At 41.7% G+C, this 144,179-nt stretch overlaps 2 protein-coding genes and 1 pseudogene across 3 annotated transcripts in view; 2 read left to right on the forward strand and 1 right to left on the reverse strand.

The window, feature by feature from the left end:
• ATP5MC3 (ATP synthase membrane subunit c locus 3) overlaps positions 1-1,693 on the forward strand; it is a 3,567-nt gene extending 1,874 nt beyond the window's left edge. The window contains exons 4-5 of one of the 2 annotated variants that reach the window (XM_075529616.1): positions 210-403; positions 1,406-1,692. In XM_075529616.1, the coding sequence (XP_075385731.1) occupies positions 210-403; positions 1,406-1,520 (309 nt within the window). In that variant the 3' untranslated portion in view covers positions 1,521-1,692. Of the gene's footprint in view, positions 1-209; positions 404-1,405 lie in introns of both variants that reach the window. The other variant, XM_075529617.1, reaches the window with a different exon arrangement.
• A 17,098-nt stretch (positions 1,694-18,791) lies between these two features.
• ATF2 (activating transcription factor 2) lies at positions 18,792-114,486 on the forward strand. Its single transcript, XM_075528952.1, has 14 exons — positions 18,792-18,946; positions 40,572-40,666; positions 50,598-50,672; positions 55,940-56,009; positions 63,745-63,841; positions 67,635-67,753; positions 67,894-68,022; positions 69,896-70,074; positions 70,619-70,733; positions 73,096-73,182; positions 91,464-91,616; positions 95,742-95,948; positions 107,270-107,375; positions 111,939-114,486. Exons 3-14 carry the CDS (start codon positions 50,641-50,643, stop codon positions 112,166-112,168), a joined length of 1,524 nt encoding a protein of 507 aa, XP_075385067.1. The 5' UTR covers positions 18,792-18,946; positions 40,572-40,666; positions 50,598-50,640; the 3' UTR covers positions 112,169-114,486.
• LOC142424721 (transcription factor Dp-1 pseudogene) lies at positions 86,913-87,832 on the reverse strand (annotated as a pseudogene).
• Positions 114,487-144,179: the final 29,693 nt, after the last annotated feature.

Below are 144,179 nucleotides of genomic sequence, written 5' to 3' on the forward strand. Positions count from 1 at the left end.
ACTTTGAGTTGTTGCTTATATTTTGTTTATTTGAAATAAATCTATCTGGCCACTTCACTTAATTCTTCCATCAATTTAAACATTGCATTCTTTGTCTTAAAATCCCTTTCTGTTGTTACTCAGCTGTAACATAGCTTCGTTATTGTTCTGTTTAGTAATAAGTAGCTACCTGTAATTACTAATCTGACCTTTGCCTTTTGATTCACTAGGGCTCAGCAGTGTTTAATGGGGCCCAGGCTGGTGTGTCTCCACTAATCCGAAGGGAGTTTCAGACAAGTGCAATCAGCAGAGACATTGATACTGCTGCCAAATTTATTGGTGCAGGTGCTGCCACAGTAGGAGTGGCTGGTTCTGGTGCTGGTATTGGAACCGTCTTTGGCAGCCTCATCATTGGTTATGCCAGGTAATCATTTCTAGCTCTAGCTTAAGAATTTGCTTGAGTACTGAAACACTGCATACAAACCATTGAATGGAAACTGATTTGCACCTAGATAATCAATTAAAAAGTAATAAATGGTGGGAGAAGAGGCTGCTTGAATAGCTAGTGGTGAATCTATGAAACACTAGAGTTATAGAAACATGACAGTTTGCCCATAGTAAGTGTCCAAAAATATATTTTAACTCCATCTTTACTCAGTTGTTCAACTGATCTTGGATCTAATTCATAAGTAGAGCCTACTCTTTAAAAGTGTCTATTTTCATTTTATTATCTGACACCCAATTTCTTAGATCTTAAAAGGTGAAGAATATACTTCAGAAGGGTGAGAACTAGTGTGTTATGGCAGGTTGACTAGAGAAACAAATCCAGGGACATTTATATGTGTAAGAAAGAGATTATATCGAGAAGAAATTGTATATCAGGAATACAGCCCAGCTCAGGTCCATAAGCTGATACAAGGCCATAAGTCCCACTTCAGACTTGCAGCCACATGCAATGATGCAAAATGCAGGAAGATCACAGGCTGGTGGGTACAACATCTTGTGGCTCCAGTGGTGGCCGCATCACAGGGCTCCGGCAGGTTTCAGCGTGGCTTCTCAACAAGGTGAAGCAGATAGAGGAAGGTTCCCAGAACCCTCCTTGTGAAAGGGCCACACCCACAAGGAGGCACCATCAGGCTAGGGCCTGATTGACAAGACTAAACTCCACCCCTACACTTTTACATATCGTTGATGTGAAATTATGTACCTACCACAACTAGCCATTTACACTGACACAGGCATTCCCTCTACCTTTATCCCATGTGATTGGCATGAGAGAGGTGTCTAAAGCAGAAACAAGCGAGTTTAGGGTAACTGCTATACCTATAGATTTTATAGTGTACACAAAGATCCTGCACAGTTGTAATGTGAATTTTTACCATTTATCATGTTGGAACTCACATCGGACATGTTGTGTCTCTTTCAGAAACCCTTCGCTGAAGCAGCAGCTGTTCTCATACGCTATCCTGGGATTTGCCTTGTCTGAAGCTATGGGTCTCTTCTGTTTGATGGTTGCTTTCTTGATTTTGTTTGCCATGTAACGAAAATGAATGGCTAGAGATGTTGGCATTCATGTTAATTACGGAATGGATATAATTCTGTCTATCTAACTGTGACTCCGAGAACTGTAGTGTTGGTGTCATAGAGATGTATGTTCTTCCCAAAGTCATTTCATTAAAGATGAGAACTTTAATTTTTGCTGTGATTTGTGCTTGGCTAAGTTAGTTCACCGCAAAGAAGAGCACATGAGAGGGCAGCTGCCAGACAACTCGGGTCATGGTACAGCCATCGCCTTGATAATAGGAAAGATCCTGATGTTATTTTATGGGAATTTTATACTGGGTCCTCCACAGTATAAAGGATTTGCATTTACTCTTATAAAGGTGAAATAGAGTGCTTTGCTCTTCCATCAAATATGGTTAAATCAAGAGATTGCCTATTAATGGTTTTGTGTCTTAAAACTGATAACATGAATAATACTTGGAAGTGGAATCCTCATCCTGGACTAGTGTGGCAGGACACACAGCTGGATCCAAAAGGAAATCACATCCGTTTATTAGGAATTAATGCCTTGTTACATTGGAAGGGGAGGTGGAATTTTTTTGTTGCCAGTAAGTCTCACAGTAACTGGTGTTTATAATCAAGTCTAAAGAAAATTCAGTTTAGCAGCTATAGTGTCTTGAATAAGTTTACCAAAAAAGTATTGTGAATTGGTTACATTTTTAAATCCCAAAGTTGCCTAGAGCACTGCCTAAGGCTGCTTGCTGGGAAGGAGGTTTGCTTACACATCCTAATATGGGGGGTGCAGAGGGGGGAGGGGGAAATGGTGCTGTCCCAGAAGGAATGAGGCTTCCCCCTAACAAATGCAGGGCACTAATTTGTCATTGGCCCTCCTTTCAGGGCTTGTGACAATTAGCACCTTACTCTTCAATTCCCTCTGCCTAATTTCTGCTAAAGAAGAAAAATCAGGAGGGATCCCTGCTTAAATAATACAAATCCCTAAGCTACAAGTACTGGTTTGATGGCTGGAGAGCCCTCAAACTTTCCTTTGCAGACCTGCTCCCAGTGGAGGCAACACCCTGAGAAATAAGTGGAGACACTCAGGCTATGGTTACATGCCTTCATGCCCCTGAACCAAAACAAGCCTTGAGGAAAGTGCCTAATAAAGTTATTTTCCCTAGAAGGGGGAGGAAATGCCACCTCAAAGGTTGCCATCCTTGCATATATCCTGCCACTGAAGCAACACTGTCTTGTGATGTGGATCAGACCACTGTCAGTCAGTTTTCAATGGCTGCTTTTCTGACCTGGTCCAGCAGGCCCATTGAAAGCTGTTCATAGCAGCGCACCCAGGCCTCTAGTGATGGCCATGGCTGAGCACAGGGGTGCTGGCTGGGACTCAGTGCAGAGCTCCTGCTGGAGGTTAAGCACTCCTGAGCCACCAACGCCTCGCATCCCGCTACTTTGATTTTTGCAACAAACTCATTACCCTATGTGACTCCAGGTTTCTCAGGGGTGGGGAGTGACAAGAAATGACAGGTCAGTGCAGTTTTAGACAGCAAATAAGAGTAAGTGTTCAAAAAAACTTAAGTGTTCAACAGGCTAGATCAGGTTAGGAACATCCAGCTCACGGTGCCCGTGGTCCATAGAAAGTCCTTGAAATCTTCAGTAGCGGCTAACATCGCGAGCCTCACCAAAAGGAACCACCTCCGGACATCACAGGAGTGAGTGAGGTGAATGACCACATAGCACACTAGTTTTGAAGTTTAGTTTTGCATAGCCCACAAATGATGTTGAAAAGATCAACCAATAATAAATCCAAATGGCCCTTGGCAGAAAAAAGGTTCTGCAGCCCTGGGCTGGACAATGAGTATCAGGTCAGTTCCATGAACAGTACCATGGCTTGGATCAGGTGCACCTTAACTGCAAAGTGCTATCTTGGCTCTCTAACGCTTTGAAGAGATCTTGTGCAGTGTATTTGCTCATCGTAATAGGTCATTTGATTTCCTAACTTTCTGTGGGTCTTGACGGTGGTTAAAGTAAATGAATTCCATGACTTCAATCTTTTCACCAAAAATTATATTGCTTATGGCCCCAGTTGTGAAGATAGTTATTTTCTATATTTTGAGATGTAATCCATGTCGAAGGCTACAGGCTCTGTCCTCATCAGCAAATGTTTCAAGTCTTGGCTTTCATTGCCATATTACAGGTCATTAGTGAGTCTTCCTCTGCTACAGGTTTGTTATGTGTATACTGCTCTTATCCCTCTTAAGAGTCTCCAGAGAAGACGGCTTATAGATGAAGCCTCAATGCATTGAGTTTATAGGTGACCAGAGAAACCATATCAAAAGTCACCAGAAAAAGTATTAGCATAAGAGTCCAGATAAGTCCATCTGACCTGAAATCCCTTATTTTCTGGCTTACGAAAACATACTAGAACTACTAATACTTCCCTAACACGAGATCTATGTACCTACCAAGTGAGCCCTGTGTGTAATTGTTGCATGGGACTCACTGATAGATAATACGAGTATGTATTAGGCACAATGTTGTTGCTAGGTGCTCCTCTACCAAACATGATGTCCTCCACATCTTTGCTCATCAACATAGTCAATGAAACACAAGTAAATATTTTTCTGGTATGGTATTCTCTGTTTTGAGCCAAGATCCATCTGACATCAGCAATGATATCCCTGTTCCATGTTCTCTACTGAATCCGGCCTGAACTCTTGGCAGCTCCCTGAGAATGTACTGCCACAACATTGTTAGATGATCTTCAGCAAAATTTTACCTGGATGTTGAAGTTCAATGATTTCATGTCAACTTGTTAAATGGAAGTATAAGATGGGGTCTAGCCTGTCAATCAGGTTACAGCCTGATGGTGCCTCCTTCTGGGTGTGGCCTCATAAGGAGGGTGGTGGAAAACTTACCTCTCTATCTATTTGCACCTTTTCTGTTTATGAACCATGCTGAGACCTGCCAAGGCCTGTGATGCGGCCACTGCCATTGGATCCACACAACTCTGCACCCACTGGCCCATGATCTTCCTGCATTCAGCATCATTGTATGTGGCTACGTGAGTCTGAAGAGGGATTTATGGAGTAGTATTGGACTTAAGGACTTGAGTTGGACTGGGCTGGGATGTTTTCCTGATGTACAATTACTTCTTCATAGAAAGCTCTTGCACATATATGAGTGTCTCTGGATTTGTTTCTCTAGTCAGCCCGGCCTAACATACACGTGATACTAATCTATAATTTGCACATTCAGTTGGGTCATCCTTCTTTGGAATGGGTAAAGATATAGCTAGATCTCTTCCAGTCAGTTGATCAAGTAGTTGTCTTTTAAATTTCCTGGCATAGACCAGTGAGTGCTTCCAGTGCTTCCTCAGCTTGAAGAAACATTTCAATTGGCTTTTCAATTCCTGGCGTCTTGTTTTTGGCTAATGCCTTCAGTGCAATTTGTACTTCCTCCTTCAACACCATTGGTTCCTGATCACTTGGACATTAAGAGGACATCAAATTTGATAACTAAAATATTCTGTAAAAGATTTCGAAAGTCTTCCATGAAACCAACAAGGGCATTTATCAGAACATAATATTATCATCAGAAGATTTATACTGTCTACCTATATGTAAGGAGCCCTGGTGGGGTAGTGGGTTACACCAGAACTCTGTGGGAGAAAGATGAGGTTGGGTCTACTCCCCCAAACGGTTTCAGACTCAGAAAACCACACAGGGCAGTGCGACTGTGGTTCATAAAGCTGCTGTGAGTGAGAACGGGTCTGATGGCAGTGAGTTTTGGTTTCCATGGATATAAGGTACTTGAACAGTTCCTCAGGAGATACATGAATACTTAGATAATGAAAATTATACAATGGACTTATTTTCCATCTCCCTTTAGCTTGACTGTAAGAAAGTGATTGCCATTGTTATGACTCACAAGACAAACTTGCTTGCAGGTAAAATTTGGTATACCAATTCTGCTTGTATATCTCAATATGAGAATGGAACAATTCCACAAAGACATAAAATTATGTTTTAAACAATTTTTACATGATAACTATCGTTGCCTTCCTTATTTTGGATCACTAGGTATAATTATCTAATACTCAGTTCTTGCTTGTGGACCAACGAAGGAAACTCCAGTAGCATTATGATCATATGATTCATGACATATCTGGTCCTGTACTGTGCAAAGAAAACCAAAACGTGTCTTCAGATTGAGCATACATCCTTGTATTTGTATCATGCTCTTTGCTACTGCTCTTGCTCCCATCTGGTAGCAGCCGTAGTCCTATGAACTGTGAAAATGCAACATCAAAGGGCAGGAAGTGAGGGCACAAGTTTTTGGTTTAGGGCTTTGTTCGCAAGTTTTAAGTATAATTTGAAGACTTTAAACACGAGGGAATCTAGGAAGGGTACAACAAAGAAATGAAATTATTTCACCTGCTTTTGTAAGTAACTTTTGACTTTCTCAGCCTAAAAGAACACAATTACATATTGTGAATCAATGTTTTCACCTAATAATTTTCAAATACAAATTTCTGTGCTAGCATTCAAATTGATATAAACTTTATTTGATAAATTTTACTTGTTTTAAAATGTTATGGATTTATGCATCTCTCAAGACAAAAGGCAGTGCTTCAAACAAACCAAGGATATACTGCAAAGAGTGTGTTGGGATTGAATCAATTCCCCATTACATGTTCAATCTGTCTGCTGAGCAAATAAATCAAGAGCCTGATTATACGAAGAACTCCACATCAGGATTGGTGGCAGGTTCATTAACAACCTGTGATATGCAGACAACAAAACTGCTTGCTGAAAATGAAGCGCACTTGAAACACTAACAAAGATCAGTATAAAGAAAACAAAAATCCTCACAACTGGGCCAGTAAACAATATTATGATAAACAGACGAGACTGGAGTTAAGGATTTCATTTTACTTGAACTAGATTGGGCTGGGATGTTTTCCTAACATACAATTATTCTATGTTATAAAGTTTTCTTCTGTTAACACACAAGTATTGTTAGGTAGTCTAGCGAAGGGCTGGGACATCCATAACGCACGCCCAGAGGGCCGAACTAAGGGAACAAAGGAGTGGCACACTGCACATGCTCAGAGGTTCAGGTTTCCCGCCAGGTACACGTGGGTGGGTGCTGCACATGGATTGGCCCCACCTAGGCCAGGTGAATTCAATTTAGCCAGTGGGGTTGATCAGGGGTCATCCACCACACCTCCCCATGGGATAATTGAAAAGGCAGGAGCCCGGAGTTGACCATGTGATTTTGCTAGCAGTTTCCAGACAGATTACATGTTCAGGAAGAGCTCTGTGGGTGCCTGTGTAAACCTGAAGCTTCTTCTAACATTCATAAAACTCACTTGGATCACAAACCAGGCTTTGGTGTGAATTCTTTCTTGCATGGAGGCAAGGACCGAGGTATATCTATCCCCAGAGAGATCTAACATAAGTGGGGCTGTTAACTCGGATATAAGGTAAGCCCGCTCCAGGAACGGGCCCTCCCATCCTGGTCTCATAGTTTCAGGCACGGCACATAGCTGGAAAGGAAACCAGGCTAAACTCCTCCAGCAACACTTTGGAGGCAGATGGCTCCCTGAAATGACTCAAGGGGACACTCATAATGTATTGCCGCAGCCCCATCCTTTTGTGTCCATCTTTTCGCCTATTCTTGCTGGTGTAAGGCGTTTTACGTCTGCCTCTCTGTGCCTGCCTTCCCCAGGCAGGATTTCTGGGCGGGGGCTGGGACACTGTTGCCTGCAAGGTGGGAGGATTGTGATTCCAAAAGCTTTTTGGCGTCTCAATGGTCTGCTTTGTGCTGGCCAGCTGGATGGCTGGATGTACCCGAGTAAACCCTGTTGGTTTCTGCAGGACTCTGGCTCTGGTGGCTGGCCACATGATGGCTTTCAACTAGGCCACAAGCTATGGCCGCCATTTTCCAGACCACATGAGTCTCCATTCCCTGGCAGCATGGCGCCACTGGTGGTCCACCAATCTGGCTTCAGGACAACGAAGCGTGTGACCCTGGCCAAGATGGCGCCTACCGCCCCAAACACGTGGAGGGGTGGTGCTTAGGTAACTGGTTGCTTAGAGCCCAGAGTTAGCCCTGCCTAGTCACGGGAGCCGAATGTTTCCCTTTTCCCCTCCATTGCTTTTAGCTTTCTCCTGGTTTTTCAAACAAGCTGCTTTAGTGTTCTACCAGTGTGGGTTTGGTCCTTGCTACCAGCTGGTTTTCCGTTGCCCAGGCCTAGACCAAAGGCGTTCGGAAGCCTAGCCCGAGTAACTTAACTTTCGCCTTCTAGTGATGCTGCCTGCGGCACTTTTGAGGGCAGCTCTTAATACAACTCCACCGCCACGATGTTCCAGCCAGAAATTCCAATTTCCCTAAAGGTTCTCCAAGCTGACAGATAGATGTTCTTTCCCTTCAGAGATTTGAGAGTCTGCTTCTGCCAGCAGGCGTCTTTGAAGGTCATGGGGCCACACCAAGCAATGGCCCTCCTAGCTTTTGATCTAGAAAATGGTCGGACTTAACATTGGCTGCAGCAACTGGTCTTTGACTCCTTCCATCGGGCAGGGGCACCTGCCTGAGGCCTCAGATTCACGGCACCCCAGGGGTGCTCGCTGAAGCTGCGGTTATTGACCTTGAGGCATCAGCTCTCAATAACTTCCTTGTTTTGTGTTTTCTAAATGGGACTTAACAGCTCGATACCCAGGAATTGCCCCTTGGATGTATCCTGTCCAATTGGGATAGATTTGATCCGGAGATGCTGGACAAACAAGCTGATAACGCTTTGCAACTCTATTTGGCCACAGTATCTTTTGGAGAAAGAAGAATCGTGACCAGCCAATGATACACTTTCCCTTCCAATCCTGAACCAGTTAGAACATTTTTGCAGAAGATGGGAGGTGGGCGGAGATCCCGTACGTTAGAGCATTTTTCCTTTTAAGGAGCAGCAAAGATCTTTGTTCCCAGTGTACTCAGGGCCCCCTAAGGGACCCTGGACTTAGGGGCAACTACTACCCCAACCCTGAAACAGCCCTGAATATTCTAGCTGTAGTAGAGGCAGCAGGGAATTTGGTCCCCAGGCAATTTACAAGCCTTTTACTCTAATTAAACTCAGGCAAATTAAAAATTACTCGGGCAGTTACTCTAACAAACCAGAACAGTACACAGAACACTTCCAGCACCTCACCCTAGCCTATGATTTAACCTGGAAAGATGTACTGGTCATACTGGGACAGACTATGACAGACTTTGAGAATGAATCAGTGCTCAAAGGTGCTAGGAAGTTTGCAGAGGAGTTACATGTGATGAATGAAAAGTACCCTGTAGGGGAAACTGCTGAACCTTTAACAGACTCTGCTTGGAATCATAGTGAGCTCCAGGACAACTGGGCATGGGAACATTTCCTGGTGTGCATCACAAATGGACTGAAGTCAGGTAGGCAAAAGGTCATAATTATGCCAAAGTGACAGCGATTCACCAGGGACCTACGAAGTCTCCTGTAAGCTTTGTAGAGCAGCTAAAGGAGGCCCTGAAGAATCATACTGCTATAGACACAGAATCCTATGAGGGGCAAGTCTTACTCAGGGACAAGTTTCTCACACAGGCTGCACTGGACATTTGCAAGAAGCTCCAAAAACTAGTGCAGAAACCTGAAGGAGCTACCCTAGTAGCTTGTGCTACTATGGCTGTTTACAATAGGGATCAGGAAGGGGAGGCTCGAGCCTGGGAGAAGGAGAGAAGGAAGGACATCTGGCATGCCCCGGTATTGGCTGCACTTGATAACTGACACCCGTCGAATGCCTCCCAGGTTTCTCAGACCTTTTAACCAGGTACCAATTTGCTACATTTGCCGGCGACCCGGTCATTGGGCTAGGAACTGCCCTAACCGGAACAAGCCTCCTTGGATGCCATGTTTCCATTGCAAGCAGACTGGCCACTGGGCTGGCCTCTGTCCTAAGGCCAAAAACCTGGAGGAGAGGCACCCAGGGGCCAACGTGCAGCTGATAACGGAGGAGGAGGATTGAAGGCGCCCGGTCTGGATGGCTCAGCAGCAAGAGATAGCTGTTACTGGTGTGGAGCCTAGGGTGAGCATTGATGTGGCAGGAAGGTCAGTGAATTTCCTTTTAGATACTGGGGCCACCTTTTCTGTCCTTATTTCCTTCCCTGGACTCCTGGCACCCTGCTCCTGCTCCATCCTGGGAGTGTCAGGAAAACCTGTAGTTAAATATTTTACTGACTCTCTCAGATGTGTATGGGATAACTTCTATTTTTGTCATAGATTCCTAGGAATCCCTGAATGTCCAGCTCCTTTCTTAGGCCGAGATATACTGTCCAAGCTACACACCTGCATAGTCGTCGGACCTCACCCTCATCCCTCTACAGCTTTCCAATTGTTCCTCACAGTGGAGGAGCCTCAGATTCCCCCACAGGAACTGTGGGAACAAGCCATAACTCCTGAAGTTTGGGACACAAGAGTCCCCGACAAAGTTAAGTATGCTACCCCTGTAAAGATTTTCCTAAAAGATCCTACCCAGTTTCCCCATCAGTGACAGTATCCTTTGAAACCTGAAGCCATCAAAGGGTTACAACCCCTTATTAGTAAGTTCCTCCAATATGGACTTTTGGTCCCTGTTAACTCCCCCTGTAACACCCCAATATTACCAGTTAAAAAGAAAGATGGGTCTTAACGGGGGGTCCAAGAACTCAGAATAGTAAATAAAGCAGTGATCCCACTGCACCCAGTAGTGCCAAACCCCTGTACCCTCCTAGGGGAAATCCCTAGCTCCACACAGTGACACAGTGTCCTTTTTCTGCATTCTGTCGGATAAACAGTGTCAGTTCCTTTTTGACTTTGAATGGAAGTTAGAGCAAGGGTGGTCATAGCAACTTAGCTGGACTTCTAAAATAGCCCCATTTGTTCAGACAAGCCCTGATCCAGGACCTAGCTGACCTTACTCTAGAGGGGGGCATGGTCCTATATAGTATATAGATGACCTCCGCATCTGCTCGGCCACTCTGGAACAGTCCATTGCCCATATAGTACAAGTTCCAAACTTCTTGGCAGAAAGAGGTTACGAAGTCTCCAGGGCCACAGCCCAGCTAATACAACAGGAGCTAACCTACCTGAAACTAGTCTTATCAAACAGAAAGAAAGGGCTCTCCTCAGAACGAGTAAGGGGAATTGTGTTGCTGCCTGAGCCGGAAACGCGAAAGCAACTGCGGGCATTTCTAGGCCTCACAGGGTTTTGTAGAATCTGGATTCCTAACTATGGACTCCTAGTAAAACCCCTATATGTGAGTCTGAAAGGGAGGAGCGATCTAGAACCCCTATTGTGGGGTACGGAGCAAAGGGAAACAGTAAACCAGCTTAAGACTCGTTTGCTTCAAGCTCCAGCGCTGGGTCTCCCAGACCCTGCAAAGAAGTTTTTCCTGTATGCTCATGAGAGAAAGGGGGTAGCTCTGGGGGTACTGGTCCAGAAGCTAGGACCTCAGGCTCAGCCGTGGCTTACCTATCAAAGAGGTTAGATCCTACCTCAGCAGGCTGGCCTCCTTGTCTACGAGCAATAGCTGCCGTGGCCCTCTTGGTCCAGGAAGCAGTAAAGGTCACCACAGGAGGAACTTTAGCGGTCCTGACTAATCACAGCATCTCTGAAGTGCTACAAGCCAAAGGCTCTAACTGGCTTTCTGAGAGCCGCCTATTGAAGTACCAGGTTCTTCTCATAGAAAACCCAGATGTCACTAGCCAGACTTCTAACACACTCAATCCAGCCACATTGCTCCCTGACCTAGGGGAAGACACTATACCCCTTCATTCCTGCTTTGAGCTGCTGTCTACTAATAACTTGCCACGACCAGATCTCAAAGACCAACCGCTGGCGGGTGCAGACTGTGTGTGGTTCTCAGCTGGAAGCAGCTTTGTGACTGAGGGAGTGCGCAAGGCAGGTTATGCCACTGTCTCCCTCGACCAAGTCATTGAAGCCAATCCCCTGCCTCCAGGAATTCATCCCAGCTGACTGAACTCATAGCCTTAACCCAGGACCTTGAACTAGCAGAAGGGAAGAAACTAATGCTATTTACTGACTCCCAATATGGGTTTCCGGTTCTCCACGCCCACTCTTCTATCTGGCAGGAACGAGGATATATCACCGCTCAGGGAAGCCCCATGAAGTATGGGAGCCAGATCAAGGCACTCTTGGAAGCTGTCCAAAAACCAGCTGAAGTGGAAGTAGTGCACTGCTGAGGGCACCAGAAGGGGGACTTGGAAGTCGCTGTGGGCAACTGAGCCGCTGATAAGAACACCAGACAGGCAGCCTTGGGCACCAGCCCCTCAGCTTCCGTAAATGCCCTAATTCCCCAAAACCAGCTCCCTCTTCCAGATTACTCGCCAGAAGTGGAACAAGCGAAGACGCAGAAATTCTGCTTTTGACCTGATGGATGGTGGGAGAAAGACAAGCTCCTCTTGCCACAAAGGTTCCAGTGGAAAGTTGTGAAAGCCTTCCACGACACCACTCATCTTAGCCATGAACCCTCCTTGACCCCGCTCACTCAGCAGTTCTGTGGGGCCAACTTAACCTCAACCATCAGGCCAGTAACTTCCCATTGTCTCACCTGTCCCACCAACAGTCCCCAAGGGGCACTCAGAAGTCACCTTGCTCAACCTATCCAGCGCAAGGGATCTTACCTTGGGGAACACTGGCAAATAGATTTTACCCAGGTTCCTGTCGTCCAGGAATTTAAGTATCTTCTGGTGTTTATAGACACCTTTACTGGGTGGATTGAAGTGTATCCCACCTGCAGTGGCTAAAAAACTACTTCAGGAAATAATTCTTCCATTTGGGCTTCCTAAATTGCTGCAGAGTGATAACGGGCCTGCTTTCATCTCCCAAATCACTCAGGCACTCTCCCAACACTTGGGAATAACTTATCGTCTTCACTGTGCAAGGAGGCCTCAGTCTTTGGGGCAGGTAGAGAGAATTAATCAACACCTGAAGTTAACCCTTAGAAAGCTGACACAAGAAACTGAGATGAGCTGGAAAGATGCATAGCTCTGTTACGTCTTAGGATTGCCCCACGGCAACCTACGTGTTTGAGCCCCTATGGCATCTTACACGGGCGGTCTTTTCTTATAACAGAGCCAGCTGTAGACTCTGAGGTAGCCTTAATACGCAATATGCCACCCAAGTAGCCCAATGTCAGGAGGCATTCCATCAGGATGGACTCACCCAGACCCAAGGGGAGGAAAAGTTACCACCCTTGTGCCAGCCAGGAGATCTAGTTCTTATAAACACTTGGAAGGATGGGTCACCTAATTCCCAGCTTCAGTCAGTCTGGAAGAGACCTTTGCCAGTAATTCTCTCTACACTCACTGCTGTCAAAATTCCAGGGCAAAGTGCTTGGATCCTCCATACCTGGGTGAAACCCTGGAAACCCTCACCATCTGACCCCTCTGAAGCAGAGGCTGCAGACGAATACTCCTGTGAGCCACTGGACAGTCTTAGGATGGTATTCATCGCCGCCCCAGGACAGATGAGGGTGCACAGACAACTTTACCTCAGACCTCTCACAGCCTGTGTTTACAGTAATCAAACACTCGTGCCTGTTAATCCTAAAATATCTATTGATTTCCTGTGACACTAACCTAACTTCAAATGCACTGCCACTCACAATCTTACCCTTGTCTCACTTAAACCGTTCACCTGTTTGTCCGTTTCTTTGTTTTTCCAGAAGTTCTCGGGTTACCAATGCCTCTGAACCAATGTGCCAGCTCCAGGACCACCATCTCCTAGACCACCTCCTTATCCATCCTGGACCCTGAATGGACAACCCCTTCTAACAGAGTAGGAATGGTATGGACCCAAAACTTCACTTCGCCCCTTTTGTCAGCAGGAAGTAACTAGAGAAGTCATCATTAAGTACCCCAAAGATTTGGATCCATATCTCTTCAGGGGGGAATGTTAGGTAGTCTATCGAAGGGCTGGGACATCCATAATGCATGCCCAGAGGGCTGAGCTATGGGAACACAGGAGTGGCACACTGCACATGCTCAGAGGTTCAGGTTTCCCACCAGTTACACGTGGGTGGGTACTGCACCTGGATAGGCGCACCTAGGCCAGGTGAGTTCAGTTTACCCAATGGGATCGACCAGGGGTCATCCACCACACCTCCCCGCGGGATAATTGAAAAGGCAGGAGCCGGGAGTCCACCGCGGGACTTTGCAAGAAATTTCCAGACTGACTGCACTTTCGGGAGTTGCTCTGTGAGTGCCTGTGTAAACCTGAAACTTCTAACGTTCATAAAACTCACTTGGATCACAAACCAGGCTTCCGCGAGATTCTTGCACGGAACTAAGGACCCAGGTATATCTATCCCCAGAGAGATCTAACAGTACCTTGGGATTTGTTTATTTAGTCAACTCAGACTAATACATTATGGTACTTTGGGAGTAGGGTACTAGAAAAACAAATCATAGAGATGGAGAGTGGTGCTTGTTTGACCTCTGCATCATTGTAGTTTTTCTTCTTTGGCTAGCCAGACATCAGATATGGCCATGCAGTTTACTGGGTTTTCTGGAAAGAATATGTGAAGTTTAAGTTTTTATTCCTTAACATGGTGGTTGTTTTTGGTGATTCCTGTTTGAAAAGGTGAAAATGAATGTAATTGATGTATATTTTAAGCTTAGGGGTAGAAATCACCTCTTGAATTTCTCTGAGACCATGCTGCTTAGTGAAAATGGCTGACTGAGGTCCCACCTTGACTTGAGGCAATGCAGTCAGAGGCTTAAGGACATATTTTGTATCAATGGAATAGTTTAGATAAGGATTGAACTTGATTTAAGAATTGAGTGTAGGATCTGGCTGTACTAGGTTTGTACTGTTTTCTTCTGCCCATTGTTGTTGATATGATTGATAGAAATGATTACTGGGATGCAAAGAGAGTTTATAAGCCTACTTGCCTTGAGTCATTAAATTGGAATTTAAATGAGTTAGGATGAACCTGCAAAGAAGGCTCTAAAAGGATAGGGCCCACCCAGTGTCTTGAGAGCTCAGGACATTGGAAGGTGGTGAGACTTGCCTAAGGAAGGGGCTGTTGTTGACAGATTGAAGGAAAAAGGAACCTTTGGATTTTTGAATTTTGAACTAGTGGTTTGTGCCTGAGGCTGGAAAGTTTTGGAACATGGAAGGAACTCTCTGATCTAGGACTGAATTATTAAAGAGAGCCTGTGGGCAGGCTGAAATGCTTGCTAGGTGACCACCTGGATCCATGTGTTGAGTTGACATGAGAAATACAGCAATAAAGAGACATGTTGAGTCTGGACACTGACACTGTGGACCTGGTTCACAGGGACTAGAGGAGATGAAAGCAGGTTGACTGGTCTGAAGTTCATGACCTAGCACAAGGGGGTTAGAGTTGTTGAGAATTTGTGATGGGGCACATGGTCAAAAGGCGAGGTGGCCTGAAAAAATGGGCCCCCTGGAGAGGCTAAGTGAGGCCGCCCACATTGACATGACCAGAATTTGACCAGAAGAAGATATTTGAGCCTGTGAATTGGTGCATATTGCTGCTGACTTTATGGACGGCCTGTTCTGATTTGACTTTGCTTATAGATGCAAACTCACAAGGTTCCAACTGGAATGAAGATTCTTCACATCAAAGCACGTTTGTCTCCTCAGAGCACTGGGTTGATGTAAGCAAGCAGTACAGAAATTGGATACCCCAAATTTGGAGAATAAAGGCATGAAGTGGCTGGCTTACAAACTTTTATAGGTGGGGGAATATATTCACAGGCTTATAGTGTAGGTTCACTTAACTGCAATTGTTAGGCATAGAGTATTTTTTGTTTTGTTTACTTATAGAATATTATGCTTAAATGAGGCTGCACATTATTAAATTACATGCAGTTTAGTTTTATCCTATTAGGGACAGATTTTATTTTACTAATGTTTTAAAAATTATATATGGATAGAGTTGTGTAAGGGTATCAAGTTGTAACAGTAAAAAAAAAGTGTCAAGTTGACAAGGGTGGTCTGTGGCAGCTACAAGGGGTGGAGTCTAGCCTGCCAATCAGGTTATAGCCAAATGAGGCCTCTGCGTGGGCATGGCCTTCTTCTGAGGATTCTGGAAACTCCTGTCTTCCTCCCTGGAGGTGGAATACACTCTTTCTGCTGTACATTCCTGTTGACAAGCCACATGGTGCTACGCTAATGGAACTAGAGCCCTGGAGCTGGAGGAACCATGCAGAGACCCCTGTCAGCGCTGAGATGCTTCCACCATCACTGGATCCAGACTTTCCACCCACTGGCCTGTGATCTTCCTGCATTCTGCATCATAGCATGTGTTGCATGAGTCTGAAGAATTTACAGACTGGTATCAGACATATGGGTTAATATTGGATTGATGACTTGATCTGGATTGGCCTGGGATGGTTTAACATTCAATTACTCTTTCACATAAAGTTCTCTCTTAACACAGAGGAGTGTCTATGAATTTGTTTCTCTAGTCAACCCAGCCTAACACGAAGATCCAGACTGAAATACATTAATGTGTAATTTTCTAAAGGCAGTCAGTTATATGATGGCAATGATGGAGCATATGGTCGTCCTGATTTAGGTGAATACAGTTGATGAGCTAGGAACCAACTGAAAGAAGGTAGAGCTGTTATTAGTATGGTTGTGATCTCTTCCCTGAACACAGGTTTCATGTAATTTTTGTACTGAACAGATAACAGTATATTGTACAAAAGACTTGAAACAAAGGGTTACAATATTCAATGTGAAAAATTTCAATCTCGTTATGAAGTCATAGCATCCTACAAGGAGGAAATAGCACACCAGTTGTCTAACAATAAACTATAAGATCGAGAATAATGTTGTTAGATGCCGCTGAGTCGGTTCCAACCCATAGCAACCTTATGCACCACAATTAACCAGCTATCAAAATGGATTGAACAATGGATGAAAGATCACAGCTCTTGACTTTGAAGACTGGGTACATGACTGTCATTCTTATTGATATCACTGCCCACATCATAGAAATTTGTCTGGGTACCAGTAACATTTTCATATTAAAGTTGTATTATAGGATTAGCATGTGGAAGTATTAAAGGTTTATGGTGGCTCTTTTTTCTCCATGAAAAAGTAAAGCAATATGAAATAGAACAAATATAACATTATTTGGGATTATTTAGGATTGAGAGTAAATACTGCCATCGTTTACTGCTTCAACTATTAAAGACTCAACAAATCTGGTAAAGTGGGTGAATATCTAAGTTTATTACAAAAGAAGATTAAGGTGATTGCTTAAAATAAAACTTATGCCTAAGGAAAAGAAAAACGATTCAGAAGAGACCTTCAGTGAATGGGTGCAAATCATTGCATTTGTACTCCAAGTGCTGAAATTACTCATAGCAATATGAATACAACACAGTTTATTAAAAATTCTGGCTCCATTCCTTGCTATAGTAAAAGTAGCTAATAATGGTGAAGAAAATGAAATTATTATAGAATCTGTGATGTCACATTTATAGACATCCCCCAAAATAACAAATACAAATCCTATTTTGTAAAATAATTTTTCTTCTAATGATGTAAATTATTGGATTAAAAGAGGACTAACTGGTTGTCAATATCAAAGTGAAACTTGGGAAAAATTGTGTCAAAATTTCGGTTGGTAAATAAAGTTCTGTATCCAGATATATTTCTAAGATGTAAAGCTAATGGTGAAAATTCTAAGGAGCAGCTACTGCATAAGGGTGAGTCAGAAAGTCTTGCTTCAGAGTCATAGAAAAATATAACTGGCTTGGGGAGGAGACAAGCCAGTCAGGGTGCACTGTAGCAATGATGAAACATACAACTTTTCTCCAGTTCCTAAATGCTTCCTCTTCCCCCACTATCATGATCCCAATTCTATCTTACAAATCTGGCTAGACCAGAGGATGTACACTGATACAGATAGGAACTGGAATCAGAGGGAATTCAGGACAGATGATCCCTTCAGGACCAGTGGTGAGAGTGAAGTTATAGGGAGGGTGGAGGGAGGGCAGGGTGGAAAGGGGGAACCAATTACAAGGATCTACACATAATCTCCTCCCTGGGGTATGTACAACAGAAAAGTGGGTGAAGGGAGACGTTGGACAGTGTAATTATGTGCAAGATATGACAAAATAAAAATAGATTTATATATACATATAAACTCACTGCCATTGAGTACATTCTGATTCAGTGTGACCCTATATATGGTTTCCAAGGTTATAAATCTTTATGGAAGCAGATACCCTCTTTTCCCAGAAAAGCAGCTGATAGGCTTAATGTGCCTGTGCTAAGTAGACAGCCCCACCAGAGCTCCTTTAAAAAAGTGTGTGTGTGTGTGTGTATCCCCAAAATGTTCTCCCAACTATAGGATGTCTTTCTTCTCTTCAGTAAAGTCCTTTGATGCTAACGAGTTTTCGATTTTGGTGTTGGGGACAAAGAACCTGAAAAAAATCAGTTCTACTTGCAGTTTGGTAAAATCGAACAAACAACTCAGATTAAAGGCTTTTTTTCCCTTCCAGAACTATCTTATCTACTTTCCTAAACTCATACGGTCTGTAGGGGATTGGGGCCAATTGTTGCTAATCTCAAGGTTGCCGGTTCAAACCTACCACGGGCTCCAGGAGCGAAAGATCAAGTTGTTTGCTCCCATAACGATTCCCGGCCTCGGAAACCCTACAGAGGGTTGCTCTGAATCGGAATTGTCTCCATGGCAGTGGGTTTATTATTTTTTTTTTTACCGGCAAATTCTCCCAAACCTTTAACCTGAACGCCCCTTCAAAGTAGGGGAGGTGGGGTACGCGCGGCCTCCCTCTCACCTCCCCACCAACCTCAAGGAACTGACAGCATCGGAATTATCCGATTCCCGGGCTGGGCGAGTCACCCCGCTTTCTCTCCCGCCACTCAGTCTTCGGAGGGCTCACCTCCACGGTCACCGCCAATCCTCCCACCCCCCCAATACCCGCCGTCACCTGTTCCCGCGCCCCAGAGCCGCGCGTACGAGTTCCCAGTCAGAACCTTGCGCAGCTTCACGGTTACAGAGAAACAAATTTGCTTCCCGCCCTTCGCTCTTTTTGCCCAATTACCGATGCCGGTGTTCTTAGTCCCGCCCACCCTACCCCAACCCTTGTGAGGCCCCGCCCCCTCACGCGCGACCGAATCACCTGACCCGGAGTCGCTCCCTCTGAAGGAGGCAAAAAGGGGCGTGCGCCGAAGGGGAGGGGCATGAGAAGGATGGGGAGGATGCCGGGAGTGGGGCGGGGCGAAGGGTTGTCAGTCTGCTCTCGCGAGAGAGGACGGAAGCCTGTGGGAGCCCGTGGCCTTTAAAGTACGGTTTAGCCCTTTCCTCCAGAGGTAGTTTGTAAACACTGGGCTCCGGGGCGGCCGGAAGGCGCTTGAACTAGTAACCTGGAAAGGTGAGTAGTGATGGGGAGAGTGCCGCAGGATTGGAGACTGTGGGGTACGGAGAAAGAAGGCGCTAACATGGCGACGTCGCTCATCCTAGTCCCCACCCCCCGCTTCCCATCACCTCGGGCGCCCCTGCCTCCATCGCTAGCCTTCCGGGTGACTGTGTCTGTGCTGCCACCTGAGCAGCCTGCGGGCGTCGCCTTCTGGAGGTTAACCGGCCCGACCGGCCCCTTAGGTAACTGCTCTTCGTTGTTCCGGCCCCTCCCCGCTCGCGCTTGGGAAGGAAGAGGGAGAAGGAATAACGGCTTCTTGCAGACCCCTCCCTCCGATTTATCTTCTCGTCTTCAGCCGGCTCAGAGGCCCCGGAGCACAGGTCCGATCTGCCGAGGGCACGGGGAGAGCCCCTCTGTCTTTCGCTTGGGCCGCAGAGGGTCGGCTCTAGTATCCCTACCCAGGACCCAGCGGGTTGAGACTATATGCATGTGGTGTTGAGGGCAGGGAATGGATCGAAATGTACAACACAAAATAGGGCCAGGATCCCTGGCTGCCGTGGAACCTGATGGTGCCAGGGATGTGCTGAACCTGGGAGTTGGAAGGCCCAGCCTTTTCTGTCCTTTCTGCCACTCTCGTGCTCTCTATACCCCCCTCCCTTTTCGCCGATGGGGCGGGGCTGAGATGTGGATGCGGGTTGATTGTGGCATCTTCCCCCCGTTTTTTTACCCCCCTAGGTGGACAGCGGAAAGCTTCTATGGGGAAATAATCTCTGCTTTTAATCGATACTCTAGGGACCAGGGCCGAATATATTTGTGTGTGTGTATTTTGTAAGCTCGCTGAAGGGGCTGAAGCTAAGAGGGTGAAGGAGCTGGGAATTATTTTTTGCCCCTAGGTAGTGTAAAAATGTCCATCATCATATACCCCCTGCTGTCTTGTCGATTCTAACTCTAGGGATGCTATAGGATACGAAGAACTGCCTCGTGGGGTTTCCCAAGGCTCCTCTGTCTGTCGTGGTTAGGTTAGGCCAGGAGTAAAAACTACTGTGAATGTGGTAGGCGAAAGGATTATTCCTGCTTGACCTAAGATCTGTTCATTAATCCCTACATTTTGATGTGCATTACAGTGTTTTAGTAGTTTAAAATCATGGAGATATAAAAGTTAAGATATATGTGTAGTAAGGCTTAAGTTTAATGCATGTATTGGAAATCAGAACAACTCTCTTGTAAGCACACTTTTTGTCCTCTTTGAAGAAATTTATAACCGTTGACATTGGTATAGCAGTTCTACATATAATTTTAAAACAGCCATGTAGCCTCAGTCTACTGTCTCCAAATCATGAAGGGTGAGCCTGTAGGGGAAAGGCTTGTGAGAAGTCACAGGTCTTGGTGGTCCAGTGGCTAAAGAGCCAGGTTGCTACTCAAAAGTTAGCAGTTGGAACTGACCAGTGCATCTGTGGGGGAAAGATGTGGCAGTCAGTCTCCTTAAAATTTTACAGCCTTGGAAACAGTTTATGGGGCAGTTCTACCCTGTCTTAGAGGGGCTATGACTCAGAATATACTGGACAGTCATGGGTTTTGATGAGAGTCAACATCATTTGGGTTTAATTGTTCTAAAATGCAAATACAGTAGCAGCTATATTTTGTGTTTAAATTTTTCACTGACTTAAGGCAGCCACTTTAAACATTTTTTGCAAAACTGCAGGAATTTCCTTTCAATTAAAAAATCCAGATGCCTTTCAGCAGATGAAGAAACAAAATTTTTAAAAGTTTATGAATCTTTAAGGTCATTAATAATTTATAATGAAGAATCCTTGTTTATATAATTTAATTGGTAGGAATTTTCCAAATTTACAAGTGGTGTGTATGTTGCCATAGGGTTTCCATGACAAGAAATAGCCTCATTATAGATTTACACCAAGCACCTTTCAGTTAGTAGCTCGCTGGACTCGATGGCAGTGTGTTTTCGTTTGGGTTTGGTATGTTGCCTGAGGAGCCCTGGTAGCACAGTGATTTCGTACACAGCAGTTAACCACTTGGCACGCACCATCTATTCCCAGGGCGATGTGGCAGAGTGTAAAGATTTGCTTCCATAAAGACTGACACCCTTAGAAAACCTATGGGGGCAGTTTTGTCCTATAGGCTTGCTGTTAGAATCGACTCGTTGGCAGTTGATTGGCTCTTATGGTTTCCCTATGTTGCCATCCTAAGAAATGCTTAATCTTACTTTGAGAGGATAATGTAGTTATTCTTTAACAACTATTTAGAATGTAGCTGTAATTAGAGTTTAGGCATTTTGTATTTATCAGAAAGGAAGGAGCTTTCAGAAACCCTTGCACAAAGGTTTCAGGGTCTTACAATTTTAATAAATCTTATTTCATTTCCTTTAAATGCCTTATTAAAATATTTATTTCATTTGGAGCACTACTTTGGAAAAGGACTTCGTGCTTAATAAAGTAGAGGGTCAGCAGAAAAGAAGACCACAAAAGATGAATTGACACAGTTGCTGCAATAATGGTTCGAAACCTAACCACTGTGGGGATGGTGTAGGGCCGAGCAGCATTCCTCATTCCGTTGTACTTAGTGGGGGCACGATGAGTTGGGACGGACTTGCCAGTACCTTGCAGCAAGGAAGTGGAGCTCGGGTGATGTAGTGTCACACTGGGCTGCTAACCACAAGGTTCCACGAGAAAGACAAGGCTTTCTACTCCCACAGAGTTTCAGTGTGAGAAACCAACAGGAGAAGTTCTTCCCTTCACTTAGGGGTTGCTATGAGTCGACAACTTGATGGCAGTGAGTTTTTTAACAGTAATAACACATTATCTATTAAGTCATGCAACCCAGAAATTCCTGCATTTGCTTTTTTACTTGACATATTTGTTTCTTACTTTTAAACTAAGATAATAGTAGAAATACTTATTATGATCCCACCCAAAAAAACCACTGTCATTAGATTCCAACTCAGCATCCATTGATAGGTTTTCCGACACTGTAAGTCTTTGAAGGAGCACACAACTTCAGTATGTCATCAGGGAGGTACTGGTGGGTTTGAACGATCAGCCTGCGGTTAGCAGTCCAACACTGAAGGCAGCACCACCGGGCTCCTTATTATGGTGCCTTTTAAATAATTGGGGTGGGGCTTTTTATTGATATTTAGAATTTTGAGTATCACATAAAATTGTATATTAAAGATTAAACCTCTGCAACCTAGCATTAACTCTCAAGAGATCATCTATACGTTTTTCTACCTAAATTCATATATTTTGGAAAAGTTAGGTTAAAATGACTTACGTGTTCTCTGCTGGTAAATTATATTGGAAGATCATTTTAGATCAGGTAAAGAATCCCACTGTGCACGCTGTTTCTACTTAATCTTGTCATTAACTCTTCTATAATACCTGTCTATGAACTGGTACCTTTTGGGGTGTTTTTTTATTGAAGTGGGCCTTACAGAAGATAAAGTAGTTGAAGTCTTTCTTCAAACTGCCTTGTTTAGAAATGAAGAACCCTGGTGGTGTAGTGGTTACGGCGCTGTTGCACTGTTGCATGGTCGGCAGTTTGAAACCACCAGCAGTTCTTCTGGAGAAAGACTGTTACAGTCTCAGACACGCCCGGGGAGTGTAGGGGTGGTCAGTGAGTTTGGTTTGTTGTTGTTTAAAATGAGTTTGTAATAATTATTTATCCTTATTAAAATCAATACATTTAGTGTGAGTTATGCTGTTATTAAAACATACCCTAAAAAGCTTTTCCATTGTTACAGTTAGTATATACTCGTGTGTAAGCTGAGTTTTTCAGCACATTTTTAATGCAGTTTTTGTGGTAAAATTAGTTGCCTCGGCCAATATTTGGGTCGGCTTATACTCAAGTATATGTGTAAATTATTTGGTGCTTATCTGTTTCTTCCCTTCTGTGTTTATCTTGTATCTTTTCCTTGTGGCTAATAACTTTTCTAAAATTCTGTCCATTCTCTTTATTTAATCTTTGATGATTAATATAATTATTAGATAGATAAAAGTATCCACCTATTTATATCTAGAGAAAAATATCACAAAGCATTTTATTTAATTTTGTTACTCCAAAATATTTTTGTTTTAAGCATGCTTCCTAATTCTCCCTCCTGCATTTTTTCAATTGTAGGAAAATAAAATTGAATAAAATCATTTAAAACTTTTTTAGAGGGGGGCAACAAAGGAGGATATAAATAGAGTTCTTTGAGAGGGGGTAGGACTATTCTGTATCTTAATAAAAATACTATGTGACCATTGTTTTTGGCCAATATACCCAAGAAATAGAAAGCATTTATAAAAGTAGTTAGTGGTTTATTAGCACAGAGATTCTCAGTGAGATTGGTAAGATGAGACAAGGCGAGGATGATTGTAATCAAGAAAAAACCATTGGCCAAATAATATCACATGTAATTTGGTTATTTTGGAAGTCTATGGTTAACTTCCTGTATAATATTGACCTTATATTGTAACTATAGTCCCTAGATAGTCTAATTGACTTGAACCTAAACCCGGTCACTGTAATTTTATAGGCTTATTCTTTTTTTTGTTGAACAGTTATTAACAGTGTTACTAGAAATCAACTCCACTTTCACCATATTAACAAAAACAGTTTTCCTTTTTTTTTCTTTCAAGTTTGTATATCTGCATTATAGCTTTAGAATTGTAATATATGATAGGATTAGCCTATTCTGGTATATGACATTTGCATTATTTAATAGTTATGTGATAGTTCAAATGACTTTATTAAAATTTGCTCAATTTTAAATGCCAAAGAATAATTCTCAGTTGTTGCCTATCTTAGCATTGAATTGTATATCATTTAGAAATAACATATGCGTTAGTTTAAAAAGTCATAACATAGTGGCATTGAGGGATTTGCTGGACCAGTTAATTTCAAGGTAAGAGAGGTTGGCTTAGAGCAGTGGTTCTCAACCTGGTGGCTGAACGACCCTTTCACAGGGGTCGCTCGATTCATAACAGTAGCAAAATTACAGTTATAAAGTAGCAGTGAAAATAATTTTATGGTGGGGGGTTACCACAACATGAGAAACTATTAAAGGGTCGTGGCATTAGGGAGGTTGAGAGCCATTGGCTTAGAGGGTGCCTACCTTTTGAGATTCCAAAAGGGTGATCTTGATAGGTTTTCTTGAAGGACACTGGGCAATTGTGGGGGCTTATGAAAACGTGTTAAGAATATGGAAAATTGTATTGTTGAGAAAAAGGTCTGGATCAGTGGTGGTGATGTATGAATAGATGCGTAGACAGACAGATAGGACGAACATATGTGGGAGGGAGCGTGGGAGTACACCGAGGACTATATAGAGATTGGATAGAGAGCAGTTGTCTATGTTTATCTTTGCTGTGAATGGGGTGGAGCATCCATGAGAGAAAGTTAGGAATGTCAGACATAACCAACCCCGGAGAGTATACACTGAGACAGTGCCCTACATCCTACTCTGGTGAGTAGTGACTTGCGAGCAAGGAGATCACTCTTCTCTGAACAGAGAGAGGTGAATGGCTGCCCCCTCCTTTTCAGAGGAAAGAAGAGTGGGAGAAATGGAGGAAACATGGAAACAATTAGTCCTGTGGAATAATGAGACAAGTGAACAATTTCCAAGGCCTTGAAACCATAAGCACTAGCTAGAGGTGCTCGGCTACCACGACTAAGCACCCTGTAAAAGATCCCATTCGGAAGATGCTGGAAGAAAAATGTGGAACAAAACTCAAACTTGTAAAAGAGACCGGGCTTCCTGGTTAGAAAGAGACAGGTCGAACCCCTGAGACTATTGGCTGCAGTCACTCTTCTGGTCTGGAACTGAATCCACCCCCCAGGGGGTAAAATAATGAACCAGGCACGATCAAAAGGACATCATTTACCCAATGTCAAAGTTGAGAGGACTAAGAAAGGAGGAATGGAACCAGGAAGCACAGGGACAAAGTGGAATAGGTAGTGGTGCATGGAGGGGGTTTCAGTGGATAAATTGTCACAGGTGTGTGTGGCTTGTGGATTTTTTTCCCCATCATGACAAATAGACCTGCACATTTATTGAGGGCAACAAGGACTTCCCTCTTAAGCATTTCATTGGGATACTTTATATACTCTGTAATCCTGATAATTTTCCTCCAGACGTTTTTGTTCCCCAAACTCAAGAACATTGAAAAGGAACACAAGTCCCACCACAAGTGGCCAATATTGCCACTTGAACTTGCAAATCAAAGAGTGTAGAATTCTTAGGAGATCCGTTTGCTTTTAGAAGTGTACAGACCTGGAAGCAGGATGTGTTGAGAAACCATAGCTTCGTGTTTGGATAGTTTATGTAATAAAAGTGTGCGTGACTTTATAGTAGTACTTTACGACTTCTCCTGTAACATGGCCCCTCCTGACATGCTTGAGCGACAGTAGGAGGTTGTTTGACAGTCATCTTTTGGTAGCTTTGGGAAAGTTGGATTTTCCCTTGGGGTGGAACTTACTACTTTAAAATTTCCATAAATTCATGTGAAAGAATACCTTATAATTCTTGTCCTATATGTCCATTTTCTCCCCATGTCAGACTTTTCCTATGTGAAGCGTGAGCAGTACGGTGTATTCATATTTTGACAGAGTAAAATTGTGACACTGATTTTCAGAAAATCTTTTATGATTGATTAAAAAGGTTATTTCCGTTAAGTCATTTCTGACTCAACCCTATTGGGACCCTATAAAAATAAAAAAACAAACTCACTGTAGTCGAGTCATTTTCAAGTCATTGCCCCATCTTTTCTCCCAGGGACCCTGTATGACAGAGTAGCGCTTCAGAAGGTTTATAAATCTTTACAGATGCATACTGCCACATCTTTCTCCCTTGGGGAATTGCAGGTGGGTTTGAACCGCTGACCCTTCAGCTAGCAGCCAAGCACATTAGCCACTGCACTACTTAAGTACATTTTATACCTTGACCTTGAACAAAAATAATACTGTGCACATTATATTTGTAACAGACTACTTACCAGATCTAATATGTAAATAATACTCTAATACTATAAAATTGTATTAACACTGTTCATACTATAAATTCTTTGTATTACTATATTAAACTATAAAATAAGAACTTCCCGTCTTTCTACCTAAAGATAGAGGTCCATTATCAATTAAGGATCACCTAAAAAATGAAGCCTTCGGGGAGGGAGGGGGAGGGGGGTAAAAAGGGAAACCGAGCTGATTCCAGGAACCCAAGTGGAAGGTGAATTATGAGACTGACGAGTGCAACGAATGTATAAGGGTGCTTTGCTCAATTGATGTATGTACAGACTGTGATAAGAGCCTTATGAGCCCCAATAAAAAGATTTTTAAAAAAATGAAGCCTAAAAATTTGAATTATCAATATTTTTATTAAGGAATATTTTGAGATACTGGTCTGATTTCATTATTCATGTACTCAGTGTACTTTTTTGAATACAATATCAAGAAGTGTATCATACGCTCTATAATCTTAATCAGCTTTAAGGAGTTTCTCACTGAACATTAATAGACTCTTGGGCGTTACATTACGTGTGAAGGATACCTTTCATGTCTGCTATTAGTGGAAGGTATTAAAAATTGCTTTCCTCATTAAAGAAGTGCTTATCTTTCTCACTTCTGCAGACTTGGATTTCTTGACATTAATGGGTACACTGAACTAAACATTATATATCAAATTTATGAATAATATCAAATCCATAGGCTATAATATTAATATAAAAGTCCCATCTAAAAGTTTAAGTATATAGTTCTCTTTCTCCTTTGAAAAATAAGGTTAACTGTGAAACATTAGGACATTTAAAATCAAGTAAAATAACACTAAAACCTACAATAAACTGAATAAATGATACTAGAGTGCCATGCACTATACTATGCACTTTACATATGATATTTCCGTGGGTTTTTTATTTTAACATTTAGTAAAAAAAGGCCCGGTGTCAGCTGCATCTGACCTCTAACTTCACAAAAGGAAAGGGAATCAAGCTCAAAAGCTGAAGGCTAATTCCGATTAGGTGGAGGTCAACCTTTTTACCAGTTCTGATATCAGTTGGCCTTCCTTTGGCACATCAATTGGCACACACTCCTTTGTAGGGTTCGATAATTGCAATGGGCACACAACTCACAGACCTTACTCATGATTACAGAGTCGATGCCGGAAGTAGCAGTTACAACTCAGTATCAAGAGCAACAGACCACAACTCAGTATAAGGGCCATGAAACCTGAAACAAAATCTTCATTGCAGGGCAGCGCTTTCAACTCCTTCTGGGCAGTGAGGGCTCCTCTGAGTCCTGGAGGACAGTCTTCTCTCTTGATCCTCAGCTCTGCTTGGGCCTGGCTTCTGCCTTGCTCTGGAAAATGTTACAAAGCTCTATTTCTTCTGGCCAGTGCCCAGAGGCACCCCCTCCAGGAAGCCTCCTGTCCAGGGTGGCTTGTGAGTCTAGCACTGCAAGTGAGCCTAGCCTCCTGCTCAGTGGGTTGTGAGTCTAGCTCTAATGTGCCTGGAGGTACCCCACAGGTACCCTAATGAGGGAATGGTCAGTTTTGCCTTCTCTAGACTTTAAAGAGCCAGTCCTGGAGCAGAAGGAACAGCTCACTACCATTAAGAAAGTTTAAGATCCAAGAGTGGCGCACATCCATCCCTCAGATCCTTTGGCGCTGAGAACTTCCTAGCTCTAGGCAACAGATCTGTAACACCTGAAGGTTCCAGCGAACCACTTCTCACTCTAGGGATCAGCAGCCTAGTTCTGCCTACAAGTCCCTGGAGGAGGCTCACCACTCTGCCTGCAGGCCTCTTGCTCTCCCATCTCTTGCTTTGTAGGTTGGTATGGCCACTGTAGCTGCCTTGCTCCATGGGCCAGGTAACCCACCGTGCAGGCTCACTGCAGTCTCCTGTCTCTGCTGCCACCCTTTCTCTGCTGCTACTTCTTGCCATCTGTCATCTCTGGTGTTGCAGTTCTGTCTCCTGGATCTAGGACAGTGGTTCTCAACCTGTGTGTGGCGACCCCTTTGGGGATCAAATGACCCTTTCATAGGGGTCGCCCATTTCATAACAGTAGCAAAATTAGAGTTATGAAGTAGCAACGGAAATAATTGTATGGTTGGGGGTCAGCACCACATGAGGAACTGTCTTAAAGGATTATAGCACGAGGAAGGTTGAGACCCACTGATCTAGGAGGTTCTCAGTATAGGGACACCAAGTCCCAAGGACACATTTTTGGTTCTTTCTTGATGGGAGTGAGACACCCCCCTATCCCCTTCACTGAGATTAGTTCTTTTAAGTCTAGTGGTATGGCAAAACTGATCAATCCTCTCATTAGGCTTCCATATACCATATTTGCATGGCCCCCACCCCCACAAGGGTTCTATGCATATTTTTTTAATTAAAAAAATTTTTTAAACAATTTATTAGGGGTTCATACAACTCTTATCACAGTTCATACATATACATGCATCAATTGTATAAAGCACATCTGTACATTCTTTGCCCTAATCATTTTTTTCTCCTCTTTTCTTTTTTTTACATTTTATTAGGGACTCATACAACTCTTATCACAATCCATACATATACATACATCAGTTGTATAAAGCACATCCATACATTCCCTGCCCCAATCATTCTCAAAGCATTTGCTCTCCACTTAAGCCCTTTGCATCAGGTCCTCTTTTTTTTTTTCCTCCTCCCTCCCCTCTCCCCCGTTCTATGCATCTTATTTGACTTTAGCAGACAGTCCATTTCCCTTGGTGGGCCACAACCACCTTATTTGCATAATCCCACTAAGTCTTTGTTGTGGGAATCACAACAGCAATTGCTCAAAGAACCATATTACATGGCTCACTGCATTGTAAACCCTAAAACTGGTGTATTCCTTTTTGATTTCTTAATAGAGAGAATTTTTTTGAAATAGTTTTATTAGGGGCTCATACAACTCATCACAATCCATACATACATCAATTGTGTAAACCACATTTGTACATTCATTGCCCTCATCATTCTCAAAACATTTGCTCTCCACTTAAGCCCCTGGTATCAGGTTCTCATTTTTTCCCCCTCTCTCCCCGCTCCCCACCCCCTCCCTCATGAACCCTTGATAATTTATAAATTATTTTGTCATATCTTTCCCTGTCTGACATCTCCCTTCACCCACTTTTCTGTTGTCCGTCTCCCAGGGAGGAGGTGACATGTAGATCCTTGTAATCGGTTCCCCCTTTCCAACCCACCCTCCCTCTACGCTCACAGTATCACCACCTTACACCACTGGTCCTGAAGGGATCATCTGCTCTGGATTCCATGTGTTTCCAGTTCTTCCTATATGTACCAATGTACATCCTCTGGTCTAGCCAGACTTGCAAGGTAGAATTCGGATCATGATTGTGTGTTTGTGGGGGGAGGAGGGAAGAAGCATTTAAGAACTAGAGGAAAGTTGTATGTTTCATCATTGCTACATTGCACCCTGACTGGCCCTTCTCCTCCCCAAGACCCTTCTGTAAGGGGATGTCCAGTGGCCTACAAATGGGCTTTGGGTCTCCACTCCGCACTACCCCCCTCATTCACTATGGTAAGATATTTTTGTTCTGATGATGCCTGATACCTGATCACTTTGACACCTTGTGATCACACAGGCTGGTGTGCTTCCTCCATTGGGCTTTGTTGCTTCTGAGCTAGATGGCCGCTTGTTTACCTTCAAGCCTTTAAGACCCCAGACACTATATCTTTTGATAGCTGGGAGAGTCTCTTTATTTATTTATTTATTTTTTTGAGAGTTTCTTAATAAACTGATAACATTTAAAGTTTTCTTGAACCTTGTAAGGGGAATAAAGTATTAACTCAGTTACAGGTTCTCAAACTCCTGGATTTAGGTTTCTGTTCTGACCGTACTACTACTCAGAGTGATTATTTAGCTTGCATTTATCTTGCTTTACTAAATATAAAGGAATTATAGCAAAAACCTGTATTTATAGAGTACTGCTGTTGAAATCGTGGAGCACAGCCTTTTAATTCACTGTATTTCCTAATGTCTGACAGATTACTACATACTTAGCATTGTAAAACATCACCAATTTATTATCTCTGTTTTTGTAGGTCAGAGGTCCAGGTAGGCTCAACTGGGTCCTTAGTGTTTCACAAGGCTAAAATCTAAAACCAAAGTGTGGGCAGAACTATATTCTCTATTAGAGTCTCTGGGGAAGAATCAGCTTCCACGCTCATTCATGTTGGCTGAATTTACTTTCTTCAGCTGAAGTCCTGTTTCCTTGCTAGCTGACAGCCAGGAAGCCTGGTTGCTTTCTAGGAGCTGATTGCTTTCCATGTGTGTCCACTTCAGTGATGGTGGATTCACACCTCTCTCTTGCTTTTAATGTTTCTGGTGCCTTTTTCTAATCCAGCTAGAGTAAGTTTTCTGGAACTCATGTGCTTAGGTTGTGCTTGCTGGATGATTCAGAATACTTTCTCTATTTAGGGTCTATAATCACACATCTTTAAAGTCCCTTTGGCATTTAACTTAATATATCCACAGACTCCAAGAATGAGGGCATGGACATGGGCCAGGTGGAAGTGTGGGGCAGGGGGAGGCCTGAGCAGGGGGAATCCTTACTACTGCACTCATATACCCCTGAAAAGTAAGATGACAGACTCCATGTACTTTTGAACATGTTTATTCCCAAATTCCTTCTCCTAAGTTTATATAGCCACAAGTTCTGGCTTTGTACACCGCTTATAAATATGCAGATACCAGAGTGATTTGATCCTAGCATTGATTGAAGACACAGAACCAGCCTCAAATGAGCACATCTTGAGCAATTGAGAATTTTCATCGATCCTTTTTATTAAGCTCTTTTCCCCCCACTTCTCCAAAATAATTTTATGTAAATCCAGCATATCTTTAAATTTTAAAGTTCATACTTTTCAACAGATGTGTGTGTAAACCAGCTTCTTAGTGATTTCCCCCCTGCTCTCAAGGACGTCTTCTGTGAAGGCAGTGCATTTTTGGGACAAAAGTGGGAAAAGGAAAAGGTGAAGTCATTAAATGCAAATCCCATGGTTCCTATCAACACACTGCACCAAAAAATAAAATACCAAATTCATTGCCATCGAATGGATGCTAACTTAGTGATCCTGTAGGCCAAATTAAACCTGCTCCAGAGAGTCTCTGAGCCTGTATTTCCGGAAGCAGGACTGCCACACCTTTCTCCTCAGCAGTGGCTAGCAGGTGGGCTCAACTCATTGATCTTTTGCCTAGTGGCTCAGTGTTTAACCCACCATGCCACTAGGACCTCTCATACACTGCACAGTCTGTATGAACTCAGGATATTCCTAAACACAACATCACACATGCTGTGCCTTAACAAGGATTCATAAGGCAGAAAGTGGAAAGGTGAACAGTTTCTTGATTAATGCAAACTTTTAGATAGTTTATGCCTTTGTTTTGTTCTACAGTGATTTCCACAACCAGAAGTATGGGTTCCTTTTGTAAAGTAGGGATGTAAGGATGAGAGGAAAGTTAGATGCTTTTTAGGAAAGGAAATTGAAGGGAGGGAAATTGCTTTTCTCCAAACTATCCTGAATAACCACTTTATTCCTGGTTGCAAAGTAGGCTGGAGGGTCTAACCCACTCTATAGAGCCTTGTGATCTACCCAAAAGTCATAGCTTTGAGAAGCTTATGGAGCAGTACTCTGAGCATGCGGAGACACCATAGGTTGAAAGTATTTCACAAGTAACGGCAACATCACACTCAAGTTTCCCTTGGGAAACCTTTTTGAACCCCCAAACATTTCTAATGTTTTCAAAGCTTGGGTGGTTAACATGACATTATAAGGTGACAGCAGAAGCCCAGGCCCAGGATCCCTGGCTGGCTTCGAAAAGCCTGTTGTTCACATACCCTTGTTTGAGCACTGCTGCCTGGGAAGACTGTGCCCTCCTGCAGAGCTCCTTGCCCTCCCTCTAGGAGAGCCGCCGGCTTTCCCTCTACCGTCCCAACTTGCCCTGAGTGTGGGAGACTGAGGCCAAGCCCAAGAGAGGAGTAGTTCCTTTCTCACAGGAACGTGGGCCTGCTTTCTGGGCACAGTATCAAAGTACACATACAGTAGCTTTGGCAGGGTAATGCTGGTGAAAGATTTCTTAATTTGTGTCTTTCAGTTTACCCAAAGAGAAAAAAGCCTCAAATCATCTCTAATTTATTGTAAAGCCCGAGAGATTGGCATTACATGTATAAGGTGGCAGCAGTAATACAGGCGGGTTCGCCTGTCTAGCTTAGGCCTGTTTCCCTTTACTTGAAGTGGAAGACTAGAAGTTGGTTTTGATTTTCTGCAGTGTTCATTCTTGATCTTTTGTGAGCAACTGCTGAAATGTGAATATAAACACTTCCACGCAAAAAGGACAGCCTAAACCCAAACTTAGAAAGTAAACATCTCTCTGAAGAAAACCGTTTTCAGACATGTTTCTATACCTCGAAGTTATACACCTTTACATTATCCCACACTCTTTGAATTGCTGCTCCATTTATAGTCCCCATTTTGCATCTGTTTAATATCCTAGTCAGGTCTTTGTCCCTTTAAACTGTTTAGCCAACCTTGTTCAAAGTAGGCTGCAAACAGCAGTCTTCCCAGCAGTCTGCACTAGGGCCCTTTCCCAGGTCCAATGTGGGGGGAACCCAGCCCTGAGGTAATAGAGGGAGGTCTGCTTTCTCTTTTAACAAGCTTGCCTCCTATAGCACTGCCTTTGTCCAGAGCCTCTGGTAACTGGGTTTTCCTTTTTGTAATCATTTTATTGGGGACTTGTATAACTCTTATCACAGTCCATCCACCATCCATCCATTGTGTCAAGCACATTTGGACATTTGTTGCCTTCATCATTCTCAAAACATTTGCTTTCTACTTGAGCCCTTGGTATCAGCTCATTTTTTCCCCTTCTTCCTCACTCCCCCCTCCCTTGATAATTTATAAATTAGTATTATTTTGTCATATCTTACACTGTGATGTCTCACTTCACCCACTTTTCTGTTGTCCACCCCCAGGGAGGAGGCTGTATGTAGATTCCTGTATTCGGTTCCCCCTTTCTACCCTATCCTCACTCCACCCTCCCTGTATTGTCACTCTCACCGATAGTCCTGAAGGGATCATCTGTCCTGGATTCCCTGTGTTTCCAATTCCTATCTGTACCAATGTACATCCTCTGGTCTAGCCAGATTTGTAAGATAGAATTGGGATCATGATAGTGAGGGAAACATTTAGGAATTTGTTCTTGCCAAGTCTTACCATGGATACTGTGACTTACATAATGGTCCCTTGTCATTTCTAAGTTTTGTGATCTGATAATGTGTGCTTACCCTCCGAACTATCCCTCTTTACATTCGTGTTAGGAGAAGTTGATTAGAGAAACACATTTAATGATATTCATATGTGTAAGAAAGATCTTTATATCAAGAAATAATTATGTAACAAGAAAGGGTCCCAGCCCAGTCTAACTCAAGTCCATAAGTCTGATATTAGTCCGCAAGTCCCTCTTCAAAGCCACACAGCCATATGCAGTGATGCAGAATGATCACAGTGGTGGAAATGTGGCAGGGCTCCGGCCGGCTGTTGTCAGCATCTATGGCACAGTCAGCTAGCAGGATGGCAAAGGGGGCGAGACAGAGAAGGTGAACCCCAGGGTGCCAGCTAATAAGAAAGCCACACACCCCAGGACACAGCATCAGCCTGTGACCTGATTGACAGGTTTGACATAAAATCACCAAACTACCACAATCTCATCGTTATTGTGGTTTTCAAAAGTATCCCTTTTCCTCTTGTTACTTTCAGGTTGGTTTTGCTTGTTGAGAGCCAGCTTAACAAATGTTGTCTTGTTTCTTGGCCCTGACAGGACCTTCTGCTTTGAAAGCAGAAGACTGCCAAAGCATCTCCCTGTGGTATCCAATCATATTTTAGGATGACATAGAAAATAGTGGCCAAAACAACGAATTATCCACCAATAGTCATTCCTTTTTTCCCCTTCTTGTAGACACTCCTGATTTTAGTGGGGCATAAGGCTGAAGTGATTTTATACTGTGAAATGTAAATAGAAGTCTTCTATGAGATTTCAGAAGATTTTTTTTTAATGACGGCTCTCTGTTCTTCTCCTCCTTCCCCATCGGGCTGCCTGATGAGCAGTTATCATGGCTGGAGCTGGAGCACTTACTAGAAGGGGAAACTATTCCCTGAGAATGGCAAAGGAGGGACGAGGAGCCCAGGCTTGCCCTTCTGAATTGTTTCAACCATTATTTTGCTTTCTGTTACAGCTATTTGGGATTTTGTTCCACACTACTGCAATAATATCACATAGTTTTATTTGTTTCACGGTGCATATTAAAGTTATGTTTACACTATACTGTAGTCTATCAAAGGACCCAGGGTGGCACAGTGGGTTAAGAATTGAACTGCTGACTGCAAGGTTGGCTGTTCAAAGCTACCAGCAGATTTCTGAAAGAAAGAAAAGGTTGTCTGTTCCCAGTAAGATTTTCAGTCTCAGAATTCCCAGGGAAACATTCTGCTGTGCCGGAATCCACTCGACAGCAGTGGATTGCATTTGACTGCGTATTAAGTACCCAATTGCCTTGTATGAAAAAACTTGAAATAGTGTAAGAATTGCCAAAATGTGACACACAGACACAAAGTGAGCACGTGCTTTTGGAAAAATGGTGCCAGTAGACTTGCTCGATGCAGGGTTGCCACAAACTTCATTGGGGAGGGGAGGGAAGCAATATAAGAGTAATGAAGCAAAGCGTAAGAAAGCAAGGTGTGCCCTTAAGCAGCACGTACACTGGGTCTCATGGCTGTTTTGTGGCACTGACAACAAAATCTGGAATCTGAGAATCACACTGTTTTGGTTTCTGTGCCATTTCACCTCTCATCTCTGACTTTCCACACCCCCACCCCCCCCATGACAGTGTGGTACCCTCCCTCCCTCCTATGTTTCACCAAGGATCTATCCTGACATAGTTGGATCTCTGATTTGTACCATTGTGCTAGGAATTATGAAAGGCCCCAAAATAAACATCTTCCTGGAGCATGGGAGCTCTTGGAAAGAACTACAGTTCTCATGTTAAAATGATGAATAGAATGCAGTATTCCCATGCATTTTTTAAAATTATAAAATGAGATTATTGTAATTTGTGTGTTACTGTGCGCTGTCAAGTCATTCTTACTTGTCCTGACCAGCGGGACATCAACAGCGTGGACCTGAAAGAGCAACTGGGAATGAAGATGGGCAAGGGCACGAGAAACGGAGGCAAGACAGGAATCTGATCAAGCCTCATTTTATTGAGTGGAGAGCAGAGGTTTAAATAGCCAGCGGGGGCCTGGCACCATTACGTCACGTGTAAAATAAGGTATAGCTGAGGTAGCCAATAGTCGTGCATCTCCAAACAAGGAAGCAATGGTGGGCAACTGATCAAACAGGTAAGTATGCTAATGAAGCATTCCTGGTGAGCCTGGGGGGAGATGCCATCAGTCGTGTATTGACCAATGGACATAGCAGTTGCTAGTGAAAGAGGACCAATCCTAGCAAGGATCAAGACAGCCACCATCTGGCGGGAATGGAACAAAGGGCAGTAAAACCTCAGGGCAGTTTGTATGGCGAGAGTAGGTTCATGGCTAAAATCCAGGGTGGGGAGACACGCAGTTCCCTACATGTCCTCCTTCTTTACCAATACAATAACAGGTAAGAGTATGATTTTAATATGGAGTATTCCTCGGGGGGCTGCGCCTGGCTTAGGTTGTCGGGCTACTGACTCATTCTTACCTGTCATTGGTCTCAAGGAATGAGCATTTTTCAAAAGCAAACCCTGGCCTGGCTTAGGTTGGTATGAGTCATGCCCAATCGTACCCGTCATTGGCTGTTTAGCCCAGCGCACAAGGGAAGGGGTCTTATCACTTGGATGATTCTGAGAGTGGGCTTCCCTTGTTCATCATCTCTAGCCGATGATAATGCATCTGGATAGGTTTAGCCTGGATTGCCTCAATTTGTTGTTTTATGAACGCCATGAGTTTGTTGAACAATACAGTGCCCAGGGAAATAATGATCAGAATTACAATGAAAGGTTCAACAAAGGGGACAATTGTATGCTTAGTGAAAGTACAATTGCTGCAGTAATAGAAGTCAACTAAACAATATAGTTAAAAATACTTGCTATAAGCAAACCTAAAAAATGCTTAGGTTTGGTTAATGCTTTCTCAAATCTCTTCCAATACCTGTATACAAAATTGCAATGACAATACCTTTAGGGGTTTAGGTAATACAATTAGAAAAATTACAATTATTACAGAACATGTCAAACTTATAATCATCATCATCTATGATAATATTTCCTGCCAAAAGTGCATAAGACGATGTTACATAGGCAGTAACGTTCCCTTGCGGTTTGGAGGAAGTGTCCATAAGCTTCACATTTTCAAAGTAGTCTCTATTTTCCATTCGGCAGTATTTTTTGATTATTGTCTTGGTTGCCAGACCAATTGATGATATATCTCTCTTTTGTGATTTTATACTGGATGGGTTTGTCCATGAGACATGATCTCCACAATATGGTTTTATTATTCTTTTACGTCTCTAGTCCACAAAAAGAAAAAACTGTGCAGTAGATGATAATACATTTCTTTCACCTTGTACAGGGAGGGAGGGAGTCATTAACTCACACCGTGATTTCCAGACTCCCAGACAACAGTATGTTAGAGTGGTGGATCAGGAACTTAAGCCTAGTACTGCTCACTGTGCGAAGTTTCCAGAAGCACTTGCAGGCAAATTACCATCTGCATAGTTTGCAAACAACACCAACTTCTCTGGCAGTCACCTTGCTCCATCAGCATCTTGTGGGAAAAAATACAAACATGCCCTCGCCCCCAAATTAGGAGGGGAGCTGGCTCTTGCCATTAAGTGGATCTTTCCATTTTACATATGCTTTGTCTTTATATTTGGCGATCATTTTCCAAAGGCAGTCAGCAGCAGACTGACCATGTACATCTAAATTTCAAAAGGTTAAAATAAAGTATGGTAAATTAAATTGTGAGGAGTAGAAGGGTATATCTCCCCCTTTTTATTTTATCTAAATGTCACTTAATAGTCCCATTATTCCACAATACCTTGGGTTTGAGGATTATGAGATTCCAGTTATGTGTTTAATTTGAAAAGTGACACAAAATTGAGTAAATTATTTATTAATATAAGCAGATCCATTACCTCTCTTTAAGCATTTAGGTACACCAATTACAGCAAAACAACATAACATATGTTGAATAACTAAAGACGTTTTTTCACTAGTTATAGGAGTGGTCACAATAAATCCAGAATAAGTGTCCACCATAACATGCAAATAACTCAATTTACCAAATGAAGGAATGTGAGTAACATCCATCTGCCAAAGATGTCCCAGGAGCAGTCCTCTGGGATTGACACCTGAATGAGGAACTAGTAAATGAGTCCCACAATGGGGACAAGATTTTGCTATGTCCCTTGCTGCTTCTTAGGTATGTTAAATTGATGTTTTAAAGCTTGGCTGTTTTGGTGATGTAGTTGATGAGAATGCTGGACTAAAGTAATTTGACCTTCAGATAAATTGGCAAATGCTGCTGCAGCTTGAGTTGCACAATCAGCTAAATGATTGCCTTTTGCCAAAGCCCCCGGTAGGGGAGAATGAGCTCTGATATGTGCCGCAAAATAAGGATATTTGCGGTTCCAAATTAATTGTTGTAATTCACCAAATAAAGCCAAAATAGGTTCATTTTGTGATTGAATACAAGCAACAGTTTCTAAATTATTTAATACGAAAATAACATATAGACTGTCTGAATAAATGTTAATGCAGATTGAGCTGGACATTTTTTAACCATAGTATGTATGTCTTTTATAAGAAATAGCTTCAGTTCCATTGGAGGAACCATCAGTAAATATTGTAAGGGCATGAGCTATGGGTTTTTTATTACAAATACTGGGGAAAATAAATAAATGTTTTTTAGAACATTATAACAATTTGTCTGGAGGATAAACATTGTTCATCAATCCACAAAATTTAGCAAATGCTATTTCCATGAATCACCACTTTCCCATAACCAAGAAGTTTGGGGTCTGTCATAAGGTATGACTATAGAATTAGGGTCTTTTCAAATTATTTAACAGACTCGGATCTACCTTTCATCACGAATTCAGCTATTATTTAAAAATAAGGTTTTAGAATTCTTTTTCTTGAAGAAGCTAAATATACCCACAATAATGGTCTTTTCTGCTATAACACACCAGATGTAAAAGTACCAAGGTTTACCATAATTAATGTACATAATTTGTTGTTCTTGAATACATAAATTAACTAAGTTTAAGATTTGTTTTGCTAAAGGGGAAATCTCCCGAGTCGAATTTGGATTAGGATCTCCTTTTAAAATATCAAAAAAAGGCTAAAGCTTTCTAGTACTTATTTTTAAATATGGTCTAAGCCAATTAATATCTCCTAATAATTTTTGAAAATTATTTAAAGTTTGTAAGTGATCTTTTCTTATTTCTATCTTCTGGGGTTTAACAAAACCTTTCTGTAAAATATGTCCTAAATATTAGTAAGGTTTAATAACTTGTACTTTTTCATTTGCTATAACTATCCCATGCCTTTTTAATGCTTCTCATAATAAGTTAAAAATAAAGAGAACCACCTTTTGGTTTTTATGAGCTATTAAAATATCATCCATGTAGTGAATGATATACACCGATGTTTCAGAAGTTCTTACTGACTTTATAGCTGCAGTTACAAACTTTTGGCATGGGGTGACGCTATTAGACATTCCCTGACGTAAGACTTTTCACTGATAACACTTCATAGGTTCTTTAAAATTAACATTAGGAACACTAAAAGCAAATCTTTTATCTTTTGAATCCAAGGGAATGGTATAAAAACAGTCTTTTAAATTTAAAATGATCTTATGTGTATTGGCTGGAATAGCAGAGGGGGAAGGGAGCCCAGGCTGCAGGGCTTCTATAAATTGTACAGTATCATTAACCTTCCTCTACTGTTTTCCTTGCAAAGTGACTGCTATAGCAAGCCCTGAGTAAAGAAAGGTTTAATGTCTTGGCATAGTTTGATATAATCAGACAAGTTGTCCTTTTTTCTTAAAGGTCTCAGTACTACCTAGCAGGCAGTATTTGCATTTTTTAAAAACCAATTGTTTAATTTTTAATACAATTCCTGATTTTAATTAGACAAAGGGATAAAAAATTAGCACATACTTGAAGGTTACGTAGTCTACAAATGATGGCAATATTTTTCTTGAGAGAGTAGTATCATTGGTATAGTTATTTTTTAAATATTCAAAAAAGACTCAACTTTAAGCAGTAATAAACACAAGCAAAAGTGATTTTATCCTTAAAGTAAACATTCAGAACAACCTCTTTGTACATACAAAGTGAGAGTATGTAATACTTACACACACACACAAACACACGTGCGTGTGCGCACACACACACATTGTTCACACAAACTTTGTTCACAAAAACAGCTTATATCTGCTGTATTGTGAAAACTCTTAAGAAACTCTGAATTTAACAACAAGTAGTCTTTTCCCGACAAACTCATTTGAGCCAGCTATTACTAGTCTTCTGCCCAAACACATTTTCTCCTATCACGGCTTCTACTAACTCCATAGTAAAATGAGCCACAGAACCATATTGAGAACAAACAGATTTTAAATCTTTTACAGTTTTGAATGAAATGAGGGGAACATTCACCCGTCCATGAGCATTTTGTCCTTTAACTGGATAACATTTTAGAATTTTTAAATCTACTCCCTGTTATGTTGCTAGAATTTTTAAATCTACTCCCTGTTATGTTGCTAATGACTCCGACTCTTGCTCCCTGGCTACCGCCTTTGCTATTCTTTCATCCCAGCAGGACTGAGTCTGCAGCACCAGGTTTCAAAGTCCTAGATCCTTATCATGATAATGTATTGATCAGCCCTCTAACTGCTTTTGCCCACTTTCAAAGCCCTCAGGGCTTCAGCAGCAGTGGGGACTTTTCTTAGCTACAAACAGGTAAGTATGCTAATGAAGCAATTCCTGGTGAGCCTGGGTGGGGGAGATGTCATTGTATTGACCAATGAACATAGCGGTTGCTAATGAAAGAGCACCAATCCTAGCAAGGATCAAGGTAGCCACCCTCTGGCGGGAATGGAACAAAGGGCAGTAAAACCTCAGGGCAGTTTGTATGGAGAGAGTAAATTCATGGCTAAAATCCCGGGTGGGGAGACATGCAGTTCCCTACACTTACTCATAGAGTCCCAAGGTGACAGAGTAGAACTGCCTCATGGGTTTCTTAGGCCGTGATCTTTACAGGACATTCGTGGCGGCACAGTGATTAAAACACTTGATTGCTAACTGAAAGGTTAGCCTTCAAACCAATAGTCCATAGAGCAGTTCTACCCTGTCCTATAGGGTCACTATGAGTTAGGAGACGATAAATTGGAATAGTTTTGTATTCTTTCCATTGAGCACCTGGTAGGCTTGAACTGCTGACCTTTCATTTAGCAGCCTAGTTCTTAACCATTACACCAGCAGGGAGTTGAATTGCTGGAGCCTGTTTCTTTGGATTCTCCAGCTAAAGAGTTCCCTCTTTTCTGCCTCTCCCATGCCCTAGGGATCCAGAACAGAAATGTAAGGGGCACTGCTTGATAAGAGTGGAGGGATTCCTGGCAGCTGAGTGAAAAAGCTCATGGCTCACCAGCTAGAAAGGTAAGAGGTTTTCATCTGTCAATGCAGAAGTATTCTTTTTATTTGATGGTTGTCTTTCCAACATTACTGATTTCTTCAGCAGTTGTTTCCTAAATAGTAGCCTTAATACTTCATGGTGCTTAATTTTTAAAAAAATCTTAGGTTCACTGAATTTGGAGATACAGTGCACAGCAGTGTATCAAAGCACATCAGGCACTTAGGATACAGAGTCTAATTTTGTCTCACCCACCGACTCCTAGACTTAATCTGACCAGGGACTTCTTTGTAGTAAAGGGTTCTAATATGAAGGGCTCAGTACTCAAGTGTGACTACTATAAACATGACAACAGTAGTAGTAGTAATTCATGAGATAGTTTCTACATTTCAAAAGTAATTTTTTTAGGTAGAAAATATTAACTCACTGTAAGGCTATCCAAGAAAAATGTGAACTTTATTTGCTTTTAGAGTAAATGATGTCAACCATGTTTAGTAATAGTTGTCTTATGCTATCAGAACGATTAATGGGAAGTTATAGTTTCATTCAAACTTAACTTTATTACTACGTGCCACCCACAGTGTACTGACATTATGACGATGATTTCCAACCTCAAGCCATTTACAGTTTGGAGAGGCAGCTTCCTCAAATGGAAAGGAAATAATGACTTAAGATATGTGGTCTAGGTTACAAAATCTTTCAAACCCTGATAATCAGTGGTCCACTTTGTAGCTATTAAGGTACTTAAGAAGCAAAGTGGCATATACTGTTGTTCCTGAATCTGCAAGTTCAAATCAAAAAGCTATTATGTACAAATGTACTTTGATTTTGACCAACGAATGACGAATATTTTAAAATATACAATTCTATCTGAGAAGAGTCTGTGGTGCAGTGGTAAAACACTCCAAAGATGGGAGAGTCTGCTTCTGTAAAGATTGACAGCCTTGGAAACCCTCTGGGGCAGATCTGTTTGCCCTACAGGGTCACTGTGAGTTGGAATCAGCACCACATCTGGTTTGGTTGTATAAAAAGACAGCCCTACACGTCACATTAATTCTTAGAGCTAGCTACGTTCTTCATCGACACACGATCTGAGTGATCCACTGCCAAGAGTTTTATAAGTTTTTGAGATTTTTTTTTCATTGACAAGGCATACATATCTCCCCACAACCACCACCACCACCCTTTTCCTCCTTAGCAGAAGGGTGGGGGGGGCAGCAGGTGGGTGGCGGGGTGCCTTGAGCCAGCCAGAAGACAACCAAAACCAGACTCTAGAAAGATTGGATGGGATTAAAGGGGAAGGGGCAGCACTCAAAGAAGGAAGGTGGAAGGAAATAGAGGAAAGAAGTAGGAAGCAAAAGTTTTTTATAGAGGTATAGCTGTAGGTATGTACACATGTAAATATATTAATTTATAATGAAAGGGATAGAAGACAATGTACATATATTTATATGTTAAGTATTATGATAGCAGATGGACTTTGGGCCTCTACTCAAGGCCTTCCTTAACACAAGAACATTTTTCTAATCTGGCACTCTTTGATACCTTCTTTTTTTAAAAAACATTTTATTAGGGACTCATACAACTATTATCACAATCCATACATACATCAATTTTGTAAAGCACATCTGTACATTCTTTGACCTCATCATTTGCAAAGCACTTGCTCTCCACTTCAGCCCTTTGCATCAGGTCCTCTTTTTTTCCCCCTCCCTCATGAGCCCTTGATAATTTATAAATTATTATTTTGTCATATCTTGCCCTGTCTGACATCTCCCTTCACCCCCTTTTCTGTTGTCCGTCCCCCAGGGAGGAGGTCACATGTAGATCCTTGTAATTGTTTCCCTCTTTCCAACCCACTCACCCTCTACCCTCCCAGTATCTCCCCTCATACCCCTGGTCCTGAAGGTATCATCTGCCCTGGATTCCTTGTGCCTCCAGCTCCTATCTGCACCAGTGTACAACCTCTGCTCTATCCAGACTTGCAAAGTAGTATTCGGATCATGATAGTTGGAGGGGAAGAAGCAGTTAGGAACTAGAGGAAAGCTGAATTCTTCATCGGTGCTACATCACACCCTGACTGACTCATCTCTTCCCCTAAACCCCTCTGAGAGGGGATCTCCAGTGGCCTACAAATGGGCTTTCGGTCCCTACTCTGCACTCACCTTCTTTACACAATCGCTGAAGACAAAGATGGGTGCTTAAGCAAATGTGGTGAAGAAAGCTGATGGTGCCTGGCTATCAAAAGATGTAGTGTCTGGGGTCTGAAAGCCTTGAAGTTAAACAAGCATCCATCTTTCAGGGAAGCAAATAAGGCCACATGGAAGAAGCACACCAGCCTGTGTGATCATGAGGTGCCAAATGGGATCAGGCATCAGGTATCAAAAGATCCAAAACATATAATTGTATAGATGTGAAAGTGGAGGGTTGGAGTGGAGACCCAAAGCCCATCTGTAGATGATCGGACATCCCCACAAAGAAGGGATGATTCAGTCAGGGTGCAGTATAGCACCGAGAAAACACACATCATTCCTCTGGTTCCTGAATGCTTCCCCCTGCACTACCATGACCCAGTTCTACCTTACAAATTCTGCTAGACTGGAATACACACATTGGTACACATAAGAGCTTCTGAAACGTGGAATTCAGGACAGATAAAATCTTCAGGAACAGTAATGGTAGTAGCGATATCATGAGATTAGAGGGTGGGGGGAAGGGGGCGAAAGGAAGAACCCATCACAAGGTTGGATATGCAGCCCACCCCCCAGGGGGATGAATAACAGAAAGGTGGGTGAAGGGAGAAAATGGACACTGAGACATGAAATAACAATAATGATATATAATTGATAAAGGATTCTGTTAAGAGTATGTATTTTCAACTTGGATTATAAACAACATTATAGTTAGTTTAAGGAGTCAGCCCTCTGTAAAATGCCTGAATTACAAGTGTGGTGGCAGACTTTAGGATGATTGTGTGTCAGCACATGATAATTTTTCTTACACATTGATACTGCATTAGATAATTTTGAGCTACTTCGCCTCAATGTGCCGATTGCTGAAAGGCAGAGTCAGATGTGCCTCCACCCTCCGATCTTCCCCACCGATCCTGACACCAACTGCCCTATTCACAGCACGCTACACTTTTGTCCCTGAGTTTGATAAACATTGCAGTGGCTAAACAGCTCACAGCCAACACTCAGGATTTATTAGGGAAGGTAACAGCTATAATTCATGTGAGAAATGCTCAGAGTATAATTGTCCAGTCAGGACAGTCTCTACTATGCCATAGGCAGGTCTCTTTCTGGCCTACAGCCTGTTGGCCTATCGTCTACTCTGCTTGAGCAATGTTACAAAACTATGTTCGTCCTGACAATGCCTGTTCAGAGACCTGCTACTCCACCATAACCCCCAGCCTGGAGATGCTCAGCTCCAACTCGGAGCAAACACAAGTACCCCAATTAAGGACTGAGAGGCACCCACTCCACTAGCCAGCCTCCTGCACAGAAGCACTCAGCTTTACTTGCTCTCTGGTCTGGGGTGTCCACTGTTCTGGCACCTGGTTCTGCTGCGGCCCCTCTGGTGTCAACAGCTGTTTCCTGGATCAAGGACATTCAGTGCACAAGGACATCCAGGTCCAAAGAATTTCTCCACTCCTGGCTCTCCTCTTATATGGTAGTAAAATTACCCCTTCCTGTTTTTTGCATTGGCTGATTTTATACCCAGCAGATGGCAATCACAATTAACCCTATTAAGTCACCCACAGCTGAATCAGATAATTCAATCACTATCTTCCCACACCTCAGACCCATGAGGAAACCAAAGGTAATTTGGTGGGAGTAACAAAGGTTATGGCTAGACGCACCATATTAAATAATTCACTACATTACAGGCTAAAGGTTTTTCAATTGCCTTATAAGCACCTGAAAGCTGGCAATGAATAAGGAAGACCACAACAGAATTGCCGCATTTGAATTACAGTGTCGATGGAGAATGCTGCCAGTAGGCCAAGCAAGCCTCTCTCAGATGAAGTGCAGCCAGATGTTCCTCAGAAGTGAGCATGGCGAGACTTCATCTCGGACTTTGAACACGTCGTCAGGAGAACCCAGTCCTTGGAGTAGGATGCCATGCTTGTTAGAGCAGAGAGCCCATGAACAAGAGGAAGACTTTTGAGTGAGATGGATTGGCACGGTGGCTGCAACGAGGGGCTCAGTGAGCATGGGGCAGGAACAGCGAGTGGTTTATTCTGTTGTTCACAGGGTTGTCAGGCCTCAGAGCCTACTGGCTAGCACCTAACAGCTTTTCCATAAAATGGAATGGATTGTTAATTATTTTCAAGTCTCATACTGACCACTGTCTCCCTTCCTGTCTAGTTTCTGTTGTTCTTCCCCCTGGATGGGGAGATTTGGTTATGTGCCATTCATTGTGCTCTGTACTCCCCTCCCTCCCCACCTCTCCCCCTTTCCCCCTGCCCTTTTGGAATCACTATTCCCATTCCTGTTCCTGGGTTTCATGTGTTGTAAGTTTTATCTCTTGCCTACACCTATGTACATGCTCCCGTCTAGTCCAGAGCGGGATGCAGCTCTGGGGTCATGATAGTGGGGGGTGAGGAGGCTTCAAGGGATCAGAGGTACACTATATACTCTATTATAAGCCATCCCGAATATCTGCCGAGGCACCTGTTTACCACAAAAACTGAAAAATTGAGCTGAAAACTCAGCTTATACACAAGTATATACTACCGTATATTTCATGATCCATTGGTGCTCCACTGCACCCTGATTGACTCATCCCCTCCCTGCAACCTCTCTGTGGGGGGACATTCCATTAGCCACAGATGGGTTTTGGGTCTCTGCTCCACACCTCCCTCCTCCCCCCCAATCTTACCAATGCTTTTTTGTTTGTTTATTGGTTGTGAATCTTCTGATGCCGTTGCCCAGTCTTGATGACACCTCATGATTGCACCAGTTGGTGTGCTTCTTCCATGTGGACTTGTGTAACTTCAAGCCTTTAAGACCCCAGACACTGTATCTTTTAATAGTGGGTACCATCCTCTGTCTTCACATCTACTTTTGTACCCATTTTGTCTTCAGCAATTGTGTAGGCAGGGTTGGGGGTGGTGGGGGTGGTGAGCATCACAGAATGCCAATTCATTAGAACAAAGTGTTCTTGTATTGAGGGAAGGTATGAGCTGAGGCCCAAGGCCTGTTTGCAGCCTCAGTGTGTTGCCTTATAAACATATGTACAATACATATGTACAATGCCTCTATTTTATGGATTAATGTATTTACATAAGTACACACCTCTGTTAATATCCATATCTATACCTTTGCTTCCTAGAGCTTGCCTCTGGTTCCTTTTGACTTCTCCTTCCCCACCATCACTTTCCTCCTTCTACCTCTTACTTCTCTGCTAGCTTGGTGTTGCTCTAATGCTCACAGAATCTCTACACTCTCCTAGATGTTGGTTTCAATTCCCTTGTTCCCCTGTCCATGATACTGTCTGCTCACCACACCCTTCTTCCCGGCAGCCTCCTTCCCCCTAGACCAGTGGTTCTCAAACTTCCTAATGCTGTGACCCTTTAATACAGTTCCTCATGTTGTGGTGACCCTAAACCATAAAATTATTTTCGTTGCTACTTCATAACTGTATAACTTCATAACTAATTTTGTTACTGTTATGAATCATAAATCTGATATGCAGGATGTATTTTCATTGTTAAAAATTGAACATAATTAAAGCATAGTGAGTTATTGATCACAAAACAATATGTAATTATATATTGTGATATATTTATTTCTAATTACAAATAAATGAAATTTTGTCTTGAAACATGGTGCAAGGGTAGCAGTCTTCATGCTGAGCACTCGTATGTGGACGTATCTGCATGTGGGTTATGCATCTAGAGACAGATAGAGGAGCGGTGTCTCGGTTCCTAAGACCATTGGAAATATGTGTTTTTAGACGACCCCTGTGAAAGGGTCCTTCGACCCCCAAAGGGATCATGACCCACAGGTTGAGAACCACTGCCCTCGACCTTCCAGTGTCATTGGCCCCATTGCCTTCTCCCCGAGCCTTCCTCCCATGTCTGTCCCTTATAAGTAAGCAAACCAGCAATGTCCTATTCGGACAACAAGAAAATAAACATTGTATCAAGCACATTTGTACATGTGTGGCCATCATCATTTTCTTTCTACTTGAGCCCTTGCTATCAGCTTCTCAGTTTTCCCCTCCCTCCCCCACCCTGCTTAGCACCTTTTATTTTATTTTTAATAACCAGAACATAGTATCAATTTAAGAAAAGTAGGATTCATCAGAAATTAAATGGATAATATTGATATCCTGGTAATTAGTGAGCTGAAATGGACTGGTATTGGCTGTTTTGAATTGAACAATAGTGTGGTTTACTCTGCCAGGAATGTCAAATTCAAGGGAATGCATCAGTACCCATCATTAGAAAGAGCATCTTGTGATAGGGTAATATCTATATGCCTACAAAGAAGACAAGTTAGTACAGCTTTTATTCAAATTTACACACCACCCACTAAAGCCAGTGAGGAAGAAATTCTTCAGCCTGAATTAATAAATCTGTAATCAAGATGTATTGGCAATTGGAATGTGAAAAGTTGGAAACAAAGAGGGAAGGAACATAGTTGGAAAACATGGCCTTGGAAATAGAAACAAAGTTGGAGATTGCATGATTGAATTTTGCAAAACCAACAGCATCTTCATTGAGAATACTTTTTCTTTCAATAACATAAACAACAATGGATGTGGACCACTCCAGATGGAATGTACAGGTATTCAAATTGACTATTTGTGGGAAAAGAACGTGGAGAAGCTCAATATTATCAACTAAAATAAGCCCAATGGACAGACTGTGAAACAACTCATGAATTACTTACTTACAATTTCAGGTTGAAGCTAAAGAAAATTAAAACAAGTGTACAAGAGCCACCTGAATGTAGAAATCACTTCAACAGATTTGAACAGTGCATTGCACACTAATGGACGATGATCAGCTGAGTTACTAGGATCCCATCCACAGCATCATACATGAAGAAAGTAAAAAATGGAGGAAAAAACCCAAACCACTTACTGCCATCTAGTCCATTCTGATCATAGCCAACCTACAGGACAGGATGGAACTGCCCTTTTGGGGTTCTGAGGCTTTAAGTCTTTACTAGAGCAGAAAGGAACAGCTAATGGCGCCAACTGTTGATGTTGTGGTTCAACAGCCCAACATGTAATACCCTACTCTACCAGGACTCTTCGAAGACAGCAACAACTCATTAAAATGACAGAAAAGAAACAAGAGATCAAAATGGATGTCAGAGGAGACCCTGAAAATTTAATATTGAACACAGAGTAGCAAAAAAATAAAGGAAAAATGATGACATAAAGAGACATAAAGTGTTAAAGTGTTGTATAGAAGTGAAGCAACAAAGTGAGATGTCTATGGGATCAGGAATCAGGTATCAAAGACTCAGAACAAAAATTCATTTCATTGTGAGTGAGGGGGAGTGTGGAGTAAAAAGCTCCAAACCCATCTGTAGGCAATTGGACATCCCCTTACAGAAGGGTTGTGGGGAGGAGACGAGCCAGTCAGGGTGCAGTGTAGCACTGATGAAACATACAGCTTTCCTCTAGTTCTTAAATGCTGTTTCCACCCCCAACCCCCACTATCATGACCCCAATTCTACCTTACAAATCTGGCTAGACCAGAGCATATACACAGGTACAGATAAGAGCTGGCAACACAGGGAATCCAGGACAGATAAACCCTTCAGGACCAATATTGAGAGTAGCCATACCAGGAGAGGAAGGGGACAGTGAGTGGATCACAATGATCTACCTATAACTCCCTCCCAGGGGGACAGAACAGAAAAGTTGGGTGAAGGGAGATATTGGTAAGTGTAAGACATGAAATAATAATTTATAAATTATCAAGGGTTCCTAAGAGAGGGAGGTTGGGGAATGGAGGGAAAAAAATGAGCTGATACCAGGGGCTTAATTATAGAGTAAATGTTTTGAGATTGATGATGGCAACAAATGTACAAATGTGCTTGACACGATGGATATATGGATTGTGATGAGTTGTATGAGCCCCTAATAAATGATTAAAATAAATAAATAAAAGGAAAAAATCAGTGGGGTGGGGAAAAGAGTTGTATTGAAAATCTCAAAAGGCAGCTCAAGAAGACAAAGTAAAAAATTATATTACATTCTGTTAAGACCTGGGATTAGAAAACCGAAAAGGAAGAACACACACAGTGTATCTCAAGCTGAAAAAACTGAATAAAATATTGAATGATGCAAGAAGAATCAAAGGAAGATGGAAGAATACACAGTCATATCAAAAGGAATTGTTCGACATTCAATCATTTATTTATTTACCATTTCAGAAAGTAGCATAAAGTCAAGAACTAATGGTATTGAATGAAGAAGCTCAAGCTGCAATGAATGAAAGCTTTGGCAAAATAAAAAGGTCCAGGAATTGACAGAATATCAATAGAAAAGTTAAAAAAGAAAAAGATGCAGCCTTGAAAGCACTCCTTAGTCTGTCAAGAAATTCGGAAAACAGTTAATTTACCAACTAACTGGAAGGCATCTTTGTGCCCATTCTGAAGAAAGAGGTTCCACCAGAAAACAGATTACTGAACATTATCATTAATACCACATAAAAGTAAGATTTTGCTGAAGATAATTTAAAAATGGTTGCAGCTATACATCAATAGGAAGCTGCCAGAAATTTAAGCTGGATTCAGAAGAGGACAAAGGTTGTGGAATGGTGAATAATTGCTGAGCCAGAAGATTCGTGACTGAAACAGAATAATCGAAAGATGCTTATGTGTGTTGCATTGACTATGCAGAGGTATTCCATTATATGAATCTTAAACTATGCATAACATTGTGAAAATGGAATTTCGAAAAGAATTGTGCTCATGCAGAGCCTGTACAGGAACCAAGAGGTAGCTGTTTGAACAGACCAAGGGGATAGGGAATGGTTTAAAATCAGGATAGGTAAGTATCAGTTTTCTATCCTCTCCCAATACTGATTCAATCTGTATGTTGAGCAAATCTAGGAAAGCAGTCTACGTGAAAAGCAAGCAGACATCGGGATTGGAGGCAGACTCAGTAACCTGCAGCGTGCAGGTGGCACAGCCTTGTTTCCTGAAAGCGAGCACCTGAATGAAGCATCAGAGAGTGCAGCTTTCAGCGTCGATTACCACTCAATAGAAAGAAAAGACAAGTTCTCACATCTGGACGAATACCTGCTATATATGAAGAAAAGACTCAAGTGGTCAAAAGATTCTATTTCCTTGGATTCTTAACGCAGTCTTATTTTTTACTGTTCTCATTTTTCACTGGCATTTAATGTATCTATGATTCCATTTGATAATGGTGTGTATGAAAGCTGTAAATGACCGAGTTTTCAAAAACATTTTTCTATATGATTTTTCAAAAGTAGTTTACATAAAGCTCCTGTATACTTGGTGATAGAATAAGTGTAACACTTGATATGCATAGCATAGCAAGGTATGACAGCTGAGAAGTACAATCCAGCAGTAGAAATAGGGAATATTCTTGTTCTATTTTTGACTCTTGAGTAAGTTCCCTTACCGTGTGGGACATCAGTCTCATTTGTAGGTTGAGTCGTTCAAAAGCGCGTTGACTTGCATGATCAGAATGTATACCATGGAGAAGAACCTATAATCTGTACTAGAGAGAATTTTTTATTACCTTCATTAAAAAAAGTAGCACAAAAAGGCCTTCACCGAGAATTTTACATGACCATAATATGTATTTTTAAAAGGTCAGCAGCTCAGTGTTAATAATGACCATGTTTTTGGATGGTGATGGTTATAGAGTATAATTACTTGGATGTTTTTTATTTTGTACTGTTTGAGGAATAGTATGGTTCAAAACTAACTAAAACCTCCTCCCCTTTTTTTCCAGTATCCTCGCTATGAACAAGAGGATGTGATAAGTTGTTCAACTTATGAAATTCAACTTACATGTGAATTCTGCCAGGTATATATGTAATACATTGTATTTTTAGCCATTTTTAATATTTTAAATTGTTTAACGATTTACATAGGTTATTTCTAGATACGTATTTTAATGTTTTTCATAGATTTCTCTAGTATGTAGCTTATATGATGCTTATGTTTAAAATGATCAAGTAGAGAGCATTAAGATACACTTTACTATGCCATGAGTTCCAAATAATACTAATTCTATAGTCTTTTATGAATAAAGGGTTAAGATAACAAATTAGAAAGCAAAACAAAGCCCGCTGTCGTCCAGTTGTTTTCAATTCACAGCAACCCATTCATAGGCCTGCACCTTACGGTGTCTGAGATGGGTTGCCTTGTGTAGTTAGCAGTCCATTACTTAACCCACAAGACCACCAGGAGGCCTCCAAAGTGCCATATGTTAGCTCGCCTAGGCATTTTGGTTGAACATATTAACGTCTCTGAAAAGTCCCATTTTTCCTGTAGGAAAAAACAATCCTGTATATACCAGCATTTGTCCTATTTGCTTTTTTCTATAATCACTCCGTATCATTCCTGTAGAACATTGATTCTCAACCTTCCTAACGCCGTGACCCTTTCATACAGTTCCTTATGTTGTGGTGACCCCAACCATAACATTATTTTCGTTGCTACTTCATAACTGTCATTTTGCTACTGATATGAATCGGTCAACCCCTGTGAAAGGATCATTTGACCCCCAAAGGGGTTGCAAACCCCAGGTTGAGAACAGCTGCTGTAGAATATACTTTGGGAAACATTGCTCTGATGTTTTAATAAACGTGTTGCAAAAGAAACAATGTTACAGAGTTATTACTTGTGTCAAATACAGATGCTACATATAATTTCTAGAAAGAAAGCAAAAACAAAACTAAAATTTATACATTTCTAAAGGCATCAAGTCTAAATAGAAGAGTGAATAAATAATATTGATTCAAAAATGTCTGTGAGTAGTTGTTTGAATCAGGATCCAAAGGGGCCTTTACAGTGTATTGTGTTAATCTGATTCTTCTGGTTTTGTTTTACTGGTGACATGTTGAAGAGACCAGGTCTTTTCTCTAAGATCCCACATTACTGAATTTGGTTGGTTGCATCCAGATGGTTGTATTTGACTTAGTTAAAACTGACCTGTTAGTTCAGCAGTCTTCACCCTGATCCAATCATTATGGGATTGCTTATCACCTTTTCTCTTAATAGCTTAACCAGACATTATTGACAGGGGCCTAGGCCAGTTATTTCATTGGGAGTTTAATGGATGGTTTTCTAGTTATTTCATTGCTTTTACATTTACAGTGGAAATTCTGCTATAACTGTTTGCATGCCTGAAATTTAATTTATGTAGAAAAGAAACATGCTGATCTTTTACCTTTTTTAAAACTAATGATCATATTAAGACTGTTTCAACTGTCAAGTTGCATGTCTTGTCTCTCAGAAGAATTCCTTACTTGTATACTCTGTGCCACACTTTATTTAAATCTCTTACTCCACATCTACCCAGAGTCCTGTAAGGTTCAGTCAGTTTTAGAAATAGTCTTTCTTTCTTTTGATTTCCTTTATCATATACCCTCAAATCAGAGATCTCGCTAAGATTTCTTAGAACACTATTTGGGTGGTGATATCTATACATTTATTATCTTCTTTCTTAGTATTTAGCTAGATATATTATTTTTCTTCACTTTATTACGTTTTACTGAAGTACAATTTATAAAGAATAAAATGCACAAAGTGAGTCATTTTTTATCTAATTTCTTCTTCTATATACATTGCTTTTGTGTCTGTCTTAAGAAACCTCTGTGTACCCCAAAATCATGAAGATTGCTTCTAGTTTTTCATCTAGGTACTATTGATTTATCTTTCACATTTAGCTGTGTGGTCCAATATAACTTGATCCAATGTGGCTTGATTTTTTTATAGTTTTGATATATGAAATAAGGGTCAAGGTACATCTCTAGCTTTATGAATATTTAATTGGTATTGCATTAAAGAGACGTTGAAAAGCTCTTCAAAATAAAAAAGGAAAAATGAAGCTTGTATGTTTCAGCATTTCCAAACTTGGGGATTGACACTTTCACTTAGTTGAAATTACATTGTATGAGGGGCCTTAAATAGTTCTTAGGAAAAATGTAATTAAAAGATAATGGAATTTGTCTGTAGACTTTTTGAAGCCCCCCTCATGTAATTAGTTACCATCTGAAACTAAAAGTATTGAAAAGTATCCATTTTGGGCTCTCAAGATCTTTCTTGTACAGCTGTAATTTTTTTATTACTAAAGAAAGATTTTTTTTCAGAACTAGGGGGCAAGGAAGCAAATATAGTTACTATATTATTTACATTAAAATTACTTTTGGGGATTTGGAAATCATTGATAGGAAGTTACAGTGCATGTTTCAGGGTCTGCTTCAGAGCATAATAGTAAAACCTTCAAGTTTTAAGAAAGTGAGTATGTATTGGTCTTTGGGATCATTCTTGTATCTCATCATTCTGAGACAAAGTAGTAGGTCTTACATCATTTCTAAGTTTGTATAGGTAAACCTTTATTGGGTAAGCAAGGAAACTTAGGGTACAAATAGCTCCTTAGACTAATGTCAGTTGGCTGTGGCCCATTTGGCATAATAATGGACAAAGAAATGTTTAAAACTTGTTGTTATGTAAGGTTTAATCAATAATTCCTTAAAATTCTCTCAACTTATTAATACTCATTGCATACATACTTATAACATATAAAATAGCGATTACTTTGAACCACCTTAGGTTTCTTAAAAGCAAACCCTTTCAATCCTTTGACACCACCCTCCCCCCATTTTTTTTTTTATTGTTTAAGAGAAACAACATACAATAATTTGAACTTGCACTCTGGTCCCACCTGTATCACTAGCTAAGAATGTAACTTGGGCTATAGTTTTCTCCTATAAAATAAGGTTGGATTAGATTTTAGAGTAACTCTAGGCAATAAGCAGGCACTATTAACACAAATAACTATAAGTAGGAGGAGAGTTAGTGATTAGTGGAAGCAGGTTGTATTTAGGATCCCCAGGAAAGGACTCTGAGAGGTATGAAACTGTAAAGGAAGGTAGAATGTGGAAAAGAAGAGTTGTACAAGCTGGAAGGAACATGTAAAGCACATCGCCAAGGAGGCATGTGACATGGACAGTGTGTGGTTGCCTGGGTGTGTGTGAGAAGTGAGAAAGACGGTGAGGAAATGCTTTAAATACTAGAGTGTGCGTGCAGCTTACATTCTTAACACAGCGGGCCTTTCTAAAGTTTTTATCAGTTGGGTGTCATAATAAAAGTTAAAATTACGAAATCTGATAGAGTGGCACTCCGGATGATATTTCAGTTAGGAATACTTTTGATACAATTTTTTGATTGAACAAGCAGTAGCTGAAATAAATTGGTTTATGTTGTGAGGTGCATTCGAGTCAGTTCTGAACCGTAACAACTCTATGCACAACTGAAACCCTCTCCAGTACCTGACAGTGTTCTGCTGCCATCCTTAGGTTTCATTGACTGGCTCCTCCTAAATGGCCTGCCTGTTCCTTCCGCACAGTCTGTTCTGAATCTGGAAGTTCTGCTGAAACCTGTGCATTTTGGGTAACACTGCTGGTACTAGTGACACACCACTACAACAGCATGCAAGCTACCGCAATACATACTGACAGATAAGTCATGGAAATAGGTTTATAAATCCTCAGAAAATCCAGAAGTAGACTGTTGATGGCCGATGTTTTAAGACTAACTCCATGATGATTCTTTTGGCTTTTCCAAACGTTTGTCGCCTCCTGACAAGATGGGCTGCTGCAGCTCCAGGCAACGCATCCACGTTTAAAGCAGGAAAAAGGAGTAGATCGTATCAGCTTCTTCTTTCTTTTCTGTCAGATGTTTCCCAGAAATCCACAGCAGACTTGTGTGCAGAACTAACTGTTCCTTGGTTACCCTCACTTGTAAGATAAGAAAAACAAGTGTCTTTTCCTCGGACTGGTCACATTGTTCCTGGGAATGAAAACAGGGCTCTCTTAGCAGGGAGAAGGCAGGAATGGATATTAGGGAGACCATTTATGTGTTTGCCATAGACAGATTGGACAGTGAAGGAATTAATTATAGGGGAGAAACAGGAGGAAGGAAACCCAGAAAAGAACTTATTAAAATAGTCTAGCGGAGAAACTTGATAATGAAGACTGACCTCGCCTCGATGAAGCGTGGGCGGTGCCCAGAGAAGTCTGGTGGTTGCAGCATTGCAAAGGCAGAGTTTCGTGCTGTGGATCGACAATTTCCAGCAAGCAATTAATCTAAGGATTTGTTATGTTAATACTCTCAGAGCTTCTCTACTCTGACGAGAGAGCTCCTGAGACTGGAATCTATTTTTATATTTCCCTTTGAGCCTTCCGTCATGCTTCAATGTAGAGAAAGGGGTACGTTTCTGAAGTAGATAAGGGTTTGCTTGTAGATAGGTTGATTTGGAGGTTTATTGAAATAGAAATGGTTAGCTACTAGGTAAGAATTTGGGGCTACAAAAAAATTGGAATTGGAGAGAAAACTTCATTTCCTTATTTTCTTAACTTTATGGTATGATCCTCGAAAGACTGAACATCATTTGCTTGTTTAATTTTAAATGAATAAAATTTGTGTATGGTAGATGCTTTTAAGCATTAGACTGCTAACAGCAGTTCAAACATACTAGCTCTTTTTTGGGAGAAACATGAAGATTTTACAGTTTCAGAAAGCCTGTCTGGGGTCACAATGAGTCGGAATTGGCTCAATGGCAGTGGACCTGTTATTTTGGATTTATTGAGCAAAAGAGATTTTGCCTGATAAGATTCTTGATTCTTTCTGGAGTGCAAAAAGTAATGAGTGATCTTAGTGAAGATTAAATCATAAGATGTACCTTTTATATATTTTTTTCAACTTTTAAATTATTTAGTTATTTTATTGGGAGCTCTTAAAGATAGCATAACATTCCATTGTTCAATCACATCAAGTAGTGTTAAGAATTGATACTACAGTTTCAAAACATTTCTTCCTTCTTGAACTGCTTGATATCAGTTCCCCTTTGTCCCCTCCCTCCAACCCCAGGAAGCCTTATTTTCTACCCCCCTGTAGATCCCCCCCCATATCTTACACAATCCAGTATATCCAAGATTTACATTTTATTTATTTATCTTTCTTTTTTAAAAAAAATCTATTTATTGGGGACTAAGACTTACATTTTAAATACTACTTACAAATAGGTACTATAAAATGTTTCGATCTCTCAATCTTGTATTGTAGGCAATACAAGGACCTGTGGAATATGAGTGATGACAAACCCTTTCTATGCACTGCCCCTGGATGTGGCCAGGTAATGTATACATTCCTTTGTATATTTTCACATTGGTTAAGACACTGACGACAGAAAGTGTTCTTATTTTAAAATTTTCTCTTGAGCTGTTTTGTAAAATTTTAGAGTTGAGATGAATATAACCCAAAAACGTTTTGGAAAGAAATTCTCCTTTTCCTCAATAATATATCTGAATTTAAGCAAATATAATTTAATATTGGCCAGGGTGTGGGGGTGGATTGTAATCTTACAATAGAAAGGTGGAAGCCCAAAATAGAAATCCAGGATTTAAAAGGATGTTAATTTTACCATTGTTGGTTGAAAATCTTTGATGAACTTAATTGGAAATAAATTATACATTATCTTATCGGAAACTAATTTTACTTAGTGAATTTGTGAATTAACTCATATTGACCTCTGGCAATATCACTAATGTATTCATGTTTTTAAGTCTAACACCTTAACTTCAGCGCATGCTTGGAAGCAGTTTCAAAAATATGTTTTTTATCTGATCATTACTAATTGGTTGTAGATAGTTGTTATCATTATTTTACTCTTAAAATAATGGTAGACAGTAAAAACACACTTTCTGTCATGGAGTGGGTTCTCAAGCCTAGCAATCCTTTGGACAGCGTATAACTGCTCCATAGAGCTCCTGAGACTGCACATCATGATGGGAACCTGCAGCCTCGCTTTCTCCCACGGACGAGCTGATGGGTTCACCCGTCACCCTGGAGGTTAGCTGCCCAACCCTTACCTATTTGCACCACCAGAACGCCTTACTTACACATACTCTGAGTCATTAAGGTACTCAATATTTTTATTAATATTTTACATTTAAGTGTAATTGATCAACAGTAAACTGTAGGTGGTATTAGTGTACTTTTGATAGGTGTATGTACCTATCAAATAATCAAGATATTAGAACATAACTAGAACCCCCAAATGTCCTCCCTTCTAGCCTTTCGCAGGCAACCTGCTCTGTCTACTATCACTGTAGGTTAGTTTATATCGCTTATAATTTTACATAAGTAGAATCATACAGTATGTACTTTTACTGGCTGCTTCACTGCGCATAAAGATTCCTCCATGCTGTTATATGATCAATAGTTCCTTCCTTTTTATTGCTTATTTTTGACATTTATTTCACAACTAGTTTATTCATTTGTTTATGGACATCCCTCCTTCTTTAAGTTATTACAATTAAAGCTGATATGAATATTTGTGTACACACTATTTACGGATGCAGGCTTTGTTTTCTCTTGGGTAGTTAGCGTCAAGAGCCATGGCCGGATCACATAAATTAATTTTTAGGGAATGGATGAGCCTTTCCAAAGGGAATACACGCTCCCGCGCACAGTGGATGAGAGATCGTGTGCTGTGTCCTTGCCAACAGTTGATCCATTGTTTTGTTTTGTTGTTAGCCATTTTCATGGCTGCACACGAGCATCTTGTTGTGGCTTGGACATGCGTTCCCTTGATGACTAATGAAGGGATGAGCACTTTTGAATGTGGTTTTGGGCACACGTGTACCTTTTTAAAAATGTGTACATTCTTTTATGTTTTTATAAATCTTTTGTACTTTTTCAAAATTGGGTTGCTTATATGATAATCGTTGAATTGTAGAAGTTTTTTATATATCCTGGATGCTAGTCCTTTGTCAGATAAGCTTCGCAAATATTTCCTCCCAGCTTACGGCTTGCTTCTTAATTTTCAGTATGTACTTGGATGAATAGATGTTTTAAATTTAAATAAAGTTTTACTTGTTTTATTCTCTTTTATGTCTAAGAAACTTTTGCTTATCCTGTGTCACAAAGATAGTTTGTGATTTACTTTGCTTTCCTCTTAAAACCTTAGTAATTTAGATCTTGTTCTAACTTGAATTAACTTTGGTGTGGTATGAGGTAGGGTGAAGTTTTGTTTTGTTTTTCAGATATTTTACCATCCTTAGTTGAAAAGATTTTGCTTTCCCCATTAAATTGCTCTGGCTCCTTTACTAGAAATCACATTATTTTATACATGTCTATGTCTGGATTCGGTTTTGTTTCATTCATTGACCTTTCCATTTTTATTCAAGTACCACACTGATTTGGTTACTATAATAAATCTTTAAGTCACATAGGCCTAGTTCTCTATTTAGTAACCTATTTTACAAGATTACTTTGGATAACTAGATTCTTTTCTGTTTCCATAGGATTTTAAAGAATAACCTTTTCTACCCCACCCCCCCAAATATATTTTGAGATTATGAGATTACATTAATTTGGAGATAATTGACATCTTCAGTGTTATAGTCTCTTCCTTCTTTAACATCATTTGGTAATGGTTTGTCATTTGCAATGTAGGGTTTGCAGATACCTTATGTTAAGTTTATTCTTAAATATTTTATGACTTGATGTTTTTGTAAGTGGCGTTCTTTTTCCAATTTATTTATTTTCAGCTGTGTGCTGAAAATACACATATATGTGTATAACCTTGTATCTGCAACCTTGCTGAATTATGTTTGTTTTACTGACATATAATTCATGCACCATACAACTCAATGCTTCAACTATATTAAAAAGAGCTGTGCAATCAATTTTAGAACCTTTTTGTTTTTTCACCTATTATTATTAGCTTCCTATTACTCCACCCTGCCCTGTGGGTTTCCGAGACAGTAACTCTTTACCAGAGTAGAAAGCTTTGTCTCTCCTCCCAAGAAGCAGCTGGTGGTTTTAAACTGCAGACCTTGCAGTTAGGCCAATTCATAACCTAGTACTCTACCAGGGCTCCTAGGAACTATAGTTACTGTCTCTAGATTTTCCTCTGCTGGATTGCATATAAAGACAATTATCCAAAAAACTTCAGCAATGATAACAAAATAAAATAGAAAAACTTTAATCCAAAAGAAAGCACAAGATAATAGAAACTAAAACAAATTTAAAATGAATCAAAAGGAAAACAAATGCTAATGTTAAATTTTAATGCAACTACAACTGCAGTTAATCCCCTTCCCGAAGCGATGCACTCGTTCTGAGAGCAAGACGTTTGCATTGGTCAGTGGCGGGAGGGAATTCACGGAGGCTCCCTGTAAGTGGGGAATCACAATGGATTTTGGACATTCACTGTCCTCTATCCCCTTCTACAGAACAAGTGCTCAGAACTTACGCCCTACTATAATTCACTCTTCATTGAATGACAGTTTTTGGGGAGGGGGTGTCTTTTTTTAATATAAATCATTTTATTAGGGGCTCTTATAGCTCTTACACATCCACACATCAATTGTAAAGAGCACATTTGTACATATGCAGCCATCGTCATTTTCAAAACATTTTCTTTCTACTTGAGCTGAATGATTTTAATGTGTTTTATGCTTATATTACCCTGGCTGGATGTTACTACTGTGAGATGTTTCTTCTTTTAATGAACTAAATAGAATTTATTTGAATTTTTATCCCTTAGTCAGTTTTATAGAAATCTTGAAGATACTTTTCAAATAGCAAGTCATACCATGACCATTAATCGATTGTGGATCAATTTAGTGGGTACCAGCTATAATTTGTTAAAGTGAGATAAGAGAACAAATACAAAGAGAATTGTACAAAGCAATTGTAAATATTGTTTTGTGAAACATTTTAAAATTATGTTTGCATGGGGTAGACATGTTGTCCTAGTTACCTAGTGCAGCTATGACAGAGAGAACTAGTGAGTTGCTTCATTATTTTCTTTAATGTATGAAAGAGCGTTCATTTTTCCCCATCTTATTTAATCAGGTATATCATCATTAAGTAAAGATTAAGTGCCCTAGGTAGTTAAAAAATAATGGGAAAAGGAAATTTATTAATTTACATGGAAAAGATACTTGTTAAATTTTATTTAATACTATACCATGCTTACATATGATATTATTTCAGAAAAAAATGTAAGCTTTTTGTCATAAGGGACTGGCATTAGAGAGCAGAAATTTATCTTATGATTTGGGGCTAGAAGTTTAAATTTGTGGCCACGCTTCTAGGAAGGCTTTTTAAATTGATTGATTGATCTCTTTTGATTTCTGTTCTTTGTTGGATACAGTCCAATGGATTTATACTCAATGGCAACCCTATAGGACAAAGTAGAACCGATGCTTCAGATCACTTGAGTCATGGTCAAAGAACCAAACCCAGAATGGACCAGAATTTTTAAATGTAGGTGATTCAGATGATAACAGTAGCAGGAGAAGTTCAAGGCTGGGACTCGAGACTGGCAACACGGGAGCGGCCTAGTGAGGCCTGTCGGGAGACTAGTGGCTGGGATTGGATCCTTGCACTAATTTTGAGTAGGGCGCCATTGTTTCTGAGTGTGCTCACACCTGATGGCAGCAAATGTGTTTGCTATGTAAAAACTGCACTGTCCCGATTTTCTATGAGATACTAAGTTTCTAGCAGGGATTTGATTTGTCTTTTGTTTTTTTCTGGTTTGTTCACCATAATTATAAAAATTCAGATTTGTTCTGATTCTGTTTCCTAAAACATGACTCCACTGGGAAGAATCAGTTCTAAGCCCTTTTTCAAGACTGGGATCTTGCTAGGAGTAGGTTACGGAGCGATTGGTGGGTGTCGATTGCTGACTCTTGTCGTCTCTAAACTCCTATCTTCCTTTGTTTCGGGGCTGCCTCCCGTGTAGCGCATCTCCGCCCAGTGCCCATCTGTTTCTCTGGCTCTATTAGGCTCTCTTTTTTTTTTTTCCCAAGCAGTTTTATTGTCATATAATTCACATAACATACAATAAATGGTTTAAATATATTAAAACCTTGTTCATTTAACACCACAACTTTAGACCATTCCTTTATTCTTTTTTCCACTATTATTAACTCCCCATTTCCCCCAGCCTCCCCTGCCATAGTCCAAACACTGCTAATTTAGTTACTGTCTCTATAGATTTACCTATCCTGGATTTCATTTACAGAAAACCATGCCCCTCCCCCCACCAGCCCCCAAGAACAACATAATGAGACACAGAAAATCTTCAAAAGGGAGTAGAAAATAATAACTAGAGCAAGTTAAAAATGGGTCAAAAGGGAAAACAAATGGCAACATATTACATTTCAATCTAACTATATTTGCAGTAATCCTCTTTCCAATGTACTCCGTCTGAGGACCAGACTATTCCCATTCCCTGTCAGTGGACCAAGAGAAGTAAGTGGAGTCTTCATCCCAGTGGGGACTCTGCCAAAGGGTTTTGGGCCTTCGCTGGCATCCGTCACACGGCCACTCATTCATTTCTGACTCAGGGACCTGTTAGGACAGGGCAGACCTGCCCCTGTGGATAATAAAGCCAAGGTGTTGTGTGGACTTAACTGGCTCCTAAATGAGAGTTTAATTTCTATAAGTTAGAGGACTGGAGGGCTGGTCTAAGGATGCTTTTTTGTTCGTTTGTTTCAGTTGCATTCAAACTGATTCCTGCTCTTGGCAAACCCTATATATATGAGAGTAGATTTTTCATTGTTTTCTAATGGTTGATTGTTAATTTTGGGGGGTAGATTTTGAGGCATTTCTTTTATGGTCCCTCTAGGTTGGCCTCAAACCTCAGCTAGCAGCCGAGCGCTTAAACCACTCAGAGACAATAAGGATGATAGAGGTGTTCTCTCTTGATTGGTCCTCAGGGGTCATCCGCCCTGGAGTCCCTGTGTTTCCAGCTCTTATCTGTACCAGTGTACATCCTCTGGTCTAGCCGGACTTTTTTTTTTCTTTTTAAGGAAGATACGGAATACTGAGGGGAGTGCAGATTGGGGACCCAAAGCCCATCTGTGAGCAACTGGACATCCCCTTACAGAAGGGTCTCGGGGAGGGGACCAGCCAGTCAGGGTGCGATGTAGTAATGATGAAACATACAACTTGCCTCTGGTTCCTAAATGCTTTCCCTCCACTCCCCACTCTCATGATCCCAATTCTACCTTACAAATCCGGCTAGACCAGAAGATGTACACTGATACAGATAGGATCTGGAAACATGGAATCCAGGACAGATGATCCCTTCAGGACCAGCGGTGAGAGTGGCAATACCAGGAGGGTAGAGAGACAGTGGGGTAGAAAGGGGGAAATGATGACAAGGATCTACATATAACCCCCTCCCTGGGGGACGGACAACAGAAAAGTGGGTGAAAGAGAGAGATATCAGTGTAAGACATAGAATTATAATAATAATTTATAAATTATCAAAGGTGAAGGAGGGTGGGGGAGGGAGGGGGAAAATAAGGAGCTGATACCAAGGGCTCAAATAGAAAGCAAATGTTTTGAAAATGATGATGGCAACAAATGTACAAATGTGCTTGACACAATGGATGTATGTATGGATTGTGAGAAGAGTTGTACGAGCCCCCAATAAAGTTATTTAAAAACAAACAAAAATATAAAAAACAAAGCTTATACCCCTCCAAAAAAGTTTAGATAAAAAGCGTGATGAAAACCTCTTTTACACAGTGATGGTCGTATAACAAGCCCCCCACCACACCCTCCACCCTCCCAGGGTGAGGAACAGCAGAAACTTGGGGGAAGGGAACTAGTGGACAGTGGAAGATATGAAAATAATAGCAATTTATAATTTATCCAGAGTTCATGAGAGTGGGAGGGTGGGGGAGGGAAGGGGAAAATGAGTAGAAAGGATGATGGTAACATCTGTAGAAATGTGCTTAACACAGTGGGCGTGTGGATTGCTGAAAGAGCTGTTAGAGCCCGCAATAAAATGATTTTTTTTTAAAGAAGGAAAGAAACGCTTCCATTGTTCTAAGGATGCCCTGTGGCTGTCATCAGTCGCATGGTAGGGAGGGACCACAAATATATACAGCTCTCATATTCTTATTTATAAGGCTATAGACGGTAGGGTGTGTTTAGTGCTCTTAAGTTAGCACTTTACCATTATTGCTATACAGTAACAAAAAGTAAATGCGCCCTATTTTCTAATTGCTCCCTATTTTCTGTTGTAAAATATTCCTTAACTAAAGTTGATATTCACACATAGGAGATGTTTTAAAAAATACTTTTATTGTGGTACAGTCATACATGTTACTTTTTGCATGCAGGGCCCGCTAAGGGGCGGTGGGGGGGTGGGGGCAGGGACGTGATGTGTAACTTTAAAAATAAATAATTTTGCTTCATAGTTTATATTATATATGAGTACCATAGTCAAAGTGGTTTAAAAAACATCACTGGCTATTTTAAGTTAAAAATATAATAGCTAATTTAGGTTTGGTTTTTTTTAAAAACTACGTTACTGTGTTGGTTGCCATTTCACTGCATGAGTCCTTTTGTTTTTAATCTGGCAGCATAAGAGCATGATTTCCCCCTTAGATTTGCCCAGGAATACTCTCTTACATGACAGTTCTCTTTTACAAGCTGGTAAGTAACTTTTAAGTCTAGGGCAATACAGTGCTTCCTTCAAGAGTCATTGTGTTGTGGAGTATATATTTCTACTGTGTGGTGACAGGGAATTAATAGTGATTTATTTTTAGTGTAAATTGACAAAATTTATATGAAGTTTCTTTGTCTCAAATTTTGTTCTTAATGCTCTTATGTGAGCTATTAACATGTCAGTATTGCTTGTTCTTGGGTAATGGGTTCTCTGGTTATTTAAAATCTAGTGTGTTTATACTAACAATGATAAATTCTTTTATTGTTAACAAGCTGCTATTTCACTGTTAATGGTGGTTTTACATGTTGTGGAAATGAATTTCCTTATCATTTTACTTAATTTGATCAAATTGAAAATCTTAACTATATTTTAAAACTTTTTGCCACAGCGCTTTACCAACGAGGATCATTTGGCTGTCCATAAACATAAACATGAGATGACACTGAAATTTGGTCCAGCACGTAATGACAGTGTCATTGTGGCTGGTTAGTATATGCTTTTATTAATAGCTTGTATACATATTTCACCTGGATTGTGCACAATTTTTGTGTATTCTCTGTAAGTAAGATAGTCTGGTGATATTCCAATGACTTCATTTGCAGTAAATGTTGGCAACATGTATTTTACCCATTACATTTCCATGTTTCCTTCTGGCCATTCATTTTACTTTTTTGTTTGGTTTTCAAATACAGATTTAAATGTCTGTTTTATAGAAGCTAATTAGAACATTCATATCATTTCCAGAGTTTACATTTTAACTGATAATTGAGCTAATGTAGGATTTAGTCCTCTCTTGTTTACAGTGCTATATAAAGATAGGAAATGATCAAGGTCCATCTATTGGAGAAAGTGCAATTAGTCGATATGTTTTTATTTTTTTCCAACAGTTTTTATTGGCCTACGATTTACATATCATCCAATTGAATAGTTCAATTGTTCGGTCATAGCAAGGGAAATTGTAGAGTCAGAACCACATCTATCTTAGAGCATCCGCCCCCGCCCATGGTTAAACCCCCTTTAAAAGGGGAGTTGTGCACTCACTGTCAGTTCTAGTGCTCCCCCGCCACTCACACAGTACAGATGTTCTTTAGGATTATGGTAATATATCTTTTCAAATGAAGCATTTGTTACTGAAGTTATCTCAATAAAAGCCAAACATACTGCCATCGAGTCAGTTTCACTTCATAGTGATCTTATGAAGGGTGTCCAGGGCTTGGAATCTTTACCGCAGGAGAAAGCGTCATCTTTCTCCCTGGGATCTGCTGGTCGGTTTGAACCGCTGGTCTCCAGTGAGCAGTCCATTGCTTGCTCAACGGTGCCACTAGAAGGTCTGTATTTAGTTACTGCTCTTTTGTTTGTTGGCCCTTTGGACATAACACCATCATCTAAACATATTTATTTTTCACAGTACTTGAAAATTCATGCATCTGTTTATTGTTTTTCCATGGTATTTAAATATATATATGCATATACATATACTATGTTAATTTCACTGCATCTGTATATTTTATAAATTAATATTATAAAACTGAACCATTTGGTGGCAAAAACCACAGATTTCACAAGTCATAAACACTAATATTATATCCTCCTTTTCTCTTTAAGACTTAAGTTGTGCTATTTTTAAAGCTAAAATATTAGTTATACATTTACATTATTATCCAAAGTAGAAATGAAATTGTCATATGCGATACTTTAGAGAGCTGATGAGGCAAATAGGAGATGGTTCTTCCTGTCCTTTCACTGTTGAAATCTGCGTAATGAAAAAAATCAGAGGTCATGGTAAAGTTAATAACGGTCGCAAACAATTTTATGTAGGAAAAACATGAGAGAACATTAAACATAACTTGAGTTCCATAAGTGAAAGGAAGCTAGAGGAGAGCAGGGATAATCTGTGTTTTTTTCCAGGTGACCGTTCGTCAGATCTTTAGAGCTAGAATGGCTCCCTTTCCCAAAAAACTGAGCAGCAAACAGCAAAGTCCGCTCTCTGAAGCGTGCAGGGCTTTGCTTCTCTGAAACCTGCTGTCTTCGAGCCATTTCTCTGCTGTCTTTAACTCAGGAAGTGTTCGGAGAATGGTTTCTAAGACTTGCTCTCCTATCTTATTACATTTAATACTGTAAAACAGTGGAGAGCATTCCAGCACAGCACTTTGGCTATATATTTTACTAGTATGTGTTGAGATGGGTAGTGCAGCCTTACTTTATAAGTATAATGCATGAGGTGTGTGTTACATAGTTTGACTAAACCATTAACCAATTTGCATGTCAAACAATTGTGCCTGTGTTGACTCTTTTCTTCCCAATCCTAATGCGTGCATTATAGTAATCACTTATTAAAATAACTACCTATTTTCCTGCTTTTGCCAACTGTGCCCTCCTCAGAGTATTTTCATTACACTATTTGTGTAGAAGTACGGTATATTTATTTTAATTGTAAAGACTTTCCTTCTTATTTTGACCAGAGCCTTCTAATGACCTTCGCTATGCAATCACGATGGGCGTGAGCACATGTGTTGTGTTCATTGTGACTCCTAGTGGCCCGTAGCCCGAGAAGCATTGCCCTGTAGCGGTCCAGGGCCACACATCTTAATGGAGATAGGCACCTGCAGACCTTGAGACTAGCAGCTGAGCACTTACCCACTGCACTGCCAGGGCTCCTGGGTGTGAACGAAGTCAAATTATGTGGAATCATGATGAACTTCAGCTGATACCTGTATGCTGGGCCCTTGCTGTTGAATGACTTTGGAGAGTTTTTGGGGGTAGTAAAGTGATGGCCTAGCAGTTATCCCTTCAGCGATCCTGTCAATAATAATAATGTCTGAATCAGATCAGTATTATATCTAATGTGACATAATGCAGTCACTGTAAAGTCATTGTAGCGTAGGGGTCACTATAGCATTAAATATATTTGTGTGTGGTGAATATAGGTGGTGTAGTGGGTTATGTACTGGGCTGCTAAGCACAAGGCCAGCAGTTTGACCCCACGAGTTGCTCCATGGGAGAAAGATGAGGCTTTCTGCTCCTGTAAAGATTTATAGTCTCAGAGACCATTGGGGCAGTTCTCTTATGCTCATAGGGTCATTGTGAGTTGGATTTGACTTGCTGGCAGTGAGTTTGGTTTTTGTTTGAAGTAATGTCGGTATTCTAGGTGTATATGGAAAGGACAAAGAAAGTAATAAGTAATGCCTAATGTGTGGTTACAGTAATTAACGAGGATGTAAATTTTAATTTCTTGAGACTGGGAGTATTTTACCCTAAACCAGGAGTCTCTGGATACTTCTGTTTAGTTTAGGTTAGACCCCTGATAGAACCTATAAACATGATACCCTAAACTGTTTTTTAACGTGACTGATACTTGAATGTGCTACTTACTTTGATCAATATGAGTAAACAGCCTTAAGCCATTAAGGTTTAGATTTGGGGGGTGGGGGAGTGAATTTACTAATTTTTATTATTCAACATGGGCATAATTGGCATTTGGCCTAGAGCCAGTGCATGTGAACATTTACACACACAGTGGATGTATTGTTGTGCCTAGCATGATTGGGCATTCAAGTGTCCTTAAGACCCTTACATATCTGTAAAAGTACAGTTAATTACCCTGCTGTGCACAAGTTAAACCAGAACATTCCGGGGGTATGTGACTCTTTAACAAAGCCCCTTGTACTAAAGTAATAAAATACATTAAAATTAAGAACTTGCTTCAAAGGTAGTAAAGAACAGTTTGGTTGTTTTTGTTTCTGTTCTGGTGTGTATGTATGTTTCTTCAAGATTCTTTTTTAAACTATTCTTCCTTGAAGTATTTTTGGTCTAACGACTAAAGACCCTAAGCTTGTTCTTACAATAGCTGATGAACAATTGCTGAAGGGCCGTATTATGAAGAGCATACCTGCTCTTGTCCTAGTTTTCTCAGGTGGCATATATTTCAAACAATCGGGATTTTAAAATGTAAATTCACAGAGATTCTTACCACCATGACAGTGATTACAGTCCATGTCTAGTAAAGGATGCTTAGGACCTCTCCTCAGAAGGAGCACACTACGGAGCCAGGAGAACTTCTGTCATGCTTTCATAGGTCATGAAACTGGAGAGGATGCCATGAGAAATGCAACAGAAACTTAACCGAATTGCGTTTGCTTTAAAGGACGAGGTCTTACCAAAGAGAAAATTAACAGCTGACTGAGCCAGTCCTACTAATTTGTTAATTTTACTCGGTACATTTTAGACCCCTCTATGATCATCTAAGCCTGAGTGACTACTTCTTGATATTTATTTCAGATCAAACCCCAACACCAACGAGATTCTTGAAAAACTGTGAAGAAGTGGGTTTGTTTAATGAGTTGGCAAGTCCATTTGAGAATGAATTCAAGAAAGCCTCAGAAGATGACATTAAAAAAGTATGTTGCTAGTGATAAAATTTTTTTAATTAAAATACTTCTGACAGAACAGTAATGATTATTTAACATTCCTGGTTTTTTGTTACATATTGCTCAGTTATTTTTAAACTTCTAACACCTTCTTAATGTTTGCATTTTAGATGCCTCTAGATTTATCCCCTCTTGCAACACCTATCATAAGAAGCAAAATCGAGGAGCCCTCTGTGGTGGAAACAACTCCCCAAGATAGTCCTTTACCTCACCCCGAGTCCACTACCAGTGATGAAAAGGTTAGAACTCTCCAGTTCTGGTGAATGCAAACTGGGGGAGGGAAATTAGTATCCCCAGTAGCTTTTAATATTTAAACTATACATTTTATGTAATTCAGTGTCATCTTGTAATAATTCTGTTAAAAATAATGTTAAATAATAATATGCAAAAGTTAGACTGAATATTTATAGAAAGTTCAGGGAAAGAAGACATCTAGTTTCACAATTAGCTTTTTGTTACACAGAAAAATGAGAGGGGAAAACAGCAGTCTTGTGTTTGATAAAATGAAAAGGGATATCCCTGTGAAGCAGTTCTGCTCTCTGCCATAGGGTGGTGCTCCAGGCTAAACAGTCGACTGCTAACCACGGGGTCTGTGGTTAGACTCCATCACCTGCTCTGTGGGAGAATGACAAGATTTACAGTCTTAGAAATCCGAAGGAGTGTTTCCATATTGTCCTACCTATAGGGATGTGCTGAGTTGGAATTAACTATGTGGCAGTGTGTTGGTGTGCTTTTTGTGGTGGTGGTGGTAGTGGCTTAGTTAAAGAGCACTAGATAATGCCCTTAATCTCTTCATTTCCCACGATAAAACTTTTGGGAAAGGCCACCTCTAAAAGTCCTGACCCACCAATTCTGTTTTCTTTAATTTGTAAAGAGCTCACTTTAAAACAATTTTAAAATTTTACATTCAGGAACCCATTCTACATGGCCTTTGATAGTGAGACATTCTTATTATAAGAAATAGGCATAGCTACTTGAGATTAATAGAGCTTTGTGTTACTTTCGGAGATATCCAAGCATTTCTCAATAAGGTAAATTGGTGTAGCATAGTTGACAAAGATGACATCCTGCTTTCCTTAGTAACAAGTCAGGTGTTAAAAGCTCATGGGCAGCCGCCTTAGGTGCAGATGCCAGTCTCTCCCTGTCTGGAGGACAGAAGAATGATGAAAATAGAAAAACACAATGGACAAGCATAGTGGCCTAGGGCCATGTCAACATTAGTCTTCACAACCCCAAGGTCCGAAAAACTAGTACTGGTGGTAGCTATCCAGTTACCAATGCCATCCGCTCTACAAGGATCACATTAGAAGGTCCTGGGTAGAGTTGGGAAAATGGGGAACAGGCTCAAGATACTGGAAAAGAGACCAGGCATATTAGTTGGAACCACCAAGACTGTGGCCCTCAGCCACCCTTCATGTCTGGAGTGGAAATAACCCCCATGTTGGAATAATGAACCGTTTAAGCTCAAACGGGCAGCTTTGACCCAAGAACGGTTAAGAAAGGAGGCGGAAGGGAAACAGGAAACACTGGCAAGAGAAAGGAGGGAGAAGCCGCAGTGCTAAGTTGAGGGAGTGGAAGCAAATGTGTATAAATGCTTGTATGCAAAACTCCCGAGAAGCTTTGTGAACTTTTCCCACCTGAATCATAATTTGATGGTTAAAAAAATTCTTGGCCTTGCTGTGAGTTGAATTTCTGTCAGTCTCATCAGTGTCCCTGGACCTGCTTACTCCTCTCTGCAGTGCAGTCCCTTGGGTTTCTTTGGGTTCTCTGTCCCATAATTCCATGATAATAGACTGTATTTTTAATTTTATTAAAATTCTCATGGAACATTGCAAAATTGCTCAGTCTGATTTATTTCTGGATTAGTAGGTAAACAAGATCTACTGAAAAACCATTCAGTTTTTCAAACATTAGAATATTAAGCATTTAATATGAGCTTTGACAGCCGCTTTTAAGTTCTTTCAGTTAATTTTATACATTAATTTACTTTGGGGTAATGTTAAGTATTATCTTGTGGTTGCTTTTAGAAGCATGTTACTTTCTGTTCACTCAAGTACATGAATTAATGTGCATTTCTCAATCCCACTCTTTCTCTATTCCATTATTAAATAGGAAGTACCATTGGCACAAACTGCACAGCCCACATCAGCTATTGTTCGTCCAGCATCTTTACAGGTTCCCAACGTGCTGCTCACAAGTTCTGATTCAAGTGTAATTATCCAGCAGGCAGTGCCCTCGCCAACCTCAAGTACTGTCATCACCCAGGCTCCATCCTCCAATAGGCCAATTGTGTAAGTGATGTGGGCCAATCAGTTCCGTGATGTAAGTGACCGCCTCAGGGTTTTCTGTGTGTGTGTTGTGTTTGGGTTAGATCTTTTATGCTGTGACTCTTGGAAAAGTGCTTAGATAGTTTTCTTTATGGAATATATGTGTATGTTTGAGTAGATTAACATGGAAACATCTAAAACTTTGTTTGTAATACAGATCATGATAGAATGTGAGTTTTACATGATCTCTTATTTCATGTTTCATGTGGAATATGTAAACTTCATCACCAGAAAGCATTTCTTTCAATTCTCATAGGTATCTCTCAAGATCTTTATGGCGAGAATTTTTTTTTTCGCTTTACAAATTGCAGATTTGGAACATAACTAGTTCTAGTTGCCCTTGTTTTCACCCTGCCATGTGTACTATGCATTTCAAAGGCAATTGAAAGTGAAATTCGCAGTTTCGTTGCAGTTAGAAAATGTACTGTTGAGTGCCATGACAGTCAAACTGCTGCTGTGTTTTTAGGAGGTGTTTTGATATGGTTCCCCTTTCTTTTGCTTCTCTCAGCCCGGTGCCAGGCCCATTCCCTCTTCTGTTGCATCTTCCTAATGGACAAACTATGCCCGTTGCTATTCCTGCGTCAATTACAAGTTCCAGTGTGCACGTTCCTGCGGCAGTTCCAGTACGTTTGACATTTAACCTTGTTCTGTTTAGGAAAACTTAGACTGTATAATCAGACCCTGGTTTTCTTATGAGAGTAAATTCAGCAAAATAGTACTGAATAGTACTTACTCACTGATATTTGGGGGAATAGCATAGATCATTTATGACAAACATAATTGGATAGAAAACAATTTTCCAGCCCTTAAGAATCCTAATTAAAAAAATTATTTGTAATATAGACAACTTTATTGCCAATGAACTCGTTTTAATTTGCGTAGATTGTAGCCTTTCAAATGGTAATGTAGATATTAATTTTTTAAATTTAAGAAAACCAGATACTGCACTTAATCTTAGCCAAAAGTTGATGCAAACCTCTCTCCCATTAAACCCATTGTCTTACATGGTCTATGTGCCCACACTTATGTTCACATGTAATTTTAACCATTTCACCAAGGTTTGACATGTGGAATTACGTAATAATCTCTCTAAAATTGACTTCCCCTACATTCTATATCGTGTTAGTTCATGAAACAGAAAAGAGATATGAATATTTTAGATAAACTCGACAGATTGAAAGGACAAGCAGTGGCACTGTGTCTTCAGTCAAATACAAGATTTACCATTTAAATAAAGGCATTTTAAATGTAAAGAGTCAAGCCACACTTTTCAGTTGACTCTGTGTTATTACAATTATTGTACAGATTGTGTTTTGAAACACACTGGGAACTTGTATGTTCTAACCAGAGTTACAGACTCCCTGGGATAGCCACGCATGTTCAAGTGGAGACAGGTTCTGTCGACATGTCTGACAGAACCTTTCCCGGTGGGAAGACCCAGGTGCTGAAGGTTTACAATGCAAATATGAAAGGCGGACAAAATCATAAGTTAAAGATCTACTTAATAATAATCATTCAGTGAGCACTTAAAAGCATATTCTTTAGAATTAAAGTTCAGAAACGTTTCTTACTCATTTTATAGAACCGTTTCATGCAAGCTCTTCAAATACGTCTTCACCATCCCAGGTTTTCATCAGTGTAGCCTCTTGATGAGGCATCTAGCATGGTTGTCCAGAGGTTTTTTCCTCCTTTCCATCTGAAATTATTTAAGATGTACTACTTTGTGGTTTTCAAGATAGAATACTTTTTGAATCTGTTATCCACCTCTTGAATATCTTCTTAATCGTGGCCCTAGTCATTCATCTAATAATGCAGTACATGTTACCTTTACTTTGTATATAAGTATTGGTGATCAGTACAGTATAACCATTTAATATATACCAAAGAAACCCAAACCAACTGACATTGAATTAATTCTAACTCATAATGACCTTAGATAGAGTTCTCAAGACTGTAAATCTTTATAAGAGCAGCCAACTTGATCCTTTCTCCTGGAGCAGCTGGTAGGTTTGAACTGCTGACCTCTGGTTATCAGTTCAACACCTAACCCAGAGTGTTACAGAAGATCCTTATTTATTTAAAAATTATTCTTAAAAGCTTTATTTATAGAACCAGCACTTTGGGCTTAGAGTATGCTCTCAAGAATATTATTAATATTAATGTTAACTTTGGCCTTCTTTGCTAACTAATTCTTCCAAAATGGTCTACGTAAAGTCAATTTTAGAATTGAAATTGAGGTTAATTTAGATAATGCGTCTTCTGGAAGCAGAACTTCATTGTTTGAGAGACTCAATATCAGACTCTACTGCCTCTTGCAATGTTTTTTAAGGGAAAAAGTAGTCTTACTCTGGATTTGAGGTTTTATGGGTGTGTTATTAAATGTAGCTGTGGTTTCAACTTGATATGAAAAAATAAACACACTTTAGTTATAATAATTAATTACACAGCATTGTTAGTTTCTTCTTTTCTTTTTAATGGGCTAAAGCCAAAATGGAAACAGCTGTTATAGATTATCATTAACGTAAATCATTAGAGGTCATCAGCTTCTTTTGTTGTCATTACGAGGTATGTTAACTTATCAAACACCTTCTATGCACATGCTCCAGGAATTTGGATTGCAAAGTTGATTGAAATTATTTTTGATGCCTGCTTGTTACAAGCTTTGACAATCCTTCCAAATTCAAAATGTGTGGCCTATTTGAGAAATTCTTCATCAATCACGTTAAATATTATGAGCTTTTATAAGAAGGACTCATTAAGAAAAAACTGAGAGTTAAAGATAAGGAAAATGGACAACTTTTGCAGAAATCATCTGATACAAGATTATCACGGTTTTGGGGTAGAGATGTAATCAACTGAAGACAGATTTATGGTTTTCTGGTCCTGAAATCACACGTAGCTTATCCCAGTAGGCAGTACACAGGGCAAGCAGCGTTTTCTTTGTGCGTAGATGCTTAGCATCCTTTTCCACTGTCTCTCCTACAGCTTGTTCGGCCAGTCACCATGGTGCCTAGTGTTCCAGGGATCCCGGGTCCTTCTTCCCCGCAACCAGTACAGTCAGAAGCAAAAATGGTAAACACCATATTGTTGGTTTTTAACTCTCTTGAGCCTCTTTTCAATTAGTGTTTTCCATTAAAGCCTGTGTGGAGTACAGTATGGGTCGCTGTTTATAAAATTATGCTTTTTAAAGTAGCACACTCATATAAACAATGTATTTACATATATGCAGAAATGACCAAATTGCATATTTTAAAAATCCGGAATTAGCCCTCCCATACATAACATGCTTTGTGACATTTCTAGAAGTGAATTTCAACTTCCATCTTAATTTAGCAGTCAAAAAGGTTATTATTTTGAACATAATTGGTTAATAAAGGATGTTGCCACGGTCAAGAAGTCACAGACAGAGTTTGGCAGTACCTGCATAATTGGGAAATAAACAGTTGAAACTGTACTTTGCTCTGGGGCAGTTCCTGGCCAGGCCTGAAAACGGTGGTATTTCTTATAGCTTCTTGAGCCTCAGATATGTTGCACCAGAGTTGGTAGAGGGTCAGGCCGAGGGCCCCCACTGATCAGCAGGAGTGTGCTGGTGCAGGTCTGTGTGACCCTGACCCCATGGGACCTCTAGGAGTCCAATCATATACTTCTGGTCCAAGCCAGGGACAAAGGGCCCCTCTCCCATTGGAGCTCTCCCCCTACCTGACAGCACCGTGATGGGCAGGAGATTTAGATGGTCTGAGCACGGCATCTGGACAGTGGGCACAGGCATGAGTAGTGTGCCAGACCACACCACCTAAGTGGCATCTCCAACTCAGGGTACACAGAACGTGCACCTCCTGGGCAGTGACTGGCTGCCCTGATGAGAGTTGTTTGCAGGACAGGACGGGAAAGGTAATCTCTTCTTGTTTTGGGAAAGCAGCTTGTAGCGTAGAGAGAATCCTGCCAGGAGAGGGACTGCTGAGGACTAAACCTCCAATTCAGCAGGCACCAGGATGAAGACTTAATAGATTAAATGCTTTGTTCTGATTTTGATTTCTGTTCCTCATTTTTCTTGCTCTCAGAGCAGTTGGTTGTGGTAGCCAGGTACCATCTAGGTGTTCTGGTATCTGGGTCATGAATACTCATGTGGTCATGTGATGTTCAGGTGGTCCTTTAGTCCACTCGACTAATTATTTCCACATATCTTCAATTTTCTTCACCCCTCTTTCCTCCAGCCAGAGTCCAATAATTACACCTTAGAGGACTGCTCGTGAGCTTTTAAGACCCCAGTCACTACTCACCAAAGGTCCTGAAATCGCAAGTAGATTACTACAGTACCCAATGTATAAATAAAATAGTTTTCTTCTTACTATGTTGTTTAGCAGTTATTTTTAAATATATCTTCCATAGTTTGTTAGGTCAATCACGATGGTAGAACAAAATCTTTGTGGAGTATGTTAACGCTAATTTAACATGGTATTCCTGGCCTAGTGACTCATTGTTTCAAAAGTGTCTGCTTATGCATAAGGCATTTTCCTAACTTTCCCCCATAAGCCCCACCATACTCAATGGATATATTTGTAGCAAGGTACATGTTATGCACAAATACCCTCATCTGTTTGTGAGTATACTCCCACTCTCTCCCACACCTGCATGTCTATCCTTGAGTGTACTCATGACAGAATTTTCTTCTGCTCCCTCTTGCTCTTGAACCCCTCCCCTTGTCTTCAGGTGCCTCCCTCTATTGCCAGTCTCCCTCTTCCTGCTCATTGCCTTCAGTTTCACTCACGCTAACCCAGTCCTTTACCATCTCTTCTCCTGAATCCCAGGAGAACCCCAGGCCCAGCAAAGAATCTTCCTTGACTCTTTATAAGTGTGATTTCAGACCATATTTGATGTTTTTCACTCAGCATAGTTTTCTCCAGGTTCACCCATGTTAAAAAATGTTTTGCTGATTCATTGTTATTCTTTAAGATTGTGTAGTATTCCCTTGTGTGTGTACTATAATTTCTCCAGTCCATTGGTGGGCACTGCAGTTGTTACTGTCTTTTTCACCAGTGCTATGATGAACATGGGTATGCGTATGTCTATTTGTGTTACTTTCCTAGGATGTATACCAAGTACTGGGACTGCTGCGTCAGATGGCTGTTCACATTCCGTATTTTAAGGAAGTGCCATGCTATTTTCTCAGTCGCTTCAGCATCTTACACTCCCCGAAGAATTGTATGCGTGTTTCAGTGTCTGCACACACCAGCATTTGTTGTTTTCTGTTTTTATTTTTAACCTTGCAACTAATGGCATGAGAAATAAAATAAGATGATAGTACATTGGTTTTTTTTGTTTGTTTTTTGCTTTGTTTTGTATCGCTAATGGCTAATGCTCATGAGCATTTCTTCATATATTTTTGGCCACTTGAATATCATCTTCTGCCTGTTTTTTAATTTGTTTGTTTCTTATTGAAGTGTTAAAATTTTCTTTCACGTTTAAAGTCCCTTGTCTGAAATGTAATTGGAAAATGTTTTTACCCAGTCTGTGGGTTCTCTTTTTATTCTTTTGGTGAAATCTTTTGATGTATGTAAGTGTCTATATTCATTAGGAGGTCTCAGTAATCTAGTTTGTCTTCCGTGTTTGTACGAGGGGGTACCCCACAAAAATCAGAATTTTTTTCAAAGCTATTGGTTTAATTCCCTCCCACCCCCACCCCCAAACAACTGTGTCACCTTCAAAGTATTCTTCATTATTCTTAATCCATTTGTCAAGTCTTCAATTCCATTCTTGGAAACATTTGTCAAACTCATCTGTTTGGATGGCCGGCAGTACCTCCTTCATATTTTCCGTCACTCTTCTACATCATCAAAGCACTGTCCTTTCATGTCCTTCTTCATTCCTGGAAACAAGAGACGTCTCATGGAGGGAGCTCAGGTACATGGGGCAACAGAGGCATGCTGTTTTTTGCCACAAACTGGCACACTGAGATGGCTGCATGAGCAGGTGCATTGTTGTAGTGGTAAAATCATTGACCCATCTGCCACTAATCAGGCCTTTTTTGTCACACACTGTTCCGTACTCTTTTCAGAATCTCTAAATAGAAAGCTTGATTAGCAGTCTGACCTGGTTGGACAAACTCCAAATGCACTATCCCTCTCACATCAAAACAAATGAGCATGGTCTTGATCTTGGATTTCACTTGAGCATTTTTGAGGCAGGGTGATGACGGTGTCTTCCACTGGCTTGATTGATGTTTGCTTTCAGAGTCGTAAGAAGACCACCGTGTCTCTCACCGGTAATGACCTTGGGAGAAACGTCTGGGTTGCTTTGGAGTTGTTCTTTCAAGGCACGGCATGTGTTTAGCATGTTGCCAGTTAAAGCTCTTTTCGCTGGTCAGTCAGAACCTGAGGCACAAATTTCTCATCAACCCTTCTCATTCACAAATCATCCATTAAAATTCGCTGAACTGAGATCCAAGATAGTCCATATAACTTCCCAATCTCTTCAGTAATTCTTCGTTGGTCTTTGAGCACAAGTGCATGAATTTTGTCAACATTTTCATCCATTCAGGAACTTGATGGACGTCCAGAGCAAGGTTTGTTATCAATTGACATTTCACCTTTTTTGAAACCACTCATACATGTGAGTTTTAGTCATAGCATGGTCCTTGTAAGCTGTATTCAACATTACAGTGGTGTCTGCGACATTTTTCATGAGCAGGAAACAAAATTTCCCAGCACCACGTGTTAAAGCGACTATCTCTTCTCCATTGAAAGTGTCTCGACCCTTTGGGAACGACCAGCTCTCCAAGGATGGATGGATTTACGGTTAGGTCCCTAACTCTGTGCCACTGGTGCCTGTGCCTGTCACTGTTCCACTAGTAGGCTGTTTTGGTTACCGTGATTGTGCATAAGTTTTGAGATAGAGGAGTATGAGTTAATAGCATGGTGACTTTGGTTAGTAGTACTTTATTTAGATGAATGAGTAGTTTGGGAGTAAAATCCTACATCTTGTCTTTAGTGGTTCTTCTGTTTGGGCAATGACTTTTTAACAAACTCTTTCTCCTCCTGGTGGTGGCTAGGGGTATTACAACTGAAACTAGCCAGTTCTGTACTATACAAGTTTACTAGTAAATGTTTCATAAGATAAAATATGGGAAGATCCATCTTTTTGTGCTTCGAACGCTTGAGAAATTAGTGTTACTTAAAGGGATGGTCTAGAGTTAAGGTCAGTCAGGAGGTAGGTATTTTAATTTTTATCTGGGCTGTGTCATTCATTACTCTTAATCAAGCCACTTTAAATTTTTAGAAATTCAATCTCTTCATATTTAAAATAAAACAGCTATTAAAATTTGATTTCTGAGTTTTCTCTTATGCCCAAATCCTTTAAAAAGTTTCTAATTTCCTTGAAAGAGAGCTGAAATTTTTCTTTTAAAAAAAATTATTATCACTTCCACTTTTTACACCACTTTGAGTATAGTTCTGTTAAATACTGCTGATGTCCATAGGAAATCAGTAGGTAATTAGTATTGAGCAAAGAACAAAGAAGAGTTGTTGAGCAGTTGCTTTGGACTCGTGGTGACATCCGCCGAGTGTGTCAGCACAGACTTGTGCTCAGAGGGTCTCAGGAGCCCTGATCTTCCAGAAGCAGTAGACCGTCTTTTCAGCAGTGCCAAGGACGTTATCATTGTCACCACCCAGGAATGCCAAATAGTTATTTGATACTTAATATTAGCTCCAATTCTCTGCTAGGCATTATATTAACAATATAAATGGTAGACATAAGAAAGCATATTGCAAAGCTTTGCATTTTTAACTGCTGTTCGCCAACAGTGTAAATAATCAATATGAAATTTATATATCATAGCCCTGCTTGATACTCACCTTCACCACTGAAGACAAGGGTGCTACAGTAAAGTGTGGTGAAGGCAGATGGTGCCCAGCTATCAAATGGACTAGTGTCTGGGGTCCTAAAGGCTTGTTTGCAGACCAGCAGCCATCTAAGAGGACTAGCTAAGTCCACATGGCAGAAGCCATCTAAGAGGACTAGCTAAGTCCACATGGCAGAAGCACACCAGCTTATGTGATTCGAAGATCACAATAACAAAACCCAAATGTGTTGAAGGGAAAAGTATCAGCTTAGATTGTAAACACCCAATTTATAGAAGGCCAAGGAGGCTAATGGGAGCCCCACACCCATCCACAGAGTTTCTAGTCAAATTAAATCTCTGGCAGATCCCCTGTCGCCACAGACTAGAGAACCGAGCAGCTTTACTCTCAGAGAGCATTGTAAACTTGCTTATGCTAGATCGAACTTGTTATTCAGTCAGTTAACCTCCCTCCACCCAACCTGAATTTGTTCTAGGCTCAAGTATTTCTTGCTTGTTCCATGACAAAAACTTCTTCCCTGGCTGTTTAAATAATATTCATGGTGGTCTTTTCTTTCTTACTCATCGTTTGTATTTTTATCTTTATATTTTTATTATTATTTTATCCTTGCCATTAAACATATATATATGATAAGATTTTTCAACAATAAAACTTACTCTGAATAAAAAGCTATTGACTGAGAATCATAAAAATTAGCTGGCTATTGATTTTATTGAGAAAAGAATCTGAAACTGCCAGGAGGAAAAATTTTTTTTATAACAAGTGTAGGTCCAAGCCTTAGAATACTAAGATGAATCTGGTTAATGGTAAGAGAGCTTCACAGGGGTGCTTTGTACATTTTCTGGTTTACATATAGAAACCTAGAAAGTCAGCATAAGTAAGAAGAACCTCTCAGTGAGATGGATTGATGACAATCTATGCTGCAAAGGGTTTAAGCCTACCACGGTCATGAGGATGACATGAGACCAGGGAAGATTTCCGTTTGATGCTTGTCTATCAAGAAAGGGTCTGTTTTAGCTAATTGTTGAATTGATTGCCCTGCAGTTATTCATAATAGTTGTACTTTTGATATCTCTAGAGTTCTAATGATGCCATCTGCTGTCATCAGAATAGAGATTCTCTATAGGGCTTTCTGTGGCTGATTTTTCAGGAACTGATAGCCAGGTATTTCTTCCTAGGTGCTTCTGGCTTCAAACCACCAATCTTTCTATGGGCAGACCAGCAAGTTAACCATTTGCATGACCTAGAAGCGCCTTTTAGCTTCCAATACTGACATTTCATGTGTTTTCTCTTTTTGAACAGTCTTTCCAGGGATTAGTTCTGTCAGATGTTTTTCAAAGAACCACCTGGTGGCTTTGTTAATTTTATATTTTCTTTTTTTAAAATTTTATATTTTCTATACGCCATCAGATTGATGGCTGCTTTTTCTTTGGTCTTTGTTGTTTCTTTTTCCTATGTAAAGAGGTATAACTTTTGTTTTAGCTTCTTAAATTGCAAGCTTAGATAATTGACTTTAAAGGGTTTTTTCTTCCCCCATGCTAATATAAGAATTTAAAGCTATAATTTTCCCTTTTGATATATTATCCTTATCATCTTTTTTTCTAATGCTCCTGGGGATGTCTTTTTTTACCTAAGCATTAGTTAGAAGCTTATGATTTTCAAATGCTTACAGGAGGCTCTTCTATTTATCATTTTTACTGATTTCTAAATAAAGTCCATTATGGTTTGGGAACCTATGGGAACAAAGTTATATAGGAACATACAACTTTTAATACTTGATTTCCCTGTGTTTCCATTTTTGAAAAGATAAACTTTTGACTTTGTGCATACAAACCATGTATATTGTTGTGCTATTCTAGTAGCATGAACTGATTAATTAATTGACAATAAAGTTAAGGGAGTGAAGTATTCTACGTAGTTGGATTTTGGGGGGTTGTGCAGAAATACTTTCTTACATCATGGGTATAGGCCACATCTGAGTTCTGGCTATACAAGGGAGAAGGAGACTCCAGCTTCACAAAAAGTCAAGGCCAATTGGCACAGGCAGAAGTCAGACATGCCTCTACCCTCCGTCCTTCTCTTACCTTATTTATTCTGATAGAGCCATTTCTCCCAGGACTTTTCTGTTGTTGGATAATACGTTGCAGTGGACACACGCAACTCACAGACAGTATTCACAATTAACGGAGTTTACTAGGGGAAGGTACCAGGTAGCCATAGCCAGGATCAGAAGACATTAAGGATGTAGTCATTGGTCCCCAGCAGCATCTCTTTCTAGTCCTCAGCTTCTTGGTTGTAGCGTCCTTTGACTTCTGCCTCTGTGGGCCAGGAAGGTAACCTGTTGCTCTGCCTCGCAGTCTGTGTCTCACGGTGCTCTTTGCCTCAGCATCTGGGCTTGATGTGGCTTGGCCTCTAGTGCCTCTGCAAGGGTCTCAAATGTTCTCCACTGGCAGTTCATCTTCCTTCCTAGATGGTCCTAGTATTTTCTCTTCTCCTGCTTTGGAGATAGCTCTTTTATATTGAGGTGTGATGTTTGCCTTTCAGCAGACCCTAGCCGGAGGGAAACAAAGGGTGGTGACTTGGCACATACTCATTAGTAAGTGGAAAAGCCTTAATCGTATCCATTAGCCTAACAGAAAACCCCCTCTAAAATGAGATGATAACCACAAGCATTACAGCTAAAATTTGCCATCTATCACAAAAAGAATTATGGCTAGAAGGACCTTATTAATTGACTATCACATCAATGTATTTTTATGAGATAAAATTTTCCCTGTCTTAGTAAATAAAACTCAGTATTATTTAGCTTCTGTTTGCTTCCAGAATCTTCAGTTTGGTCACGTCATTATAATCAACATCAACTATGTGTGTGTATTGCTACATGTGCAAAATAAATACACCAACCCTAAGGCATAATTTATTTTTGTGGTTTATTAATTCATAGTCATTTTTTGCTCCAGCCTCATTTAACAGATGTTTCTGTTGACTGTTATTTATTTAACAAGTATTTCTTTCATAGTAAGAAATTCAGCTGGTCATATCTTAAATGATGAGATTTTAACTGCATTAAATGTGTCTGGTGATCATCAGCAGAGTCAAAAGAGAGCCTTCTTACCTCTTAAGAAAGCCTCCACCCCCTCCAAATTATGTCTTATCAATGAGCTGTTTTATTAAAAATTTCCCATTAGATTTGTTAAAATTACACATTGACAAGCTTAATTCTTCCTTTATCTTTCAGGGTCATTTAAAAAAAATCATTTTATTGGGGCTCATCACAATCCATAACTCATAACTCTTATCATAATCCATACATGCATCAGTTGTGTCAAGCACATTTGTACATTCATTGCCCTCATCATTCTCAAAATATTTGCTCTCCACTTAAGCCCTTGGTATCAGCTCCTCATTTCGCCCCCTCTTTTCCTGCTCCCCCTCCTTCATGAACCCTTGATAATTTATAAATTATTATTATTTTGTCATGTCTTACAGTGTCTGATGTCTCCCTTTACCCACTTTTCTGTTGTCCGTCCCCCAAGGAGGAGGTTATATGTAGATTCTTATAATCAGTTCCCCCTTTCTACCCCTCCTTCCCTCCATCCTCCTAGTATCGCCACTCTCACCACTGGTCCTGAAGGAATCATCTGTCCTGTGTTTCCAGGTCCTGTCTGTACCAGTGCACATCCTCTGGTCTAGCCGGATTTGTAAGGTGGACTTGGGATCATGTGGTGAGGTGTGGGGAGGAAGCATTGAAGAATTAGAGGAAACTTGTATGTTTCATTATAGCTATACTGCACTGACTGGCTCTTCTCCCCGAGACCCTTCTGTAAAGGGGTGTCCCGTTACCTACAGATGGACTTTGAACTTCCACTCTGCCCTCCCCTTCATTTACAATGATAGGATTTTTTGTTCTTTGATGCATGGTACCTGATCCCTTCGACACCTCGTGATCACAAAGACTGGTGTGCTTCTTCCATGTGGGCTTTGTTGCTTCTGAGCTAGATGGCCACTTGTTCACCTTCAAGCTTAAGACCCCAGACGCTATATCTTTTGACAGCCGGGCACCATCAGCTTTCTTCACCACCTTTGCTTATGTACCCACTTAGTCTTCAGCGATTATATCGGGAAGGTGGGTACACAATGATAGGATTTTTTTTTGTTCTTTGATGCCTGATAACTGATCCCTTCAGTACCTCGTGGTCACATAGGTTGGTGTGCTTCTTCCATGTGGGCTTTGGTGCTTCAGAACTAGATGGCCTCTTGTTTACCTGCAAGCCTTTAAGATTCAGGGTCATTTTATCAATCCAGTGGAAATGATCACTTTTAAAAACTTTGAAATATAATTAATCTTTAATATGCTAAAATGCATTTTCAACTTAATATATTTTGTTTCCTCTAAAATTACTTGGATTGTTAACAAACTTCCTACAGTGTTTTGCCTCTTAACTTTGATTAAACTTGCAGCTAGAGTAAGACTTGTTTTTCTTAAATATTGCAATTTATTTAGAAGTTTAATAAGATTATCTGTATACATCCAACTGAAGGTGCAGAACAATCAGTTTTTTACTTAGGTATTTAAAATAAGACTCTGCCTATCATCTATGTGGCAAGTTATTATAGCCATTTTTAGTACATAAAATGCCAGTAGGTGCACGTTAATTTGAAACATGATTTACTTTATTAAGATTCTAGGAATTGTAAAAGACAACCAAATCAAAAGACAATTGTGTCATCAGTCAAGAAATACGAGTTACAGTACATGGACTTTTCTTGAGGCTTCTTACCAGAAAAATTATCTCAGGACTTGGTTCTTTACCCCATCACGACAGTTAAATAATTCTCTGGCTAATCACCAAAGTCTGCAGCCCCCACCCTTACTCCCTCACACACATTGAAACGTGACATTTCTTTTTTTAACTGCTTTGGTTGCATTTTGTGTTATTCCTGTTGTTTTCAATTTTTAAAAAAGATTTTAGTATTATTCCGTTGAGTTCTGCATCTCTTTCAAGGATTTATTTGACCATTGTGGTCACAATTTATTAATGGCATGTTGAAAAGTGTATCATTGATGATTCTTCTGAGATGAGCTGTGATTAAAAATAACATCATAGGAGCACTTAAGAATTGGTACCACACTACAGCTACAGAGAAATTTGCTCTGTATCCTAAGATAGCCAAGGATGCTTTGGATACCCTCGTTTTCAAATGTCCAGGATTTTAAGGAAGATATGACATACATTGTATTTTTATCTGCTATAAATTCTGAAATAAGATCTATCCCTTTTGCTAAAGAAATTTCTTCAGACCAATCTGTGCAATAGAAATGGGAGAAATAGAAATAAATGGGAGAAGAGGTCCACAAATACAAGAACTATAAGACTATTTAGTGCTTTTTAATACTACTGAAAAATTCCTACTTGACATTTTTAAAGGCTTATTAAAGGTGTTGTTTGTCATTAAGCACAAACAACAATAGATATTTGCACCTCGATTGTTTTTTCTTATTGTTTAATCAAAAAGTAACCTTTGAATAATAAAATGTTAACTGATTTTTTTAAAAGATTTGGGCAAGTGTTTAAGCAGTATCCTCCAGAATCATTCCTTTAAGACTTGAGTGACAAACTGAGAACTCTCCTTGCACACAGTGGGTAGCCAGTAGGTTTTCTGCAGGGGGTTTCTGCTTAGAGCTGACAGAGGGCATCTTGGCAAATGTTCAGAAACCTATATTAACTTGGTTGGGCCCTGCATGGAACCTCATGTTCAGCAGAATTCTTCTGACCTGCCTCTGCATGCCAGGCTAATCAGCAAACACCTAATGAGCCCGCTCCAAAGAAACAGACCCTCTCCCAACCTACTTCCTTTTCATGTGCTCTCTGGGGGCGGGGAGACAAGACTTCACGAGGACTGATGATGCTGCAAAGACCACAATAATGATAATTAACTTGCTGAATTTAGAAGATTATGCTGTTAATTAGTTGCAAAATAAAGATAAGTAATAGAGCAGCAGATGGTGGGAGAACACCCAGGAGAAGGAGGGTTATTACTCTGATGAGCTTTTGTGGCACATATGAAATATGGATCTGACTTTTTCATAAATTGTTTCTAGAGAACATTATCCTTTTTCTTTGAACTATGATGGAGTAGTTTGTTCCTACTAAGTTATGACAGATGTGGTAAAATTTGTTTTCAAGGAAGTAACAGCAGTATAAAACTTGATAGCAAATTCTCTTAGCAGATTAACTCTTAGAATGAAGGTGTCAGCTTGGTCAAGCACAGCAACTACGCCTCCTCAAATTGATTGGCACAGTCTGTAGCTCTCTTAGAAATGAAGGGTTTGACCTAGTTGAACTATTGCTGTGGCTTTTGACATGAAAAGTGTTTAGCAAACAGGAAAACATGCATCCGTTCCTTAGAAATGTAGAAGGAAAGTCACTTTCATTTCCTTTGGCGGAATGTGCCCCTCGGAAGCTCTGCCTGGGCTCCGATTGCCCTCCGTCTCGTCTGCTCGGAGGAACTGTACTCCCGAGGCCTTCCTTTCTTCCCAGGGTCTTCACTGAGCCCCCAAACCTAGTATAAAATAGATTTCTGTGATATGTTGTATCTGTTTTCATTATTTATTAGGCATAAGTGTTTGACTTTCCCCAAACTCCCTCAAAATATATATGGTTGGATCGAAAGGGGCTTTTATATTAGTTATAAAATGTATGTCACTGATTCTTAGTGACTTTTTCTCACCTACTTTATTCTAGTTTTTTAGCATATAAGCAGTTTTTATTAAAATAATCACAATTAAAAGTAGTGTTAATTAACCCTGAAAGCCCTTGTCGCACATGCTATACCCAGCGGCATACTTTCTAGTCAGACCCATTGTAATCAATGTCACAGCATGTAGCGAACACGAGCTCTTCTTCACGGGATGCTCCTGTGTACCCTAGGGCAGTCACAGACGATAATGAATGAATGTTGATGCTGCTGTTAAGTGCTCTATAAGGTAGTAACTTGCCCTACTAAAGATTATTCAAGAGAGTGGTGTTTATGTACTTCAGCCTCCCCTATGTGCAGTTACTGTATTTCATTAATTCTAAGAGTTAAGCTCTTCACTGTAAAACTTTAAATGCTCTTCTATGTTGTGGTGCTTTCTACCTAAGGATTTCAGAATGTTTTGCCAACACTAATTCACCAAGCTTCAATTCATATCTTGATCTCTTATGTATATTATAGCCATTGTGTCTATTAAGCCCACTTCCACAAATGAAGGCCCCAACCTACTATTATTTGTTTTATGTATTGTTTGTTTGTATTTTGTTGTCTAGGATTCTGTTTGAAAAGTGACAAACAGAGTGGCTACCTCCCTAGAACCTCTTCCTTTGTTGTGGTTATATTACCCCACAGTTTCCAACTCTTTCTTGCTCATGGATCCGAAATATTCCTTATTTCAGGCAACTACTGCTTTGACTACACATCTAAGTGCAGCTTTAATCCATCCCATTTCCATTAGCCCGTCTGGGATGAGAAAGACCCCCATTTCCCGGTATCCTTGCAACGGCTGCTATTCTGTCTACTCGCTCAGAAAGGAACAGAACCAGCAATCTCACCTAGATTCTCAAAGAGGCAGCCTGGAAAACATACTGCACATAAAATATATCTGGGTCTAAGTATGCCTAAGAAAACACCCAAGTGCATTTTGAAAACACACACAGAAAGGAGCTCTCTGGAGTCCCTCATGGCTTGCTCGCCATGCCAATAAAAACACACTCAGTAACTAGTTTGAGAGAAATCAGGAAGTTGACATGTGAGAAATCCTTTTGAGAGTGAGGCAGTTTTGCTTATCATTTTTAATCGTCACTTCAACTCTCTAAGACTTTTGTTATTTTCAGTTTTATGTTTAAAAATTGTTGAAAGATCCTATATATGTTCAACTTTATAATAAATTACGGAGGATGCTTATGAAACAATATTTGCTTCAGGACATGTCTTAAATGATAGACCTACAAGTATGTAAACAACTATATCATAAAAAGTGTCAAAACTCTCCTTGTAAAACAATTCAGGCAAATTTGACCACAGGCAGCAGTCCACTCCAAGCCTTCAAGATCATTTCTATGGCGGCACCAGCACGGCAGTACACTTTTTCCAAACCAGAGCAGACCTTGCAATCTGTCCGATGCAACATAGAGCCCCACCCCCACCCCCCAAAAGAGGTAGAGGGAAGTATATAAACTTAATGGAATCACAAGTCAATATAATTTAAGGGAAAATAAAGCCATACTAAAATCAGTGGTGCTTAATGTTAGCAAACAAGTCAAACTGCTCTGCTGCTTGGTTCTTCTTTAGATACCGCATGATTTAACAAAATGAAGAGCTCCTGGTATCATCTTGCTAATCAGTTAGTGACACCATTCAAAACACACTGCAAAGGAATGGCCAGTTCACAGTGGCTATTCCACAAAAGGCTAACTTTCCCCCCCCCCCCCCATCGTTGTATGAATGAAGTGCAGCTTCTTGGGCAAACTCAGCAAGAATTGTTACAGAGCGGAATAAAAAAACTGAAATAACACAAAACCTTGGAAAATAAAGATCCTTTGTCACCACACTGGCATCAAAACACACATCCATACCCATTTTTTTAAGTCTTACAAAAAATCCTTGCTTGCTTGCTGGAGGTACATATCTAAATTCAATAGCTTACCAATATCTTCTTGAGGGAAAGCCAAAAGAGAAACAAGTGAAAAAACATACATTTTTAAAAAGTTATCAAAAAGAAAAAAGTTATTTTTTCCCTGTCTCCTGAACTGAATTTGAAAGAGAGGAGGGAAAGAACACAGGCCAACACAATCAGCCCTCGTCGTCATTTTCCTTCAAGTCGTCGTCTTCCACAGTATAACACACTGGAGCCACTGGAGGGGGTGTCGATGGAGCTGGTGACCTACATCCGGTGCACGCCATTGCTCAAGTCACAGGCAGGAAGTTTTGTGCCATTGAAGTTGAACCGATTGATCCCTGAGCCATCTCTTTCACGTAAAGTTCCAGAGATTTGGGTACCAAAGTTCTTGCGGTGTTAAGGACTTAGATTGAGCAGATTCCTGATTCTAGTCCACAAGTCGTGCCTGTGTGCTTTAATACTTCTGTATCATCATGGATTTCAAGCATTTCACAGACACTCATTTTCCCTCAGAAATACTACAGTTGGTCATGTTCTTCTTGCTGGTGTTCACAATGGTGAACGATAGGTGAATGGCAGATTTGAAAGGAGGTAGCCGGTTGGCTTCCTGCTATCCTTGGCGATTTCTCTGCGCCAGGTTCTTGAAAGCAATTTGCTATAGAAAAAGTTCTTGAAGTTGAGATTGTTTCTGTTTTATTCTTTCGAATCTGCCTCTCTAACTCTAAATTTTGACATTCCTGAGCCAAGTTAGTAAACAGTCTGATGCATTTGATTTTTTTCCCCCTCCTTAGAAATAATGTTGATGGACATTAAGCCATTTAAAGCTTTGTAGGCTCCTGGCCTATTCTGGTTGGAAGCTGACTTCTCTTGATAAAATGTGGCTATCTCTCTCAGCAGCACTGAACTTCACAACCCATTCACCTGCGACTTTGTTACAAGAAGCAGTCCTTTTCTCAGAACCATCGCCCAAATCCCATTGAAAAATGCCTCAGACCCGTGCCATTCTTTTCTCCTATTCTCTTGTATTTCCACTTGCTGTGCTGTGTTGACACTGAACTCTCCAAAGTTTGGGGTAGGAGTTTTTTTTGCCAAGTGTATATTCCGTAGAAGGATGAACAATTACTAACGATATCCAAGACTAAGATTCTGACCTATAAAGGTCTTTATCTCTCCATTGGCTTCAATTATAACCAGCATCTTTTGCCATGTTACCAGATCCATAAAACCAATTCTGTAAATGTTTGCCTGCAAGAGAAAAATTTTTTTTCCACCTGTACTTGTGCACAAAGCACACCTGGAAAGAGCCCTGAGGAGACACTGAACAGTGTTTGCTGTGCCCACACGCAGGGAAAGGCAGGAGCAAGGTCAAGGCAGGAGTGGGCCAAGCAGCCCACTGGGCCATTCTCAATTTTATAGATAAGGAAACGGAAGCTAAATTCTTTAAGATGATGTTCACTGCCACACAGGTAATATGAGGCAGAGTTACAATCTGAGCAGAGTGTCTGAGACTTTTCCTTATATATTCCGGAGTCCTGATGGCATAGAGGTTCATTTGGGGCCTGCTAACTGTAAGGTCAGCAGTTGGAAACCACCAGCTGCTTCGAGGGAGAAAGACACAGCTTTCAGCTACTGTGCGAGGTATAGTCACAGGGCAGTTCTGCCCTGCCCTGGAGGGTCCCTCCAAGTCAATAGTGATTCAAAGGCAGCGAGTTTTAGAACTTTAAGACCTCACAAAACATTAAGTATGCATGGCTTCAAAACATTCCTGGAACAGTTCCATTGCCTTTCATTTCCATTTCTCCATCAACATTTCAAAGCGCACTCTTACTAATCAGCGAGGATACTAGGAGTTTAGCGTTTGGTTCTGCTTTCATTCATATAGAAGTAATCCACCAGAAAAGAAAGATGGCATGACTTAGCAGTTGCAGAATTAAGCTGGGCATTATCAGCCCTTTGTGCTTACCTTTTGAATTATTTTAAGCCATGTAGTCTCAGATTCGGGGGCCTTTAGTGACGTAATGGGTTATACATTGGGCTGGTAAGCACAAGGTAGGCTGTTTGAAACTACCAGCTGCCCAGAGGGACAGAGATGAGACTTTCTGTTTCTGTAAAGATTTACCGACTAGAAACCCCACCAGGTGAGTTCTACTTTGTCTTATAGGGTCACTATGAGTCAAAATTGACTTGGTGGCAGTGAAGGTTTGGGGGTTGTTTTTTGGTATTCTGTTTTTTAGTCTCTGATTCAGCGAAATTTCTCACAACTGGACCAATAGGCAACATCATGATGAAGGAAGAGAAGGTTGGAGCTGTCAAGAACTTCGTTTTGCTTGGATCTACAGTCAGTGCTCATGGGAGCAGCAGTCAGGAAATCCAGTGACACATTGCATTAGGCAAACCTTCCAAAGACCTTTTGAAAGTGTTACAAAGAGAAGTCACTGAAGACTGAGGTGCACCAGGTCCAAGCCATGGTATTTTCCTTTCAAATACATGTGAAATCTGGACAACGAATAAGGTGGCTGAAGAAGAATTGATGCATCTGAATTTGAGGGTTGCCAAAGAATATTGAGAGTGGAATATTATGGGCTGCCACAAAAGCAAGCAATTCTTTATTAGAGGAAAGGGCTCAAGCATATACCAATAGGACCTAACAACAACAATCTCAGATTCAGGACTTTGTGCTAGTTCGGTCAGTTGGACCCCCCTGCTGAGAAATACCCTTTCTCCCCAGATGTACTGAATCAGAGCCTACATTTTAACAAGATCTTTAAGATTATGCAAAATCCTGGGGACCTTGTTAGACTATAGATACTGATTCAATGTATCTGGTGTAGAAATGTAAATTCTCAGCAGGAGGTGGAACAAGAATTACTGGTTCAAAGCCCTGCTCCCACAATTCTTCTCTGAGGTTGGTTGGTTAGGATCAATGGGAGTACATGAAATCTGGTGCCATTGGGAAATTAGGCAGTTTAAGAATAAGTCTGGGATTAACCAGATTGACCATTTACAAATATCCTGTTTCTTAATCTAGAAAATGAGAATCTTGTCTTATTAAAGGTGTACTGAAAAACAAGAAATAGCACACAGCAGTCTATTAGAAGAACTTGACAGCAAAAGCAGTGACGGAATTTGGACCAGTTATAAATCTTAATTGTGGAGTTTATTGTACAGCTGTACATATGCTTATGAAAACTGAATGAAAGCAATTTTACCTGAGTCACGAGGCGGCCTTTTTCAAAAGTTCTTCTCCCAGTCAGTCCTTGGCTGAGATAACCAGGAGAGGAAGGATGGAGGGAAGGAGGAAGAAGAGGAAGGATGAGGAGGTGGGGAGTTGCCAAGAACGTGTGTCTGTAACACCTCTGCCCAGGTGTTCACTTAGTTCCAGGACACCTGGGGATGACTTCATAGACAGCAGCACGGTTCTGTTTTGTAGGCTTCCCTCAGGTATGAGGGTCTTTTGTGGCAGAACCACCTGGGCTTCAAACCCACCAGGTGCCCCTGGGGAGAAAGTTGAGGCAGTTCAACTCTGTTCTACAGGGTCACTGTGAGTCCAGGGCACTTTGATGACGGCGAGTTTCCCCCTGAATATGCACCTGACTCTGGATCCTTAGAAAAGTGCAATGGAATTAGCTCTGAATCCGATTTTTATGTTAAAACTTTATTTGGGGCTCAAGAACTACATTTCCATTCTTACAAACAAAACCAGCACTCACTCAAAAACCCATTGCCAACAAATTGACCCCCACTCATAGCAATCCTATAGGACAGAGTAGAACTGCCCCTGTGCCTTTCGAAATCGACACTACAAGCCCCAAGTCTCTTAGGTCCCAAAGGTCCCTTGTACCAACATCCGATTATTTTGTGCAATTTGCGTCATATTTATAGATCACATGTATTTGCACCAGAGAAACCATTTTCCCTCAATTAGCAAATCTTTTTGTTGGGTACCTGCCGTGTTACAAATCATCGAACCAGTTGCTAAGAGGGATGCAAAGCTGCATAAAATAATCACTGTTCTTAAGGAGTTTACTGTCTGTCTGGCGATCCAAGATAATCAGCTATCATAAATTTTTGCTGATGGACTAGTAAGCTTCATTCAGATTGTACCTTAAAAAGAGGTTTCCTTAAATATGTTGGATTTATTCTAATACTAGATCTGTCATGCTCTGGAAGTAGGTCAGGTACAATTTAGTTAACTGGCAAAATAGCCACAAAGGAGGTGATAGGCCTAGAACGCCCCTGCTTACTGGGAGCAGGGAAGACCCAAGAGAGGTGCAGACCCAGTTTGTAAACTCTAGCAGGTGCTGTCAGACACGCAGCATAGTGACCTAAACATGGCAACAACAGGTCATCATCCTGATAAGCACGTGGCCTCAAACATGCCAATATTACATGGGGCCAAATCTAGCAAAGACAAGTTTTAGATTGAGTATAGGCAGGGCCTGCAAAAGACGAGGACAATGGATAGGGGAGTGGGTGGAAGGGAACAGACAAAAGTGTCTCAGTAAGCAGCGCATGCTGCTTATTTCAGTTGAATGAAACTAGTTATTGACAATCAGCTCGTTTTTCACTCTTTTCCCAAAATTGAGGAGGAACAACAAAATATAAAGTCTTCTAATAGTATCGAAGACTTGAGGAAGGTTTCCAAAGTTCCTAATGCTTGTTTGTTGATATTTATAGTGATTTTTAGGGGTACAAGGAGATATGATAATTTATCATTCTAATTTTAGAGCTGTGTTTATATTATTATCTTTTTTGTTTATTAAAGTGTTGAGAATAATCAGATGGAGGTGAAAATTTCAACAGGGGACTTATTTTTTTCATTGGTGTTTGTATTTCAGAGATTAAAAGCTGCTTTGACCCAGCAACATCCTCCTGCAGTCGCCAATGGAGATACCGCCAAAGGCCATGGTAGTGGATTGGTTCGGACTCAGTCAGAGGAATCTCGACCACAGTCATTGCAGCAGCCAGCCACGTCCACTACCGAAACTCCGGTGTGTACAGAGCGCTTGCACTCATGTGTCATTATGATAGCCCTCTGTCAGCACCCCTCGCCAGACAAACACAGTATCATTTAAATGACTACGTACTTGGAAAAATTTATGCCTGCTGTATTTTTTATTCCAAAAATGTACGGACAGGTTGTAGTTATTATTGTTAGTTATCATTCAAGCTGATTGCCACTCACTGCCATAGCATGTGTGCCAAGTAGACCCGCTCCAGCGAGTGTTTCGTGTCCACCCTCTGGAAGCACATCACCAGACCTATTGTCCCCGGTGCCTCTTGGGTAGTTTGAATTGCCAGTCTTTCAGCTAGCACTTCACTGTGCCACCCTGGGATCCCGTATTCAATGTAACACTATTGCTATTAAAAACAGTCCAACAATTGTTACTGTTATGACACTCTGTAAATGTTTGTGTGGGGGCCGCCATCTTTGAGTCTGAAATGACACTGTACCCATCAGTAATAGTCTAAGCAACACATTTTTTTTCCAGAACCGTGAAACTGAATGCTGCTTGCAGAAACTTGTTTTGTTCTCAATTGTTTTATTGAAGATCTTTTATGTGGAATAGTGACTTGCCTCTTTGGAAAGTTAGTTCTATATTTAGAAAACTAATATTAGAGTCTTAGATTGTGGAGAACAGAAATTTTTCTTTTAATGGTCTTAATTATTTTCAAAGTTTCTAACTTAATCATAAAATAAAAAATATGACAATAGGCATTTTAGGGAATAGGTAGGTAATTTCCCTGCAATGGTAAATAGGTTTTATTTGAACGATGTGTCTGTAAAACTGGACAGTTAAGTCATGGAAAATTTTAATAGACTTAAGTTTTGATTATATAATTTATAAATCATAATTTATTTGAAGTTGTTGAGGAATCCAGGACTCTTCAGAAATGTCAGTAGCTCGAGATTATATTTTCTTTGAAGTAGCAAGACTAAGATTTTAAAAAATTGTAATCTTTTTAAAATTACAACGCTTGTTTTCTAAAGTATATGTGTTCGATACTACTGAGTTTATTATATTCTAGTATTTTAAAGCCCACTATAGTCATTACAGTGTGTAGAACAGTTAGGGACTCTTCTGAATGTACCAAAGAAAAAGATTTTTGTTTGTTTAGTGATTACCGCTTTTAATAATTTTTTTCCTCATTTGTCCAACATACTCCTTTTTCATTTTATTTCTTTTATTTTTTTAATCTGCCTACTTATACTATCCATCCTCTATTTATGTCTAGGAAATCAGAAATCTTGAAGAGATAGATAGATAGATAGATAGATAGATAGATAGATAGATAGATAGATAGATAGGGGTTTAGAGATACACACGTAGATATATGTATGTATTTATGGTGGCTTCCAAAAGTTCATGGGAAAAGTGGAATTAGTAGATTATAGACTTCTCCCATGACCCTTTGGAAGCCCCCTCAAATATGTATGTATTACATTTACTAGCATAAATCAAACATTTCCTGAATTAAAACAGTGAAAGGAACAGATAACGTGTTTTGACAGCTGTTTATATTAGAGGCACTTTTTACTTAATCTCTCGTTTGTGACTGCGTATCAAATGATTGATATTTCTATTTGTCTGCAACATATTCCTGTAGTGAATGGTCAGGGTTTTTCTGTTAAGTACTTCAGCACTCTATGTAGACCTTTTCTCTACAGTGTTTTAAGTATTTGCATTAAAAAGCTTTCTAATCAAAGGAGCACAGGTAATCCGCAAGTACGGTGACAAAAGGAAAGTGTGGTGTGTGCACACTTTAATGATATCATTCCAAGGACTACAAATTTGTTCATGGTCCAGATCCAGCTGATGGCTCTTTTTTTTTTTTAATAGCTCTTTTTAAATGGTGTGTCAGCTCATAATAGTTTTTACGGTTTGGGCCAGAACAGAAAACTCATTGCCACTGAGTTTATTCTGATTCATAGCAGCCTTGTAGAACAGTACAACTGGCCTTTCGGGTTTCTGAGACTAAATTTTTACAGGAGCTCACAGCCTCATCTTTTTCCCATGAGGCAATTGGTGGATTCAAACTGCTGACCTTATGGTTAACAGCTTAATGCCCAACCTACTCACCTACTAGGTTTCATCTTGTATTTTAAAGAGTAATTTTTTTAAAAAAGGAATATGGCCCCCTACAGCCTAAACTAATTACTATCAGACCTTTGCAGAAATTTGCTGATCCCTATAATACAATTATTTTTACTAAGCTTTTATTTTCTAATGCTCACTATATAAGGAGGCTTTTAAAAGCTCGTGGAAAAATGGAATTGAAGAGTAATAGAATATGTCATAAAAATGTTGAAGCCCTCAGTTAATGCTGAATCTAATTTTGTGTATGTTGTATATTCTAATGTATTGGGTGTAACTACGTACAATGAAGGCAGAACTTTATCTACTTTGTTCACTTATGTGTCCTTAATTTCTGAAATAGTTATTTAAAATATTTTTGATGAAATTGAACTGAGTCAATGAATGAATGGAAAGATGGAGAGATCTAAGAGGGAGGAATATTTTCTCCTAAGTAACCTTAAATCCTTGTTTAACTGCTGTGCTTGTTAGTTGCCATGGGGTCAGTTTCTACTCAGTGCAAATCTGTGTTACAAGTAAACTGGTCCGTAGGGTTTTCTCAGCTGTGATCTTTTCAGAAGCAAATTGCCTTTCCTTTTCTCTTGGTACCATTCAGTGGATTTGAATCACCAGCCCTGTAGTGAAATTGACCTCCCTGTAAAGCACAAACCATTTGCACATCTTGGGACTTCAAAACCATGGTAATGGTAAACAAATACAATAACTCTGTTGTAGTTTCTGTTTAGCAACTTACCAAAACCAAAATCTGTGTTTTTAAATGATGGGCTAACATTTTGGGGCATCTTGTATCCTAAAAGTCATAGAGTTCTAGAAAGGTGCCTTGTTTGTAGTCTGGAAACAGAATACTCAGGAAAGCTCCCTGTTTGCCCTGAAAGCCTTGAACTAAGTGGTTTGATGGAGATTAATTGATTGTATTCTGCTTTACTTAAGGCCAACAGATCTAATCACATATATATACCCACAACAACATGTGATCCAGTGTTTCACCAAGCATCTACAAGGGAGTTTGAAAAGTTCACAGAGTTTTTGCGTTATCTTTTAATTTCATGAACTTTTTAAAGCCCCCTTGTATGCACCTGTCCCCATGAAGTTGACCCACAAAATTAAGCATCCCAGCAACATTTTAAAATATAGTTAACTAAGTAAATGGGTGTTTTAGAACCCAGAGGTTTGTTTCTCCGTTGGGTTCTAATACTTATGGATGCAGACTCCTGTTTCCCTCACCATCTCCAGGAGTTCCTTTGGTGTGTCTCAGACTCCGTGCTGTTGGCACGACGGGGCGGCCCTGAGAGGTTGCATGCAGTCCTCGGCACACGACTGTGACTGGAGAGTAAAGACCTTTGTCTGGCTGAGTTGAAGTAAACAGACTAGTTCATTGAGGGGAACAAATTTAAATGAACATCTGGGCTACTGTGGGACTCTTAATTCCCCTCCCCATGAAGATGAATATTAAAAATTATATTAACTTACTCCTAGAAAAGGATTGAGCTAAATCTCAAAACTAATGAAAATTGAGCACAGCAGAATATGTTGATGCTTTTGCTCCTTGATTTTATTTTTTAAAAATCCTTAAAGACAATCTACAGATTAAATGTAAAATATTTTATTTCAGAATGGCATGGAAAACATAGCTTCTCGTAGTTAATTAAATATTAAAAATTTCAACTTAGTAACTTATCAGTAGTTTCTAAAGAATTGCATAATGTCATAAAGTCTGTTAAAAGGTATACTTGGAAATATGTAAGATCTGTAAATGATCGATTTTACTCTAGTTAATGTCTTCATAAGGTTTCTACTTAAAATATATATAATCTGATTGAACAATGCCTTTACCATAACTTCATTAGTGAATATCTTAAATAGCTTATTTATCTCAAGGAAAGAGTTAAACCACAAAGTGATCCTCATATTGCACTACAATAATTGCTATATGTGAAGAGACTTAGTAAACAGTAGCCCCCCCCCTGCTCCCTCCTAATTTACTCACTCAGCACAATTGCTCCTTTTTGTTTACGATAGTCCTCTCCAGCTCATACAACTCCACAGACTCAGAATACAAGTGGTCGTAGAAGAAGAGCAGCTAATGAAGATCCTGATGAGAAAAGGAGGAAGTTTCTAGAAAGAAATAGAGCAGCAGCTTCCAGATGCCGGCAAAAAAGAAAAGTCTGGGTTCAGTCTTTAGAGAAGAAAGCAGAAGACTTGAGTTCACTCAATGGTCAACTGCAGGTATGGCGCACAGATGTGCATTTTGTTTCACTTGTAGGCAAGAATTATGAACTTTGTTTTCCCCTATTTTTCCTAGTTAGCTATCCAGCCATGTTTGGGTATATTATTGGGAATTTATGAAATCTTTGATAAATCATACTTTTATAGTCTTGAGTAGAGAGATAAGTGTAAAACTCAGCATTGATACAATGAGGAAATTTTAAATTGTCCACCCATTAGGTACAAAAGTAACTAAAATCTCTGGCCTCAACTTTTATATGTTGTGATATAGAAATTCAAATAAAGAATTAAAAAAATAATTCCGGTATTTCACTTTTTTCTTGTTTATTTTATTTTCTGCTTTATATCACAACTAAAAAGTATCAGTAGCAGTTTTTACTTTTATGTCCTTTTGTCCTTTTAATTATAAATTGTATTTTGTTTGTTTGTTTGTTTGTTTTATTCAAAGTGACTATAATGCTCGTGAAAGGTGCCAGATTGACAGCTTTGGAAACTGAAGAGCTCTCTTAAGCCACAGACCAGGTACAATCTGGCCAGTGGCAGTACTTATTGGCTCATACTGCCCTGCCAATGTGCCTGAAATACATTTCCTAGGTACCTCATCAGGTCCAAAGGTTGTCAGGCTCCCTCCCCATCATCCTTTGACTCCCGTGGTAAGATGTACAGTGATGGTACCAAGCAACATCAAGTGTGTCTCCTTTCTTTATTCCCCTTCCATCCTTTCGTGTGTGCCCCCCCCATTTGTTTCTGTTGCTTTGTTTTTAATGTTGTGAAGATTTTTCACTAGAATCTTCCTAAAATAACAATTGCGAATATATTGCATAGAAAATTGATTTTAATGAATTGCCTGTTCTTATAGTTCAATCTCTGACTAACCATTCCCAGTTAAAATGAGTCTGTTTTGTGTATTGTAATTGCTGCAAGGATCCCGCGCTCTTCTTCAACCTTTCTTCAGTAGAGATGGCATCCGTCAGTATCTGCTTAAACGCCTAGAAAAACGCTTTTAGCAATAAGCCCAATTTCAACTCAGATTTTTTCATAGATGAGGCAGACATCTTCAAAACTCAGTTGTGCTCAGAATATTGACATGGAAGCTCTGGAACAAATAAATGGTCTTGTAAGACTTATTTTTAACCCTTTTTACCACATAGAAAAAAATTAAACACTGCTTACCATATCATAAAGACTAGAAATATGCACTTATATAGAAGATGTTAAGAACTGTTAACCATATGACCACCTGATAGATGCATTTAAGCACTGTTTTCACAGGTCTCTAAAAAAACCTGAGTGTTTTTATTTACAAAATAAGTTGAAGCATTTTATGTACTAATCTACTAATATTTATATACTGTCAAAATGACTGTTTATTTCACCAGTTCTCTCTGCTAGAATGTCAGCTATACATTTGTAACAATAATACTGGTTTAGATTTTCCAATGTTAATCTTACGTTACCAGGTGATTTAGTCCATCCGTTCGTGTTCTCAGTAACGTCTTCGGAATGACCTTGTTTCTTTAGAGAGCGCCTCAGCGCATAGCAAGCCCCAGGAACCCCAGTTGTTTGGCCTTTAGAATTAGGAAAGTAACACCTGCTGATCCTAACGTCTCAGGATGTTATTTTAATCAGGCTAACTAATATGAGCGCAATTTTTTTTCATACGGAAAGTTTTCACATCATTAAGATAAATTTCTCATTCAATATTTTCCCTTATAATTTGGCTTATTTTACCTTGTTTAAGAAATTGAAATCCATAAACCACTGCCATCAGGTTGATTACAACTCATAGCCACCTTGTAGGGCAGAGCAGGACTGTAAATCTTTTCCGGAGCATGCAGTCTCATCTTTATCCCCCCGAACGCCTGGTGTGCGTGAACCACCAACTCAAGTTAGCAGTCCTAACATGTAACCCACTGTGACATGGAGTATATCAGCGTGAGGGGGGCCTCAAAAGCTTTGTAGAAGAATGGATTCAGTATTAACAGCTTTAAAATGTAATACAACTTCCTTGATTGCTCCGCGACACTAGCCGCCACTGTCAGTGGCAGCAGCGCTGTGCTGGTTCAGAAATGTATAGAAACTCTGCATTCCAAATAAACATCTTTTCGTCTTCATTAATCTCGGGGTTTCTTCCTTCATGCAGGACTGAGGTAGAAACGTCATTGCATCAGTTTGCCGCTTTATACTTCCCAATTTGACTAGAAATCTCTTAATTAGGGGAATAGAAGGCAAGATTTAGGTTCTAAATAAAAATCAGGTGTCACTTATTTTTCCTTTTAACTTTTTATTGTGAATAAAGTGAAGGTTTACAGAGCAGATCATCAGTTTTACATTCAATAATTCATACGTGTTTTGTTTCAGTTCATCCATTGCAATCCCCTGAAGGGATCACCACGTATCCCACTTCCTCTCTGTGTTTCCTGACCCTCCATCGCTCGTCATTGGGTGATTGTCCTTGTTCTTAATGGTTGGTTGTTCTAACACGGGAAGAATTCCCTCCCACACCTCGAGTGACAAGCGTTCATTCCACTGCTCTTTGACTCGTAGGCCTGGTCTCATTTATGATTTGTGTTCTGTTCTACTCTGTCCGGGGCCTTCTCATGTGAGCAGTGGGTAGTGGTAGCCGGCACCATCTAGTTCTTCTGGTCTCGGGGTTGTGGAGACTGAGCTTTGTGTGACACTTCATTTTGAAGCACGAGACTTTTAAATAGAGTCAAATTCAGGCTATCACTAAATTAAGTGCTACAATTGAACATAAATTGAACATAGTCCTTACTGGGAGAAAGATGAAGCTTCTACTCCTCCTGTAAAGAGTTAGAGTTAAAAATAAAAAAGAGTTAGAGTTTTGGAAATCCATCGAGGCCATTCTACTCCTCTCTATAGTTTTACCATGAGTCTTACTTGACTCGATGGTAGTGGGTGTGGTTTGGATTGTTCAATACCCTATATTAAAACACAATAAATGATAGTGTTTTAAGCATTAAAAACTGAATATTAATAGCCCTGTATGTTTTTTGAGAAACATACTGAAGTGTGAGGAGATTAAGTTACCGTATATTCTCAAGGATAAGCCAACCTAAGTATCAGCCGAGGCACCTAATTTTACCCAAAAACTGCATTAAAAATGCTCTGAAAAACTCAACTTATACACGAGTCTATACTATCTGTGATATCACAGGTTTGCTTTAAAATACTCCATCAAAGAAGAAAAACAAGGTCCATCCGAATGTATTAACCTGAGGAAATGTCTGTAATTGTTATGGACAAATGTAACTAAAACCATATAGCATACTTCTTTTCATTGAGAAAGAGTTTCTAGCTAGTTAGGTTGACCTAAGCAAAGGGAGATCATGTATGTGCAGGTACACTGAGCGATGACTTGTATCCAGATGCGAACTGTGATGAGAGAGGGAGGAGGGCGCAAGGACTGCTGGAGAAGCAGGGGTAGTTCAGTTCTAACTCGAATTTTTCTTTCTAACAATCTATAATTCTTACTCTCTATTTGTAGCTATTTGTCAAGTAAGTTTAAAACCGTATCGATGAAGTGAACTGTTTTAATTTTTAGTGTGAAGATTCAAACAAAAACGGCTGGTGTGGTTTGTCAGCAGCAGCGCCATCCAGTGAGAAGAACAGAATGTCTTGGGGGGAAGCTTGGGCTCCAGAGCAGTCATTAGACTCTGCTCTGTGTAACTAGTTGCCATTCTGCATTTCCCGAGTCTTCGTGCCACCTGCAAGCTTAACTGATCAGTGTAGTGAGCATTGGTGATCCGCACAGTATGGACAAGCTAAAACATGCAAGTTTGGGGGGAGTGACTACCCATACTTTTACCAAATAAATATCAGGTTTTAGGAACTATTTATTATTAAACTTTATGGCTCCATTGTTTCAGTTTTTAAGTTCTTGCTAAGAGATTGTCTTTTCATCAAATTGTATGAGACATTTATGGTAACCTAGACCAAGCATGAGGCTCTGTTAGTTACACATTATATTTTTAAGTGGGTATCTGATTTTGTTATCTTTTAACTTGTTTGTGGCAGTCTTTTCATTTTGGGGTTAGTGTTTAGTTTATTATTTTAGCATGTTTACTTTATAAATGAGAGGCAGAGTCTATATTACTAACAGTAGTTCCTTAACAATTACTCTGTAGATAAAACTCAGAAATATTATTATGAATTTTTCTTTTAAAAAACGGGGGTGGGAGAATATAAATGTTATATATACAGCAGGCAAAGAACCCCTCCCCCCCACACACACACCATGTATAGTAAAGGGTGGAAGTGTGGCGGTCAGAGCTCAGGAGAAGTATAGAAGCCTGTCTGGGCAGCTGGGGAAGTGAGGACTCCTCACGCCTACGTTAGCCCTGTCGAACAGGCTCCACTGCCCTTGAGAACAGGATCACGTCGTTTGTGTTTGGTAGCTAGAGCAATCATTTGTTTCAGTGTTTATCACTTGAAATGGGAAGGAGTAGGAGAAACGAAATGCCACAAAATGCTTGGGGTTTTTGCTTTGTGTCTTATTTGCTGGAAATGAGACTATTGTGATGTCATTGTTGGATTCATGTAATCATAGAGGGAAAGACTTGGAAGTACTGCTGCCGCCACCTGTGCATTTCATCCGTGTTTGCTCGCACTCACTCTGAGCCTCTGCTCCCTGCTCACACTGATAGAATGAGTGCCATGATCAAGACTGCTTATTCGTTACTCCTCCTGTCATTGTGCGGCTTGCCCTGCGGCGGCGGTTCCCCACCTTCTTCCTGCCATCACCCTTTCATACAGGGCCTCATGTGCGGTGACCCCTCCAGCCATAACATTATTTTCGTTGCCACTTCATCACTGCTACTTTGCCACTGTTATGAATCGGGCGACCCCTGTGAAAGGGTCGTGCGACACCCCTCCCCCACCCCCAAGGAGTTGCGACCCACAGGTTGAGAACCGCTACGCTATGGATTCTGTTACCTCTCACAGAAGACAGACATAAAACAAACCAATAATGTGTGAGAGGAGGACCAGGCTCATTCCCATTCGTTTTGCAAAGTATTTTTAGATTATTGCTTACCTCTACCAAGAACGCTGTCATCTCATGGGAATTTGCTTCCATGCTCACCCCTGGACTGTGTGGCTGCAGTGTTGATGGTCACTGACTTTGATGAGGACTGACTATGAGAAGGTTGTAGCTATAGCTATGAGAAAGCCCCCACAGGAAGCAACTATCTAATGTCGCTTTAATGTTGGGGGTGGTGGCTGAATTAGAAAGTCAAAGGTCGTCATAAACTTATGGCGATATCTGGTTATCAATTCACAGCCAGGTCAGATTAACCAGTTGGTTTTGTGGCACAGCCTCCCCTGGCTGATCTGCTTCAGAGCACGGTGAAGAACACGACGTGGTTTACTAGGGTGCACCTCAGTGGAGGTGGCTCAGTTGTTGATTCTCACTTTCCAACCTCAAGTAGCCGTCACTCCTCTGTCAGCAGAGACTTTCCAATTGCTGCATGCTGAGCAGGTGTCAGTGGGGCTTGCAGATCAAGACATTTGAAGAGAGGCCTGCCAGTCCACTTCCACAGCTGGATAGCACCCAGCAGCCCCAACAGTACGTCATGGACCTCTGAGTAGCCGTATTAATAGGGTGAAACAATCGTACAGATAATGCCAAAATAATTTAGATTTCTTTGTTTCATCTCCTTCCTTGAAGAATTCTCCCACTTGCGTCATGTGTTTGCTACTTCTGTTTCTCCTCCTTTCCGAGCCCTTCTACACTCTCTCCTTGGGCAGTTCTGCCCATTTGATCACAGTTGATTATTCTATGGTGTAACTCACTAAGGGTATTTTTTCCCTCCAGACAAAATTGAGTCCCTGAGGTGAGTTTAGTTCTAGACTTTAAGGGGACCAGAGTCATAGTCTCACAAGTTTTGCTAGTCTCTGTCCAACCAGTAAGTTTGGTCTCTTAGGATTTTGAGTTCTTGTCCACATTTTTCTCCCACCCTATTCCAGACCTTCTAATGTGATCCCTTTTAGAGCAATTGATAGTATTAGTTGGGCACCATCAACTTCTTCTGACCACAGAGTTGTGGGTACCAATGTTTGTGTGGTCCATTAGTCCATTGGACACGTTTCCATGTGTCTTCAGTTTTCATCACTCTTCTTTCCTCAGTGAGGAGAGAGAGAGACCCAGAGCTGTACCTCAGATGGCCACTTACAAGTTTTTAAGGCCTCCATTGCTACTCACCAAAGCAGGCTGTAAGACATGAATTTTGTGAACTATGCTATGTCAGTTGACCTCAGCATTCCCCAAGACTATGGTCCTGAGCCCTCAGGCTCAGTGATTCATTCACTCAAAAGTTTGGTTGTTATTGCTCTGCCCCTGTAAGCACCACTGTCATGGATATATTTGCAATAAAGGTAAATATATATATTTGTGGGTATAAACCCACTGTCCTTTCAACACCTGTTCAGTTTGTGTGTCTAGTTATACATCTGCTTATAGATCACTGCTACTGCAAGATTGTGTGTGGCACAGTTTTTCATTCTTAAAATGACAGTCACGGGTCCTTCAAAAAAGACCTAGCAAGGCTTGAGTACCCCTTGGGTGTTCCACTTCCACCCCACACACTCAGTCATCATAACCTTCTGAGCTGACCTTGACCTTGAATTCAACTTGCCCAGCAGATCCCCTTGGAAGCCACTGTTTGAATGGACTCTTTTTTGCTTAAGGGGCTCGCTCTCACAAGACTAGGACAAGTGTATTGTCTGCGGCCGTCCACTTATCACAGAGCTCAGCCTAAGCAGGCTTCATTTGGAATTGACCTGTGCATGTATATAATAGAATCTTTGTAGCAATATTATTTTACCTTACTTTTAATACTCATAGAAAACAAACTCACTGCCATCAAATTGATTCTGGCTCCCGTTTCACACTGTAGGACAGGGTACCCTGCCCCTGTGGGTTTCTGAGACTAACTCTAGAGGAGTACAAAGCCTGCCATGTGCTTTTCCCTTGGGGAAGCTGATGACTTTGAACTGCTGACTGGAGGTCAACAGCCAAACTTGTCACTACTATGCTACCAAGGCTCCTTTTAGGGCTTTTTGTTTGTTTTATTTTATCTCATTAAGATTTATTCATAAATGCATATTTATTATTAATTGGAAGCTAATATATCATTCCACAGTTTAATCACATCAAGAAGAATTGTACAGTTGCTACCATCAGCTTATAACTGCTTCCAGTAATTTTAATTTAGCATTTATTTAATAATATGGTTTATAATCTTTATATAGTATATTTATTTATAAGCAAAAGAGGCAGCTGTGAGTTAAAATTCTTTCATTGAGATGGCAATGTAAAATAGTTTCATTTCTTAACCAAAAATAAGCAATGTTGTTTTGTAGGTAAAGTTGTTAGCATGAATAATAAGATTAGAACCACTGGTTCTAATTATTTGAGTGCTTCATTCACTTCTTTGGTGTTTCCATCCCCGGGACTCCAAATTCTCATTGATGTATGCTGCCGAGTCATTTCCCACTCACAGTGCCCCTAACAGAGCGGTAGGGATCCCCGCACTGCCATCTGGGTGAAGAGGAGACTGCGCAGTTCTCTTTCACAAAGTGCCTGCTGGGTTGGAACCACCAACTTTTCAGTTAGCAGTCAGGTGCTTAGCCAGTGAGCCGCCAGGACACCTGTGAATTATCATAAGTAGGAGGACTCTTCCCTGCCTTCTAGTTGATTCTGACCCAGTGACCCTACAGGACAGAGTAGAACTGCTTCTTTGGGTTTGTGAGGCTGTAATCGTGGCGGACATGGTGGTCAGCAGCTCCCCACATCACCACTATGTTCCCAGGGCGCTGCAGAGCTACCGTGAGCTCTGGCAGCCAGGCTCAGTGCCCTTGCATCAGCTCCGACTTGCAGTGACCCTGCAGGACCGGCAGAACTGCCTGCCCCGGGGGGTTCCCAGACGGACGGTCTTCCGGGACTGGAAGGCCTTATCTCTCCTGTGGAGCTGTTGGTTTTTGAACTGCTGACTTTGTGGTTAGCAGCCCAGTGTGTACTCACTGTGCCACCAGGGCACCTTCCCAGTGGGCAGAAGGGTCAAATAAGTGAACCACAAATTACAGCCCACTATAGAGTGTAACTGTGTCCGAGATGTCATGGGACACTGGTGAGTTGACTCAAAGGTGCGTGCATAGAAGGGGAAGGGAAAGGGTTTTCTAGCTAGAGATCACTATGTATTATGTGAAATAACTTTTCATAGGTCAAAATGATTTAACACTGATTCTTTTATATTGTTCAAAATATGAAGGCAGCAGGAGTATGTCAAGCATGATCTGTTACTTGTATTTTGAGGGTACTGGCATAGTGGTTATAAGTTGGGCTCCTAGCCACTAGGTCAGCAGTTTGAAACCACCAGCCACTCTTAAGGAGAAAGATGAGGCTTTCTACTCTCATTAAGAATTCCAGTCTGAGAAGCCTGTGTCCTAGGGGCAGTCCTACCCTGTCCTGTTGGGTCTCCGTGAGTCAGAATCAACTCAGAGGCAGTGAGTTTGAAAGGGGAGAGTCTATTGGAGAGTGAAGAGAGTTGAAAATCAAGGCAGTTAACAAGTACCAGATGGTGAAGAAAATTTTGTTCTCGACTACAAATACTTTTCCAATCCTGTCTCATACTACCAAGATTAGGGAAAGCAACCTATAGAAATTTCAAAATCTTGATTCAGGCAGAGAGAGAAAGAAGGCTTTGGATGATGAAATGTTAGGTTATTTATGACCAACTCTCTCCTCAGGGTCCTGTTGACAGAAAGCTGTAAGGAGCCTACTAAGACTAGAAGTTGCAGTGTTCCACAGAGATGCGTTTTCTACACAACCTCTCACCCTGACCGCGAGCCCACTCTACAGTTGAGTCTTCTGTACTTCACTCACTATATACTCATTCTTTCATTTTTGTTGTAGGAATGTAGATATGATTGATCATCTTAACTACTTTTACAAACAGTAGTGTGAATCAGCTGAAGACTTAGAGAGCAGGTCATCAGTTTTCCACTCGTACACAATTCCTACACATACTGTTTGAATCCGTCCATTGCTTTCCCTCCCTCAAGAGAACATCATCAGCCCCACCTCCCGCCTGCTCCCTCCCATCATCCCTCCTCCTCTCCTAACCCGTCGGAATTTTGTCCCGGCATCACTGCTGCTGTTCGATGGCAGGGAGTTTGGTTTGGTTTTCATTGTAATTGGTTGATTATTCTAAGATGGGTGTATCTCACCAGTGTTACTGTCCCCCTTATAGACTTATGTATTATTTGGCTGAAAATTGAGTGGGGGGAGTTCAGTTCCAGACCCAAAAAGGTGACTAAAGGGCCATAGCCTTGGGGGGTCCCACTAGTCGCTGTTTGACCAATAAGCCTGGTTTCCTTTATGATTTGGAGTTCTGTTCCATGAATCCCCCCCCCCCCCGCCCTCTCTAGCATCATCTATTCTGATCTTTTTCAGAGCAGTTTATTGTAGTAACTTAGCACCATCTCGATCATAGGTTCCCACTCTTATTTTTGCCTACTACTCCTTTTTCAGTTAAAAAAAATTGATCTGTACCCCTCTGCCAATTAAAAACGTACTATTGCCCATAATCCAGGATAAAGTATAGGCATTGTGTTGCAGCCCCCTGGATCAGTCTTGCATTTTCCCCAGGGGGCAGTAGCTCTCACTTTGGAAAACATCGACCTAGTGCTGGAGACTGGTGCATTTTAGCCAATTTTAAGTGTATAATTCACTGGCATTAAGTACATTCCTGATGTTGTAACCATCACCACATCCAAAGATCTTTCATCACCCCAACAGAAACTCCACCCTTTCATACTACCTCCCAACCCACTTCTGCACACACTCACTCTCTTACGTGCAGTATCCTGACTGCTTAGCCTTTTCGTTTATGGCTCAGAGACAGTAGGAGCACTCACTCATCTCTGACCTGTGAGTTCATACCGTGTCGCCCTGAGTTGTGATTGGAACGGGAGCAACCATCGTTGATGTGTTGCATCCTCTACTATTGTGTTCTTGGATGAAGGCTGAGTAGTCAAACTTAAGTCCAGAGAAGTGGCGGCATTTGTAAATCAGCGATATGTTTTCAAGTGGTCACACACACATTGTTCCTAATGCTTAGGGGTTAGACTACTGGTGGCATAATGGCTGCGAATTGGGTCAGTCCCAAACCACCAGCCGCTCCAAGGGGGGCTTTCTATTCTCCTCGGGAGTTACAGTCTCCGTCACACACGGAGGCAGTTCTACTCTAGCTATAGGGTTGCTGCAGGTCAGAATTGACTCGATGGCGGTGAGGGATTTTTTTTTTTTTTAACAATTTATTGGGGCTGATACAATTCTGTTCACAGTTCATACATATACATACATCAATTGTATAAAGCACATCTGTACAGTCTTTGCCCTAATCATTTTTTTCTCTTTTCTTCTTTTACATTTTATTAGGGACTCCAACAACTCTTACCACAATCCATACATATACATACATCAATTGTATAAAGCACATCCATACATTCCCTGCCCCAGGATTTTTTTTTAAGTATTGGTAATCATCAGTTTATATGTATGGTTTTTTGTTTTTGATATCTGGCAGTGACCCATAGTTTTCGACTGAGTAGATTTGAAACTTTTCATAGAATTTATCAGATTAATGTATCTCAGACAAAGGCTGAAGTGCTCATTCCATCATAAGGAATAGGGCAGATTGACCATTGTCATTCAGATCCAGATGTGTCCAGATTACCTGATCAAGACATCTGAGTTATTTACGTACCCCACTGCATATGCTGGGGTGCAGTGTGCCTTGCTGTCCATTTGAGGTGTGTGGATGATTCTGTAGTTCATGGAGGTCACCCCCACCCTAGTGGAACGTATCCTACTTTCTGGGAAACTACAGACGTGTCTGAGTTTGCTTGATGAATGTTTTCGTTTTCAAGTGAAAAGAGTCCTAGGATTCATCTGAGTCACTCGATCTTTCTAATCTTTCAAATAACCACAAGAGCATGTCACACTTCTGATAAAATCAAAGCACCTTGGCCAGGTCATCTGTCATATGTAAGTCCCAAGGCAAATGGTAATGTCAAAACCAGTTGTGTTAATGTAACATTCCATACTTTTGGACAAATAAGTGGACTGTAAAGACTGAAATGAACTACTTAAATATATTTAAGCCACATCCAGTGTTTATTCTTTGATGTTGTTAACGAAGTCTGATTTCCCTATCTTAATCATTGCTTGTTTTAAATGGTAAAAAGTGTGTGGAGTCTGTTGCTGGTAGACGGTACATAAGTTGTTTCTTCTCCAGAGTGAAGTCACCCTGCTGAGAAATGAAGTGGCACAGCTGAAGCAGCTTCTTCTGGCTCATAAAGATTGCCCTGTAACCGCCATGCAGAAGAAATCCGGCTATCACAGTGAGTAACGGCCCATTACCTGTAGCCTCGGGCTGCAGCACTGATGCACTGCCAGTGAGAGCCAAGCTGCCCTGAAGACGATGGAGGCTGGGGCTCTAATGTTCAAGATTAAATACCAGCACTTCTGCCAGGTTTTCATGGAACCGGAGGAGCTATGTCTTAGGATGCAGAGGGGTTTGGGGTTTTGTCTATATTTCCAGCTCTGGGGTAGGCATGACCGTAGGCTCGCAGAAAGAGTTGGTTATAATTGAAAGTGGGCTGTGGGTGCTGATGGTACTTCATGTGTTTCTCAGGGTGCCACTTGACCTTCAGCGGCTAGAGTGAGACCCTGCTTCCTTTCCAGCCCCTGTCAGTAATGATGGGGTTTTAGTTGTTGTTGTTTTAAATCAGCCACCTTCATTTAAGGCTATCTAGTATCTGGGTCCAGTACCAGATGCTAATCGCCTTTCTTAGATAACATCAGGATGATGTGCAGTGTTTTTATTATTTTCAGCCTTTCTGATGAGCATCCTAGTTAGTTACTCATAAGAATGCTAACGCAGAATCTCATTTAAATTATCTGCTTGTAGATGCCTTCATAAATGTTTCCTCCCCAAAATGGGTTTCTTTTGTTTTCAGCACTTTAGAGGTTAATTGAGTTTTTTTTCCCTTCTTGTAATGTCCTCTTTTTGATAAGATGCACCATGTTAGAACCAGCTGTTACTCTTGAATAAATGGCCAATTTTGTCCATCGTACACAAATTTGTAACAAATAACAGAGCTGGGAATGCATTAGGCAACATTCATAATCTATAACCCACAGCTTTCATTTTGATGATTTAGTGAGATTTCAGGATGTGTGTAAATGTGAAGATTGTGTGCGCCATATGTATCCACTTCATTTTAATTTGCCAGTGTCAGTAATTCAAAGAAAGAAACCGTTTGTATTGGACGCAAACAGTTCCTCAGGTGCTCACGATAAAACTTAATGGCCACCATCTTTACTTGTAGTCATTGTAAGCAGTTTCATCAGAATGGGCAATATTTTTTAATTTAAAAGATTCAGGAGATTTAGCAACTCTCCCTTGCTATATATATTTAGAGCACTGATTTTTGTCAGTTTATAAATCTCACTCTGTCCTTCGATATCTAGTCCTTTTGACAGGACAGCAAGGCTCATTGTGGAGTAACTTGGAGCCGTGTAGAAATAGGTGGGGGGTTTGTATTAAGCCCGATCGCTGCCAGGGAAGAGACCGTTATGGCTTCCACCTGACATACAAGACAGTGTCCTAGAGAAGCTACTAAGGACAGCATTATGCATACTTGATTTTCCTAAATGGGAAAGCTTTCTTGAATTCTGATCATTCAAAAAGAAATAGAGTAATAGTTCTATAAGATTCAAAGGGAACAACTCAAATCGCATTTAGTCCTAATGTACCTGTACTTTTTGCATTTTAAATCGGCTCCTGGGTGACCCCAACAGTTTGATCCCCGTGTCCAGACTCAGTCAATAAAAGCCAGCTTTCTACTTTAAACAATCATAGGGTCACATATGAACTTTTAAAGTTAAACGAAGTAATTGGAAACCCAGACTAACAATTCATTAATAATACACTAATAGTACATATTGTGTCAGGCTACAAGAAGGTACGAAATGAATGACAGTTTTGCCTTTTGAAACTATATCTACCTTTGTCCTTCCTTGGCAAATAGATTTTCAAATTGGCCAAAGTGTAGTGTAGGCACTGTAATATAAAAACAAATTCACTATTATTTAATACTCAAGTTTGATACAGAGATGAAGTGAACGTAGGTTGGAGAAAATTATGGGTAAATTCACATTTCATCATGTTGTAGAATATAGCTGGGCTCCAATATTTAACATTAAATAGCAGAGTTTATACAAGGTTCTAAGGGAAGCAGAGGCTGTCCGTCTTGGCATCTTAGTTTTGTTCTGCCTTGTTTTTCATTTCCTCCTTCCAGCTGATGTCCCTAGGCATCACTGCAGGCTGACGGAAGCTCTGAGCAGTGCCACGCACGTCTCACCGTGGTGTGGACGGCAGTCATGGCTAATGGGAGCTGTAGTGATAGTTCACTTTAAAAACCATTTGTGAAAGGAAACCAAGATGTGCTAGAAATTAAGGAATATTGCAGGTAGTAATATTATTGGAGGGAAAGATGACAGCCTCACATAATTTGAACATGTCATGAAGGACCAATGTCTGTGGAAGGACATCATGCTTGCTGATGTAGAAGGTCATTGAAAAAGAGGAAGGCCCTCAACGAAATGGTTGACCCAGTGGCGCCAACAAGGGGCTCAGACATAACAACAGTCGTGCGGCTGGTGTGAGATCAAGCAGTACTTCAATCTGTTGTGCTTAGAGGTGCTCTTGAGTCGGAATCAACTGGATTGCTCTAACAACAACAATGTATTTGAACATAGAACTTCAGAGAGAATTCGATTGTAAGACAGCTGGTTTCTCTCAGCTTTAATCTGACTCACTCAAAGTGGTTCTTTGAGTACAGTAACATCTCCTGTACTTTCTAGTGCTTGTGATTATTGTATCAATAATTTTCTCCCCTCGCTCTGTAGAACTAGTGCAGTAATGCGGTACATTGTAAAGTATTTCTGTCTGGAATTTATAATGACGTCATGTATAAGTGAGTGAGTACCGGATTTGCTTTACCTAATTCTGAAATTCTATAGGTTAGCCCTTCCTCCCTCCCCTCTCTGAGCCACCGCTTCATTCCGAGTCGGTGCCTCTGCCTGTGCGTTTCCCTAGAGCACTCTTTGACTAGCCTCTTTCTTCCTCAGAGCCGGTGTGTGCCTCAAGAGAAGGCCTTAGAACATGGGCCGGGGTGAGGGGGAGTGGGGCGCGGGAGGGGGGGTTCTCGGGAGGGGGGGTTCTCAGGGCTTCTTCAGAAACCTCTCCTGAGACATTGTCATAGCTAGTGTTTAGTTTGCTTTGAAAAAAAGAACTTGCGTGAGCTTTTTAAATAACTGAATTGTAAATATTTCAAAACTTCCATTATTGCTTGGTTAAAAAAAACAACTACTTCTTACCTTATGTAATTTGAAAGGGATTACTAATTGTGATTTTTTAAGTCTTCTCTTGAGGTCAAGGTTTTATCCAGGGGTGTGGTTTTATATTTATACAGTGGTAGTTTATACTGAAGATGGGGTGATATTTCATTAATGCATTTTTCAAATCTGCTTTTCAAAAGTGCATGGATCTGAGACAAATGTGTCACAATCTGTAAGAACAACTATGTGCCAAGCTGTACTTGCTAGGCATCCCCTCTGCTTTCATCATCATCAGACATCACAGGATGAGCCTCTCTTAAGACCCCAGCCTTACACAGAGTGGCTCTCAGAAAGGACATCTCCCCTCTGCAAACGTGTACATTTTCAAGGCTGATAGAAAGCCTGCGTACTGTCACTCGGAAACAACTACATACAGATTATTCTTAATGCCAAGTGAAAAAAGAGCCAGGTGTGCGAGGCGATACCCAGGATGGTACTATTTTTAGAATGTTCAAAAATGTAACAAAACTAAGCTATGCCACTTAAGACACACCTAATAGGCTAAAACTACAAAGAATGCCCATGAAACTGGCGACGATAATATCCAGCCGGCGCCGCCCTTGGGTGCGCAGGGAGAGCTCCCCGAAAGGAGGCGTCCTCGCTCCGTGCCCGTTGGGATCCGGGTTCACAGGTGTTCCATTACCGCTGGACTTCCTAACTTGTATGTGCTATGAACTCTGGGTGCCTGTCCTGTCATGCTGCCTTTTCACACACTGAAACAATGGGATTCCAATTTGCTACAATGAGGAGGAGGAAGGAGCTCTGTTGTTCAGACATAAGAATTGGTAGATTCGTGTTCATAAATATTTAGAATGCCCTTTACTGAATATCTTTCCAATGGCAGCATCTAGGGTTTTATTTGGAATTTTTATTTGAGTCCCAATTAATTCATGCAACTGTAACAGCTGGTGGCATTTAAATTCTCAATTTGCTTATTCTCATGTGTATGCATCATTGGGATCAGGTGTGGTAATCATCCGTTGCTGCAATGGATGGAAAGTCAGCCAGAATAAATAGAGTTCTGGAGAGTGCACGGGGAATAATTTGAAAATATAATATGTATGTAAGATTCCATTTTGTTTATGCACGTAGTAGTTATAAATTCTTTTTAATCTTTTAATAAGAATGACATGTAGACAAACGGCACTAGTTTTGCTAAGTGCACTGGGTTATGTAAATGTTGTAAGAGCTTGGGAAGTGGCTGGTTACATCTGTAAGAAGCCATCTCTTACTCCACCCCCCTTTTTCCCTGAAGGTTATTTAGCACCGGTTCTCCAGCTCTGTTCTAGGAGGTTGTCGGTCCCCTGAGAGTTTCCATGTGTGTGGCTCTGCCTGCAAGGAAAACTGCCTCCTGCTGGAGCCGAGCCCTTCTTCAGTGACTCCATGGCCTTAACACTGCCTTACCTAAGAGACCTGGCCCAGCAGACGCCATCGACCTTCTCATACGCGCGTACCGTGTTTCATTTAAGGAAATGAGTCGCTTTTCTTTTTCCCCGCAGCTGCTGATAAAGATGACAGCTCAGAAGACATTTCTGTGCCGAGTAGCCCACGTACTGAAGCTATCCAGCATAGTTCCGTCAGCACATCCAACGGAGTCAGTGCAGCATCCAAGGCAGAAGCGGGGGCCCCTTCCCTTCTCACCCAGATGGCAGACCAGAGCACGGAGGAGCCCGCGCTGTCGCAGATTGTCATGGCGCCTTCCTCCCAGTCACAGCCCTCAGGAAGTTGATTAGAAACCAAGCCCGCAGCGCATTCGTTTTAGATCCTCATTAGTGACTTCAAAGGGAAATCAAGGAAAGACCAGTTTCCATTTATGCGAAATCTGTGGTTGTAAATTTTTTTTTTACTTGAAATTAAATTTGGCTCTAAAGTTGGTGTAGCAGCAGTTGATGATCAGACTGGACAAAGTTTCTGGGAAAAGACTGTTTATGCTTTTTTTTATAAATATTGTCAGATTTATTAATTTTTCTGTGCTCAAGGTGTAAATTGTATTATAATTCTTTGTGAATTATTTCACTTTTCATTTGGTGGTGGTTTAATAATGGAGGTGTTACTGAATCTCCTCCCGCTTCCATTTCTAGGAACCACCTCCCTCGACTGTGATGCTGGTGTTGTTCTGTGTCATTTATACCAAAGTTCTGCATAGTCCCTGTTGACTTTGTGAAGTTAACAAGGTCAGAAGCACTAGGCAAGAGAAAGGTGGAAATTTGCTTTTGATCTTTTTGCCTTTTATTTTGCACATTATGCAACAGGAAGAACGTTGGGGAACATTTTTTTTTAAGTGAAACCTTAGTCAAAGGTATACAGTGCTGTCATGCGCACTCTCTACACTTGATCAAGGTCAGTAAAACGAGAGTTTTTCTTTTTGTAAGACATTATGTAACATGAATTGTGGAATCTTTCATCATTTCAAAAACAACTTTATCTTGAAAGTCTTGAATTCAGTATTTACCCTAAGTTTTGAGCCTAAAAAGAAAAAGAAATTATAGAGTGTACAATACAGGGTTATCCAGCACCTAACAATTTTGGAAATTAGACTTTTTTCCTCATATTTCAGATTGCAAACTGCAAAGTTTATGCATAATCAAGTATGGTATGGTTGCCAGAAAAGCCTAAAATTACTACTTAGAAAATTTAAGACTGTTTCTCCCCATTGTCTTGTATTTGTGAGCTAACGTACCTATTCTTGTGAAAGCACTGTCATCTTTTAGTAGCAAATTTTGATAATGTTTCTCGTGGAAAAAAATCAGTATCTATCTTTAGAACAATGTAATTATAATGTGAGAAGCGAGGATGCATGTGCGTGCGTGCGTGTGTGTGTGTGTGTGTGCTGTGTGTGAATGGGTATGTGTCTGTCAGTAGTTTATGCCAGCAATTTTTGCTTGAATGTTTAACGATGCCTTCCGTGTGATGCTGGCCAATAGGTGATTGCCGTCTAAAATGTCATTTCTGTGCAGGCTTGGATAACTAACATTCCATGATGTAGTTTGTTTCTGATGAGATGATTGTAGGTACACTTTTCTCATTATCCAATCATCTGTGGGATACTGAGTTTTCTAATGTGCCATTATCGATTTTTATTCTGAAGTTATGTTCAAACGATAGTACAATATTTTAAAATAGCCTAAATTGTTTTTTAAAAGTTAAAAAGTAGTAGATGTGTGTATGAAAAATGTTGTACAATAGTCCTGAGTCCTACCCAGTAGCAACTTCTGGCATTCTAGCAAGATTCCAATGTGTAAATACCTGTCATGCACCGATAGATAGTAAGTCGTGTAGTGTGTTCTCATCCATGCTACACTATTTGCTAACGTCTCAGTGCCATCTCTTAATGAGACCGACATTTTAAAATCCTAGATGGAACATCCTTGTTAATTCAAGGATATGTCCCACCTGCCTAAGTTACAAACTGGGAAACATTCAAGTTCTACAAATGACATTTCAAGATTTTTAAGTATGAAGATAATAGGAATTTTATTGTTTGGCTTATTAAGAATGAGAGAGATTTTAGTTGGTAATTCTACTTCTAAATTTTTTTTATTTTTAACTGATTTTATAAGTTTTAAGTAACCAATTTCTAATCATGATTTTGCCACAATTATGCTAAGGAGTTGATCTCAAAGGCACAAAATATGAATTCTGGAGGAAAACTATTTTTATTGTAGTTTTGATGAGTTAGGGAAAGCCTCGTTGGTTCACTCTCCTAGGTCTTTCAGTGTATATTTTTTTCATCGTATTATTTATGCAAGTTAAAGTTCTTTGGTAACAGAATTCTTGCAACTGTAAAATAAACTACATAGATGTAAACGGTTAATGAGCTTACCAAGGTTAGCAAAACTTTCATTGTAAACCAATCTGTACTCAGCAAATAAAAATCATTATTAGTTGTGTAAACACAAACTCCATTCTGACTCTCAAGACGTCACACTACTTCTGTACCTAGCATTTTGAGTCCTTATATTTGCAATGTTACACAAACTGTACTATTTTCTTTATGTGCAGTTTGCATGAGTAAACCATCAGAGAATAAATTCTATCTTTAAATTATGTTCATAATGTACTTGTTCTTACCTTTCTTTCTTTGAGTTACGTTACCTGATCATCAGAGTTGGTCTTCCCCGCATCCCCACTTAAATGTCCCGAGGAGAACCTAGGACTGGTTCTAGTTCCGTGATCAGATGAATTGGGCGCTCAGACCTTGGTCCACTAGTTTGCGTTCACTTTCAGCCCCATCCATAAGCAGTGAACTTAAGTTATGTTCTCTGCCCGGAATGTTTCCTGAACTTCAGCCCCAGAGCCACCTGTTTTTGTGATCTCTTTGTGACTGCCTAACAAAACATCTTAAACATAATCTGCTCAGGGCTGAACTCCTGGTCTCCTCTCAACCCTCAAATACACACCCCCACCCCACCCCACACACATAACCTCCTATTTCAAACAATTGCACTGGCGCCACGTGCTTACACTTGAAACACCTTGTCGTTCTTCATTCCTCTCCCTTTTCACACCGCACAGCTAATCTGGCAGGAAACCCTGTTTACTGTCTCGTCAAAAGGATTTTAAAAAGCTCTTTAGTGTTGCTCACTTTGTGATTCTCTCCCTGCTTCCACCCTGGTCTGCCACCGTCTCAGCACAACAGCCAGGATGGTGCTTTCAAAGCAGAAGTCAGGTCGCAGGCCTCCTGAAGCTCTGGGGCGGCTCCCCTTTCCCTCAGTGACCCTGGAGTTCTGCCAGGGGCCGGCCTGTCTCCTCCCTGTGCTCTGCCCGTCCGTCTCTTACCGCAGCTCCTACCACTTTGCTTTATTTAGATACTTTGAACGCTGCTAGATGCCAGGCAAGGGTCCCTGGAGGTGCAGTGGTTAAGCCCTCGCCAAATGGGCAGTGATCCAAACCTCCCAGCATCTCTTCGGGAGAGAAGACCCAGCAGTCTGCTCCTGTAAAGGTTACAGCCTCAGAAGCCACACATGGCACTTCTATGTGCTGCAGTGGAGCGTGAGTCAGTATCAACTCCGAGCCACACAACAACAGGCAAGTACTATGAATACACCCAGTAGCCCCACTAAACACCTCTGCCTTCCAGGCCTCTCTTGGAAGGAGGGTTGGGAAACATAATTAGCCCAATACATACATTGAATATTCTGTTACAGATGAGTGCTAGGTGAAGAAATATACCTGGAGGATATAAGTTACTGGAGTGCTTGGGCAGTGATATTTTGGACAGCCAACCCTGAGAAGACACAGGATCCCACAGAGGGCTGGTTTTGTTTCTGAGGTGCTCCGTGTGCCATTAGATAAGAGATCTCATGAAGCAATGTTGATACATTTCTGCAACGCCTAGTAGCTCTGTGGATGTAAGACAAGAGTTGACCGGCCCCCATAGTGTCCCAGTTGTAGTCTTCACAGAAGCAGCTCCCATAGGGAGACGGTGCATTCAAATTGCTGAACTTGCTGTGAGCGGTTGAGTGTCCAACCACCGTGCCACCAGGGCAGCTTGTAACCAGTAAGGCTTAACAAAGGAAGGCTGTGTTGAGATCAAATTCATGTTTGATTTGTCATCTTCCAGAAGGTGAGAACAATCAATGTTCGTAGTGTGACAGTTTGGCTTGTTCTACATCTGTGAGTCTGTAGAGTTTGATGATTGATGTGAACATATTTGCGATGATATAGCCATTGGAGAGACCAGTTACTCTTAGGCCTTTATCGTACATCAAGATGTGTAGGCACACAGAGACACTCACAAAAAACCTACAGAACAGAGAGCTGTACCAGCAATTCCAGAATAAAGGCATTTAGAAGAAATGCATTTAAAATAGAATGTGTTTTTAGAATATCATCCCCATCGAGAAATACTACCTTTGAAAAAAACTGGAAGTATTTGATATAACCCCAAACCAAACTCACTGCCACTGAATCAGTTCCAATACAGCAACCCTAGAGGACAGAGGACAGATGCCCCTCTGGCTTGCTGGGACTGAATGCATCCTTGTGGGAATAGAGAGCCTTATCCTTCTCCCAAATCTCTTGTATTTGATACAGTTCTGAAAGCTCACCTTTATACTTTGAATAAATACAAATGGAGTTTGTCTATAATTCTCTCACATGGTTAAGAATGTTGCATGTCTTTCGAGATAGAGATTGAGAATTAGAGTTTATAAAGGCAAAGTATTAAGATCCTGGAAGCATCCTCCTATGTGAAAAAAAAGAAAAAGAAAACCCTCGCAAGATAAATAATAAAGGCTTTCTTGGAGAAATAAACAATTCTACCATTTAAGTGAATTCTGTTAGTTGTCACGGTCAGTTCCAACACGTGCAGACCCAGTGCACAACAAAGCAAACCACCTCATTGATGATCTTCCTCTTGTTCACTGACCATCTATCGACTTTCCCAAGTCTTCTTTTCCCAAAGACTGCATGTCCAAGGTGCCCTTCCAAGGAGCATTTTCACTGTACTTCCAAGACACATTTGTTCAATACGCTTCATTGACTCCATCATTCAAGTGCATCCGTTCTTCAAATCTTCCTCACTCATTTTTGAGCTTTCACATGCATCTGAGGCGATTTCTAACACCACGGCTTGGGCCAGATACATCTTAGGCCGCAGCGTGACCTCTTTGCTTTCAAGGAGACTTGCTTATGTAGCACCTCTGCCCACTGTGGGGTCATTTGCTGCTTCCAGGGACACTGACGTTGAGTTCGCGTCAAATGACCGCTGACATCAGTCTTTTCCCAATTACCATGATGTTGCTCATTGACCCAATTACGAGGATTTTTATTTTCCTTACATTGAAGTGTAATGTAAATATGTAAGGCTGCAGGCCTTGATCGTCCTCAGCAAGTGCTTTAAGTTCTGGCTTTTGGAAAGCAAGGTTTTGTCATCTGCATATTGTAGTTTCTTTTTTTTAAACAATTTATTAGGGGCTCATACAGCTCTTATCACTGGCCATACATATACATACATCAAGTGTATAAAGAACATCTGTACATTCTTTGCCCTAATCATTTTCTTTTTTTTCCTCCTCTTTTCTTTTTTACATTTTATTAGGGACTCATCGTATTGTAGTTTCTTAATAAGCTTATTCCAATCCTGATGCCACATTATTCTTCAGGTGGTCCAGCTTCATACAGATTAAGTATGATGAAAGGATACAATCCTGATGCACACCTTTCCTGATTTTAAACCACTCAGTTTTCCCTTGTGTTCAGATGACTACCTCTGGGTCCACGTACAAGTACTACATTAGCACAGCGAAGGGTCCTGCAATCGCCATCTAGAATTTGCTATCAGCCACACAGTCACGTGTCAATAAAACCCAAGGAAACATCTTTCTGCTATTTTTTTCTGGCCAAGATCCGTCTGGCATCACTGATGTCCGTAATGTCAGATGGATGGAGCTTGCGCTACGTCCCCTTCTGAATCTAGCTTGAATTTACGGCAGCTCCCTGTCACTGTACTGCTGCAATCATTTTGAATTATTTTAAGCAAACTTTTACTTGCATTTGATATCAGTGATATTATTCGATAATTTTCACATTCTTCCGGGTGTCCTTTCTTTGTAATGGGAACAAACACTGGTTTCTGCCATCAGTTGGCCAGGTAGCTGTACTCCAACGTCTTGACATAGGTAAATGAGCACCTCCTGAATGACATCAGTTTGTTGCAAGATTTCAATTAGCATTCTGTCTATTCCTGGAGCCTTGTTTATTGACAATGCCTTCGACACAGCTTGGACTTCTTCCTTCAATATCATTGCTTCCTGAAATGACTGAATGCCAATCAATTCTTGTCGACAAAATGATTCTGTATTCTTTCCTGATCAGTCAATAGTTTACCCGTCTCATTCACTGCCATCGAGTCAGTTCTACTCAGAGAAGCACTAGAGGACAAGGCAGAATTGCTCCTGTGGATTTCTGACACGACTAAAGAAAGTAGAAAACCTCGACTTTCTCCCGCAGAGCAGCTAGTGTTTTCCAACCCATGTCCATGCGCTTAGCAGCCCAACATGTGACGCCCTAGGCCACCAGGGCTCCACTAGTTTGCCCATGTTACAATGCAAGGTTTCTTCGGGGCTTTCAAATGGAGACACTGTGAGCATGCTCATCCCTTTTGGATTGCCATTTCCAAGTTTCCGTGTGTGCATGTCATTACGCCCCCGCGTCTTCTCCAGCTGCTCTCTGAAATACTCTGTTCGGCTCTTGTTTTCCTTCTTTCCTGTCTTTTAGGAGTTTTTGCTTTCTTGATGTGTGATGTCATCCCACAGCTCATCTGATCTTTGGTCATTGGTGTTCAGCGTGGTCAAATTGGTTCTTGACATGGTCTCTAAATTCAAGTGGGATGTACTGAAAAGCTGCACTTTGGCTCCTGTGGACTTGTTTTCATTGTCTTTAGCTTCAGCCTGAACTTCTGAGTAGCTGATGTTCTGTTCCACAGTTGGCCCATGGCTTTACTTTGGCTACTGACGATGAGCCTCTCCATCATTGCGTTCCGTAGATGTAAGAGATTTGATACCCTATGTGTTCCATCCTGGGAGGTCCACATGTACAGTAATCATTTCTGTTGTTGCAAAAAAAGATATTTGTAACATAAGTCATTGGTCTTGCAAAATATTGTATGATGATAATTTCATTTATGACCAATGTCTTATTTTTTAACTTTCACATATTTCCAACTTTAGCATTCTGATTACCAAGAATTACCAATGCTTCTTGATCACAGGTTTGATCAATTTTAGACTGAAAAAGTTAGTAGAATTCTTTAATGTCATCATGATTAGTGTAAAACTTTGAATAATAGATTAATTAACTGCTCTTCTTCATAGGTACATGTACATTATCCTATCACAGACAACAGTGTATGGCAAGATAAATATTGAAATGTTCTTTTTGATGATAAAATGTCACACCATCCCTCTTCAGTTTGTCATTTCCAATAGACTCCTCCATGATTAGCTGACTCGGATCGGCCAATGCCATTCATTCCAACTCACGGGTGCCCGGGAGACTGAGCTTTATGTGGTCCACTTCCATTTTGACAACTCTCGGTTTTCCTCGAGTCACATTTCACACGTACCACGTTCTGATGACTAATGGATGTCTGCAGTTATTTAATTCTCATTTGGAGTCGTGCCCCTTCAGCAGATGAAGGCCCTGAAAGCATTTGTCAACTCCATATTGATGAGACAGCTTTCCCCCAATCATATTTTGAGTACCTTCTGATCTGAGGCGTTCGTCTTGTGGCTCTGTGTCAGGCAATGTTCCACCGCTGTTGATGTCCACTCTCCTGTCTCTCCCGTATGTTGTACTGTCGTGACTGCTGGGTTACACAGATGCTGATCCTTCAAGTAGCAAGAGGGTCACCCCGAATGGGCAGGTTTCTGCAGAGCCTCCAGATTAAAGCAGACCTGGAAGAATGAAGAGGGAGAGCTTTGCTGAGAAAGCAGCCACTGAAAACCTTATGAAAAAACCGCAGGTTTACGTAAGTAATGAATTGCAAAGAATGCACTGGCAGAGAGCAAGTGCAATCATTGAAAATGTCTACACACGATGGGCTTCTTTTAGGAGTTCTGAGACAACAAACACCAGGTGACATTTGAAATGACAGTAAAAAGCTTGAGTAATTTTATTCTGTTGTACGCAGCCCATCACATCATAAATACATTGTTAAACAGAGTACCACAGTCACACTCGAAGGATTCTCTATCCTTGATAATGGGCCAGTGTCGGGCAGCCTCTTCATCAGAGGCACCTGTGCAAGTTTGCACTGCGGCCTTTCCCAGGAGAGGCCGGCACCAGCCTCATCTTTGTGGTTGTTTCCTTAGGACACTCTTGTCACCATCCTGAACCTTCCCTTGTCTTTTTAACTTGCATTTGATTTTACATTTAAATACGCAGGTTCCCAGGTTTTATCATGCATTGTCTCAGTTACGTGGGAAAGTATATCTGATTGTAAATCTGATTTTTTTTCAATCATTTTATTGGGGGCTCGTACAACTGTTATCACAATCTATATATACATCCATTGTGTCAAGCACATGTGTATATTTGTTGCCATCATCATTCTCAAAACATATGCTTTCTACTTGAGCCCTTGGTATCAGCTCATCTTTTAAAAATCATTTTATTAGGGGCTCATACAACTCCTATCGCAATCCATACATACATCAACTGTGTAAAGCACATTTGTACATTCCTTGCCCTCATCATTCTCAAAACATTTGCTCTCCACCCAAGCCCCTGGCATCAGGTCCTCATTTTTCCCCTCCCTCCCCACTGCCCCCTCCCTCATGAACCTTTGATAATTTATAAATTATTATTTTGTCATATCTTGCTCTGTCCCACGTCTCCCTTCCCCCACTTTTCTGTTGTATGTCTCCCAGGGAGGAGGTCACATGTAGATTCTTGAAAAAGTTTCCCCCTTTCCAACCCATCCTCCTTATGCCCTCCCAGTATCGCCACTCATATCACTGGTCTTGAGGGGATCATCCACCCTGGCTTCCCTGTGTTTCCAGTTCCCATCCACTGTACATCCAGTGTACATCCACTGGTCTAGTCAGACTTGCAAGGTAGGATTCGAATCATGACAGCACTGGGGGTTGGGGAGAGGAAGCATTTAAGAACAGAGGAAAGTTGTATTTTTCATCGTTGCTATATCGCACCCTGACTGTCTCATCTCTTCCCTAAGACCCTTCTGTAAGGGGATGTCCAGTGGCCTACAATTGGTCTTTCGGTCTCCACTCCGCACTCATTCACTATGGTAAGATTTTTTTTGTTCTGATGATACCTGATCCCTTGACACCTTGTGATCACACAGGCTGGTGTGCTTCTTCCATGTGTGCTTTGTTGCTTCTGAGCTAGATGGCCGCTTGTTTACCTTCAAGCCTTTAAGACCCCAGATGCTGTATCTTCTGATAGCTGGGCACCATCATCTTTCTTCGCCACATTTGTTTATGCACCCATTTGTCTTCAGCGGCCCTATCAGGGAGGTAAGCACAAAATGATATGATTTTTTTTTGTTCTTTGATGCCTGATAACTGATCCCTTCAACACCTCATGGTCACACAGGCTGGTGTGCTTCTTCCATGTGGGCTTTATTGCTTCTGAGCCAGATGGCTGCTTGTTTACCTTCAAGCCTTTAAGACCCCAGATGCTATCTTTTTTTTTGATAGCCGGGCACCATCAGCTTTCTTCACCACATTTAGTTGTTCACCCACTTTTTCTTCAGTGGTTGTGTCGGGAAGGTGAGCACCATAGAATGCCAATTTAGTAGATGAAAGTATTCTTGCATTGAGGGAGTACTCTGCTACCTTAATACTAACCTTATAAATATATGCACATAGATCTATTTCCCCATCCACATGTATAAATATGTTTGCATATGTACATATCTTTATCTAGACCTCTATAAATGTCCTCTGCCTCCCAGCTCTTTCCTCTATTTCCTTTGAATTCCCTCCTGTCCCACTATCATGTTCAGTCCTCACCAGGGTTTCAGCAATTCCTCTTAGTTACATTACCCTTGATCAAGCCCAACAAGGCCTCCCACACCCTTCTTACAACTGATTTGGATCACTTGTTATTCCCTTGTCCCTGGGTTTATTAACACCACTACCTTTCCCCCCACCACCCCATCTCCCACGTCCCCACGGAACTATCGGTCCCTTTGTTTCCTCCTACAATTGTTCATCCAGCCTATCTTATTTAGACAGATCTACAGAGATAATAGCATGCACAAAAACAAGACAGAGCACAACCAAGCAACAACATACAACAAAACAATAGCAAACCAATTACAAAAACAAAACACAACAAGAAAGAAAAGCTTGTAGTTAGTTCGAGGATTGTTTGTTGGCTTTTACGAGTGTTTTCCAGTCCAGTCTGTTGGGGCACCATGCCCTGGCTCCAAAGTCCACCTTCAGCTTTCCCTGAGGAGCTTGCCGCTCCATTCCCTTGCTGTTCTGTTGCACCCCTTAATGTTTTGCCTCGGTGTGGCATGATCCAATTGGGTGCAATTCCCTCACTGTGTCTTTGGTGTTGTCCCCTGTAGGGCTATGGGTCAGTGAGAAGCGTCATATCTCATAGTGGGGCCGGCCATCTGGTCCTCTCTGTCAACTGGCTGTTCTAACTGGGAACATCGACCTCCTGGCCTAGTGGTCCAGGATATACTCCACTCTTTCCTCCTCCCCCTTCATCTGCTCCCGCGTGCTCCAATCAGACATGTTTCTCTTCCAGAGCTGCAGATTCAGTGCTGTCCTTTTAAATAAATTCTTCTGAGGGGAGGGCCAGGTGTCCACTTAGTAGTTGGGATTGGGGCCAGCCCCCCAGACCTCTCCACTGGTTCCCTACTCCATGCCACATGTTGCATTCACATCTTGGAGCATCGGATTGAAGTCTTGTCCCTCTTTCCCTGTGGAGACACAAACAATACCCTCCCCTTGGGTGGGTAGTGCCCTGTGCCCCCGCTACCCTTTTAATTTTTTTTCCTTTCTCCACCTTTTTAGTTGTCTACCATGTGTATCTCTGTATTTGGTCTGGTCCCTGCCATATTACCTGGTCCTCACCCCAGGAATATTTGTATACCATAGCTTTTTCCCTATGCCCCATTTGCCTTTAAGAAAAAAAAATCTTACCTCAGCAGCCTTTCAAGTCTTTCTGTATTTAAGTCAATACTATCTTGAGGTCTGTTTTCTCTTTTTTGCCCTCAGGGTGAGGTTTTATGTGGTGGTCTCTTATTTATGCTTGATGAGTGTTGTTCTTCTGCCCATACTAGGTCAGCAAGGATCTTTTGTAGGGCTGAGTTTCTTCTATCGTATTCTTTGAGTTTGTCCTTGTCTGGGAAGACTCTTACTTCTCCATCTGTCTTGATCGATAATGTGGCTGGGTAGAGGATTCTTGGGTTTGCATTGTTTTCCTTCCATTTTTGGAATATCTTACTCCACTCTCGCCTCCTCTTCATAGTTTCTGCTGATTGGTCTGAGCATATTCTTATTTGGGAACCTTTATATGTGATTGCTTTTTTTCCCCTCTAGCTGCTCTCATGATTTTCTCCTTTTCCTCAAAGTTGGATAATTTAACTATTATGTGCCTTGGTGACTTCTTCTTGGGATTCAATCTATCTGGTGTTCTTTCAGCCTCCTGAATAGTTGTCATTCTCTGGGCTGTGGAAGCTTTCCTCCAAGAATTCTCTCACTATTGTTTCAGATGACTTCATTGTTGTGTCTTCCTCTGGTAAGTCAATAATTCTAATATTGTTCTGCTTCATAGCATCAGACATAGCTTTTAAGTTTTCTTCAGCTTCTCTGGTGATCTTATTAGATTTTTGTTCACGTTTGTTAAAGTCTGCTTGGCTGTCCTCCAAATCACTGATGCGGTTCTCTGATTCCTCCAGTCACTTCTCGAGGTCTGTGAGTCTGCTACTGGTTTTTGTTATCTCCTCCCTAAACTCCTGTATTTCTCTTTGATTTATGGCTTTTACCTCTTCTATCATTTCATCCTTTTTTTCTGTATTGTTTCCCTCATATCCTCTATGACTTCAAGTAGCATTCTGAAAATTTCTTTCTGTGGCAGCTCAATGTCTTCTTCCTCTATGCATATCATTATGTTCAGGACATCTTCTATCATTGCCTGTGTTTCTCCTATTTTTTTCATTGAGGTCGTTGGGGCTGATGGCTGTTTGCGTTGCGTTGTTTTCAATGAGCCATTTTCCAGGGAGTCAAAGAGCACTGGCTCTCTCTGGGAGACTTGGAGGAGTGATTCTTCAAACTGCCTATAGCTTATTTCACTATGGAATTAACCTACCATTTTATCCTCCTGTGGCTTCCCTCTCAGGGGAGTGACCCAGAAGGGTTGCCTGCTTTGGTGTTGCAGAGGTTGGGCAGAGGCTCCTGCAGAAGATTTTGTTGAGGAGTGTTGGCAGAGCTCCCTTATGCCCCCAGGCACACTGGCATGAATTCCCCAGTAAGAAGTTGAGCAGAGAATCCCCTGGTGGAGGTCAGCAGGGCTTTGTCCAGCCTCTCTAGCTACACAGGGGGAGCTCACCTAGATGGATGTGCCACAGGGGTAAATGCCCTAGGCTAAGGGGAGTGGTCTGGAGGTTAGCAGTAGAGTGTGAGAGACCAAGAAAGAGGAGGAAAAAAGTTAAAAAGCAAGCCAGATGAGCCTCTTGGGGCTGAGGAGGGGGTTGGGGGTGTATAGTGAAAAGATAGAAACAAAGCAACAATGAAGCTGAGCCCTGATCCCAGCCAGTGGAGCTGCAAAGGTTTAGTCCCTGCTCCGAGGCGGCAGCGGCAAGCTGTGACTGTGTTGAGAAAAGGCCCCTGCTCAGCCCTCCAGGACCGAGGGGTGCACAGAGAGGTGACGCAAGGGTCTAGTCCCTGCCCCGAGGCGGGTGGTGACAAACTGTGGCTGTGTTGAAGCCAAACCTCCCTACAGGCTCCAAATGGTCCCAGCTCCGGCAGACAGTGGCAGGGCCAAGGTCAAGCCTCAGCGGGGCTTACTGAGGTAAGCCAAAATCCCCCAGCCCCTAAAACTCCATGATTCTGTGCCTACTTATCTTTATGATGCTCCTCCTGCGTTCCAGCCGCGTTGAATTTCTCTCTAAGCAACTCTCCTGGCTGAATTCTGTGGAGTCCCTCTGGTATGTGTTACTCCGTCGCCATCTTGCCGGAAGTCCTCTCTAAATCAGAATTTTAAAGATGTTAATTATGTCCAATAAAGTTTGTGTACTTTTCCCACTCAAGTTTGTATCTTGAAGTGCAGGGGGGAAAGCAAGAAATTTTCTTCCCCCAAAAAAGCTCCTTTAAAATTTTTTAAAATTTAATTTGTATTTTTAAAAATTATTTTTGTTTTCATTTTTTAAAAGCATATAAGTTAAGAGAAGATGCTGTTTGTCATAGCCTGATGCAAAGGTTAAGAAAAAAATATTTGATGGGGTTTATTTTGCTACATTTTAAATGATGGAGTTGGCTATTATGAGTTTCTCCTAAATGGAAATCAATATGATGTTTATGAGGAAATGGGAAAGACTTCTTCAATCCCATTGTCTCCAGAAATAAGCTCTCTTACATTGTTCATTTAATATTATAATATGTATTTTTAAAAATATATTATCCCCACCAATTCATTTTTACCTCTGTATTTAAACAGGTGGCTAGTACTTCTGTTCATTTTTGAAAATAAGCTTATTAAAATTCATTATCACAGGGTATAATAGCAAGGCAAGAATGAGTTAGATGATACAAATTTTTAGCATAACAAATTTGGGCATTTAAAAAATTATTCAGCAAAAGATTACTGTTTCCTCCAATTGCACAATTCTTGGGTTAATATCTTCTACATTACATTTTTAGAAAACTTCTTATTGTGAATTGGATGAGGATTTACAGAGCAGATATGTTTTCCATTCAACAATTCATACATACTTTTTGTCTTTGCTTGCAATCCTCACAATGTACTGTAATTTTTCCTACTCCTGGTTCCTGGTTCCGTTCCACCTTCTATTCCAACCCTTCTGAACTTTGTCCTTGGACAGATGATGATCTTTGGGCCTCAAGTAATTGATTATTCTAAGATGTGAATACCTATCTACTGTTCGTATTCCCTTGATAGGCCTAGTTTGGCTGAAAATTGAGCCATCTGAAAGATGACTCTCAAGAGTTCCACTAGTGGATCCAACAATAAGCCTGGTATCTTTTATGATTTTGATTTTTCATTCTACAATTTTCTTCCACTCTATCCAATATCCTTCTAATGTTGGAGTAGAGAGCCTTTTTTTCTCCAAGGGCCATTTGGATATTTATAGCATCATTCATGGGCCATACTGGTCACATATTTAGTTAACTGAATAGAGATGCTGGACTGTCTTCTCTACGGTGAAGCACAAGATGTTGGCTTGTATTGATGATTTCATGGGCTTCGTATGGCCCGCAGGCTGGATGCTCCGCAGACCTGTTCTGATTTGATTCCTTTCAGAGCAGGGTGTAATAATGGCCGGGCACCATCTAGTTCTTCCGATCTCAGGGTCATGGACACTGATGCTTATGTGGCCCATGCGTCTTAGGACTAATTGATTCTGTGTGTCTTTCATTTGCATCACATTTCTTTCCCCCGGGGAGGGTGAGACCCACAGTTACACCCTAGAAGGTAGCTCATAAGCTTTTCAGACCCCGGATGTTACTCACCAAAGTGAGATCCTGCATTACATCTTCATTTAAAATTCGAGTCATTTTTTTCAGGGGTCCTGGTAGTGCTCTAGTTACAGTGCTTGGCAGGAGGAAAACGTGGCACTCTGCTTCCATAGAGGTGTACCGTCTTGGGAACCCTATCAGGCACTCCTGTAGGCTCAGTGTGAGTCAGAATCAACGCTGACAGTGATTTGGTTTGGGGTTGATGACTTCTGAAGGTGCTTCCAGAACTATAGACACTGCTGAATCACAACCATGTCAAGAGCCTAGATTTGAGCGTGTTACAAGTAAAGCCCCTCAGGTCTTGTCAGGACATGACAAGTACAATTCCAGTCACACTGGCTGCAGTCATCCTGGGGGTTTGGTGCTAGCAAAGTAACAGACAACCATCTTGAAATAGCAAAGATAGGTTCCTCGTTTTTATTATGGAGTGCCATGTTTATCCGTAGACTTCTAAGTTCTGCAAAAACTTATAGTTTATGAACTATATTTGAACTATATTTGAAAATGACATTGATCAATAATTTAAGAACCTGAATAGAAGATATTTATATTCCTGTTATAACTATTTAGAAGCATATCAGCATGCATAATTAAAATTCATTTATAATTTAGAAATAGCCTATCCTGGTGTTTAAAATGTCCCCCTAATAAATCTTTTACCAGCGTTCCTAGCACATAAAATGATACATTGATGTGAGAATATTTTATTTCTCTAGGTCTTGCGCATGCTTATAAGTATTAATATTAGTGACAGGCCATGAAAGAGACTCATTGGGTCAAAAAGAACCTGTTGATCACTGGTTCTGTTCTACGGGCTTGTAAACCTTAGGAGTACAATAGAGCAAAAGACTAAGATCCTCCTTTCAAGTAGAATCCATTTGGAAAAACAAGATACTTGTTAGGAGTCTTGCAGGAAATAATCGTGGGATGAGTTCTACAACAGGCTTACATTCAGAAAGGGAGGGCTTAGAGTCCATGAGATGGGAACTGCACCTTTGACTACGAATGGGCTTTGGTTAGAAGGAAAACAGGTAGCAGCCGAAGCTTGTAAAGACAACTGCAGTAAGTTCAGAGGACTGTGGAGGAACGGGAGGAAACTTGTTGGGAGAAAGGAGGAAGCTTGTTGGGAGTGAGAAAGGAGGTTGTCAGCGGGGGTCGAGGGCCTTGAAAGTCACTTTGGACTAGAAACCACAGGAAGCAATTGACTGTTTCAGACAAGGGACATGCCGAGAGTGGCTTAAGAATTGGACAATCATATGAAGCCTGTCCACCCCCCCCCACCCCCACCGAGAAAGCTGCCCACCAACGGCAGTTGGGCCAGGAAGCCAGTCTGGGAAGGAACGAGGGTTACTATTGCGGGCAGAGGAAACGCAAACACCCAGGCTTCGTGTCCCTGGAGAACAGTGGCTTTCCCGGGGTCCGTGTTGTTTACGAAGGCAGGTGCACGATCCCACTTCTTCACCGCCCTGACCCACGATCATAGTAGCACTGCTTGGAGAAAGAAGAATCGGTGGCCGAGACTTAGAGTTGATGATAGGCGTCCTCAGAAGGGGTCGGTATTGGGATTACTCACAGGACATGAATCGCAGCAAATGATTTTAACAATGTTGCTCCGGGGAAAAGGCAGACAAAGAGGGGAGGAGAACCAGTATAGAAAGGCATTTCTGTGGTGACCGAGAACTGGCTTTCTGCTAGCCACCCACTTCCCATCCGACCACGTGGGGTGCCCCTGGGGAAAGCAGTGCTGCTCCACACTTTCTGGGCTTCATTCTAACCCCACAGTGCGAGTGTGGAGGAGGTCAGACCGCAGCCTCCCTGCAGCGGGGAAGCCCCCCTCGGGGTCCGCAGCCCCCAGCCTTGGGAGGCGATTTCCGTGGCTCCGTGTCTTTTCCCACCTTCTCACTGGTTCCAGAAGCACCTCCGAGTAGAGAAGAACCCAGTCTTAGCCGAGGTTAGACTTTGTTTAAAAAAAAAAAAAACTGTGGAAAATACTTAAGTATGTTGCTCACTGAAATTTTTGTCTTAGTATGTCCAGTGTAAGAGTAAAAACTATTAAATAAGGAGATGTTTAAAAAGTCAGTGTGCTTAAAAATGAATTTTATTTTTTCCAGATGAAACGTTTGTTCCAAAAGAAAAGTTTAAGAATTATAAGCCCAGAGTGAGTGATTTCTCAGCCAAGGGCACAGCCATAGTTCTCGCGCACTTGAATCTTGCCCCCACCCCATCATTCCTCTTAAGAGGAGGAAAGAAAACGTATTCACTCCCATTTCACTCTCTTTTACACCATTGCGGGGCTAGAAAATGGGAATTAATCGGGAAGTAAGTCTGAAGACAAGGTGATGGTTCCTTTTCAGTACATTTCCTTAGGAAAGAGATGCCAGAAAGTTTGTTTTTTCCTCTTGAATTCAATGAACAAAATCCCACCTAGTGGTAGCTGAAAATACTTCAAAAGTGAAGAGAGCATAAGTTTCTTATAGAAATTTTGGAATCGATTCACTGTCAGTGTATTTTCCCAGGCCGCTCTGGTTTAATGTTAAACTATTAAAGGGCCCACCGAGTTTCGTTATTTGACCATAACTGTCAAAAGCTGAGCAGATAAAGAAAGCCAGCCGCGCCAGACACCCTTGGCTGCGCCTTTCTGTTTGCACATGGCCCTCTGTGCTGCCAACGGGATAAGTACAGTCTCTGCTCCGAAACTCAAGGAGAAAATAGCCCACATTGCAGAAGTTCCACTGCTGAGACTTGTAGTACCAAGCCCATTTACTTTGTTAGCTGTGTTCATGCTGGCTGCCATGTTCCTGGGGAAAAACAACAACAAAAAGTTGCTGTCCACAATGGATGGATGTATGGATTGCGATAAGGGTTGTATGAGCCCCCAATAAAATTATTTTTTAAAATTAGATGGAACTATGCTTGTGAAATTTATTCATTTAATAAACCTCATTATACTTTTGATGAAAAAAAAAGTGGCTGTTCAGTTGACTTTGACTCATGCTGACCTCGGTGTGGTGCAACGGAAAGGGGGGATGTGGCAGCCCACCAGTCCCTGCTGAAGGAAGGCCTGATGACCCCCGTATGACGCCTGGAGGTCCTGCTCTGCCACACATGGGTGCTCCCTTCTCTGCAGAGCCTCAGGGGGTCACCTTCATGCTCTTCAACCCTTGTAGCCACACCCCTGTCTTCCTGAAGCAGGTGGCTCTGCTTATTCACCTAGAAAAGAGAGGCCATTAGATGGGAATGCAACTCCTTGCCAGTCAGTTTACATACGTGCTCAGACCCATCTTCTTCCCTCCTGACACCACAGGGAAGGTTCCCTCTTCTGGTGGAAGCTCCCTCCTCACACTTCCAGCTGAACCTGGGAATCACTCCTCAAGCCTCTGCAGGACGTCTCTTTCTAACTGCCCACTGCCTCCCAGGTTCCTGTCTGGGTCTGCTTCCCCTCCCCATGGGCCCATCCCCAGTTTGGCTAAACACTGGTAGATCTCCCCTCTTCAAATCCGACAAGCCTCAAACTGATGTTGATGACTGTCTCCAGCTTCAGCCCTATTGTCTTTTTTAAAAATAGGGAAAGAACTTGCCGTCCGCCAGCTTTTCCTTAACCAGCCAGCATCTGGATGCTTTGAAGATGGCCTTGGGCTTGTTTATCCATTCTCCCAGGAGGGTCTGTCCATGCCAGTTCCGTAGTGCTTGCTTCATATATCACCGCATTATTACTCCAAAGGTCTAGTTCATCATTTCCAGGTATATTCTTCGTACCTTGCCTTGTTGGGAGGCATGGAGCCCTGTGCCTACCAAAGCAAGGGTTGTTATGAGAAATGCTGGACCTGTGAATTTGCTCAGCACACTCGTGAAGTCTGTGCTTTTGAATTCTTGTACTTTGTAAATGAAATCACTGAGGGTCATGTTTCAAAATTAAGTGATGCATGCTGTTGCCCTCTCGCCCTAACTATCAACTAATAGCGGTTTTCTGTCTTCAGGATCTACAGAAGATCATAATAAAATGCCTGTCTTGTAGCTTCCAGTCGCGTTGGCACCACAGCTCCTGTGAAGAAGGGTGGGGAAATAAAGAGCTTTCTGCCAACGGAGCAGTAGTGACCAGAGAGTAACCATCAACACTCCTAAGCACACCCGTGGAGTGGACGTCAAGAAGTGTGCCCCGAACGCACTCAATGGAGACGGGGTGTCAGATGTACACCCTGAAACCAGGATCCAGACAAAGGAATACGGAATGCCCTCTACCACATTCACGTACGGTTGTCCAGAAACGTAATGATGAAGATTCACCAACCAACTCTGCCCATTGGTTACTTACGTCTCAGTCACCACTTTACAGAACATATAGGTGGACCATGAGGGTGAAAACTCACGGCTGATAATCAAAGTTAAAAGACTGGGAGTAAAACTCTCTGCTTCTACCGCACGAACATAGCCTTTGACAACTACAAGGATGTTTGATATATCCTCCCAACATGCGCGTTAACCCAGAAAACTAACCGGAGATTTGCTCCATCAACAAGTAAGGAGAGAAATTGCAGAATGTGACATATACTTCCTGGGTGGGAAAAGGCACATGGAGATTTGGGGAGGTTGAGTACCTGACACAAGTGTCATGTGACACGAGTTTGCTCCTTGAACTCTCCGTCTCATTGGGCCAAAATGCTGATGGAGTGATGGTGACTGGCAGATAGGTTGGGAGAAATGTACAGCAGATGGGCTTGTTTCAAGGCACGGTAAAGACGTAGAGATGCCCTGTGTGTGGCATCAGCAAGGGCCCCGGGAGTGGGTTAGCAGTACATGAGAGAGCTGGTCAGGTTGGATGTGTGGCTTCACAGAAACCCATGCCCTTCAAAATGGTGCAGGGGATGCAGCAAAGAGGCCCTGGACCCCAAAGGAGGAGCCCAGATGTGCTAGACGGAGACCCCTAGGACTCGTCATCCAATCCCTCAGTTAAGAGGCCCCTTGCTCTAGAAGTCCTTGACCAGGCTCCAGGTGGCGGTACACACTGGGCATTGCACCGACCCAGAAGACGTGTTTCGCAGACAACCTGCAGAACCATTCGCAGTGGGTCTGAGAAGCCGCTTTGACAGTCTCCTGGGACCCTCAGCCGCTACCCAGCGGTCCTCTCACACTGTGTCTGCTTCTGCATGAGTGTAGCGTCTATGGGAGCAGGGATGTGGCCTCAGATTCTGAAGACCTGACCCAGTCTGTGCTGAGTGAGTATTTCTTGAACAGAATAAATGGGTCTTATCAAGGTTGGACCAACCAACTAGTTGGCTGTTGAGCCAATTCCAAATCTGAGCTGGTCAATGTGAGAGGATGGTGGCCATGCTGCATCTCAAGCTTTCTGCGGCCTTGGACCACGCCCCATGCTGCTGCCCCTTTAAAAGCCTTGACTGGCTCAGTTACTAGATGAGACCTACTCCATTTTTCTTGTTCAGGATCTTCATTTTATACACGAGGAGGTACCAAAAAAACAAACCAAAAAACCGTTTGTTTTTTTCTTCAACGCTATGTATTTAACTTGTTTTACAAAACAATGCCATTGCCTTCACAGTACTCTCTATTACATTTAATACATTTGCCAAATCTGTGATTCCATTCTTGGAAACATTTTTCAAACTCATGTTTGGATGGCTGATCACACCTCCCTTTTTTTTTTCTTCACCTCTTGTCCTCTCATGCCCCTCTTCATTTGGGAAAACAAAAAGAAGTCACAGGGAGTGGAGTCAGGTGAGTCAGGTGCATGGGGCTTGCTGCTTTTTGCCCCAAACTGGAGCGCTGAGAAGGTTGCATGAGCAGGTGCACTGTTGTGGTGGCAAACCCAGTCCCCCATCTGCCATAATCAGGCCTTTTTTGTTGCACAATCTTTTCAGAATCTCTAGATAGAAAGCTTATTTAACAGTCTGACCTGGTGGAATGCACTCCGAATGCAATATGAGTCGACATTTTCATCTGCTCAGGAAGTTGAGGGATATCCAGAATGCGACTAATCATCAGTCGACATTTCCCCTTTTTTGAAACGAGAAAACCACCTGTACCCTTGAATTTTTCCCATAGTGCTGTCCTTGTTAGCTGTGTCAACATCCTGAAAGTTTCGGTGGCATTCTCCCTGAACAGGAAACAAAATTTCACAGCTGCGCACTGTTCTCTTAAATCGGCCATCACAGCAAAACAGGATTGAGAGAAACTGATTTTACAAAGAAATTCACTGTGACCTAAGGAAACCTTCCCAGGTGAACCTACTGGGTGCACTAACTCAGCTCCAGTTGCCCGAGGCTCACCTAGCAGAAAAACTTTGGACTATAAAAGCTCCGCCCAGTGGAACTTTTTTCATTTTTTACCCCCTTGTATACACACACACACACACACATATACACGCATGCATATTATATATGCCAGCTGCTGAATATACAAGGGGTACCCAAGACAACCAGAATTGTGGACTCGGAGTGCCTTTGGAATACACTTTACTCAGAATCTGGTTAATCAGTCAGTACCAGACGCAGAACAGTGATTAGAAGGAAGGACATGACGGACAGCGTCAGGCACCATTTACCTGAAGGTCAGCACTTGACACATGAGAGAGAGAGAGAGAGAGAGAGAGAGAGAGAGAGAGAGAGAGAGAGAAGGAAAGGGCTCCTGACTGCCTGCAGAAAGAAAGAATATGGGAAAGCAATAAAAATCAGACTCCAGACCTTAAATAACATGGATTCTAGGGCCATTTAGTTCAAGGATTACTGACTTTCTGCCCCTGGAGGTCGCTCCATGCCTAATAGTACCACGTAAAATCTGTTAGGAGAACATGCATGCACTATGAAGGCCAGAGGTCAACATTTCAACATATCACAGCGCCACGCAAAATCCATGAACGCATGACTTCACATGGCATGGAAGGATCTTGGCCTACTGCAGGTACTTCAGAAAGACAGCGAAAAAGAGGGAGGTCCTCAGCAAGACAGACGGACACTGTGGCTGCAACAAGGGGCTCCCCCATCCGAACAGTCGTGAGCACTGCACGGGATGGGGCTGCATGTCCTTAGGTTGTACAGAGGGTCACTGTGCGTAAGAATTGACTCGATGGCACCAACACTAACAGACATTTCACCCCAAATGTTTAGATAATTAGATCTCCAGCCAGCAGTGACTTTGCCCCTTCGGGAACCGTGTTTGGAAGCGTGTTCGGTGTGACAAAAGGAGAGGTTCTAGGGACATGTAGGAGATAGAAATTAGAGGTGCTGCTAGCACCCTGCCACAGACAGGTCAGCCCCCACCACACATTTCCTGGGCCCGCCAAGTGCTGAGGAGGGGAGACCCTGGGCCCAAGGAACCTTGGTTCCAGGAAGAGTGTTACTATTTAACTGCGTCCAGCCTGTGTGACGTTGGTAGAGACTTGGGAGCAGTGGGGTGGAGTTGGAGACAAGTCACAAGAGCTCAGTGGGGAATGGAACTAGCAGTTTGATAGCCCACACGTCCCCAGCTTGTCGAGTCATTAAAGAAATGCCCCCTACGTTGGAATTGTCTCCGTTTGCTGATTAAGTTTGCAGCTAAACTTATCCTCTCCATTTGTGTGCGCGTTTGTTTTATCTTTGGGGTAAGAATCAGGGCCGTGGTGCTGGGCGCCCATCTGAAATTTGGTGGTTAGAGAAAGATCAACTCCCCAGAAGAATATAGCCTAGAAAACCCACAGGGCAGGGTTTTACCCGAGGGGGTTGTAATGAGTCAGAATCCACTAAGGGTCCCCTAACAACTACAGAAGGGTATCAACTACACATTTTATTAAGAACCCACACCCACAGAGGCCCAGGTCAAGGGCCTGTGTGGCCGAGAGACCAAGAACCGGAGAGAAACCTGGCTGAGAGGTTGAGACCTGGAGAGAGATGCACCTGTTGGCTAAGGAGACCAATGAACTGTGTCCTTACTGTTCACGGAATCTGACTTGTGGTAGCCTATTAACGTCCCTCTAAGCCCCCTTCATTACGAAGGAGAGAGAAAGAAAGCAATCAAAAGAGGGATGGAACATCTTGGGTGCTAGTTGCCATCAAGGTGATTCGGATTGTTGTCAACCGGAGTGGGTCAAAGCAGAACGGCATGCCACGGGGCTTGGGGGACTTTGATATTTTTTCTTTTAATTTATAGAGAACATTCATGATGTCTTCAATGGGACCAGGACAAGTTTACTACAGAAGCATATCATCCAGATAAGATTGCTCATTAGCTCAAGGCATAGTGGTGTCCAGGGGTTTGCTAAAATACAGACCTTTAAAAAGGACATGGGAGGTCAAAGAAAACTCACAAAAACGTGGTTAGCATCCTAGCGACTGGTGGAATTCCCAAAGTGGGCTAGTGGGGCTAGGACTGGGACACAGACATGCTGGACAGAGGATCATACGCTGTGTCCAGGGGATTCCCGAGGCAGTCAGAGCATGGTCCACAACTATGGGAACCCCCAATCCAGTGCTCTCCATCAGGAACACACACAGGCAAGCCTCTAAGGGTTATTGCCTCTCCCTGGGCTGCTCAAAGGGATAGAAATAATCCACTGTCCAATGCACTCTGTCCAGGACGATGACTGCTTGGAAGCAGAGTGTTGGGGCTGTATTTGGAGGTGCCTCTGGATGGGACCAAGTGGCTAAGCTCTCGTTTCGTAATGGAGAGTGTCATTGTTTGTGATACCCAGGGAGCCTCCTCTCTCCACAAGTACCATTCCACGAATTCATCTATTACTCAGGACACGGGCATGTCCCGTCCCCTGTTAGGACACCCCTCCCCAAATAAAATAAAACCATAGCCGTGGAGTTTATAGGGCAGCATAGACTGTCTCCCTGGGGCCTCAGAGCCTGCTTCTTTATGGGAGCAGACAGCCTCTATGTTCTCCCTCAGAGAGGCTGGCGGGTTTCATCAATAGACGTTGGAATTAGCAGTGCCAAGCTTAGCTGGCAGCAAATCCAAATCAAACTCACTACCACATAGTCAAAGTCAATTCCAACTCACAGGGGCCCTCTGGGGCAGAGTCAAACTGTCCCCTTGGGAGTAGGCAGCCCCACCTTTCTCCTTCTGCAAGTGGCTGGTGGGTTCAGGCCACTGGCTTTGTGGTTAGCAGCTCCATGCGTACCCACTGTGCCATCCGGGCGCCTTTCTGGGGAAAGACCCGACTGTCCGTTCTGACTCATGGCGAGTCCATAGGACAGCTACCGGAGCCGAAAGCCTCATCTTTCTCCCTCAGAGTGGGGCCTTGAACTGCCTTGAGTTTGGCAGTTCAAAGTGTAGCCTACTATGCTACTTGGGCTCCTAGGGAAAGTGTGGGAGTGGTTTGGCTTGTAATTTGTTTTGCCAAGATTTCAGTGGATAATAACTAAGGCTTGGAACTAGTTTATTGTGGGTTGACACCCCCCACTCCCCCCGCTAAGAATTTACATTTCCATGTGCCCGTAGGAATCACCTTGGGATCTTGTTAAACTGTCCACACTGGTTCCGTATATCTGAGGTGGCAAGACAAATTCTCAGCAGAGGGGCACACTGGGATGGACTGGTTTGAAGCCGTGGTGATAATAGTCTGGCAAAGAGAAATGTGTTGAACATGAGAGTATCTAAATAGTACTAGCACCATTGTCTCATAAGTCATCAAAGCCGTCTTCCCAGGGGCACAGAGCTGGGCACGGGTCAACCGTCCTATTACTGTTTTGCTCCATAACCTTCTCAGCTGAATTTAGAATGTCGACCTGTTAGCTCTTAGGTCAAAAAAGTAAGTTCGGCCTGGTGTTCGACTATTAGGCAGTCAGGCTGTCGTAGAAAACTCACGAGCGCTGGTGTCCACTCCACTGAATTAGGGTCGTATCTTAAGTTTCTTCTTTGTGAAATGGGAGAAGCAAATGCCTGCATTGGGGATTTCGTTCAGATTTACTGAGGTAGAATGACAAAATCCTTAGCACCTGGTAGGTGATGATTATAACATCATTGGAATGCTCGTGATGTGTTAAGGACATACCTGAACGTAGCCATAAAGAGACGAGACCAAGAACTAGCGTTTACCTGACCTAGCTAATTTTTACAATTCCAAAAGCGTTGCTCTCGCCTCTGAATGTTCAGATATTTTATATGCCTAACTTGTAGAAGCCCTCCTCCCCCCATCCCAGTGCCGAGTACTGAAAATAGAATTTGTTTTAAGTTACTTAAGCCTTCCTTCTCCCCTGGTAGCACTGTGGATTCGGCATTGGGCTGCTCACCACAGGTCAGTAACTGAAACCCGTGATGGTTCACTGTGGTCTTAGGAACGCTACACAGCTCTCTATGAGGAGAAATGGATTCGAGGGAAGTGGGTTTGGCGTTTGGTTCTACCCTGGGTTAGCGTTTTTAAATAATCAATGACTTCAGACTAAAAGACTCACAATATTCTGATGGTTTATCCTGGAAGCACTGTTCAACAGAGAGGCGACGTTATCGCACTAACTGCCATTGGAGGCCCACGCTTCTGATCCAGCTGCCATGTCTGGCTCGCGTGTTCCAGGGAATGAGGACAGAGGTCCACACGGTTAGGATCAGATCCGGTGTAGAACTGACCGGCAAAGCTACCGTTTGGGAAAAAGAACCTTGGAGAAGCACTATCACGTGGGAACTTTCTCGGGAGTTCCGGGAGCTGTTGTTTATAAAGAACTCTGCCTTCTGCGGAGCAGGCGGCCTGCAGCTCTCAAAGCCCTGCTGGGCAAAGCAGCTGCCCTGTGTCACCTTCTTGCTGCTGCAGGAGCATCCTCTAGCCCCTCAGGACTCTCAGAGACCCCACTCAACCTCTGACAGCAACATGAACTTTTCTGCTTAGTGAGCCAGAGATGGGGTCAAAGAGGAGCTTCATCAAATTAGACCTTACAGTGTCTTTTCAGTTTATGATCAGGAAGACGCCTTCATGTGCTGTCCTTTACCTTATAAAAAATAGTTGTTACGGTCGTTCCATAATCTGTGGTCAATTTGAAACTTAGAGGGAAGGGGTGGACTTTAGCCTGTGGATCAGGTTTCAGCTTGATGACCTCATTTGGAGGTGCTAAGGAGATAATTAGCTTGCTGGAGGCAGGACACAGAGACACTCCCTGGGAGACTTTAGAGCTGACAAGACACATGAGCTGGAGAAACCGCTTAGAGACCCCTGACAGCACTGAGATGCTTACAACTCAACTGGGTGCACAAGACTCCCCACCCACTGGCCTGGGATCTCCCTGCTCTGGGCGTCAATGCATGTGTTTCGTGAGTCTGAAGAGGACTGTATAGACCGCTGTCAGACATATGGGCTAATATCGGATTTAGGGACTTGATCTGGGCTGGGCTGGGCTGTTTTCTCAATCTCAAACTGCTCTTGAATATAAAGCTCTTTCTGATACACATATGAGTGTCAATGAATTGATTCTCTAGTCCACCCAGACTAACACAGGGGGTTATCTGCGTGACCCTAGGGCTCTCACACTGGGAGGCAGGATTTTCCCACCGAAGGAACTAACACGTCCATGTGCGCTCGCATGCGTACACACACACACACACACACACACACACACACACGAAGCCACTAACAGTGAAGCCACTGAAATAAAGCTGAAACCGAAGGACGGCGCTCCAGGCTAAAAGGGTCTGGGAACGAAGGGAAACGGTTGGACATGGTTTCCACGCGCACTGGCAGGGGACGGACGGAACACTGCCCGCAGACGGTGCAGTAGCGAGAGCAGCCTGGAGCGCCCGCCAGGCTCGGGCTTGGCCCGGGCTCCGCTCACCAGCGCGCTGCAGACGGACTCTGGGTCCACCTGCTGGCGCCGCGGCTTCCCTGCTGCCAGCGTCTTTGCAGCGAGTCACAAAAATGGGGCCGGGGAGTGGGCAATGACCACCCCGACTTAAAGAAGAGGGGTAGTTTTGGGGGGTGGGTGGCTGCACAGGAGCATGGACTCTTGCTGAGCAGACTTTCCTATTGTCCGTGCCGAGGGCCGGGACGTCCACGGTCCTGAGACTGGGAGTACGATGGGCATCCTGGGTGTGGGCTCACCCTCAGTCGGAACAGTGGACAGATACCTGGGAGGGAGCCCTGGTCGCCTCAGGTCCCTCCTGACCCTCCTCTGGGGCTGATGAAGAGCAGAGCGGGCACCTGTAGGCCTAGCTGAGACTGCCCAAGCAGGCCTGCCCATATTGGCCTCCTTATCTTATGGCCTTCAGCCACTGCCCTCTCCCTGACCCAAAGCCTGGTCTGAGCAGGCCCCTTCATCGGAGACTGACCACCGCTTCCCAGCTTCCTCCTGCTTTCCTCCCTGAGCCTGCAGGGCCAGCCCACCTTGTGGTGCTGCCCCCAGACTTCCCGTGCTTGTCCACCACAACAGGGAGAGACAGGCACCTGGATGGACTTGGTTCTTGTTTGAGGGTTAACCGGCTGGTGCAAGACATCAATTCCTCGCTGGGGCTGCTGGAGAAGAACGGTCCCTCCCTGGCAGATAACCCCTGTCTGTCCAACCCCTCACTGCTTAGAGGACAGGCCCCTGCCGAGGTGGAGCTCCTGGGTCTGACTGCCCTCATACAAAGAGACAAATGAAATTTGGCTGTGAGTTTTCAAACATGCAGGTATAATCACATAGAGCTGAAGGCACTAGTCACCAATCCTTTGGAGGACATTCCTGTGTACCCCGGAAGCAGATCGGGAACCTGTGGTTGGAATGTGAGGGTGCCAGTCAATTAGGCCACATCTCTCCTGTGTTTTAGCCTTTTGTGGGGAGATGCCTGGTTTTGTGGTTCTTGAACTTCAGTTTGCATCACAATCCCCCGAGGGCTTGTTGAGATGCAGGCTGCTGGGCCCCACCACGCCTGGAGTCTCCCATTCTGTTGGACTGGGCTGGGTGGTGATTTGCATTTCACAGTGGCTGCAAGCAGGTGCTTAGACCTAATGATGAAGCTAAGGAAGGCTTAGGAAGTGCTTGTCATTCTATTGTGAGTTCACTCTGACTCGGTGGCCCCTCACAAGGACCAGTGGACTCCATGCTTTGTCTCAGGGACCACACTTAGAGAACTCCTGGGCTCAGGGGTCCTCAGTAAGTGTTAAGGGGCCCTTTAAAGAAGGGAAGCCCAAGGAGGCCAGTTTTAATCCAAATGAATCAAACATGTATTTGGCTCATAATCTTGTCTGATTGATCATCCAAGCTGGTAGCCCGGTCTCTGTAGACACAAAACCCAAACCAAATTCAATGCCATCTAGTCAATTCTTAAGGCCAACAAAGGAGGCAGAAAAGTTAAACGTGGAGATATGGATCTAAATATTGTCTCTTTGAGACTACGTCCCAGCACATTAAATACCATACATACATCCACAAGCTATTGAGACTCATGTACCCTGTTTACAATGAGAAAAGGGCATTCACAAGGTGTCGAAAGGATCAAGTATAAGGCATCAAAGACAAAAAAAAAATCATAGCATTGTGAAAGAGGGGGAATGCGGAGTGGGGAACCAGGGCCCATCTGTGGGAAATTGGATATCCCCTTGCAGAAGGGTAGCGGGGAGGAGAGGAGCCAGTCAGGGTGCAGTGTAGCAATGATGAAACATACAACTTTCCTCTAGTTCTTGAATGCTTTCTCCTCCCCACTATCATGATCCCAATTCTACCTTACAAATCCGGCTGGACCGGAGGATGTACACTGGCACAGATAGGAACTGGAAACACAGGGAATCCAGGACAGATGAACCCCTCAGGACCAGTGATGAGAGTGGCAATACTGGGAGGGTGGAGAGAAGATAAGAGAGAAAGGGGGAACAGATTACAAGGATCTACATATAACCTCCTCCCTGGGGGACGGACAGCAGAGAAGTGGGTGAAGGGAGACATCAGATGGTGTAAGGTATGACAAAATAATAATAATTTATAAATTATCAAGGGTTTGTGGGGGAGGGGAGAGCTGGGAGAGAGGGGAAAAAACGAGGAGCTGATACCAAGGGCTCAAATAGAAAGCAAATGTTTTGAGAATGATGATGGCAACATATGTACAAATGTGCTTGACACAATGGATGGATGTATGGATTGTGATAAGAGTTGTACGAGCCCCCAATAACATGATTTGAAAAAATTAAAAAAAAAAGAAAAGGGCATTGACACATGTAATTCCCACTCTCGTCCACAGGATGGCAGCTCAAGTATCCGTAGACCCTTATTTCGTCTTCTCTGTGTCCCTTTTTCCGTCAGAACAAAGAAACGGAAGACTCTGAACTGCTCTTGCAATTACAATATTTTCACATACCTCACTGTCTTCCACCTCCGGCTGGAGCTTCTCCAGCAGGTAGGGCGCTGAACATACAGTCTGTAGGCGCTGCGTGTTGAGTGGAGGACGCGGGAGTCATGCAAGGGTGGATTACAACTCGCGTGACTCTATCTATTGCACAGAGCAGAGCCGCCCTGCAGGACTGGTGTCTGAGGCTGTGCTCCATGAAAGCAGATTGCTGCATCTTTCTCCAGTGCAGCAGCTGGTGGGTTCAAACTACTTCTATGTTTGCTTCTCTGTTTTGGTCTGGGTACAGTGTACTATCTTGATGGTACATAACAAGCTGGTCTTGCTAATCTCTCCCTCTTCTTCGGGGGGTGGGGTGGGGGTCTGGATGGAAGCCCCCAAGGATGGACTATTTTCAGTGTGTTAGGGACCGAGTTGGGGCTAGGACTCTCCAGCAGTGGAGGGCCTCTCTCTTCCTCTGTGCTCTTGCTGGGGATGGTGGTTCCGGGAGTTCTTATTCTTTAGATACCACCTGGACCACAAGGGCCACCACTCTGATGCTGTAGCCTGTCATACCAGGAAAGGAGCTTGGCCAAGAGGGCAATGCCACCCCCAGCATCAAAGGTGGAAGAGTGGGTGTCATGGGTGTCACTGTTGAAGTCACAGGAGATGACCTGGTCTTCACTGTAGCTCAGGATGCCCTGCTTCACCACCTTCTTGGTGTCATCGTACTTGGCAGCTTTCTCCAGACACTAGGTGAGATCCTCGACAGGCACATTGGGAGTGGGCACATGGAATGCCATGCCAATGAGTTTCCCATTCAGTTCCCAGATAGCCTTGCTCACAGCCTTGGCAGCACCAGTAGAGGTGGGGTGATGCTCTGGGAAGCCCTAGTCCTTCCAGTCAGACTTTCCCAAAGGGGCTGTCTACAGTCTTCTGGGTGGTAGTAATGGCATGGACTGTGGTCACAAGTCCCTCCACAATGCCACAGTTGTCATGGATGACCTTGGCCGGGGGGGCAAGCAGTTGGAGGTGCAGGAGGCCTTGCTGACCATCTTGAGGGAGTGAGTTGTCATCTTCTCGTGGTTCACGCCCATCCCAAACACAGGCCCTTCAGCAGAAGTGGCAGAGTTGATCACCTTTTGTGGCACCACCCCTTCAAGCGAGCCCCAGCCTTCTCTGTGCTGGTGGAAACACCAGAGGCTCTACGACATACTCAGCACCCACTTCACGCCACTTGGTGTTGGCGGGATCTCCGCCTTGGAAGATAGAGATGGGCTTCCCACTGAAGACAAGCTTCCTGTTCTCAGCCTCGACAGTGCCACTGAACTTGCCAGGCATGGGTGGAATCACCCTGGAACATACGGGGTCATGGATGGCAACAACGTTCCCTTTGACAGAGTTGAAAGCAGCCCTGGTGACCAGGCACCCAATCTGGCCAAATCCATTTACTCTGACCTTCACCATTGGGTCTCAGGGATGCAGCTGAGGCTGCAGTAGCAGGTGTGGCTGTCTGTCACATGAGGAGGAGCAGAGAGCCCAAATGCCTACCTTTGGTTTTGATTTTAACCGTTGTCTAGCCAGGTTTCCTCTGAGGGGGTTTAACCCTCCTTAATTAAGGCACCCTACTTGTAGCAATGTAGGCAACTCTTTGAGAGTTGTAGGATCAGACCCCTTGTCATGATTTCTGTGTTATTCTGGGTAGACTAGAGAAACAAATCCATGGACGCACATATGTATAAGAAAGAGATTGATATACAAAAGCAATTGAACATTGAGAAAATATCCCAGCCTAGGCCAGATCAAGTCCATAAGTCCAAAATTAGCCCATAGTTCTGATACCAATCTATAAAGTCCTCTTCAGACTCACGAAACACATGTCATGATGCTGAATGTAGAAGATCACAGGCCAGTGGGTAGAAAGTCTTTGGATCCAGTGGCAGTGAAAACATCTCAGTGCAGGCAGGGGTCTCTGCATGGCTCTCTGCAGAAAGGGCTGCCTCAAGCTGGGTCCATGTATCTTGTCAGCTGCTATGTTTCCCAGAGTGTGAGCAGAGAGTCTCCCACCTCCAAGGAAGAAATACCAGAATTCCCAGAATCCTTAGGGGAAGGCTATGCCCACACAGAAGCCTCGTTGACTATGACCTGATTGACAGACTAGATTCCACCCCTACACGCTTAATCCTTGAGTTGACAATTATATATCTACCACATTTTTCCTTAGCTGCCGTTGAGTTACTTGGACTTATGCTGGCCCCGTGCAAAACAGAGAGATTGAATCGAAAGGGTTCTCACTGGCTAATTTTGGGAAGTGTATCTTCAGGACCTTCTTCCCAGTCCATCTTAGTCTGAAAGTCCGGCCAAGACCTGCTCAGCGCTATGGTAACCCAGAAAGTTTCCACGGACAGGTGGGTGGTGGCTGAGCATGCTCAAGCTGAACATGTGTTCGGCAAACCCTCCCCACATTGGAGGTCTTCCTTACATTGCATTGGAGGTCTTCCTTACATTGCATTGGAGGTCTTCCTTACATTGCATTGGAGGTCTTCCTTACATTGCATTGGAGGTCTTCCTTACATTGCATTGGAGGTCTTCCTTACATTGCATTGGAGGTCTTCCTTACATTGCATTGGAGGTCTTCCTTACATTGCATTGGAGGTCTTCCTTACATTGCATTGGAGGTCTTCCTTACATTGCATTGGAGGTCTTCCTTACATTGCATTGGAGGTCTTCCTTACATTGCATTGGAGGTCTTCCTTACATTGCATTGGAGGTCTTCCTTACATTGCATTGGAGGTCTTCCTTACATTGCATTGGAGGTCTTCCTTACATTGCATTGGAGGTCTTCCTTACATTGCATTGGAGGTCTTCCTTACATTGCATTGGAGGTCTTCCTTACATTGCATTGGAGGTCTTCCTTACATTGCATTGGAGGTCTTCCTTACATTGCATTGGAGGTCTTCCTTACATTGCATTGGAGGTCTTCCTTACATTGCATTGGAGGTCTTCCTTACATTGCATTGGAGGTCTTCCTTACATTGCATTGGAGGTCTTCCTTTGCAGCAGCTTTGCGGTGAGCAGTGGAGGTGGACAGAGCTCACCTTTCCTGTTGCCACGAAGCAGGAATCCGAGCCTCCTTTACCTATCCTAACACCCACAGTTCCGCTCACACCAGGTTACACCTGCCCTGGGTTCAAGAGCTGTCCCAGTGGCCGTCCAGCATCCACGGACAGTATTCTCAGAGGAAGCAGGCATTTCCTTGAAGGCCCCACAGCAGAGATTCTAGCATAGCATTCCAAACCACCGAGGTCTCTTTCTTTTCTTTTTAAAAATCATTCTATTGGGGGATCGTAC

The sequence above is a fragment of the Tenrec ecaudatus genome, chromosome 13 (assembly GCF_050624435.1).
Source record: "Tenrec ecaudatus isolate mTenEca1 chromosome 13, mTenEca1.hap1, whole genome shotgun sequence".
Lineage (NCBI taxonomy): Eukaryota > Metazoa > Chordata > Mammalia > Afrosoricida > Tenrecidae > Tenrec > Tenrec ecaudatus.

Coding starts and splice junctions, on each gene's coding strand:
- ATF2 (XM_075528952.1), top strand. CDS start 50,641: ATGAAATTCAACTTACATGTGAATTCTGCCAG. Junction 73,183..91,463: donor TACAGTCAGAAGCAAAAATG/GTAAACACCATA, acceptor TTTGTATTTCAG/AGATTAAAAGCTGCTTTGAC. Junction 107,376..111,938: donor GAAGAAATCCGGCTATCACA/GTGAGTAACGGC, acceptor TTTTCCCCGCAG/CTGCTGATAAAGATGACAGC.